This window comes from Leiobunum rupestre, chromosome 5, assembly GCF_980474605.1.
Source record: "Leiobunum rupestre chromosome 5, qqLeiRupe1.1.hap1, whole genome shotgun sequence".
Taxonomy (NCBI): Eukaryota; Metazoa; Arthropoda; class Arachnida; order Opiliones; family Sclerosomatidae; genus Leiobunum; species Leiobunum rupestre.
Window position 1 is genome coordinate 59758039 of NC_143388.1, and position 144179 is coordinate 59902217.

Genomic DNA, 144179 nt, shown 5'->3' on the forward strand with positions numbered 1-144179 from the left:
TGAATGTCTCCTGGCAAAACGTGATCTGCGTTTATAATTTTATTGATTAATTCAATCTGGCGCGGAGATGCGAAAGTTGGGAAAAAATAGAGTAGGATCAATAATACCAGATGTTAATAAACATTTTTGCGTTTAATTGATATAATTAGTCAATTGTTGAAAAATCCAAACTTGTTTTACAAGGCTGTAACTGTAGTTGATAACGTTTACACGTGACGATAATTAAGGGTGGGTATCAAATTACAAGGCTAATGCAATTGAACCTGTTCTATCCTAGAGGTAATTTTTTAATTTATGAATTTAAAGATATATAGATATTTTTTATAGTTCACAATGCGGCAGAGTTTCATAGAGCTTGCTTCTGGTAATGCTGATCAACATAAAGTTAAAATTATCAATCAATGTAAGTAATGTTTAATTTTGAAAATAATTAAAATTATTAAACTTAATTTTGTTTTAATTTAACCACCAATAAATACCCGTTCGTTTACTGTGAATAGTCAGAGAAAATTCTATCTACAATGTTGCTATTTTTAATTTAAAAAGTTAATTATTTTTTATTTATTTTAAATAAATGGGTTTTGGAATTCTTATTGATTACGTAACTTAAAAATGTTTTTCCAACTTTAGAATATATTATTTTACTATTAAAAATTAACCAGCCATCCATTTGTGTAAAATTATAGTCTTTCGAGTTGCAAAAGTTAGTGCTCGGCAATCGATTAATCCATGAATAAAATAAGCTCGGCTAAATTTCAATATTTATTTAAATAACTAATAGTTTAATAAAAATTGCAAAATGTTTAAATAATTGAAAGTGAATAAGCCTATTATTTAAATAAAAACAAACAATTACTTAAATAAATACCGCTTTTATTCATTGTAATTTGTTGTGTTTTTAAAATATGTATTGATTGTTTGTTATGTCGTTATTGTATTATTTATTTATCTCCAAAAGTAAATAAAGTTTCATTTCAACAGGGGTAAAACATAAGTTATTGGTCGGATATTGACCAATCAGGCCTATTGCAATTTGTTGTGTTTTAAAATATGTATTTTATTTCGACAGGGGTAAGCTAAATTGTATTTTATTTCGACCGGGGTTATACATAAGGGGCTATATCTCGGGCGGATATTGACCAGCCCCATTGTAATTTGTTTTAAAATGTGTATACATAGTTTGCACCGAAGGGAGGGGCCTATGGTCTCCAAGGAAACTGGGAGGGCGATCAAAAATTCAAACCATTTCGCCCGTAGCTACTAAATAGGTAGCCATTTTGTTGGTAATCTCGTCAAAGCGACAAAACTAATTAGATTTATGCTTTCAAATTTTAAATGGGCCCTAAACAAAGTCAGATAAGATTCTAAGGCCGGGTTATTTAAATAAAATATCAAATTACGACAGAAATATCTACGAAAAGAAGTTGACAAAGCTTATCAAAGTTAGGCCTTTGCGGTCATCCTTTTTACAATTACCTCCGCTATCGAATAAAATAAACAATTTTCGCTCTCCCTTGGTAATTGAACTACTCGAACAATTTTTAACCAGGCAGATAACCATTTTTAACGTGAAACTAATTTCTTAATCATTTGAAAATAATTAAAATCCGCAAACAGACGATTGAAACTGTTAACCCTCCCGTTTTACTAAGAAATCTACACCGGCAAAATGGCGGCATAGTTCATTCTAGCTCAAATTAAATATTTATTCTTGGTTCTTATATCTATACTTGGAACTGCGTCATTGATGACGTAGGGATGCAAACTATGTATTGATTGTATATTTATTTATTTCCAAAAAGTAAATAAAGTTTAATTTTCAACAGGGGTAAGTTGGATATCACGTGATTGGGTGTGGCCAAACGTTGCCAAGGATATAAAACGAAGGTTTCCCCATCTCGCAAATAACTAATTAGCATTTTAAACGGCGAAAAAACGAAAAAAACGTATTCTTGAAAAAAAATAATAGCTTCCATCTGCTCATCAGATGGCATGACAAAGTCCGGTGGAAATACAATATTTGATTTCATTGTTGAATTTAAAGTTTCTTCACTCTTAATACCAGTTGTCTTTTTTTTACGATGAATTTTCTTTGGAGTTCCAGTACCATTAACAAACTCGTTTAACCATTCTTGATGTTTTACGTTAAACTCGTTCAAATAATCAATAATTTGATCGTCTAATATTTCTTCTTTGGTTGTATATTCTGGTTTCTTTGAATGAAGACAATCGCAAACATCAATACGAATTTGATTTTTATAACTACTCGATAAGTGATCCATTAAGTGTTGCTTAAAAATTGTCTTGTCAAGATATTGTTCTTGACAAATCCAGCATTTAACACTAAAGTTTAAATTATCAAAGAAATTAAAAGAGTGTTTGCGACATGGCTCATTATAATAACAAGGATTATCGTAAGGCGATTTGCATTTAATTTCTGGTTTCCTGATAATAAACTTCATTTTTTTAACCTTTAAAGAGCTCGATTTTTGAGACGTCTTACGCTTACACATATCCTTTGACTTTTACATGTAAAAACAAATATTTTTTATAGAAATAGTTATTATCGCAAGTTTAGACACGTTTATTAGCTGTTTAAAGTATTTGGGTGGGGCCAAACTCGCCAAGGATATAAAGCGAAGGTCGCGAATTCGTTTCCCCATCTCGCAAATAACTAATTAGCATTTTAAACGGCGAAAAAACGAAAAAAACGAAAAAACGATATCAAAAGTAAATAAGTGAAAGTGTTTGGTGGGGTTACATATTACCGCCGATATCTCGGTTCGACCTTGTCCGATCGTGACCAAACTTGTTGGGGTGATAGACCGAGGCTTAGGGGTGGTGGACAGGTGTCAGGCGTCGAGGTCAAGGATCATCTTCAAGGTGAAATTTGAGATTTAAATTAAAAACCTTTGAGTATATTTTCCAAGGACAAAAATTTTTTGTTTTTGAAAATATTTTTTGGGGGGGTGGGGGTTGTTTTGGTGGCCATCTTGGCGGCCATCTTGGATTTTTACATGTTCATATTTAGTTTTATACTACTCATCTGAAGGGCCAGAGTCAAGTCCAATGCTATTTCGTATCTCTCGTTATTTAAAACTCTTTTGTGGTAAATTTAACGAATGGGTAGAAAGTGGGGCCCTAGGCACTGAGTTGGTGGGGTCTATGTAAGGAAAGCATAAAAACGCGAAACTCGCGTGTCCCGAAGCTGAGCTTTTTTCACGAGAATAATGATTTTTCAAATAATGAAGCAACAAGCCTGAATTTTTTTTCACTTAAAACGAATCTGTGAAAAATCCTTTGATATCATCAGTGAGTGAAATTTGAACTGCAAAACCATAGGCCTGTGCCTGGTAGGCCTAGTCCTTAATTCGGCACTGTAAGCAAGGATATTTCAAAAAAAGAAAACAAGTTCTTCAAAATATCTCACATTAATGAAATATTCACAAGGATATTTTAGGAAACACGAAAACATTACGAATTGCAGAGCCAGAAGCTTTAAACAAACTAAAATCGTATAACAGGAGAGCAACGAGAAAAGATTAATAAAACAAACAAAATACGATATACAAATAAATAATGAGTAGAAGGAAAGTAAGGGCAATTCGTAAATTAATAACGAATTGCGTCTCCTCTTCTCCTTGGGCATCCCTTTAATCTACGACGAAAATAATTAATCAAAGAGCGTAAATATTAAGCTGTTATTTTGGCAAACCATTATAGTAGAAGGAAAGTAAGGGCGAGACGCCACTCCCGGGATCGGGATCGTCGGGATCGTCGGGATCGTCGGGATCCGGGATTTAAGGGTGAAATGGGGGTAAAATCGTCGAAAAGTCAATGTATTTATGATATTTCTCGCGACGATTTGTTTTTTCGTATATCAACATATTGTGTCCAGGCCAACTTATTCATTTATCTACGCTTATCTCGAAAGATACTTGAACGTATATCTTATCAAGTTTTATCGTACGGAATAAGTTGAAATGATGTAAATTTGATAACCTTGGGGACGCGGTTAATTTGAATTTAAGAGTGTTTTGACGTCATGGAATATTCGTTGTTAAAGTAGAATGGAAATATTTTTAAACTTCATTTTAATAACATTATCACGTAAGTGGTACTTAAATATGCTTGGCACTTGAACCAATCTCACGAGTATTTCTTAAAACGTATATCTCGATCGCGTTTTATCGTACGAAATAAGTGGAAATTATGTAAGTTGTATGATACTTGATAACCTAGGCAGGAAGATAGCGCGCGCGTGCGCGGATTACCTGGGAGGCGCGGATTGCCCGGGCGCGCGGTTAATTTGAATTTAAAACATGGATTCCCTCTCCGAAATAATTCATGTACCCAAAATTGGACCGCAAGTTTTTTTTCTTTTTAGGGGAATCTCTATGGGAGTTTAACATTACAATAAAGCTAATAGGTCCAGTTTGGGGTACTTTTGGTCCGAAATGGGGTACATAGGGCCGAAAATGGTGACTTTGATCGTTTTAAGGGTACTTTTGGTCTAATTTGGTCCATTTTTGGGTACATCAGAAAAGCAGTTGGAAAAACGAAGAGCCTTATTTTTTTTCCACCCATCTCCAAACTCCAAAAATTTATTGCTTTAATTTATTTATCGCTTCCGTAGGTATAAAATAAGATAAAAACCACTTACCTATATTTTAATTACGGTAAATTAAAAATACTTAATTAGTGTACTAAGTTACGTTTAAAAGAACCTTTTGTAACAATTCCAATATGTAAATATAGGTAAAAGGATTGAAAAAATACTTAAAGTAAGTGGTTTTACTGATAAACTCTAAAGGAATTTAACTTTGAAGGGTATCTTCGATTATTGTTTTTAATTTTATTCAAGTTGAAAACGTATTAAGAGTCCTTCAAAGTACTATAAAAGGATTTTATTTACGAACTAAATTCATATTTTCTTCAAACTTTCAATTCGCTTTTATTACTATTTAAATACGGTAAAATATAATTCTTATACACAAATATAGTCAGAAAGATACTATAAAACACTAAAATTAAAATTAAATTAAATTTGTGTGGATAAGATTTGTAAATTTCATTTTGAAACTAATAACTTTCATGTGAGCTCTGTTATTGAGATTGTTATTCCAATAAAGCAATTCTTTGGGTAGTGGGGAGGTTTTCCAGGAATTTTCCCGCATACGAGTGCGTTTACCGCGTATATTTCCGTATAAGGGCGTTTTCCGCGTAGTTTTTCCGCGAATGAGCACGTTTTTCGACACACCAGCGCGTTTTCCGCGTAGTTTTCCGAATTGGGGATCTTGTTTCTTGGTATGTTGATGAAAACTGAGAAAAATTTGGGATATACTGATAAAATATTACTCTTATTGACGGGAATTCTCGTCACTGCTTATCGAATGTATAACACCTTTTAAGGAAAATAAATTTTTGAGACAAGGCTGCCATCTATAGAAGCGTTTTACAGTTCATTGAAAAATCTAATTTTTTTTAAATCATCATCTCGTTCGTAATTGCCTTTCTATCTCTTCAATTTTAAAAGTATATCCTAATTAATTCTATATTTTTAACATTAACAAGTCTCCAAATTATACCAACGTTTAACCAATTTTCCCCAATTGTACTAATTTTTTACAGAATTTCCTAAATTATTCTAATTTTTACCATAAGCCAACTTAATTTCAAAAATATTGGAGCAATTTAACATGAGAAGCCACCAACGGTCGAACATTTACAAAATACACATAAACTTGGTAGAAATAACCGTTTTTTAATAATAGAAAACCGCGGTACTTCGGCAATATATGCCTTCAAGGCGGGTACAAGATTTAACACTAATATTTGAAAGAATAAATAAATAAAAGCACGCGCCAGAAAACGCGCCAGAAGGAACGCGCAAAAAAAATGAGAGAAACCGCTAAAATTAAATTTACAAGTGGAGAGGAATAAGCTAAAATTACCGAAAACAAAATGACAAAACCTTAAACAATTTTTCAAAGAGGAACAAATACAATTTGAAAATATATACATACACACATACATATATATATATATATAAAAATAGACCAAAATTAAACGCGACAAAACTAACGGAACGAGAGTTTTTCGTTCAAACCGAATGGGTGTTCAGTTCCCAATTTAAAAATTAGACGGTTCTCTTCGGTAACTCTGAAGGGACGATCTCCATTAAGGGACTTGAGGACACGAACAGAGATAGCGTTGATAGTGTGGACATTGTTGAAATGCCGGGTTACGTGATTTTTGTCGCGGTCGTTGCGTATATCGCGCAAGTGTTCGCGAAAACGGTCAGCCAGGCGGCGTCCAGTTTCCCCGATGTAAACAATACCGCAAATAGTGCATGACAAAGCGTAAATAATGTTAGAGGTTGTACAGGTGAAGGAACCTCTGATAGTAAACACGCACTTCGGTCCTATCACTACCAAGTCAGAACTAACATGGGCGCAAGTATTGCAGCGTGGACGGAGACAATTCGTAGTACCGGTATGATCAGAGGAAGTGCCATCCCCAGGTAATGTGCTGAAGACCAAAGCCGACCTAATGTTTCGGTCGCGGCGGTAACAGAATCTGGGGGGATCATGGAAAATATCTTTAGTCTCCGGATCCAGTTGCAAAAGCTTGAAATTCTTCTTGACAATATTTGCAACTTTGTACATTTGCGGGTGAAAAGTTAAAACCACAGATGAAGAATTGGACGTAACGGAGGTAGATTTGGGAACCAGAGCTTGATCTCTTGTAAATTGACTAACACGGTCGAGGGCTGATGACAATACGCTATCAGAATAGCCTCTTAGTTTAAAGTCGTCACGCATTTCAGTAGCCTTAACCACGAAGTCGTCGTCTGAGGAACAAATCCGACGCAAACGCAAAAATTGCGAATACGGAATTGCACTTGTCGTATGCTTAGGGTGGTTAGATGACGGAAGCAGATAGGAGCGGCTATCAGTCGGTTTTCGAAATAATGTGGTAGGAATACCGTTGCCTGAGACCGAAACGGTCATGTCCAGAAAAGATATTGAAACGTCTGAGATGTTGGTTGTGAATTCAAGAGCAGGGTGCATAGCGCTGAAAGCGTCGATAAAAGAGTCGAGATCCATTCGATTACAGGACGCCAGCAGAGAAATATCGTCTAGGAAGCGTCCGTAGAAATCTGGTTTGGGACCCATGTAGTTAGAGAAGAATAATTCCTCGGCCCAACCGACAAATAAGTTAGCGAAACTTGGGCCCATCTTGGTTCCCATTGCAACCCCGCTGACTTGCTTGTAGAACTTTTTGTTGAATTCAAAAGCGTTTAATGTCAAAACCAGCTCGGCCAAACGGACCAAAGTATCGGTGGATGGGTATTGATCTGGACGTCGGTCAAGGTAATACTTAAGAGCTTGAAGGCCGTCGCTGTGCGGAATCACGGTGTAAAGTGATTTAATGTCCAAAGCTACGAGCCAACGGTTCGGACCTTGAAAAGTAAAACTTGAAAATTGACGGAGGGCATCATTCGTGTCCTTGACGTAGCTTGGCAGCTTCGTAACCAAAGGCTGCATTACCTCATCCAAAAAACTTGAAATATGTTCCGTTGGGCAAGAACAGGCGGAAACGATTGGGCGACCAGGGTTATCAGGTTTATGTATTTTTGGTAAAAGGTAAAACCGAGAAGTGCGACAATTTTCCACCACGAGAGTCTTGGCCGCAGGAGGAAGGTCAGCAGACTCAATGCACTCGTTAATAAAAGCAACCACCTGCTTTTGAAAATCTGAGGTAGGATCCGCTGGGAGCTCAGTGTAGAAATTTTCATCTGACAGCTGGCGATTTGCTTCGGCGATATATAAGTCTTTTCTCCAAACAACTATTGCGCCACCTTTATCAGCAGGTTTTATGACTACGTCTGTTCTGTTTCTGAGAGAGCGTAAGGCCGTGTGCTCGGAGGAAGAAATATTCTTGGGCAGTGAAGTCGAAAAATTCAAGTTAGCAATCTCATTTTTGCAAGATGCGATAAAGAGATCCAGTGATTTATGCTTGATGAGGGTCGGATTAAACACCGATCTTGCTGGTCTTATTTTCTGAAAGATAGATGGAGGATCTTGTGATACTGAAGGGCGGTCGTGAAAGTGAGACCGTAGGCGCAAACGGCGGTAAAAAGATTCAAGATCGTGGTAAAGCTGGAATTGATCAAGTTGTGAATACACTGGGACAAAGGAAAATTGAGTTTTGTACGTATTTGGAATTGTTTCATTTTTATCCCTAAAATGGGTGATTTGTAGGAAATTTATATTATTTTTATTGGCTTTACGATATTTCAAGTTAATTTATAAAATTTATAAATGAGTTTAATTAAATTAATAATTAAGTTTCGTTCGTATATTGAATCGGTATTTATTTATAATAATTTTTTCACCTAGATTAATTTTTTTTTATCCCCCACACTCTCGATCCAGCTCCCTACTATACGTGTCCATTTATAAAATCAAAATTGAACCGTCATGAATAATCCATATAAACGTAAAAGACGCGGGCGTCTTGAAGTCCAAGTTTCGTTTCCACTGAAATATAAACAACAAGAGGAAAGGGTCTTTCTGGTGACCTAACTTTTAACATTGCTGGACGTTTTATATTTATTGTGTTCTGTTACTTATAGTCATATGGATTTCCATTCATTCGAGGAAGTTAGTGAAATAGTGGAAGAGTATAATAGGACGTGGTTAAATATGCAAGAAATAAAAGTGCATTTGGACGAAATAAAAAAGCATTTAAAAAAGTGGGAATTGAAGTTCGAAGAAGCTTGTCAAAGGGAAATTGTACTGAGAAATAAAGTTAAAGATATAAAACCAAATACAATTGGATTGAAAATATTCCAAGATAGTTGGAAGGGAGCAGAGAAGTAAAGGTAATAATACTGTATGTCATTGATTGGCTTAAGACCTGTTATATAAAATATAAAATAAATTATGAAATAAAATAAAATATAAAATAAAATATGAAATAAAATAAAATATAACATAAAATGAAATAAAATAAAAAATATAAAAATATAAAAATATTAAAATTACTAATTTTTAACAGAATTTCCTAAATTATTCTAATTTTTGCCATAAGCCAACTTAATTTTAAAACTATTGTCTATTTACGAAAATTGAGTTTTGTAGATATTTTGAATAGTTTCATTTTTATCCCTGGTTAAAAGTTATTATAATTGGGGATATTTTGTTAAAAGTTAGTATAATTTGGGAGATTCTTTAAAAAAAAACTGCATAGTTTTGGTTATTATCAAACAAAAATAGAAAATTAAAGCCTGCTTTTTGATTTTGGATACCTCGGAGCTTAATAACAACGCTAATCACTTGCATCTTGTAAAAAACAGTAACCTGAGATTAGAATTAAAATTTGCTAAACCGTTACCGGAGCCGATTTCCATTCTAATTTACGCTGAGTTTCTTTAAGTATTTTTTCAATCCTTATACCTATATTTACATATTGGAATTGTTACAAAAGGTTCTTTTAAACGTAACTTAGTACATTGATTTATTTTGGAAGTTCAAAACGTATTAAGAGCCCTTCAAAGTACTATAAAAGGATTTAATTTACAGACTAAATTAATATTTTCTTCAAACTTTCCATTCGTTATAATTTGAATTTAAATGAAAACATCATGGATTATAGGTGCGTAATCTACTATTAGACCGAACGGATTAAAAAATACTTAAAGTAAGTGGTTTTACTGATAAACTCTAAAGGAATTTAACTTTAAAGGGTATCTAAGATTATTGTTTTTAATTTTATTCAAGTTTAAAACGTATAAAGAGTCCTTCAAAGTACTTTAAAAGGATTTAATTTACGTACTAAATCCATATTTTTTTCAAACTTAGAAGTTAGTATTTATGAAATACTTACTAATACCTGAAAATGGACTTTAGAGTGGATAAGATTTGTAAATATCATTTGAAACTAATAATTTTCACGCTTTATTTAAGTCAAGCAATTACATTTTTAAAAATGAAAGAAGTTAAACAATATATCAAGGTATTACACTCAGGTAAAAAAAAATTAGTTGCATTATGTTATTATATTTCTTTCTTAATTACAGTGATGCTTAAAAGCAAACCTCACATCTAGAAAACAAAGTTTTTTTTTAACAAGGGATAAATTTATTTAAATAGATGCTTTGGTGACATCTAACGGCGGCAATGGAAAATAATAAACGAAATACTAAAAATATCATGTGTTATTAAAATTTTAATTGCTATATTATATTTATGGTATGTACTTGAACCCATTATGGTATTTGAAATAGCTTAATATGTGTAGAAAGTAAACATATTTCTTAAAGCATAGAAAGCGTTATTATTTTTATAATTTATTAATTAACTATTAATATGGTTACATTATTTACATAGGGTTCTTAGTTAAAAAGATCCAAGTACCTTTAAAGCTCACCAATACATAAATGTAATATTTAGTTGCATAATGTTATCGGTATTTATATTATCAATAAACACAAAAATACAAAACCTGATATATTAAATTATGCATTTGTACTTTAAACAATACCTGCATTTGAAATTATATAGCATAAAAACCCACAGCTTATAAATAAAATTACATCAAGGTTTTCAAATCAGTATTATCAGTTAAAAGAATTAAATTATTTGCATTGTGTTTTATATTCTTCAATTGTGTTGAAATCCATACGGTAATAAGGATCAAAACGCGATAATATAAAAAATTCTGCAAAACTAATCCTTTATCGAAAAGTCATCTTAGTATCGTTGCTATTACAGTATGAACAAAACGATGACCAAAAGTAAATTCTATACCCCATTTTTCTTTCTTACGGTGAAGGACGAGGTTTTTCTTGTAGCATTTACGGATGGAGGTTCAAAAGAAATCTGGAAAATTCGTTCGCTATGTCATTTTCTGTTCAGCTGTAGAACGAATAATCGTAATATTATCATTTCAGGGTAATTAAAGCAAATTTAAGCTGAACCACACGATCTTCGCTCTGATAAACGAAGGTATGCTCTATCCAAATGCATACAGATGGAAATTACATTTAAAAAAAATTAGATACGCAGACAGAATAATATAGGCACGCTGCTTAAATCGTTTATAATATTTGATAAAAAGTACACTGGTTGTTTGCGAAAACATCTGCCACCTTTAATTACTATAAATATTATTTATTAAACAGATATTAAAAACATTATTATTTATTTTAATTTTCTATTCAGAACTGTTTTATATACAACTTACTTATCTCTTAATCATAGTTTCATACCTTTGGAAAAATTATAAATATTGTAAATATGTGCAGAAATTATCTCCAAATGGCTATGGACAGATTAATTTACAAACTAAATTAATATTTTCTTCAATAAATTAACTTGAAATATAGTAAAGCCGATAAAAATAATATAAATTTATTACAAATCGCCCATTTTAGAGATAAAAATAAACGATTCAAAATATCTACAAAACTTAATTTTCATAAATAGACAATAGTTTTAAAATTAAGTTGGCTTATGGTAAAAATTAGAATAATTTAGGAAATTCTGTAAAAATTAGTACAATTGGGGAAAATTGGTTAAAAGTTGGTATAATTTGGAGACTTTTTAATGTTAAAAATATAGAATTAATTAGGATATACTTTTAAAATTGAAGAGATAGAAAGGCAATTACGAACGAGATGATGATTTAAAAAAATTAGATTTTTCAATGAATTGTAAAACGCTTCTATAGATGGCAGCCTTGTCTCAAAAATTTATTTTCCTTAAAAGGTGTTATACATTCGATAAGCAGTGACGAGAATTCCCGTCAATAAGAGTAATATTTTATCAGTATATCCCAAATTTTTCTCAGTTTTCATCAACATACCAAGAAACAAGATCCCCAATTCGGAAAACTACGCGGAAAACGCGCTGGTGTGTCGAAAAACGTGCTCATTCGCGGAAAAACTACGCGGAAAACGCCCTTATACGGAAATATACACGGTAAACGCACTCGTATGCGGGAAAATTCCCGGAAAACCTCCCCACTACCCAAAGAATTGCTTTATTGGAATAACAATCTCAATAACAGAGCTCACATGAAAGTTATTAGTTTCAAAATGATATTTACAAATCTTATCCACACAAATTTAATTTAATTTTAATTTTAGTGTTTTATAGTATCTTTCTGATAAAAGCGAATTGAAAGTTTGAAGAAAATATTAATTTAGTTCGTAAATAAAATCCTTTTATAGTACTTTGCAGGACTCTTAATACGTTTTCAACTTGAATAAAATTAAAAACAATAATCTAAGATACCCTTCAAAGTTAAATTCCTTTAGAGTTTATCAGTAAAACCACTTACTTTAAGTATTTTTTCAATCCTTTTACCTATATTTACATATTGGAATTGTTACAAAAGGTTCTTTTAAACGTAACTTAGTACACTAATTAAGTATTTTTAATTTACCGTAATTAAAATATAGGTAAGTGGTTTTTATCTTATTTTATACCTACGGAAGCGATAAATAAATTAAAGCAATAAATTTTTGGAGTTTGGAGATGGGTGGAAAAAAAATAAGGCTCTTCGTTTTTCCAACTGCTTTTCTGATGTACCCAAAAATGGACCAAATTAGACCAAAAGTACCCTTAAAACGATCAAAGTCACCATTTTCGGCCCTATGTACCCCATTTCGGACCAAAAGTACCCCAAACTGGACCTATTAGCTTTATTGTAATGTTAAACTCCCATAGAGATTCCCCTAAAAAGAAAAAAAACTTGCGGTCCAATTTTGGGTACATGAATTATTTCGGAGAGGGAATCCATGTTTTAAATTCAAATTAACCGCGCGCCCGGGCAATCCGCGCCTCCCAGGTAATCCGCGCACGCGCGCGCTATCTTCCTGCCTAGGTTATCAAGTATCATACAACTTACATAATTTCCACTTATTTCGTACGATAAAACGCGATCGAGATATTCGTTTTAAGAAATACTCGTGAGATTGGTTCAAGTGCCAAGCATATTTAAGTACCACTTACGTGATAATGTTATTAAAATGAAGTTTAAAAATATATCCATTCTATTTAACAACGAATATTCCATGACGTCAAAACACTCTTAAATTCAAATTAACCGCGTCCACCGGGGTAATCTACGCACGCGTCGCCAAGGTTATCAATTTTTACATCATTTCAACTTATTCCGTTAGATAAAACTTGATAAGATATACGTTCAAGTATCTTTCGAGATAAGCGTAGACAAATGAACAAGTTGGCCTGGACACAATATGTTGATATACGAAAAAACAAATCGTCGCGAGAAATATCATAAATACATTGACTTTTCGACGATTTTACCCCCATTTCACCCTTAAATCCCGGATCCCGACGATCCCGACGATCCCGAACCCGGGAGTGGCGTCTCGCCCTTACTTTCCTTCTACTATAATGGTTTGCCAAAATAACAGCTTAATATTTACGCTCTTTGATTAATTATTTTCGTCGTAGATTAAAGGGATGCCCAAGGAGAAGAGGAGACGCAATTCGTTATTAATTTACGAATTGCGCATTCATTTTTGTATTTTATGTAAAAAGTTTCTCCAAATCAATAAAGCATGTTGACACCATTATTTATTTGTTTCTTGTGTTTTCTTTAATTTGGATGATGATGATGACGATAATTTTTACTAATATTCATCATTGTTCCTAATTTCTTCTTTAACACTTATTATAACTAGCGTAATACCCCCAATGTTTAAATAGGTGTTCGTTCGGGATCTTGGGTTTCCTCTTTCCTTAAACATTTGCTTAGGTTTACGGTAATAAGTAGGAAGTTCAATTAGTGAATTGCATAAAAGTTGATAGAATACTTAATTAATAGCGTTATGAAAAATATTTTAAACTCAACAATCAGCTAAAGTAAAAGTTAAATTTAACTCGTTTAGTTCGAGCAAATTGAGTTAAAGCTGACTTTATCAATTTCATTAATTTAATTCGCCCGGATTTCTAGTTTTAATATCGTGTTTCAAATTTTTTTATCCCTGATTTCTAGAGAATAGGTGAAATTATTTTTAGTAAACAAAACCAACAACATATTCGAAGTGTAATTTGTTAATTCAATGATAATGTTTCCAAATTTGGATCTTGTTAATGGAAAGGATATCTTAACTTTCCCGCGTTAATGGTCGATTTTGTATATCATGAAACGATAATTTCGTATCTTGAATTTTTTTAAAGTAAAATAATGAGCAACCTTGAGCCAAAAATTTCTAATTTTGTTTAGATCTTTAATGTCCGTAATTGAAATTGTAATATTTGGTGGAAAACCACCGTGTAAAATTAACAGGAAAACTGTTTTTGGCACCTTCTTGGTGAATATCTTATTGATTGTACAAACCACTTCACGGTCTCGAAATAATATAAGAGGAAGGGGACTCGATTACAACTTTTTAAATTGACTGTTTGGGATTATTGAGAAACACTAATCTTATCTCTTCAAACGATTTTTAATTTTTTGTTCTTTGCATACATATATTTAATTTTATAAACAATTTCCGTGATTCGACGGTTGTTAGGCTCCACTTTTTAAAAGTCCAATTACATTTCATTTAAGAAAGGTAGTGGTTGTTTTTAATAATGAAACGTACATAATAAATACAAAAAATATTTATTTAAATATTAAATAAATGAAATATTCAAATAACTAGTTAACGTCACTTGTTGACCTTGCGGGACTGCTTTAGAGTGTGCTTCGCCCACTTTCTAGATTAATTGCGACTTGGCAGTAGACCAGACTCAATTTGTGGATGTTTTGACAGACCGTCTCGCTCCAGTGTGTTGTTATGCGCCACCTGTTTACCAAAGCTCATTAAAGGGAATATAACCCGCAAAGCAATGTTTATGGAAGACCACTTCATTGTTTTTTATTTACCCTGTACAGTGGTGCCAACATTTCTAAAGCGAAAGGCAAGAGTGGCCATAGCACTGCGGATAACAACCTATCCGAATAACAATATTTTTTAACATCATTTATTATCTGTTTTAAATCCGAGAGATCAGATCAGAAGTAATGCTTTGAAAAACATTTAAGCTCTAATTAAAAATGACCTAATTAGACAACCAAATATTGCTCTACAACCTGTATCATATAACCGTTTGATAAATAGATTTGGAATAATCATATTCAACACCACAGAGACGTTTCGACTGTCAAGTAAATGTTTTTCATTTTGAATTAACTGTGGAATTCTAAATAGGAATATTCATTGAAGAAGCGTGAAATGTTCCTAAAAAACGTAGGATATTTAATTAAATAGCTTTTGAATTTTAAACCGTTATGTGAGTTTCAGTATTAATTTTGTTTAATTCACAATGCGTTTTTGACCAAGAGAAAATAGTTTGTTCTTAAAATTGTAATATTCCATTCTTTATATTTGCAGTGGTGTAACGACGGTGCAGCAGGCCCTTGATGTTAGGGTTCCCTTATCATTTCAGGTGTATTAAGGGTGAGTGCCCAAAAACTGTAGGTGCGTTACTATGCCTAGGACCCGATTTCCGAGAGGAAAAGTATCTTTGATTTAGTGAAATAATTGAAAATTCACTAAGTCTGTGAAAATCAATTTCTACGCGGCTGATGGTAATCTTAGATTTTTTCTATGCTAAAACTTTCCATGAATTTTAAGCAAACTAAAGTAGAACGCTCTCGTTTGAATTTAAGATGTTTCCCGAGATGCAGATCACTCTGTTGCAGGGTGTCCTAATAATCATGATTTAAAATTTAATAATGTATTAGTAATTTATAATTTTTGTACAGCCAAAAGCTAAAGATTTGAATTTAACTGTATTTAATCATTATTTAGTCATGTGAGGTTGTCCTAAAAATCTGAAAAGTGAGAAAATCCTCAAGATGAGTTAATTAATTCTTACCCAAATTTTTTTAAACGTCGGTGTGGCCCTTGAAAATCAATTATGAATATTATTTAAGCTTAACAGCTCGCTCACTTCGCTCGCTCAATTAATTACTAAATTCAGTAAATATCCAAAAAGGGCAACTAAATTAGTAAATAGAAATATTACCCTCTATAATTTGAATTTATAGACACCAAATGACCTGGAGCTTGGTTAAAAATTACATTACAATTTAAAATGTGTATGCATAGAACAAACATTATTCTCACCGTCGAACATCACGCTCACAAACTTGTACCATAAAATTTCAGATCTTAATTATTTTCCCTGCACAATTCGTTCTGTGTTTGTCTTATTAATTTACCCAAAAAATAAGGGGCCCAAAAATTTAACTTTGCACAGGGTCCAAGAAAAGCTAGTTTCGGCATTGAATAGACCTAATACGGGATAATAAAGGATCAGTTTGAAAGGCCTTCAAATAAATTGATAAATAAGAAAAAACTAAGGGTAAATTAAACTCGAAATCAGGGAAAGGAATAAAGAAAATAAGGACCAAATAGGATAAACGATTTAATAAGCGAGGGGCAGCTCACTTCCTTGATTAACGACGCACTCCTCAAAAGATTCAATCCGATTTAATAAGCGAGCGGCAGCTCACTTCCTTGATTAACGACGCACTCCTCAAAAGATTCAATCCAATTTAATAAGCGAGGGGCAGCTCACTTCCTTGATTAACGACGCACTCCTCAAAAGATTCAATCCGATTTAATAGCGAGGGGCAGCTCACTTCCTTGATTAACGACGCACTCCTCAAAAGATTCAATCCGATTTAATAAGCGAGGGGCAGCTCACATCCTTGATTAACGACGCACTCCTCAAAAGATTCAATCCGATTTAATAAGCGAGGGGCAGCTCACTTCCTTGATTAACGACGCACTCCTCAAAAGATTCAATCCGATTTAATAAAAGAGGGGCAGCTCACTTACTTGATTAACGACGCACTCCTCAAAAGATTCAATCCGATTTAATAAGCGAGGGGCAGCTCACTTCCTTGATTAACAACGCACTCCTCAAAAGATTCAATCCGATTTAATAAGCGAGGGGCAGCTCACTTCCTTGATTAACGACGCACTCCTCAAAAGATTCAATCCGATTTAATAAGCGAGGGGCAGCTCACTTCCTTGATTAACGACGCACTCCTCAAAAGATTCAATCCATTTTAATAAGCGAGGGGCAGCTCACTTCCTTGATTAACAACGCACTCCTCAAAAGATTCAATCAGATTTAATAAGCGAGGGGCAGCTCACTTCCTTGATTAACGACGCACTCCTCAAAAGATTCAATCCGATTTAATAAGCGAGGGGCAGCTCACTTCCTTGATTAACGACGCACTCCTCAAAAGATTCAATCCGATTTAATAAAAGAGGGGCAGCTCACTTCCTTGATTAACGACGCACTCCTCAAAAGATTCAATCCGATTTAATAAGCGAGGGGCAGCTCACTTCCTTGATTAACGACGCACTCCTCAAAAGATTCAATCCGATTTAATAAGCGAGGGGCAGCTCACTTCCTTGATTAACGACGCACTCCTCAAAAGATTCAATCCGATTTAATAAGCGAGGGGCAGCTCACTTCCTTGATTAACGACGCACTCCTCAAAAGATTCAATCCGATTTAATAAGCGAGGGGCAGCTCACTTCCTTGAATAACAACGCACTCCTCAAAAGATTCAATCCGATTTAATAAGCGAGGGGCAGCTCACTTCCTTGATTAACGACGCACTCCTCAAAAGATGCAATCCGATTTAATAAGCGAGGGGCAGCTCACTTCCTTGATAAACGACGCACTCCTCAAAATATTCAATCCAATTTAATAAGCGAGGGGCAGCTCACTTCCTTGATTAACGACGCACTCCTCAAAAGATTCAATCCGATTTAATAAGCGAGGGGCAGCTCACTTCCTTGATTAACGACGCACTCCTCAAAAGATTCAATCCGATTTAATAAGCGAGGGGCAGCTCACTTCCTTGATTAACGACGCACTCCTCAAAAGATTCAATCCGATTTAATAAAAGAGGGGCAGCTCACTTCCTTGATTAACGACGCACCCCTCAAAAGATTCAATCCGATTTAATAAGCGAGGGGCAGCTCACTTCCTTGATTAACGACGCACTCCTCAAAAGATTCAATCCGATTTAATAAGCGAGGGGCAGCTCACTTCCTTGATTAACGACGCACTCCTCAAAAGATTCAATCCGATTTAATAAGCGAGGGGCAGCTCACTTCCTTGATTAACGACGCACTCCTCAAAAGATTCAATCCGATTTAATAAGCGAGGGGCAGCTCACTTCCTTGATTAACGACGCACTCCTCAAAAGATTCAATCCGATTTAATAAGTGAGGGGCAGCTCACTTCCTTGATTAACGACGCACTCCTCAAAAGATTCAATCCGATTTAATAAGCGAGGGGCAGCTCACTTCCTTGAATAACAACGCACTCCTCAAAAGATTCAATCCGATTTAATAAGCGAGGGGCAGCTCACTTCCTTGATTAACGACGCACTCCTCAAAAGATTCAATCCGATTTAATAAGCGAGGGGCAGCTCACTTCCTTGATTAACGACGCACTCCTCAAAAGATTCAATCCGATTTAATAAGCGAGGGGCAGATCACTTCCTTGATTAACGACGCACTCCTCAAAAGATTCAATCCGATTTAATAAGCGAGGGGCAGCTCACTTCCTTGATTAACGACGCACTCCTCAAAAGATTCAATCCGATTTAATAAAAGAGGGGCAGCTCACTTCCTTGATTAACGACGCACTCCTCAAAAGATTCAATCCGATTTAATAAGCGAGGGGCAGCTCACTTCCTTGATTAACGACGCACTCCTCAAAAGATTCAATCCGATTTAATAAGCGAGGGGCAGCTCACTTCCTTGATTAACGACGCACTCCTCAAAAGATTCAATCCGATTTAATAAGCGAGGGGCAGCTCACTTCCTTGATTAACGACGCACTCCTCAAAAGATTCAACCCGATTTAATAAGCGAGGGGCAGCTCACTTCCTTGATTAACGACGCACTCCTCAAAAGATTCAATCCGATTTAATAAGCGAGGGGCAGCTCACTTCCTTGATTAACGACGCACTCCTCAAAAGATTCAATCCGATTTAATAAGCGAGGGGCAGCTCACTTCCTTGATTAACGACGCACTCCTCAAAAGATTCAATCCGATTTAATAAGCGAGGGGCAGCTCACTTCCTTGATTAACGACGCACTCCTCAAAAGATTCAATCCGATTTAATAAGCGAGGGGCAGCTCACTTCCTTGATTAACGACGCACTCCTCAAAAGATTCAATCCGATTTAATAAGCGAGGGGCAGCTCACTTCCTTGATTAATGACGCACTCCTCAAAAGATTCAATCCGATTCAATAAGCGAGGGGCAGCTCACTTCCTTGATTAACGACGCACTCCTCAAAAGATTCAATCCGATTTAATAAGCGAGGGGCACCTCACTTCCTTGATTAACGACGCACTCCTCAAAAGATTCAATCCGATTTAATAAGCGAGGGGCAGCTCACTTCCTTGATTAACGACGCACTCCTCAAAAGATTCAATCCGATTTCATAAGCGAGGGGCAGCTCACTTCCTTGATTAACGACGCACTCCTCAAAAGATTCAATCCGATTTAATAAGCGAGGGGCAGCTCACTTCCTTGATTAACGACGCACTCCTCAAAAGATTCAATCCGATTTCATCGGGATTATTTTGATTAAATTGAATTTAATCATTATTAATTTGATTAAATCACGTTTAATCATGATTAGAATGTTTAAATCTTATTTAATCATGATTAGAATGTTTAAATCTTATTTAATCATGATTAGAATGTTTAAATCTTATTTAATCATTATTAAATGATTAAATCTGATTAAAATGATTAAATCTGTTTAAATTGATTAAAATGATTAAATCTGTTTAAATTGATTAAATACTGATTAAAAGTTATATAGTTATTAGTATGATTTTAATGATACATTCTCGATTCGACCGATTATATTGATTAAATCGTGATTTAAATGATTAAATCTCGTTTAAATGATTAAATCTCGTTTAAATGATTAAATCATGATTAAAAAGATTAGATCATGATTAGAATGATTAAATCTCGTTTAAATCGTGATAAGATTTTATTAGATCTTTTAATATTGATTACCCTGATTTAATCACGATTACCCTGATTTAATCATTTTACTATGATTAAGACGCACCCAAAATGGAAGTGACCTGCCCCTCGGGAATAAGGGATTGTAGACCATTGGACCGAAATCCCATTCGTCCGAATGTACCATTCAACCGAATTCCAATCGACCGAAAACCGCGTTTTGCGCGGTTTTCATTCAATATACCATTAGTGATACATATTTATATATCGTAGGTTACGTGACGATAGTATATCTAATTTGGACTAAACTATGTCTTAAATATTTATTATTTCGTACCGACGTGTATTTTTAGACCTTTTTCCCTTGAAATTTGATATTTTCCGGGTTTAATTTTGGAAAATAACCTTGATAAGACCCGACGTGAAATAGTTGCCTACCATATCTAACCTAACCCAACCTAACCTAACCTAACCTAACCCAACAGAACCTGAACTAACCTAACCTAACCTAACCTAACCCAACCTAACCTAACCTAACCTAACCTAACCCAACCTGAACTAACCTACCAGAAGTGAAAACGAACCAGATTTAAATTTCCCATTCAACTGAATCCCGCCATGTTGGGCTATAAACGAAAATACTTTTCGGTTCAATGGGATTCGGTCAAACGGGATTCGGTCCAATAGTATACAACCGGAATAAGGCAGTCAGTCTCCAAATATTCTCATCTACAATAGTTCAACGCTAGTTACGCTACGGACTTCAGTCGGCCTGGTCTCATCTCGAGCGCTAAGACCCTAAAGAAGATAAACTAGAAGAAAGTTCGTGAGCTGCTGCCGCAATAAGCGACGATGTAGATTTACGTTGATCTAATTATTTTACCGTATACCGGAACCAGCAACGGGTTCGTCCGGCTAAGTTTGCCTCAGTGTCTTCGTGACGCTGTTTTAGTCGTTCTCGGAAGTACCGACTTTAGTCCTCGTCAGCGCTCTAGAAGTTCATGAGTTCGGGACTTAATATAATTTTTAGTATTACCCATATAACGGTCATAATGGTTCATTTGTTTTTAATTACCTTTACGGTAATCCTAACCGCAGTGCACTAGCGTATTAACCATGGGATTTAGTAGTATGGTAAAATTTAGTAAAAAGTTTAGTATTTTAGTGTTCGCGTATATTTTATTGTACTATTGTATTGTTCGCGTGTATTTATATTCCATTGTTCTCAGTTAGTGTTTAGACTTAATTCAATATATCGTAATAAATTGATTTCTTATGATAAATTCGAGATCCTTCATTATAAACCTTAGCCAATAAGGGAAGTCATTGGCTCGGCGGTGAATTATCCGCATTGAAACAATGCGGCCCGAGTTCACTTCCTGATCACGATCAAGTTTTACATTAAAATACTATAATATTTAATTAAATATAAGATTAATATAATTTATAAATATTTAATTAAATATAAGATTAATATAATTTATAAATATTTAATTAAATATAAGATTAATATAATTTATAAATATTTAATTAAATATAAGATTAATATAATTTATAAATATTTAATTAAATATAAGGTTAATATAATTAATAAATATTTAATTAAATATAAGATTAATATAATTTATAAATATTTAATTAAATATAAGATTAATATAATTTATAAATATTTAATTAAATATAAGATTAATATAATTTATAAATATTTAATTAAATATAAGATTAATATAATTTATAAATATTTAATTAAATATAAGATTAATATAATTTATAAATATTTAATTAAATATAAGATTAATATAATTTATAAATATTTAATTAAATATAAGATTAATATAATTTATAAATATTTAATTAAATATAAGATTAATATAATTTATTAATATTTAATTAAATATAAGATTAATATAATTTATAAATATTTAATTAAATATAAGATTAATATAATTTATAAATATGACTTCAATATCTTTATTTATCTTACGGAGAAAAACAAAAAAACATTACAAATATTTTCGGTCTAAGTCGCGAGGCGACTTTTATGCCACAACACCGAAAACAATCAAATTAGATTACATTTCCGGAGCAAAACAAAACAAAAAAAAATGAAAGACAATACAGAAAAATAAAACATAATATTAGATATTTTTACATTAAAGACCTGTGTTAAACTTTAGATATTTTTAAATTAAACGTGTACAATTCTAGATGTATTACGAGTTTACCTGGAGGGACCTTTTTTTTACAAATTCTCGTGCAATTTTTTTAAAGTTATTCAAACCAATATTAGTTGGCGCATTAAGTTGGTTAAAAAGTCCCGTTCCTATACAAAATATGGAGTTTTGTTTAAGACTGTTTTTTGCAAATGGAGTTTCGATTACGCATTGATTTCGAGTAAAAAATTTCGCTAATTTGCTAGGTGTAAAGGGGTTATAAAAGTTTTTTACAATTGATTTAAAAATAAATATCAATGAGAAGTACGTCACGATTTCGGAGATATTTAGCAGGTTATAATATTGAAAAATCGGGCCCGTGGTATCTCTATACAATTTGTTATCTATGACACGTTTTTGTAGTAGAAAAAGTCTATTTAAATTAGCTGCGGATGTATTCCCCCAGATAGAGATACAGAATGTAATAACAGAATATATAAGACTAAAATAAAGTTGTAATTTAAGATTGGTGGTGAAAAGTTGTCTACATTTACAGATTTTAGAGATATTAAAGGCAATTTTGTTAGCAACATAATTTGTATGGAAATTCTATTTTAGAAATGGATCGAACCAAAGTCCGGGATATTTATAATTGTTGACTTCTTTCAATGTTGTATTACCTATAGTTATATTAAGCCTCGAAGATCGTTTTTTATTTACGTTTTGAAATACCATATAGACAGTTTTGTCTAAGTTAAGTTCGAGAAAATTATCCAAAAGCCATTTCTGAATTCTATCCAAAATATTATTAGTTTCCGCTGCAATCGAGTATAAGCAGGGACCGCCATTCAAAATTAGGGTGTCATCAGCGTACAAATTAAGAGAATCATTATTATCAATAAGAGTTAAATCATTCATGAATAAATTGAACAGTAAGGGGGATAATATCGAGCCTTGAGGCACCCCGACCGAAACACTACGTTCATTAGATAAATAATCATTAAATTTGGTTTGACTTTTACGGTCGTTTAAATAGGATAGAATCCAGTCGTGGCTTTTACCTCGTATCCCTAGTAAATAAAGCTTTTTTAGGAGTCGTTTATGGTCAACGTAGTCAAAAGCTTTTTTAAGATCTAAAAAAACTCCAATTCCATATTCACTTTTATCTAGCCAGTCAATTATTTTTTTATATACTTTAGAAAGGGCCGGCTCAATTAAATATAAGATTAATATAATTTATAAACATTTAATTAAATATAAGATTAAATTAAGAAAAATTAAAAACCACTTTGTTTACGTAATACAAATTTTAATTAAAAACAAATTAAAATCGACGACTAGTTTCGCTCTCTATACAGAGGCATCATCAGGTCTGGTCAGGAGAATACAAATTCCAAATGAAGTAAACTACGTTTCGCGATAAAAAACATACAAAAGAGGGGGGAATAAATATACATAGAAATGATCACGTGTCAAGTGTAGAGTTATATAGATTTTTAAACCAGAAATCAGCTAATAGGAAACCCGGGCCGTTGTCTCTATTGAGACATTGGTCAATTTTTCGTTTTTTTTAATATTTTTAAAGATTCGTATATATCATGGTGTCAGAATCGTGAACCCGTTTTTTCAAGTCAACGAGGTCCTGAATTTATCAATCTATGGATGGATTTAAATCTCCGCCGGAACTACACTTCTCCGAAGATGCCGAACAATCATGGAAGGTCTTTCGTCAGAGGTTCGAGTTGTTCGAAGTGGCTACAGCATCGGGAGAAGGCAGAGCCGACGCGCAGAAACTCTAAAGGCTGGTTTTAATTAGGGCAAAAAACGCCATGACGGTGAACGTCGACGCGAAAAATTCCCGTTAGGCCCAATGCAATATTTTGGCGTCGACTCTCACCGTTGTGGCGTTTTTGCCCTAGTGAAAACCAGCCTACATTCAAGTTCAAGTTCAAGTTTATTGAATTTTTCTATTTAAATACAAATGTGATGTAGGGCTAAGTCATTGTTTGACTTGTACACGCTGCTGGACAGGACGCGATAGACGTCTTTAACACTTTCACTTTCACGGAGGCAGATCCCAAGACGTATGCGAATACTTTGGTGAAATTCGAGACCTATTGCACACCAAAGAAGAATGAAACTTATGAGAGGTTCATTTTCTGTGGTCGAATGCAAAAGAAAGGGGAAAGTATTGAGCAATATGTCGTTGATTTGAGACTTAAAGCTAAGTCCTGTAGCTTTGGGGATCTAGAGATTCACTTATCCGAGACTAGATCGTTTACGGGGTACTGACCCCAAGGGTACGACGCATGCTCATAGCGGAGGAAAATCTAACTTTAAAGCGAGAGATACAATTATGTCAAGCGACGGAAACGATGTCCCATCAAATGCAGAATTGGTCCGACTACACAATGAAGAAGGAAAGTGTTGACGTTGTGACGAAGGAAGGCCACAGAATTGAAGGGAAAGTAAATGGTAAAAAAAGACAGCGTCATCCCGTGGAGCCGACCAAGCATCCTCTTCAACAATCGAACGGTCATACAACGTTCGTGAAAGATTGCGGTCACTGCTCAAGGTCACACGAACGGAAAAATTGCCAAGCATACGGGAAGATCTGTCAGAACTGTAAAGGAAAATATCACTTTGCTACATGCTGCAACAAAAACAAAGTAGATGCCGTAAAGCGGGAAACAGAGAGCGACGACGATGCCTTCATTATAGATGTAGTTGGGTCACGGACGGAGAAGAACGACTGGGTAGTTCCGGTTACGATTAATGGGGTTTCGGTACCGTGCAAGCTGGACACGGGAGCTCAAGCAAATTGGCTGCCGATGAACTACTATGAGAAAATATCATCAAAACCAGAGAGATCCAGGAGTGTTGAGCTCAGCGCATACGGAGGTAGCAAAATAAGATCGTTAGGCCAGATCAGCGTCTTTACAAAAGTCAGAAACTCTGAAGTATCTACTGAGATGGTCCTAGTAGAGTATGGCGAACGACCAATACTGGGTCGGGAAACATGCGTCAATCTAGGACTGGTCAAGCTTGTATGTCAGATGGTGGATGAGGCTGAGGGTGAGAAAACGACTGATGACAAGCCACCAAACGGAGGTAATAACGAATTTAAAAAACAAATAATTAAAAAGTTTCCGGAGATTTTCAAAGGCATTGGACGTCTGGAAACTACATGACGAATCCAACTACGAGACGATGCGGTTCCGGTGATAGTTCCACCGCGACGCATACCGTATTCGCTAAGGGACAAGTTAAAGAAAAAGCTTGAACGTCTAGAAAGGCACGATGTCCTTTGGAAGGTCAACGAACCAACACCATGGGTGAGCCCATTAGTAATCCGTGAAAAACCAGATGGCTCCATATGTTTGTGCTTAGACCTGAATACACTAAATGAGAATATACGGCAAGAACATTATCAACTCCCAACGAAAAAGGAAATCGAAGCCGAACTGTCTAGAGCGAAGTACTTTTCAAAAGCTCGACGCAGCGTCAGGATTCTACCAGATCCCGCTGGATCAGGAAAGCCAATTGTTGACGACGTTCAATACGCCTTTTGGCCGATATTTTTTCCGGAGATTGTCGTTCGGGAAATCGTTTTCAAGCACTTTAGTCAGATTTTCGATTCAGTGCCCAGGACGAGACCATTACATGACGATGTCTTAGTATGGGGAAACTCGGTAGATGAACACTAAAAGAAGCAAAGCAACGTTAAACAAAAAGAAATGCGTTTTTAGAGATTCAGGTGTTACCTACATGGGTTAAATTATCTCCAGGAAAGGAGTCCAAGCGGATCCCAGGAAAGTAGAAGCTCTACTGAAAATGCCGACGCCGACCTCGAAAGCAGACGTTCAACGAGCGCTGGGAATTGTGAATTTTGTAGGAAAATTTATCCCGAATCTCTTCACCCACACAGCGCATCTTAGAAGTCTTAAGAACAAAGACGTGGACGATCAGCAAATCCTACCAGAACATCACCGTGAATGGGACTATATCAAGAAAATCCAAATCACCAGTTCTACAATACTACGATCTGGGCAAGGAAACCAAGATTTCAACTGACGCATCCAAAGACGGATTAGGTGCTGTCCTCATGCAGTGGCACGGAGACAACTGGTTCTCCGTAGCTAACGCATGAAGAACTCAGCTGAAATCCGGTATGCATAAATAGAAAAAGAAAGTTTGGGTCTTGTGTTTGGATGCCAGAAGTTTCATAACTATATTTATGGGAAAACGTTAGTACTCGAGACAGATCACAAACCGTTGCTGTCCATGACGAAGAGGGAGTTAGCAAAAGTTCCGCCTCGTCTTCAACGGCTATTCCTCAAATTGATGAAATACCAGTACACGATGATTTTCACGCCAGGGAAGATTTTGACGCTTACAGATGCTCTATCCCAGACGACGACAAGGAAGTGTCTAAAGAAGTTGAAGTCCACATCAATTCCGTTATCATGTCGCTGCCGGTGGGACAGTCAATGATGAAACAACAGGAAGACGAGACCAAGAACGACATCGAACTTCAAAAGCTCTCGAAACAGCTACGTCAGGGATGGAGGACGAAGCATCCTGTGACGTCGAGATACAAAGCGTCAAAGATAAACTGACATCATTGAATTAACAAATTACACTTCGAATGTCGTTGGTTTGGTTTACTAAAAATAATTTGAATTTGAAACACAATATTAAAACTAGAAATCCGGGTGAATTAAATTAATTAAATTGATAAAGTCAACTTTAATTCAATCTGCTCGAACTAAACGAGTTAAATTTAACTTTTACTTTAGCTGATTGTTGAGTTTAAAATATTTTTCATAACGCTATTAATTAAGTATTCTATCAACTTTTATGCAATTCACTAATTGAACTTCCTACTTATTACCGTAAACCTAAGCAAATGTTTAAGGAAAGAGGAAACCCAAGATCCCGAACGAACACCTATTTAAACATTGGGGGTATTACGCTAGTTATAATAAGTGTTAAAGAAGAAATTAGGAACAATGATGAATATTAGTAAAAATTATCGTCATCATCATCATCATCATCAAAATTAAAAGAAAACACAAGAAACAAATAAATAATGGTGTGTCAATATGCTTTATTGATTTGGAGAAACAATTTACATAAAATACAAAAATTAATGCGCAATTCGTAAATTACTAACGAATTGCGTCTCCTCTTCTCCTCGGGCATCCCTTTAATCTTCCGCGAAAATAATTAATCAAAGAGCGTAAATATTAATCTGGCATTTTGACAAACCATTATTTATTTGTCTCTTGTATTTTGTTTTAAATTTGTTTTATTAATCTTTTTTCATTGGTCTCCTGTTATACGATTTTTGTTTATTTAAAGCTCTGCAATTTGTAATGTTTTCCTATTTCCTTAGATAATCCCTGTGAATATTTCATTAATGTGAAATATTTTGAAAAACTTATTTTCTTTTTGTGAAATATCCCTGCTTCCAGTGCCGAATTAAGGACTAGTTCACTCACTGACGATATCAAAGGATTTTTCACTGATTCGGTTTAAGTGAAAAAAAAATTCAGGCTTGTTGCTTTATTATTTGAAAAATCATTATTCTCGTGACATAAGCTCAGCTTCGGGACACGCGAGTTTTCCGTTTTTATGATTTCCTTACATCGATACCCCACCAACTCAGTGCCTAGGGCCCCACTTTCTACCCATTCGTTAAATTCACCACAAATGAGCTCAAGAACTAACCAGATATACGAAATAGCATTGCACTCTGCACTTTACTCTTGCCCTTCAGATTTTTTCAAAACCTTACTTTTTAAATTAATGAAGTATATAAGCTAATTTACCGATTTCATTTCTCTTAATCTGGGGGGTCTACGAAATTTTATACATCGTAGTTCGTAAATAAAATAAATATAAATAGCATCAATTAATTATGGGTGCCCAATATGTATAAAGACATGCAATAAAAATGTTATCAAACATTAATAAAACCAATTGAATTATTAAACTTCAATTATACCGTATATAACATGTTCACGTAAAAAAACTTCTATTGGCCCTGGTAATTTATTTGGCACTTGCATTGTCTATCACCCCACTTTAAATTAGCAATTACTTCGAAATCCTTTTCCCGCTAGGAAATCGTAACCTTGGGATTATATAATTGAAAGTTGCTAATAATCTGTTCATTTTTGAATGAACGACAACATTGGCTATGTGTGCATAGTACAATTCCTACAATTTTCCCAATTGTTCCAAACCGTTGGTCCTAGAGAGATACAAATGACACTTTCTCAATATACATCTACCACTCTGATTTCGAAAAGGCAAGTTAAAATGACGTAACACTTATATTAAAAACGTTTTCAATTTTTTTTTTCATTTCTCATTTCGCGAAAAATGCTTTATGATTATAATAGAAAAATCGTTTAAAAATAATAATTCAATTGGTTTCATCGCTATACTTTTTATAGATTTTGGAAAAAAATGAAATTAAATTCAAATTACGCAAAGGCTGAAGACTTTTTGAACAGAAAGTACCCACGACGCCAATCGTCCAAACGTAGAGTAGAGTTGTAGAGTAAAGGTGAGTGTGTAAAATTTCACGAATGAAAAAATTAAATCTCTGTTCTTGACCTTCAATGACAGGCTTACCGGGTTGGACCATTTCGGTGCGGTCGTCTTTGGTGCAGGCTAAAGGAATGCAAATGCCAAGTTTGAAGGATGTGTCGTACATTAAGGACAATAATATTGGCATTCGGTTCATTATCTTCGAAAAATTAGCGTTAGATGAATTTATTCTTTATGCGGGTCTTGACAGAATTATACTGTAGGCACAGGTACGCGCGTGTAAAAACTTTTCTAGCAGTCAGAGTAGCTCCCGACTGCCTACGCCATTCCACCAAGTTATCCTCCTCAAAGAATTCCACACGAGTCGACCACTGTGAGGACAATTATTTATATTTAAAGCATTTATTTATACTAGATGGCACCAGTTTAATCTTTAAGCGAGATGGGAATAAATGTTTTATTTATTTATTCGTTGTGATGGCCCACTAACGTAGCGGATCCCGGATGCATGCTTGTGGGCCCTTTTCTCCGGTTTACAGCGATTCTGCCCACTTCCCCTTTAGCACGGGCCTGCTAAAATGATTTCCGATTTTAAATGTTAATTAATTATGAGGATTCATCTCGTGGGTAAAGTTGATACTAGATAAAAAGGATATTACCATTGGGAACAATATTTTGGGATCGAATTACCAATGCACAGATTGCAATACTTATTGTACCGTTGACAGAATCATTCCCAATCTATCAATACCAGAACTTGTTTTACATACCATTGTATCGAATTCCAAATGGACTGATCAAAATAATAATCAGCCACAGTCATCGAGCGACTTTTAATGCCTTAAACAGGTGGCTGGGTTTCTATGCGTAGGAGTATGGTAGAAAGCCCTTCATGCCACGCAAACCAACAGCTCCCTACACTTACTATTACCGTTTACCTCTTTTAGCTTTTAAGAAAGGGGAGACCAAAGTACCAGTGGGGAGATAACTTGAAAACTTTACGCAGAAGGAGTGGTTCCGAGTTTTCACCCAGTGCTACAAGTTGGAATGGAACCCGACTCCTCCACCACTCAACCTTTGTCTCAGTTGACCGAATCCCATTAGCAGTGCCGGATTAAGGACTAGGCCTACTAGGTACTGAAATATGGGCCCCCACCAACAGAAGGCCCCTACCCCTGATGCAATTAATGGATTTTTCATTGATTAAGAGAAAAACATATCAGGCTTGTTGGTTTATTATTTGAAAAATCATTATTCTCGTGACATAAGCTCAAATTCGGAACATGCGAGTTTTCGGTAAGCCCATCGTGGTTACTCTATGGTTGGAGGGGAAATAAATGTAATGAAAGTATAGCTTGTGCATGGTACCTGACGAGAAGGGGATATTCAAGTAAATCGATAGATTTACTGTTTATTTCCAGACTCAATCCCTGCCTTAAATAACGAAAACTGTTGCGGATCGTATGGCTTTGACCTATACTGGATTCTTAAACCAAAATGTTCTATGAATTTTGGATTTCTGACACCAGCACTGGATTCCTGACGTCACAGAAAAGTACCTTAAATATGTTTTAATTTAATTAGGTTTATTTTTAAGTGCATAATCATTGATTTAAAATGACTCGAATATTTTGAACGGCTCCTGTAAATATCGACGGTTCGGCGTATCGCCTAGAAAGGGGAAAGGGGAAAGACAATGGGGGCAGTACCGTTCATAGAGAGGGAAGAGAAGAGGGCGAGACAGAGAGCCAAGAGGGGACAGAGGTCGCTACGGGCATAGAGAAAGAAGGAAGGGGAGAGATGGTGAAGGCGAATTTCATATGGCTACCATGGTTACCGACTGAATCTTGTACAATAACGCGCATCGTTGTGCGCAACTACGACACAGTCAAGAGAGGGCTTTCTCTGTTCGTTTGCTTTTTTTGGCAAAGGCTTACCTAAGTTCGGTAGAATTGGTATTAAATTTAATATAGAACTAAAAGTAAGTAATAATTTTACATGGTATAAATTGAATTTCTTTACTAGAATAGGGTCAATGGAGGTAAGTGTGATCAGGGGGTAAGTGTGATCACCCCTTATTATTTCACCAAATAATATTATAACATAATATTTGATGAATGGATATTGAAATAAACTTAATTGTACACATTTTGTGTATTTTCAATATTAATTTGAATTAAATTAAGTTTTTAAAAATTTTAGTTGAAAAAATGTTATACTCTTCTACTCGTGTTTAGAAATTTTTCTAACTGACAAACCGATTTTACATTTTGGTAATTTGTAGTCTGCTTAACCTTTTACCTGCTAGGAAAATTTGGTGTTTTTGCTAACATTTTGAGGTTTTCAAAATTGAATCTGAAAAAGGTCTTTCAAAATTTGCGGTGCGGGGTAAGTGTGACCACACGGAGATATTATTTTACAGCTATGAAAAAAATGAGCTTTATTGGGACACCATATTTATCCGCTGTAAGCAATTTCATTGCGATTGATCAAGGATTTCACAAGATCACAATTAACCAACCTTCCTATCACACTTGCCCCGCATTTTGGGGGTAAGTGTGACCACACGAAGATATTATTTTTATATCTACGAAAAAATATAGCTTTATTGGGACACAATTTTTAACCTCTGTATGCAAATTTATTGCGATTGGTCAAGGATTGCAAGTGATCACAATTACCGCACCCCCTATCACACTTGCCCCGCATTTTGGGGGTAAGTGTGATCAGTAACGGAGTTAAATTAAATAATAAATATTTATATCACTATTTAATTGATATTATATTTGATTGCGTGGTTGTGTAGGATAAAGTGGCCGTATTAATTGTACCAATTCTTAAGAGGGTGCTATTTTTAGTTTAAGAGTAATTTCAGGTAAACGCCAAAAAAAATATTTTGATCACACTTACCTCCATTGACCCTATCTAGTGTTGCTATTGCAATTTTATAGCAGCACTTTGTGTAGTAAACCATTTGAATTAAAAAACCTATAGGCACGTGGCAGAACCACAGCTGTCTCTTTCACGGTTCACCTTAGATTAACAATAGTTGTGCTTACCTGGATATATCACTTGGAAAAAACCTGACAAGTAAATGACTTTTGCGACAGCAGCGCCACTTTCGCGAAGTTAACGGAAAATTTCCGAAACTCCCGTAACACAAAGCCTTTTACAAGGCAGAACACGTAACAAACACTTAGGAAATGCACGCGGAACGCTAGAGTGATATATCCAGGTAGGCTACTACTATCAGTGGCGTAACGAATTGACGTTGGGCCCAGGGTTGAACGCGAAAAAGGGGCCCCCACCCTACGTGTGGCAGTGATTCCCCAATTTCCCACCCTGGCTACCCCTTCTTGTTCGCGATCGCGATGGGAAACCGGTCTGGCAAACCCCGTGTACGGTACGCCACTGACTACTATTGGTAATCCAAGCTTTAACTGTGGGAAAGTTTCAAATTCTCACTTATATGATGATGCGCAACGGCGATGCGCGTTAGTGTACGAGCTTCTCTCTACCGTCGAGTTTACATCGCCCCCTTTCTCAATATCTCTCCCCTTCCTTCTTTCTCTATGCTACGGGCCAAGCGGCTGGCCAAAGTTCCGATTTTCGGAAAAGGAAAATAAAACTAAATTTTAAGTGTGAATAAATTGGCAGAAACTAACGTTTGTACAAAGGAGCTAAATTCAGGTATAGCCTCGAATTTTCATCTCCATTTGTGGCGGAAGGCAATTGAGGATCATATTAAAATGTGTTGTGCTAAATTCATAAAAAGTTTTAGAAAACTTATTTAAATAATTTTGACTATACCAAATATGTTTTCTCAAGACACCGAAATATCACGTCACGTTAAAAAAACTTCTTTCAATAGATTTCATTCAACTGTTATTTATCACATTTATATTGATCGAATAACACGTAATCGAATCGTAGCCCCAATTTTACGAACTGAATAAACGGTGTTATTTTTTGGCAAATTAATCAAAGGAAATCATTTCTTTTTTATTTATTTATTAAGGAAGTAAAATTAATTTGTCTTAGTGCGATTTTTCACATATATGGTTTCGATCGAATGGTAATTGATGCAATGTTATTCTATCCAATGGTACATAAACGGTTTGATCGAATGGGATCAGGGCCGTATAAGGCATGTGCCAAGAGTACCATGGCACAGGGGCCCCCATTTTCGAAATAAATTTTTCTATTGGGATTTTATGTTTATAACCACGTTGGCGTTAATAGAGTCAAAAATTAAGGTGTGACATTATTTAGGGGCCCCAAATTCTACTTTGCACAGGGCCCACAATAGTGTTAATCCGGCCCTGAATGGGATAGGATATTCGGGTAAGTGTGCCACCTTACTTTAACGCCAATTGATGGCGGTGCGATTATTGAAACTCACAAATTTTAGAAATTTAAAATATTTGACTAATTGAAGAATGCCACCACCGTTTATTCTTTCACCAATTGTTGCGGCCCTTTCGCACCTAAATCTTGATATTATCATAACGTTCAAGTGAATTTTACATCAGTTGATTTATTACTTACGCGGAAATGTGAGAGCATTTAAATGTATTAAATGTGTATTACCGATAATTGAACGTCGAATACCCAATGATTCTTTAAAGATTTCGAACAATTTCATAAAACCCGCACCAGATAACGTGATCGGGGGAACTCGTAGGATGTGCAGCCTTTACCCACAAATGTACGTCTAGACGCCTATATGTTCCCCCTACACGTTTCCGGTAAAGAACCATCCTCGTTGAAGACTTTTTCGTGCGTGTGGAGATTTAACCTCTGGTGAAAGCGTAAGAAATTTTCGTTTCCAAGTGGCTTAGAACATACGTGACATCAATTATGCCTCCTTCGACCAGCTCCCGCACGTAATACTGACAGATGCTGATGTGCTTCGTGCGACGGTGGAACTCTGTATTACTGATTAGTTTCATAGTCCGAGCATTGTCGATGCGGAGCACTGGTACATAGGTGTCTCTGTCTCATAGAATGTCGTAGAGGATTCCTGAGAGCCAATCGGTATCTTTTCAGACTATCTTCCGACCACGGGGAAGATCGACCAAATCGTAAACCTTGTGTTCTTTCTTGCATCGCTTTCTGCCATTTGACGGAATCGGTACTTGAACACGCTTCTTCTGCCGTCTGTGGTTAAGCGTCGTAGATCAAGAAAACTCTGTTGAATGGAGAACAGGTATCGCAAAAAGCAGGTTTCTTTAACTGCGAATTATATCTCAGAACAGGAGTTATTGCTGCGTCTGTCTCCAACCACGTACTACATTGACGAATTAATTGTCATGTCTTTGAATTCTTCGACTGGTCTGGATTCCACGTCTTTTTATTCATCGACGGATCTGTGTCCCACGATTTTGCAATTCAAATCTTCGGAAATTTACTTGCCCTGTCTTGAAACTTAGTCTGGAATAGGCACCCGGAAATCAATGGAACATTTCTCAGGATTGAATTTCACATCTCGGGATCGAAGGACGTCATTGACCTCCAGGCAGACGACTCTATAGCTATCATCATTATCTTCGTAGCCGACCAGAACTCCTTTGTACGCTAACTAACATTAAGTCCCAAAGACTTGGAGATTACTCTTTCCCGTCCACAGCTCATAGAGCATCTTCCCAGGAACAGGTGTTGGAACCGTGTGATTCAAGATATACGTGGCCGTATTGACCACTTCTGTCCACAGCTCTGATGGTAAATTGGGTTTCGATTGTAGCATGGCCCGAACAGACTCCATAATCGTATGGTTCTCTCGTTCAGCAAATCCATTTTGTTCTGACGTGTACAGCATTCAGCTTCTTGCGCTGACCAACGACGGAATTCTTCATTTACGTATTCCGTTCCATTGTCTGTGACCAGTTCTCAAACAATATGTTCGTGATTCTTGCACACAGCAAGGATTTAATTGAATCGATCGACAACTTCTGATTTCTTGGTCAGGAAATATGCCACTCGTATTTCCAAATAATTATCCTTGAAAAGCAAATAGTACCGTCTGCCCTTCATAGATGGTGTCGGCGAGGGTTCTCGTGGTTTCGTAACCCTCTCCACACAATTGCTCAAGCTAAGTCTCGTCATCTTTTCGTAATAACAGCCTTCGAAAAGCTTTTCAGTCTTCGATCCGAAACTTCATACCCAAGTCTCTTCAAAGTGTCGGTACATGCTGCTTGTCTTTGTTGATCCAGGCGTTCGTGCCGAGTCTGGAGATCTCCTTGAAGTTTCTCGGATCAATTTCTTGACTGTTCAACCTAGGCGTCAACTCTGAATAGACTTTCAACCTTTCCGAATAGACGGGGTTTTTGGCTGCCATTGATATTCTCGTACAGGCCACATGATGATGCTGTAAATAAGAAATCCAGTCTGCTGTTACGACTCATGGTGCTCTTCAATGATAAAACGTTGCAAGCGAAACCGCTTATTGGCAAACATTATGAATAATCTCTTGGGGTCATTGTTTCCAAATGCGTAACTTTATCGTGATGTCGCCTTCACCTTCTACAAATATCATTTCTTTGTTTCTGACTTGGAGAGACTATAGTATATCAAACATCCGGAACCAGATATACTTCGAGACATGATGGGTTGCTCTGGAATCGAAGTACCAAAAAGCTCCACCAGATGTGCGTGCAAAAAACTGTTTGCGGCTAAAAGACCATAGCCGTTGACGTTGCTGCTGCTGCTGCCATAACTGCCTCCATTTCTCCCACTTATTGACGCTCTCTTCGGTTCAGGACAATCTCTAGCCATATGTCCGTACTTGTTGCAATTGTAACCTTTGAACCAGTTTCTACAGGTTGCCTGTTGATTACTCCCGATCGCTTTCGACGAATGTATGCCATTGCCAGAGTGATCTCCGTTGCGTCGAGCTACCAACCAGAAACATTTTCAACGGCATTTTCATCTCGCATCGCACGGCCAACCCGTAGACGCTTACAAAGCCTGCTGAACTCTCGATACTCGTCTTGTGGTAGCGACTTGAAGATGAAGGCAATAAGAAGACAGTAAAAACACGTCCTTCTCCTTCATCGCTATCATGTCAATGTCAGCCCATAGTGACGACATTTGGGCTACATATGAGTGGTCATGTCGTTTTCTAAGGACATCGTTTCTCTCAGAAATTTAAGCGAGAATTTTCCGAAGACAGTTTTATCAATTCTGCCCGAAAATATACAGTAGCTTCTGCCACATCTCTCACGGCATAGCGAAATTCATTATCATGTTCTGGACCTTATTCGACAGAGCAGACCAGATAGTAGTGCGTTCAGTACTGAAAGCAATTCAATACTTCTTCATCGCAGAAGTGTATTTAGTGACCTCCGATGCTGTGGCCGTTGATAATGGTGTAGTCGGTTTGACCACCTCGAAGACCTTTCGATACCAAGGTTTCTGAGTTTTCATAGTGCTTATAATACCTAATTTTTTCATAATTTCCGTAATTTTTGTAAATAATTCCTTGGTATTATAAGTCAGTCTGATGGTATTATCATATTATGCCATTCATAGTATTTTTGTTATAACCCCTTCATTATCCTTAAATAATTCCATTATATTTTCAGTATTTCTTAAATAATTCATAGTATTAGTTAGTAGAATTATTAAATTTTTGTTATTGTCCAATTTTCATATAATTACAAAATATTTAGCATCAAATATTTTATTTTATTCCAAATCCATGCCCCCCTGAGGATTTGGGAGCACTCTGAAGGCTTGTGCCTGTGCATTGTGGGGGCCATATCTAGGCCTCATTTTCAATAATATAAACTTGGCCATAAGTTGGCCCCCCGCTGTTATATTACTGATTATAGAGAGGGTAAAAAAATTCTTAGCACTGCTTTTGGGTACATGGTTCATAATGTTAATTTGTAATTTCTCCTGTTATATTGTCATAACTGTTTGTTGTAAATATTGTCATTTTTTACTTGAAAATAATACTTTTATTAGATTTTTATATTTGCAAGTCTGGAATTTCATTGAAATCTACTGCGTTTTCTTGCTACAATTTTGTCCTTATCAACTCCTTTTGAATATTTAGCAGCAAGAGTTTCTGCTTTACACGCTGGTCCCTTCCATAAACTGCAACCTTGTACCTCTTCGTGGTGGAAGGGAGTAACAAGTGGAGGGGTAACCCTTCATGCTGGCCAACTAAGGCTCTGCTTCTTCCTTAAGTTAAGGTGTAAGGTATCGTGCTGAGGGCTGAATGATACCGGGGAAGCGAAAATACGGTATTGCTAACGATCTCCTCGGGGAACCAGGCGAAACCCCGTTGTAATTAGCCTTCCACCCGGGAGGAGGACTACCGGGTGGTGACCTTTTACTTTCCTCCATAATCGTGGGACCATTTATGAACTCAAAACAAAAACAAAACCAAAAATGAGTAGTACCCGGCTTGATAAAAAGAATGAGCAAGGGTCTACTTCCAGTAGTACCCGGCTTGAAGAAAAGAACGAGCAAGGGTCTGCTTCCAGCAGCACCCAGCCTGATGGTGGGTCTGGGCTATCTTCGGATGTTACCCGACTCTCAAAAACGTCGATACGCAATGCACGCCTCAAGGCTGCAAGGATCGCCAAGAAGGAGGTTCAGTCATCCTCGGGTGACAAAGTAACCCCTTCACTTAAGAGGCTCAGGTCGGAGGATTCCAATCCCTCGCCTGGGTCTTCTCAATATGCGGCCAAAAAGGCAAAGGAGCGTCCAACTCCAATGTCCTATAGTGACGCAGTAGGGTTGCCTAAGATGGCCTTTGTAAAAGATGGCTTTCCGAACAACCTTATCACAGAGGAGGAGATGGGCGCCGTCCAGTGTGGGATTCTGGAGAAAGTTGATGCGACACCTTCGGGCGAACCTCTTCCTCTCATCAGGAATTTCCTGCTGGTCGGAGGTGCCATCACATATCTCTGTGGGATGCCCCAACCGGGGAGTGGTTAAGGAAGGCCTTTGACCAGAATGACTGTGTTTTGGAGGGAACGAAACTTTTAGTAATAAAGGCTAGTGAACTACCGAAACCGGTCAAGGTCGCCTTGAGGACTAAGGATGTCTGGACGAAGAATCCAGATGTCCTTCTTAAGAGGCTGCACCTCTATAACAACAAGCTCATTACGAGCCGTTGGAAAGTGGTCACCTCTGTCAGTGACAAGAACTTCATTCGGTGGATTTTCCAAATGGATGAAGATTCTGTCGCAGTTTTAAAGGAGGCAGGATTTACTGCCTACACAGGGGTGGATAGGGGGACTTTTAAAGTCCTTAAAAATCCTAACACCCCAGCGCTGCCTGTAACGGTGGCAGAGGACTCTGCTACTGAGATGTCGGACTTTGATCTGGCAGGAGAACTGGGTGATATCACTCTGGGCTCCATGTCGGACATTTCCGACATCACGGTAGTAGAGAACACCTCCACCGGCGCAAAAGGGTCTGTCCAACCCACAGGGGCAATAGGTGAAGATGCGAGTGGTTCAGCTGGTGATGGAGGTAGGGTCAGTCCAGTACCCACCCCCTTAGCCGGCGAGTAGCCAAGCACCAACACCGGCTACTGTGGTTGGACATGAAGGTGATACAGATTAATCTGCATCACTGTAAGGCAGCCTCGGCAGTTCTCTGTCGCAGGTTTGTTGTGGAGGGCCTAGATGTGGCCCTCATACAGGAACCTTGGATCCATAATGGAAGGATCCTAGGGCTCAAAAATGGAGGTACTGTTTATTATGACTACAAATCTGCTAATCCTAGAGCATGTATTTTGATACGAAAGGGTATTCACGTTCTTCCTCTTTCATTATAGCAATCTAGGGACACTGCCACCATAAAAATCTTCTCTTCATCAGCTGATGGAGAAGACGAATTAATGATAGCTTCTGGCTATTTTCCCCTTGTCCCCTCCATCACAGGAGGTTGCCAATCTGTGAGAGACTGGGCAAGAAGCTTGTCATTGGGTGCGATTCCAATGCTTACCACGTTGCATGGGGCAGCAGTGACTGCAACCAACGCGGTGATGACTTAATGGAATATCTGGTTAGTACTAAACTTCATATTCTTAATAAACACAATATACCAACTTTTGTTACAAGTAACAGGAGTGAGGTTATTGACTTAACTCTGTGCACAGAAAATGTATTACACTCTGTGACACAATGGCATGTGTCTAATGAACCATCACTTTCGGATCATAGGCAAATATGTTTTTCTGTTTTGGTCCAACCTGCCCAGGTGGTTACCGAAATTCGCAATCCTAGATCAACTAATTGGCCTAGGTATAGGGAAGACCTTGATCTTCACTTACGGGGATGTGGCTCTAGGCTCTCCTCGGTGCTGGAGCTCGAAATGGCTGTTGATCACATGCAACAGTCCATAGTCGACTCCTACCACCAAAACTGTCCTGCAAAATCTACCAACCACCCAAGGTTAGTTCCTTGGTGGAACAATGAGATTGGTAGACTTCGCAAAACTACTCGTAAGCTTTTTAATAGAGCTAAGAGGACGGGTGATTGGTCAGCCTATAAGCAGACGCTCACTTCCTTTCATAAGGCCATCCGAGAAGCCAAACAGGCTTCCCGGAGGGATTTTTGTGAAAGTATCTCTAATATTCCCACTACAGCCAAATTAATGAAAATAATGGCACATGACAATACAAAACATCTAGATACTATTAAGTTGAAGGATGGTAGTTACTCCAGTTCTGGAAAGGAAACACTGACACATATGTTGGAGGTTCACTTTCCGGACTCTAAAGTCACTGACAAAGATGACTCTTATGTTCTTCCTCTTCGGTTCAAAAGGACTAAAAAGGTAGATTGGAATAAGGCAAAACAAGTTGTCACTCACTCCAAGCTCATGTGGGCTATTTAGTCATTTAAGCCCTACAAGGCCTCTGGTCCGGATGGGATATCACCCATCTTGTTGCAGGAGGGAATAGATATTCTCTCTCCTGTGTTGTGCAGAATCTACAGGTCCTGTATTGCTCTTGGGCACGTACCGAGCTCCTGGAAGCATTCAAAGGTTATCTTTATTCCTAAGACCGGGAAAGCTAGTTATCTCGAGGCTAAGGCATTTAGACCAATCAGTCTAACTTTATTTATCCTAAAGGTTTTGGAGAAATTAGTTGATAGATATATTAGAGAGAAGGTTCTTAGTGTTACACCCCTCTCGAATGCTCAGTATGCCTTTCAAAAGGACAAATCTACTGAGACTACCCTTCATGGCATAATTAATTGTCTTGAACGTGCAATTGAGTTCAAAGAAATAGCGCTAGCTGTTTTTCTGGACATCGAGGGGGCTGTTGATAAAGTCTCTAAGGCTGTCATTCTTAAGGCTGCTAATCGTTTTGGTATCAATGACACATTGTGTCTTTGGATCGACTCTATGTTAACTGATCGGGTCGCGACGGCTTCCCTGCTTGGAGAATCGCTAAGAGTCACCACCAGCCGGGGCTGCCCTCAGGGGGGGTGTTCTTTCACCCCTGCTGTGGTGCCTGGTTGTGGACGAACTCTTGGTGAGACTAAACAGGGATGGCTGTCGCGGCTTTGGTTATGCTGACGATGTCGCAGTGATAATTACTGGGAAGTTCCCAGGAACCATTTCTACTATGATGAGAAAAGCTCTCATCTCTGTGGAATGCTGGTGTAGGGATGTTGGCCTCACCGTCAATCCTGACAAGACAAGCCTGATTCCTTTCACTCGAAAGAAGGTGCAGGACTTGTTCAATGATATTTCTTTCTTTGGGACCATCCTGGTCAAATCGACTGAGGTAAAATACCTCGGTGTTATTCTCGACAGTAGACTAACATGGAAGCCACATCTTGACCTCAGTATCAGGAAGGCAAAAATGTTATTCTGGAGAGTAAGGGGTACCATAAGCAAGTCTTGGGGTCTTAGCCCAAAGGTTGTGTATTGGATCTATACCATGATTATCAGGCCTATGCTGACGTATGCAGCAGTGGTTTGGTGGCCGAGGGTAGTGCTTAAGTCAGTTCAGTCTGAACTACGCACTGTGCAAAGGCTGGCCTGTGTCAGCATTACAGGAGCTATGAGAACGGCCCCAAGCGTTTCTCTGGAGGTGCTAATGAATATTCTACCGCTTCATCTTTATATAGAGGAAGTTGCAATTATGAGTGCCAATCGGCTACTGCATAATGGTTGGTGGAGGCCTGCTAATTGGGAATTCAGCCACACCAAATTGTTTCGGCAATATTCTAGTCACTTACCGATCTTATTGATGGGTTCTGACAATATGGCTACAAAAGATACACTTTGAAAAGCAGTTTAGTGTTTACTTTCCAAGTCGTTTAGACTGGACTGGCGACACAGTGTTTGGAACCAAGGGCGAAATTGTTTGGTTCACGGATGGCTCCAAGACTCACTCAGGGGTGGGTGCTGGAGTTTACTGTCAGACTAAGAAGTTTGACTTCTCTGAGAGCCTTGGCGTTTTTGCTACGGTTTTTCAGGCTGAGATTGCAGCCATCTGCTTCTGTGTAGACTTCTGTCTTAAAAAGAAGTATAGGGGCAAGACTATTCAGATTTTCTCGGACAGTCAGGCTGCCCTTAAGGCTCTTAATCAGTTTAGTATTACTTCTAAGCTCGTTCTTAGCTGTTTGGATCTCCTTTCGGAACTGGGCACCGATAATAGGGTTCAACTATATTTGGTGCCTGGTCATAAGGGGCATCATGGCAATGAGATGGCTGGCACTCTGGTCAAGGAGGGTGCGGAGGCTAGGTTCTTAGGTGCTGAACCTGCTATTCCAATACCGAATGGCCTGGTTCTCAGCCATGTGCATGGCGCTATGACTGAGAGGCAGGTCAGGCTTTGGCTTGAGACGGAGGGTCAGAGGCAGGCCAAGGAATTTATTCCTGGGCCTTCTATGAATAGAGCAACTGAGCTGCTTTCGCTCTCTAAGAGTAGTATAAGGGTGGTTACGGGCCTACTTTTAGGTCAATGCCAGCTTAATAGACATCTGCATCTGATTGGTATCAGTGAGAGTCCTTTGTGCAGGGCATGCCTTGCAGAGGAGGAAACTTCCTCTCATGTCCTTTGTGTCTGTGATTCTTACGCGGCTCAAAGGTTTGAGTACATTGGTATGCATAGGTTGGAAACGAACATCCCGGCGAAGCAAATCCTGCGCTTCATTTCTAAGACTGGGCTTTTCCATGTTTAAAAGGCTGGGGCTGCACAATGGACCTCTGGTCGAAGTGCTAGGTTGGGTCTAACCCAACCACCCTACTTTACTAATAATAATAATAAATACACGCTGGTGCCATTAGGGTACTGCCTTTAGATGCTTTCAATGCATTTTCATATGCCATTTGTAAAAGATTATCAACATATTCTGAAAAAAAAAAGATTTATTGTGAATGGGCTAAGTATCATATTTAGCATTTATTGCATCACTGGAAAAGTTTAAAAATACCATATGTGTTTTCTTCCAAAATAACCTTAGCAGTTGGTTCTCCAGCCTTTGCTTTTGGGTAGGCCACATAATACTCTTCTTCACCTTGCTGGTTAAGTCGTTTCGCTTTCTGTTCATTTTCATTAAAATGAAGGGCTGCTAGCTATGTTCTTGGAACGAAATAAATGTGAAATTAATATCAAACAAAATCAAAGTTTGAGTTAACTACCTATATAGCATCGAATCTTTATGAAAATGGATTCTTTTTGGTGTAAATGAATTCAGCACCGAATGGAAAACCTCCACTGAATAAGTTTGAAATTTCTGTGATAACTGAGCAACTGTGGCTAGAGTATTATTAGCAGTGATAATAGGCAATATTTTTTGATATGTGATGGATTCTACATATGAAATAATATTTAATTGGATTAAATTATATACAAGGTGTTTTATGGGACATAAGGAGTAACAAGAATGTATTTATTTATACGGAGAATGTCTATGCAGAGCCGTTTTTTAGCGTTTCTCTCAACCGTTGCGCCCCCCCCCCTTAAAATAAACCCAATCGTCCCATTAATTCATTTGCTCCGTAAAATTTACGTCACCGGATGCAGTAGAATCAAAAGCGGGTGACGTTTTGACTTTCCCTCCCCAAGGCATACCCTCCATTCTCCCCTCCCAACTTGTATGTCGCTTGTATCATTCATTCGAATCAGTGGGGTAGCCAGGATTTCGCTTCAGGAGGGGCACACAATGAAAATAAATAAAAAAAAGTAAACAAATTGTACCCCCCCCCCCCTGTGCCCTCCCCTAGCTAAGCCACTGGTTTGAATGTCACCCTTGGTAATTATGCTACTTTGGTATAACATATTTCTTACCTCTGCTTATCCAATATCTCTCATCCTCAGTGGATATCTCCTCATGCAGACAATTTGGAAATTCTTTAGTGTGACCCTTATGTACGTCGCAGATATGGTTAAGTAGGGAAATCCATTTACCAATACGTTCATCCTTGGTTTCTGACGAGCGAGCTACCCAATACACGTGATTAATAATCGACTGTATCCAAAACTCCAGGTCTTCACAACCCTTTATTTTCAATACTGCCCTTAGTTTCTTCTTTAAATCTAAAAAAAAGTATTTTTTAAAAATAACTTAATAATGGTTGAAAACTTGAAACCATTGAAAAATATCTACTTTTATCCACATGCCAGTTGTCAAATTCATGGGTAATTTCTGGGTGTTTTTTCCTTATATATGCTGTAATTGCAATGTGTCGATCTGTTACTAATTTTCCAATTTTAACACCTTTGTCACTGAAAAATTTTAAGCCTCTAATTAGGCCTTCAATTACCATAGCGTTAGAGCTCTTGACTTCAGTTGATTGTACAAGCTCAATATGAATTATTTTTCTAGTTTCTCCAATCATAAAGTTGTACATCTCGTATTTAGCAGAGAAACCTAAATGTACAATTTAAATATTTATATTTCAAGATTCATTTTATCAAAGAATTAAATTAATTAATAATTAACTACCTGGCGAATCTGCCCTTCCATCTGCGTATACATTTAGGGGTGTGTCTTTCACTTTTTCTAACAGTTTCTAATGTTCACTATGCCATAGCTACTGGCATGAAATTTAAAAAGCAAAATTAATATACAAATAAAATTAAATAAAAAAAAGGATAGCTTTATACTTTTTCTATTATTGGATGAAACATTCTTTGGTAATAGAAATACATTCTCAAACTGAAGCACTGGAGTTTAAATTGTTTCAAAACCATCAAAGATTTAGTTGGCAAAGCTCCAGAAAAGAATATACATGCAGGGAGTAAATCATTTCCCCAAGCTGTTTCACCAAATTTTGGCTGGCTTGACCATTTAAAAATGTGGCCATCCAAGTATTGTGTCTCAATGCTCAGAAAAGAACCAGAAATTCTTCGTTTAATATTTGATACTGGACTTTTATGGCATACATGGCAAATTTTGAAAAGTGCGAAGAGACATGATGAAAAGACAATAAACTTATCCTCAAGATGAGGATCAAGTTCAGATGGAAAGGTCTCTCTATATATAAAAATAAATATAATACCTTAAAAAATTTATTCAAATTTAATATCATTTCAAATAAATTACTCGGAAGATTCAAAGTCCTCATCAGTCTCTTGATTACCAGTTAAAGTCCCACTGTTCGCTTCGTAAGTAGGATCAGTAAGGTGCGGGTCACTTTTAGTTGATAGAGTTCCTTGGGAAAAAGTAATAGGCTCTGGGAAAGGTTCTTCAGGAAAATCTTCTTCTGGTTCGGACTCGTAGGTATCAGGTTGATCCACAATTGGAGTAGAAAAACATATAGGGGAGGGAAATGGTTCTGTAAAACCTAAATCTAAACAAACTAAGTTGTTATGAATTGTACATTCTAAGTTAACTTTATTTTTACCAATTGGAAGTACCATGGTTCCTATGTCTCTTCTCTTTGGTTCTGAGGTTTGAACAGCCATCGATTTATTAGTTTTCTAAAATCAATTCCATTTATATCTTAAATAAATTTTACAATAAAGAAGAAAAAAATTTCTTACCCTAGAGGCATAGGAATAAAACTCTAAAATCTGCACTGAACTTTCAGCATCGTGAAAACTCAAGTCCAATCCTTGTGAAAGCAAAGGCAGTGGAACATTTTCTATACTTTCTTCTACATTTAATGCTTTTGAAATTTCCATTGGTTCGGGGATTGTAGCCTCTACAAAGCGTTGTCCAGCATCAGGGTCACTAAGTCTCAATCTTTTAGACTGGTTATGATCATTATTTAAATGTGGTACTAATCCACGTTTAAGACGTTGTTTTTCACCAGCAGCATTGAAGTTATAACAGTGATCAGGGAAGTGATTGGAACATACTTTTAAATTTACTGGAGGAACCCAATCGTCAGATCTCCCTAATATTTTAATCCACTGACTTTTAATAGTACGATCATTGGGAAATCTATGGGCAAAAGTGAAGAACAGCCCCCCCCCCCTCCTTTTTTGTTTTTTTATTTTCTTAGATGAAAGCCCAGTGTGTACAGTGGCGGCGCTAGGGGGTAGGCCAGGTAGGCCACTGCCTACCTTAAAATTTTGATGGGCCCCAAAATCACCCTACAAGGGGCCCCAAATTGATCTAGAAAGGGTCTCAAAATTGTCCCAAGAGATAAAATTATTTATAAATAACAATGAAACAATTGTCGATAATGTATTTACTATTTAGAAATTTTTGAGGTATCTCCTAGTAAATAAAACCAGTTCTGTTATATTTGGACTCGTTTTACTGTTGTTAGAACTTTTTTGTACGTCAGGTACATCACTACTTTATTTTATTGAAGCATTTCGTTGAGAAAAGGGGGGTCCCGGGTCGGGGGCCCATTTATTTGGTTTGCCTACCCTCGCGAAAATTCCTGGCGCCGCCACTGAGTGTGTAAGGAGTACGAAGGTATTTTTTTTAGTTACCGCAAATGATAATTAGTTAAGTTAACGCGTTTTGAAAACCGTCAATTTAGACAATAGTTTAATGTGAGTTCTATACTTTTTATCTCGAGATAGAGCAGGACACGTGAAATCAAAATTTATGTTTGGTGTGTACTAAGGAGTAATACGGAAAATGAAATTTGTAGAGGTAGTGTAGACTATACTTAACTCTTACAAATAAGGGATTTGTGAGGGAACTGAATATGTTAATGATATGTATCTCAAAGAGCGGGATTTTTAACAATGCAAAAAGTTTTAACCGCAATTTATTGTTTAAAAAGATATGATCAATGTAAAATTGTTACTTGCCAGCAATTTTTACAACGGGAAATACGACATATTTCGATATTTGTTTTTTATTTGATGACGTAGGACTGATGAGGAGGACGATTCTTTAAATTTCTAGATTTTAATACGTTTTGGAGAACGTCGGACTGATGACGAAAAAGGAAAAGGCTGAAATGCAGAACAGTACTAACTTTTAAGGGTTGAGAATTTTTCTCGTATTTCAACGCATTTTAGTTTTTTTTTAAATTATACTATGACTTCTGTGTGATGTTGACTTATACAACGTCGAATGTACTCTAAGTATTGGCGCCTAACGGCGCCGCGCACTCACGTCGCTCGAGCGCTGGGGGCGCGCAGCGCCTCCCCAACCCCATACTAAAAAAAGCTATGGGCCAACTATAACGCAACGTAGAGGACAGCACCAAGCCTGACGCATCAAGTATCGTAAACCCGAAAACAATAAACAAAACCAAAAAAGTACCTATTGTTAAAAAAAAACCCAAAGGACTTCGTTAACACGTGTGAAATATCTACAATTTCAAAGCATTTGCGAGGGTAAGAAAAGTTCTTATCGACTGAATTTCAACTTGTGCAATCGAAAACAGAATATTGGTGCCTGACGGCGCCACCCAACCCCATTCTTGCTGTCACGATGGGCCGTCTATAACGCGACCTAGAGGACATTACCTAGCTATAACGCATCAAGTATTGTCCAAATACACGGAAAACTAAAATAGTTAATTAGTGTTAAATGCTTCACATTGGCCCAAATAATTAATTGATGTTCAACGCATCAAGTATTGTCCAAATACGCGGAAAAGTGAAATAGTTAATTGATGTTCAATTCTTCACATGGGCCGAAATAATTAATTGATATTCAATTAGTATAGACCAAAATGTAAGTTTGTTTTCATGTGTCCTACTCTATCTCGGGGTAGAAAAGCCAGTGAAATCTCAGGATAATACCAGTGAAATTTGAAAAATCACATTTCCGATAACTTTTTATTTACATGTTTGCGGATAATAATTAATACACCATTAAATTCAGCGTAAAAAATGCTACCAATAAATCGAATAAAAAACGAAAAATAATAGGGGGCTATTCTTCACATTGGCCAATCTATGGAGCATTACATTATGTCCTTTTGTGTTCTGGCGAGAATTATTACAGTCAAAAACTGCACATCTATCTCCAGCAGACATCTGTATTTGTAGAAAGTTACTGTTAGACTGATTTGTTCGGCAACGGTTAAATAATGCTCATAAAATTTATCTCTTACCGATGAAATTGAACTGAAACAGCTTTAATTACTATTCAATAACCTTTATAAGCTTTTTAAAAGCACTTATTACGTTTATAAATACAATTTGGCGAAAATTCTGAAGTTGCTTGAAGTAGGCTTAGCAAAATAAGCGAGTGAAGAATGCCAAGATTCCGGTTTTGGGAATTGAGATCTCTTATTGGCGGCTAGGCTCGATGGGCGAAAAGAGCGGCGATTGGTTACCCTATATGAATCTGGACGGCGGCAAAATACAGTGGAAATTGGCCGACGTCTGCTACAGCCAGTTTTCACTGAAGTTTTTATTTAATTAAAAATTGAATTTAATCAATAACATTTTGTAAGTACCATTTTCGTACTTATTTTAGAATTAAAAAAGAATAAATATAGGTTTAATAGGGATTTCATTATCCCTTTAAAACAGTTGGGTCAAAATCGACCCAAAATGGGTTATTTTTGTAACCCAACGCTGGGTCAGTATTTACCCTACCCCTTTTAGGGTTATTTTATTTTTAACCCAGAAATGGTTAAAACGGCCAACCCAAAGTTGGGTTACTACGTTTTGACCCAAAGTTGTGTTGCAAGAATAACCCAAATTTGGTTGTTATTTGTAACCCAAAACTGTGTTAATAACCGAAACAACCCAATTTGTGTTACTATAACAACCCATTTGGGTTACAATAATAACCCAAAACTGTGTTAAAATACAAAAAACCCTATTTGGGTTACATTAATAGCCCAATATGGGTTACAATAATGACACAATTTGAGTTTGTTTTATTCCAAACATCCCATTTCGGATTACAATAATAACCCAGATTAGGCTCGTTTTTAACCCAAAGAACCCATTTTTGGTTACAACAGTAACCCCATTTGGGCTCTTTTTTTGGTTATTGTGTATTATCATTTTTGATAATGTTAACAATACCCTGTATCTAATTCCACAATCTAGGCGTACTTGCTAAATTGAATTGTTTACTAAAACACGATTACTTTTTTGTTATTCAGGATTCAACCAATATAACTCAGCCTAAACTAGATAAAATACTATACTTGTAGCTTGTCAAATAACCCTTTGAATAAAGAACCATTCAAGCAAAGGCTTAACTATCCTTACTAGTTGGGATAGTTTATACTGTACTGAAACGGCGAATAAGATTGGACTTTTACCCTAAATATTTATAATAAAGCTGCTGTACAATATACTTATTAAAATAACAATCATTACCCTAAAATTGAAAATATTATAATCAGCACTCGGACTGTCGGACTGCCGCCGCTGCTTTTGCGCAAAAAATACGCCATTGACGGAATTTGAACAACTTTATGACGTCATAATTAATTTTCGCCCCAATTTTATAACCCAGTCTTGGGTTGAAAGATAATGTAACCCAAAAACAGTTAAGGACAACCCAGAATGCGTTTAAAACATCAACCATATTTTAGGTTAGACCTTTTGACCCAGTTATTCGACCCAGAACAAATTTAAAAAAAAAAACAAGAACCCAAAACTAGTCACTTTGGAAGATTTTTGGGTTAAAATTTAAACAACCCAAAATATTTGACCCAACTGTTTTAAGAGTGTAGGAAGAATGTTTAAATAGTGTGGAAAGTGTTTTGATTCTAATTTTTCACACCGGTTTTTTAAGAAATATATCGTAAAGGTGTTAATATAGTGTATTAAAGTGATAGTGCCATATGTTTTTATATAATTGTTAAGCCACGAGCTAGATGGTTATACCTCTTTACGTATGATAAATAGATAAGTTGATAGATTATTTGAGAACACGTGACTCAGTAGTCTAGTCATAGATGCAACTTGGAATAATTGTAGTCGCATTGTACATCTAATTAATTTTCTTTTTTAAACTCTATTTTTTTGTTTTACATTGTCTACTCATTTGCATAGATCATCCCGATTTCTTAGAGTAGGGGCGCTGGTTCTTTTCGGGATCGAATTTATGGCGAATGTTCAAAATTTCCTGTTGGTATTTTAAAGTCCTGTACAATAAATGAAACTGGCTAAAATATAATTGATTAAATATGGAAGCGGTGGCTGTTACATTGGTTGAGGTTGGTCATCCTTCAGCACAACTGCTTCCTCCAACACGCACTATTCGGGTAAGAGCGCCGTGGTTAGGTAAATACCCAGTATCGTTGCTAGCATGGGTGGCATCCGGTGCGGATATCATGGTGTACAACTTACTAGTCAAAACATGTAAGTTTTTATTGTTTAAAAGTCGCTAGATGACTTAGGCCTAAGGTGGTGCCTTGGGTATTAGCCTAGCTGATTATTATTTATTATTATTATGTCACCCCCAAACGTCCACAAACGGGTGGTACCCGGTGTGGGCGGCCCCCGTTGCCCCCCCCCCCCCAATCCCCGCTGCGCCACTGGAAATACCACTATTAAAAATAAAATAAGTAATATCAAAACATACCACGCAAATAAATTATCAAACCAAAGGAACATTATCTTGTCCTCCGGATAGTAACTCATTTCTCTGAAACTGGTAAATTCGAACTTGCGCTGTTAGCGCCCCCTTTTTCCGTGAACCATTTCGTTACTGGGTTTTCTAAGAACCAATTAGCCATTTCTTATGAGTTTTTTTACGAATTGTATTTAATGTGTCATAATTTCATTGTTCATATTTATTAGGATTAGTAAATTAACGTAGTGGCTGTCACTGTTCAAAAGAAAATATTTTTTCCAAGAATACAAATCAATGACTGTTATTTATTCTTCTATTAATTTTCCAAATTTCTTACAGGAAAGAAAAGTTTAATGGAAAGCATTCCGAGGTTAGATTTTAATGCGTTTATTTATCCTCTATAGCATCAAATTATTCCTTTTGACGAGAAATGAATAAATACTTATTCATTTCTAACAAATTTTTTTTAACAATGCAATAAGCGATGTTTTATGTAAAAACTATAAAGAATAATTCAACCAAGAATTTAGTAATATTAGTATTTGGTAATTAATTACAGGAATCATTCTGCAAATCCACCCCCCCCCCCGTACAAATGGGAAAAGGGGCGTGTGCTTCAATCCTGTTGGGAGTCTTCAGTTTTAGGGAACCAATGAGACACCGGGCTTCTTACACTTTATAGGGGAAGGAGATTACATTTCGAGCATGACGGGGATTGGAAGCACGCGCCAAGAATTTTTTTCCAATTATTTTAGAATTAATGCTTCCATAAAATCCATTTGATTAACTTATGATCGGGTATTATAGAATTCATTTTTTATACAATTATTTCATTAATTTATTTTCAGATATTATATATATAATTTTCTATAAAATTATATAAGTAATTTTTATCAGATAGTATAGAATTAATTTTTCCATAAAATTATTTCATTAATTTATGATCAGATATTATAAAATTAATTTTTATATAAATTAATTTCAATAAGTTATGTTTAGATATTATAGAATAATTCTTTCGTATACTAATTATATAATTTTTTATTTCAATTGTGTTCAACGAAAAACAACTTTTGTACACACGGCGACAAACAAATTTCCTATCAACAAAACATTATCTGGTTAAAATTTTATTTATTCCACATAAAAGGAGACCCAGTTTGGAAATAATTCGAAATTTCGGTCATAGCGTAGTGGCTCCATTAACAAAAGCTTTATTTAATAATCCACCTATTATATGTAAATTTAATCTATTTGTAATATTTAACGTGTTCGTTTTGTAGGTTGTTTTGATGGCCAATCCCAATATTAATAATCAAGAAATTATAGTCTACAAGTGTATTTTGAAGGCACCATTTACAACCGCCTCTCGCTCACTAATAGAATTCTTCCTCATGTAAATGTCTTCGCTTTGGTCTTCCTTGACCTTCTTGGACTTGTTCTTGGTGCGACTTGAAAACCAAGAGAGAAATACGCGTTCCAGCTCGATGCAAGGTGCCTCGTAGAACAGTCTCAAGAACACAGCCAAGATGTGGCTCGTGACCAACGTTCCGAAATAATTGAAGATCTTTGAAATATATAGGATTTGGATTAAGGTTAAGGGTACCTTTACGTAAATTACTCTTACCAATGCGCTGTTCGAGAAATCTTGGTTTCCCAGCCTAGAGGCGTAGAAGACCATGTAAACGGGTACGTGAACCAAGTACAGCCCGTAAGATATTTTTAATAGCGGCTGGAAGCCGGACCACGATAATATGCTGTTGACATAGCCTGTCAATATGATTAATTTCATTGGCGTGTTTTAAATAAAAATTATAATGGCTAACCTCCTTTGCCGACGTAACAGGCGTACACGACCCAAGCTAAACAAATAGCCCAAACTGTCCGTTGAGTCGCCGAGAAAAGCACGGCTTCCAACATCGTATATTGGACATCAACGTTCCACGGATAGACACCGTAAACTACCGTAATTCCAACGCAAACGGACATTATCCAAGCAAGTGCGGCTTTACCCTGTACATTAAAGTAAGAATAAAAATTAGTAGCTTAACGGTCCCGGCTATCCCGAACATTTTACAGGTTGAAGAATTATTTGATCGTTCTCTTTAGTCATCCCTTTCTGAACGAAAAATATGCGCTGCAAAATTGAAAGCAATTCAGAATCGACTCATTATACCAAAATTATAAATATTAACACCAAAATACACGATTTTGTTTTTATAAATGTTGCCAGGACAGTTCATTGAAGCGGTAGACTACAGTTTTATTATTTAGCTAAATTTGTTAATCTGTTAATTTTAGACCTTTTACAAAACTGATAATAATCTGATGTTTTCCCACAATTTTATCATTTATATTTGTCACATGGTATGACTAAACTAATTAAAAACTTTTCCCCATTGTCGCTACAATCTTGGATTATAGCTTCTTTACGTACTCGTGTTACAGAGGTATTCTTGTGTCTTGCCAGGTACGTTCCCAGGAATAAACCGATGCTGTACACTCCCAGGTGAACGTGAGGTAGAGCGTACACATTGCGGAAAAATTCTATAATAAATCTGTGTTGGACATAAAATAATGTAACACACTATCATTTAATTTTAACCTTAACGACTCTACCTTTCATCCACAGCGTTGACTAGGGTAGCTGGAGGATAGTCCATTAAATAAGTGACCAGTCCAGAGGAAACAGCTGATGTGGACGTGCAAATACCAAGGAACACCTTCCCATAGAGTGGCTTTCTGTAAAAGTTAAGTTTCTTTAGATTCCTTAATATAAATCGTCTCGTAGTCACGTTTTTACAAAGACCCATGCACGTGAAATTTCTTTAATTATTTTTTGCATTTTATTTCTACGATAATAATAAGCAAGTCTAGGCTAATACCCAAGGCACCACTTTAGGCCCAAGTCATCTAGTGACTTTTAATGCCTTAAACTGGTGGCCGGGTTACAATTCTGGCCACAAGGCTCTCTGGTATCTGGATCCTGTTGATAAGGCAACCAAAAATATGGCGTTTCAAAGTGCAAACTGTTGCATCATAACACATTCATGTGTAATTGGCGTTAGTTCTCATAATTTAAGGAAAAGAAAGGTTAGGACACATATTTCATAAATGATTGTAATATAAACTGTCGTAACGTCTCAAAAAAGTAAAGACTAGGGTTTCGTACCCTTATTAGGTTCAGATTAGAGCCATCTTCAGTATATCAGACGGAATCAAACAAGACGTGGCGTCGCAGGCCTTTATAATAACGAAGACAACGATCGTACTGTACCTGAATAGAAGGAAGTAATAGACGATACTAAGTGTAAGTAGTTGCATGTCAGCGGAAACGTACCACAAGTGTTGCAGGCACTGCAAAAGCAACCACAAAACAAAGTTCATTATAGTTTGTATCATATGTTACATTATCATTTAAAAATGGCATTTCCTATTATTAAGTGCTTCTTTTATTTTTATTCGACACTGAGCCTCTCACCCAGCTCCAACTTGCAAACGAACTGAGTATTATATTATCGTCTTGGGTAGTAGTATATTTGGCCTTCAGCATATTTAGACACCAGGGGGCTTTGTGCTGAACTAAACCGCAATAAGGATATCTTCGGTTTCCCCTTCCATAAAAACTAATTGAGGTTAACAGTAATAGTTAGTGTAGGGAGCTGTTGGCTCGCGTGGCTTGCAGGGCTTACCACCAGCCTCCTACGCATTGTAACCCGGCCACCTGATTTAAAGGATTTAAAAATCGCTTGATGACTTAGGCCTATGGTGGTGCCTTGGGTATTAGCCTAGCTGATATGCAACTTTGAAAATCTGCTCAGTGTTTTTTTTTTGTTAATTACAATACTTATTCTACTTATCTTTGCATTTTAGACCCCAACAATATTAGCCCCGGATTACATCCGCAACAAAACCACTTATCAGGCCCGAAAATATCCAAAGCCACACGAGAAAGTGGAACCTTTTTGGTTGTGTTCCAGAGTTACTAGAGGTTTTATTCCATTTATAAATGATGGCTTTAAAATAAGTTATTTACCCCAGAGTTAAAGGGCACAAAATTTCTGATGAAAATTATATTGGTCCACCATTTCGTTTCGCAATTGTCGGCGATGTCTACCATGGTCTCTTTGAAGTCTGGTCCCGAAGATATTAACGGCAAAAGAATCATTACACCCGTCATCACCAGCACAGTTGGCCAAAACCTTAAAAGGGAATACTGATATTGTTAGTATGAGCAAGTACAAATAGAGGCAACTGAGAACAAACCAACAGCTATCCCCACTCTTTTTGAATAGTTTTAATGTAGCTTAATTGAGAATATGCCAAGGTCGGCATTTGTAGGTCACTAAGCTAACCATATTTACCAATTTTTTTCTATATTTTAATAATATTTTAAAATATTAAAATAATGAAATTTAAAAATGATCATCATAAGACAATGATTAAATAACGTATTCTTATGTTTAAAATTTGTGTCAATATAATTCGATTATATAGTTGGTAAAAAATATTATTTATATTAAACATATAAACATCAAAACAATTTAATTTTTTTAGTCAACAGAGGGCGCTACGAAATGTATAGTAGACAAAGTCAGAAAAATATGTTGGTCATCTCTCCACTAGATTTCATAGCTACGTTTGTTTGATTTCCGTTGCCGCGAATTTAGAATGATTAAATGTTGTTTGAACCTCCAAATCCTGTGTAAGAAGTTGAAGATTGGAGTGTAAGATCGATTGTTGTCGAAACGCATGACGACGTTGTACGACAGTAAGACTCCGCTGTGCGTATTAGAAATTTGTTAGTCCAGTGTCTCGAGCGTCTTTGCGGGTGTTAACTTGACACTTACGTGATTAAGAGGAAAGATTCGACGGATATGAAACCACCCGTGATGGCCGTAAAGAAAAAGTCTTCCTTCATCGCTTTAAAATTGAGCGGTTCTCCTGAACGTTAAAAATCATTTTCATATACGCTGAAGCAGGAAATTATATATTTATTCACTTGGAATGTCCACAAGTTTGTAAAAATGGGTGTGGGTAAAACCACGTCATATTTTCATAATAATTGGCTGTCCGTCATCGCTAATGGAATTACCAAAAATCACTGAAGTTCTTGGGTTAATTTATAATGTTTTTTACTTAGATTGTTTAAAAAGAGCACAGCAGGAAATGTAAGCTAGGTATTCGAGAGACAAGGCTTAATCTCGAATCGACGCAGATTTTAACCAATGACATCATAAGCGAAGATCTCGGCTATAAACCACGCCCGTTTCTATGGAAATCTTCAGGGCCTTAGACATTCCCATTGTATAAATATATAATTTCCTTGTTCAAGGGGTAACAATCGTTTTTCTGTCCTAATAATCCTACTTAATAAATTTCTGTTTAAGAAGAAATAACCGTGAATCAGCATCACCCAGGTGGCCGACAGGTATCGGATCCCATTCAAAGCATCCAAGGAACGTTTGGCGGATGGTTTAGTTCCAAGGAATTTTCGAAAATTTTCAACTAACGAAAATGATTGCGTAATTCGTTGAGCGTAGCTTACTGCGAATGTAAATGATGAATTATGAGAATTTCGAGTTTTGGGAATCGAGCGGTCAACTTACTGTCCATTTCCTTCTCCACCCCAAGCCTGTGTTGATGAACTTCGGATATTAGGGTTGCCACCAGACATATCATTATAAAACTTAAAAGCAATGCCCTAAATGAACAAGTTTAAATTTATATTTTAAATATTTCTACTATGTTATAATACTAAAAGAAAATTAACTGAAGATATTGAAATGGTCCGGAAAATGGCAGGCTATAATATACTTCTCATTTTTTCTTGTGGGACCCCAAATCGAATTTAGGAAGCCTTAAAAAGATCCGCTTCGAGCTATATTGTAGAGTTACAGGCAGGGCATTTTACTTTGGTGATAATTGCTTATTAAAAGTGAAATTTAAAACTAGTTTACAATATCCCTGTACACTAACTAAATAAGAGGATTATTTACGAAAAGGAGCGCTTTTACAACCACCCTCTTCATGTAGAACAATATTTCAACCACCCTTTCCTAAAAAAGCACACTAAGCAATCACAAGTTTGCCAAGAAGGTGATAATATTATTTCGTGGCCCGTGTTCCAGTTAAACATGGCTGACATAGACATAAGTGGAGCTTGCTAAACGAAATTGATAGTTACGTGGTTTTAGCTTTAAGCAATGATTTCCCTTGTCGTAGCATGGTAGACTCTTGGAGGAAAGAAAGAGTTTCTGGAGGGGATAATACAATAGCTCTAGCAGAGTCGGTAAGCACTTAAGTGCGACAAAGGGGAGTGACCTTTTTTCAAGGGACAATGAAAAGTCTACATAAGCTATATTCTATAGATTTCTAATCTAAAAATTAGTAGGTAAATAAAAAGCCAATTGTGATCATCTTCGAGAGAAAGTTTTGAAGCTGAAAATACCCACGAAGTAAAATTTCCCAAACAACAGAGATCCGGTCAAAGGATTAGCAACAAATATATAGTCATTGTTAAAGCAGTGCATTTCTTTCACTATAGTGGCGTCATCTCCCGTTGTCTACATGTAACACTTGGTCTAATGAAATGGCGGGGATTCAAATTTTGTCTAAGAAGTAAAATTTTGTTTATACACAGAAAATAATATAAAAACGTTGTATAGTAAGCTAAACTTCCACTTTCAAAGTGTGAAATTAGTTGGAAGAATAAAAATGCCTAAACAAAATGGTTAACGAAAGTTGTATAGTGTCAATGATGCTTTACTAGATAAAACTTAAAATTGAAACTATTAAACCGATCATATTGTACAGAATTACTCATGACAAAATAATACTTTAGAGCCCGGATTTGAACCCACGACTTTCCAATAGGCAAAAGGCCGGATGTTTGTTATAAAAATAAAAGTCAGGCTTAAGACATGAATCAAATATTTATTTAATTAAGAGTCAATTCATTTACGAAATTTAAATAACATAAAAACACTGATCCAAAATTGAAATTAAGGGTCCAATACTCCTTTTAAGCTATTAAATTTATACACTATAAGATCTCTAATCTGTCCGCATATTTTCCGTACCCGCCTGCGGCGACAGCAATAGGCCGGGGTAGGCCTGGGCCTACTTGAAATTTTGGTAGGGGCCTCCAAAAGTCGTCATAAGGGGCCTCAAAAATTTAATAAATGGGCCTCCAAATTATTTAATATAAAAAATTCTGTAATTTGTTTGCGAAATACTTTATTTATTTATTAATTTTCCAATATTCAATGCGAGTGATTGGCTTAACGACACTGCTGTTTTTATTCCTTTCAAAGGTATGAGTAACGTTTCTTTGACAGTAGTTTATTTTTTAGTTTTAATTTTTCAAGAAATTGTATCTTTAATTTTATCTTTACAAGATAATGGTTCTTAAGCTTACTTTACTTAGTGCACCTACGTACATTCATTTTCGTAAAGTTGAAATTTCTGATGTAATAATAATCAACTCGGCTAGGCTAATACCCAAGGCACCACCTTAGGCCTAAGTCATCAAGCGACTTTTGAAGCCTTTAATTCAGGTGGCCGGGTTACAATGCGTAGGAGGGTGGTGGGTAAGCGCTCATGCCATGCGAGCCAACAGCTCCCTACACTCACTATTACCGTACATGCGAAGTACCGAACTTACCCAAGGAATTAATGTAAATTAATAGACTGGAATACAGTGGTATAAATAAGTAATGTTTAAATTCATAATTAACCCTACTTTTTTCGTCGCGTACCCATCTTACCCCAAAATTTCACCACTTCCTTCAAAACATTTAAATAATCCACGTGGACGGATTTGAAAAAATTGTGGTGGGGGGGGGGGCTCTAAAATTTGGTGAGGCCTCCAAATGGTTGGCCTACCTCCCCGAAAATCCTGGCGCCGCTACTGTTCCCCTAGTCGCTAGTGAGAAAAATTAAACAAGACGTGGCGTGATGTTATATTTGTTATATCTACGGCGCCGGTGCAAAGGAATAAAAAAACAACTTCCACCTGGAGAGCTTCCACTGAATGGACGTATCAGCCAAATTTGATTATAAACAAAAAAAAACAGATATTTCTGATTTACTTTATAAAACGTTTCATATTGATATCTGTTTTTTATAATTGATTATATTTTTTAAAGCTCATACATTTAATACTATAAACTTTAAATTAATATTGGACGTCAGTAACGTAAAGATGGTACATATTAATCTTATTTTATTGGGCGATATTTATAAGAATATGTGCGGGCTCAGTGAGGTCTAATGGTTACGATTTTCTACAAACCACGTGGCGACGGAAGCATTAATATGATTTTCAAATTGATAATAATTTTTAAGGTCAAAAAGAATTTAACAATGAATTTAATTTTTTTAATATAATATCTATGTTTTATTTTATATTCGTGTATTGAATTCCAGGATTCAGTTTAAGTTCTTTTTAATCTCTAAAAAAAAACAACAAAGCAGCGGCTATCAAAATACAGTACTATAAAAGAAGGAAAATTTATATCTTATTTTATAGGATTTGGTACAATAAATTAAGGTAAAAAAACAAGTGGCAAGTCATATATTATTAACATAGGCATATGGTAATGCATGTTGGTTTGATTCTTACAGTCACATGACTGTTGTTTTAAAGATTTTAATATTTATATTTTGTTCCATACTTAAATTGTGGCATTGAAATAAAAGTTTTATTTCAGAAAATATTGCATTAAAAAGGTTGAGTTTCGTATAAGCACTAAAAGCACTATATAGCCATATACAAAGGTGCGTATAAGCGCTATAAGCTTTAACAGGCAACTTTTGAAAGACAGACTTAGAAAGAGACAAACGCAGCCACCCCTAAAATCGCTCTCTTCAAAATCTGACCAGTGACGTCACTGGTCAGATCGCCCACTTGCTCTCTCTCCGCGTTTCGACTTTCTCTTCAACAAGTCGGCCCAGGCCGTAATATTATTAGAGTGGACAAACCTATACACCCTTAGAAGACAGGTCTGGGTCCGATGGCCCGAAGACCAACCGATCGAATGGGGGTCCAACGGACCGAAGTCCATCCAATCGAAGGAAAGCACTAACCAACCGAAAATTAAAAAATTCCTTTTTTATGAGTTAATTGCAAAAGGTTTCAACGGACCGAAATATATATTTTTAAAAAGCTGAAAACAAAATCACTTTCGTGGACTAAGTACACTTTAAAAAAAACTACTTTTAAAAAGTATATATTAAGGAGCTCATTATCGTTATATGCAGAATGGTTTTTGTTTTTCACTCGAAGGCCTTTCCTTTCGAATAGTAATTAAGAATAGTAATTTAATGCAATAATTTTGCTTTGGGCCCATTCGACCGAAATCCAATTCGTTGAAAAACGATTTAACATTGAGTTCCAATCGATCGAAAATAACCCAATTTTTTTTCTAGTACATCGAATTAAGGTTTTTTTTATAGATATATATAAGTCACGGACGTATACAACGGTGCCTACGTGCCTTCGGCGCGCGTATATAACCTAACCTTTGCGCGCTTACCTAACCTCAGGGCTGGCGCTAGGATTTTCGGGCCCCAGGTAATTTTACTCCAAAATTCGGTTTTTTGGAAATATCAGAAAATTTTAGTTAGACACCCGGGTACTTTTGCCCCGCTTACCCCCCCCCCCCCCTAACGCCGGCCCTGCCAAACCTAACCTAACCTAACCTAACCTAATCTAATCTAAAACGTTTTTCGCGTACCCTGCTATATCTCGGGGCAGAAGTAAAAAACAAAACAGTAACAAAGTAATTTTAATTTTTAATTAACGATATACAACTTTTCGGTCCGTTGAAACCTTTTCCCTTTTGTTGCTATAAAAAACGGATGTTAAATTTCGGTCGGTTGGTCCTTTTTTTCGGGCCGTGAGTTTTAGATCCGTTGGACCCCTTCGATCGGTTGGTCTTCGGCCCATCGGACCTACGCCAGAAGACACAGGTAGGCCAACTAATACAAAAGCTGTTGAGGCTACGTGATTTCTTATCGTTTGATATATAAATGGCCATCCTAAGTTAAAGAGTGGATGCCGCCCACCATCAGGAGACCCGGGTGGGGAAACTGATATAAAAGCTGTTGCAGACTTGGAAATAGTGATATTTTTAACGGGGGCCCTAAGGTCTCCCAGCCCCCCTTAAGTTTATTTTTATTGAGGGCCAGTATTACTGGCCTAGGGGGGTTGAAATAGGGGGGATTTTACAAAATAGGGAGGGAAAATACGAGAATAAAAATTGGTTACTTACTCAAACTTTTATTGACTTTAAAACGTTAACTTTAACGCTAGATTTCGCTCTCGACTAGGGTAGGAATACATCGTTTCTGAGACAACGTAAAAAAAAAATTCCGAAATTTTTTTATAGATATTTTAATTAAATTTGGGGGCCCCGGTGGCCCGTAACCCCCTTTCGAATGATTTATTTTAAGGGCCCCCTGATTTCTTTTAAGAGCCATTGGCCCCAGGACTCCCGCTATTTCCAAGTCTGAGCTGTTGTGCCCATGTGATTTCCTATTGTTTGATATATAATTCACCATCCTATGTTAGAGAGTGGGCACCGCCCACCCTCAGGATACGCGGGTGGGCAAACCATTACAAAAGCTGTTCAGGCCAATTGATTTCCTGTCGTTAGATAGACGGAAAGTATCAAAGATGAAATAGGTAAGCAAAACACGACAAAAGTAATTCTTTTAAATTATTGAAATTAGTGGAAATATGATTTCAAGAAATTCTTAAACTGGGATTCAAATGTGTTTATTTAGGAAATTTATATCAAACATTTGAGTAGTTTAGGCACCAAAAGTCATGTAAATTCGCAAATTCATTAAAAAAATAACCATTTTGCGGAAAATAAGAAATCAGTTGAAGACGCGTCAGTGTTTCAGTGCGATGATTTCATCGCAATTTTTAGGGCGTATTACAATTTTCGTGGCGTACGATATCGTACTATTTGGTGACTCTCCCTTTAAGGGGGTTGGTCGGAGGGGGCGGAAATTAACGCCACTGCGTGCGCGTCAAAGAGTTCTATCGAATGAGACCAACTTGTTTTTCTCGGTCACTCTCCCTTTAAGGGGGTTGTTCGGAGGGGGCGGAAATTAACGGCACTGCGTGCGCGTCAAAGAGTTCAATCGAATGAGACCAAATCTCTGGACCAACTATACAAACTATACAAGTTCGCCAGGAAGGCGATAATATTATTTTGTGCCACACATAAATGACTTCGATAAGTGCCACACTTATTACTTCTGACCACACACGGTTTCGATAAGAAAGTGCCACGCTTATTTATTACTTCTGACCATACACGGTTTCGATAAGAAATTGCCACACTTTTTTATTACTTCTGATTATACACGGTTTCGATAAGAAAGTGCCACACTTATTTATTACTTCTGACCACACACGGTTTCGATAAGAAAAATTGCTAAAATCCAGGCGGTGCCACCGTCGCGATGCGACGCGCTAGAACTAAATTCAACTTTCACCTAAGAAGAATCTATTTCCGTTTGATTAATCCATGATAGATCCTTCTTAGGTGAAAGTGGAACATGGATCTATCACCAGTGCAAGTTTTTATCATATAACTATTCTTGTTTTTTCTTTGAGTAAACAGAAATCACGATAAAGAAAAACTTTACGTACAGGAACTAGCATTTTGTAAAACTATTTTCGTTTAAAGAAGGCTAGTTCCGGGGCCATTGTTCAACGGTCAAAGTTCAAGCGGAAGTATTTTTAGGACGGCGTGGTTCGGTTGGTATAGTCGTCGGTTGTTGGAGATTTAGCGGACAGCGGCTATCTGGGTTCGACTCCCAACGCCGTTTAAAATATAAATTATATAAAAAATTATTTTTCGCAGCTCCATCTACCGTGTCGTCGCTTTTCCACGCCAAACAAACAAACACTTAACGACATTCCGTCCATAGCAATAGTGTCACTTCTAATATATATATTCGATGTGAAACTAACTAGGGAGTCACAAAACCCCAACGGGTATTTTTGACAAAGACCTAAGCGGAGCGAGCTAACGACAATATAAATAATTGAAATATTGAACACACATTTAAAGAAATTAAGGTAATAACTTTATATCATAGTAGTTTCAGCCTCTCCAGTTCTTTTTTTTTTTTGGAAGCTAGTCCGGTCTTACTATTGACTTTCAAAAGTCGTTCTAAATTTGGAGGGCGAAAGGTAATTGCACAATTTATTTTAATATTTCCATTATAAAAATTCCGTTTGCCATTATAAAATTTCCATCACAAAATTACGTTTGTCATTATAAAATCACGTCTGCCTTCCGTTTCTAATATATTCTTAGACGTTCCCTTTGCAATTCTGGTGCGCGACCTCTAACAACCACCAAATCAACCCGCTTCTCTACTCCGTCGACGGCTTGCAAAACACCCGTCAAAAAGGCAGCCGTTGATTTCAATACTTCTCCGGCCCACAAAACGCCCGTTAAATTGGGAATAATACTGCTAGAATTACAATTACGATTTCGGTTGCCATGGTTACGCTGGACCTGTTCTGAACTTCTTATAAGACTGTACGAAATTCATCTTTATAATTAGGTGGTAGCGCCATCTATATTTTGTAAAGTTATATGGCTAAAAATAAATAATTATTAGCTAACTCACCGTAACTTGAGTTAAAAAGGATCGTGTTGACAGAATAAAATTATTTTTAAACAACTTCAAAGGTTTGTTTGTTACGAGAAATCATACATTTCAATTTCGCATCAGATTCGCGGAAAAATTCAATTGCCATATAGTTGCCACCACTAGAGACAGATGCCGCCACGGTAGAACGATAAAGTTTATAAAGTCTCCTTATGGAACGAAATTGGTCCCGCGCCAGCCAGATTTAGTTGTACCTCTATTGATTCCCAACTCAATGCCCTCCAGCAAAGTAACTATTTTTCCAGTTAATGAATTTCTCAAATATTTTAAAATTAAATAACGTTATTCTAAAAGGAGAAACCTTTCGGACGATATAGTTTTAAGTCGACAGTGACGACGAATTCGACAAATTAGCCAGTTGGATACCGTTCACTTGACACCGCCCCTAGTGCCCCCTTCCACCCCCCTCCACTTCTCTACAAAACGTTTCCGTACAACTCGCTCCTATCCCCGTCTAGCGCCCCCCTACCCTCTCGTTCTCTCTCTCTCTCTCGCAACCCCGTGGCTCATACCATTCCTCTTTCTCTTGCACTCCCCCCCCCCCTCCTTTGAAACTTACTAACAGACGGACGGCCTTGGAAACTTACTAACGGACGGACAAAACTTTCCCATAGAACTCGCTGCTAAGAGAGCTACGCTCGCTCCGCTCAAAAACGAAATCCACAGATGCGCCCCCGTTGACCAAAAGCGACATGAGACACAAAAGTGTGTCAGTTCAGTATAATGTTATTACAGCTTGTCGCGAAGTAAAAATAGGAAGTTAATCACTAATTGGATGAAATAATCACTAATTGGATGAAATCTTCACTGATTGGATGAAATAATCACTAATTGAATGAAATAATCACTAATTGGATGAAATAATCACTAATTGGATGAAATAATCACTAATTGGATGAAGTAATCACTAATTGGATGAAATAATCACTAAGTGGATGAAATAATCACTAATTGGATGCAATCATCACTGATTGGATGAAATCATCACTAATTGGATGAAATCATCACTAATTGGATGGAATCATCACTTATTGGATGAAATCATCACTTATTGGATAAAATCATCACTAATTGGATGAAAACATCACGAAAGAACTTAGATAATTAACTTCTGATAACAGCAGCTTACAAAATGACAATCTGTATTGTGCTGATGTGGAATGGTTGCGGTACTTCGCAACTTTCGACTTCAACGTTTGCCCCGATTTGACTTCCCGCTGCGTCAGGGAAAGGATCGTTAATTTGGAGTTTATATTAGCTCACTGGAAGAGTCTTCAACGTACCATATTCCACAATCTGGTCCAGATCCTCTTTCTGACAAGCGGATGGAATGCACAAGCCAAACTTGATGGCGTTGTCGTACGAAGCGAATAACATCTCACCGAGATAGTTCATCAGCTATTAGTGTAAGCAAAAGTTACTTAACACTATTAAGTATAACAAAGAAAAATATCGCTACAAATTACGCCTACGCTCTAGAGAAAAATGATTGTGCAAAAATTGATATCAACTTGTAAATCTCGATATCTGTGCAAAAATCAGTTCAAAAGTTAATCATTTCCGAAATAACTTGAGATTCAAAATTCTATACGCAAAATTGCAAAGTCGGACTCCTCAATTTAGGTTAGTGATAGTCTGTTGGCTAATGTTAATTTTAGAAAAAGTCCGCACACTCTACTCTCAGCGTTGACAAAATAACTGCTATTGATAAATACGCGTTAAATGCTTTTGGCTCTAAATTCGAATATAACTACCTTCAGAAAGGAAGATATTTTTATTATAGTCAATTTTACCTCCCTTTTTATGAATTATTTTTTTTTGAAAAACGAAACTATTTTTTTGGTAAATTTTAGATTTTGAATGAGCTTGGCCTGATTTTTCAAATATCCTGACTACGGGGATTTCTCGGGCACCCTTACCTGACATTAACATATACTAATATCAAATCGTTGAGAGTTCACAATCCATAACCACGTTATGATTTATATGGTCACTTAAGAAATAACATAAATTAGGAAGTGTGAAACTTATTCGTATTATGTTACTGAGATTGCTCAGGATTCGTGTAAATGTTCTTGACTTACCTCGGTTTTGAACGTGGCGTTAATCTGGAGAAATACCGATTTGAAGAAAACAATTCGATGGGGCCTGGGGGGTAGTGGCGGGCGAACTGTGACGATGCAGAACTGACCAGTTTGAACTGGACGCTGCTGATTCGTGGAGCGACTTCCATCGGGAATCACCACTCTCAAGCACTGATGGTAAGATCCAAGTTGAGACGTAGTACCTGATAACAGCCCGGCTCCTGGTTTTCCACTCGCATCCAGCACTGTTTTGTTTTAATAATATTATTATAATTATTGAAGGGTGGGGTGGCGGAGTGGTTAGCACTTTCGCCTCGCAGCAATTGAAGCCGGGTTCCATAAGAAATTGCCACACTTTTTTATTACTTCTGACCACACACGGTTTCGATAAGAAAAATTGCTTGTGGCACTGGGTGAAAACTGGGAACAACTCCTTCTGCGTTGAGTTTGCAAGTTCTTTCCAAACTGGTTTAAGGGGTTTTCCCCCGAGCTCTTCGGTTTCCCCTCCCATAAAAACTTGTTGAGGTTAACGGTAATAGTTAGTGTAGGGATATGTTGGCTCGCGTGGCATGCAGGGCTTCCCACTACCCTCCTACGCATTGAAACCCGGCCATCTAAATTAAAGGCTCCAAAAGTCGCTTAATGACTTAGGCCTAAGGTGGTGCCTTGGGTATTAGCCTAGCTGATTATTATTATTATTATACTATATTACTAGCCGAGAAGCCCGCCTTACAGGCGGGCCCTAAGCTAGTTGTGTGTTTCGAGGCACTCCACCCCAGTACGCCCCCCATACCCCTTTTTCCCATGTGATAATTTCCATGGTACCCTTTCCCCCAAAAGTAGAACCACCCCAGTAAGGCCTTTCCTCCCCTTTTTTCCCCAAGTGATAATTACCGGGATACCCACTTCCTTCTTTTCCCCATGTGATAATTACCGTGGTACCCTCTCCCCCTTTCCTCCATGCGATAATTTCCGTAGTACTCCCCTCCGCCTTTACAATGCGAAAATTTCCGTGGTACCCTTTTTCCCCGCAAAAATAACTCAAACTCGCAGTCGTACCAAACCCCCCTGTACCCCTTTAAACCCCCTGTATGCAATGGCTGATGCATAAAGGCCGCCGAGAGAGCCACGGGACTTTCAAATCGGAAATAAATAAATAAAATAATTAATAATATTGTTCATTTAAATAAATTGAAATTGTTCATTTAATTTATGTTAAATTTATGTTTGCATAGTAGGGCTAATGGCAGAATTGAGTTCTACGAATCTTCTTATGGGTTTCCAATGCCCAAAAGTTTCACCAGTCATATATTTTTCTTAAAGAAATTGAAATTAAGAGTTAATTTCAGTATTTAATACTTTTAATGGGAAAATCTCTTGCGTGATGTAATTTAAGATTTTATTGACCAAAGATTTACTAATAAGTAAGAATATTTCTTTAATTTGTTTTTTATATTTGCTTACATTAATTAAATCATTTTAATTGACCAAAAAGTTTTAAATTTTAAAGGTGCTGTACGAGTAAGCCCAGGAAACGGATATTGAAGAGATCATTAAAGAATGGTTGAAACAAGCGACCAATAGAATGAAAAGCTCGAGCAAGGGCAAAGGTCAAAAACAAAACAAAACCCTAAACGCTGAACAACAAGTAGAAAATAACAAGGAAAACAACATGAACAATGAGGATTGGGATCTTGTTTAAATTTTGAATTTCATTTGACAAATCGTCTGTAAAGTTTATTTGGCTAAGTTTTAATCAAAAGGAAAACTGATTCGTCATTAATTGTACCACTATCCCACTACAATAAATTTTTTATTATATGATTTTTCGTTATGAATTTGGTTATTTGAACTTGTTTCTTAAACAGTAGAAAAATTATTAATAAGGCCTAACTGTATCGTTTATTTTCGATGTCAAATAATTACTGAGGAACTATTAGACAAGTGTTTCATTGGTGTTATGTAAGTGTTTCTTTTACGTGTTAAGGAAGTGTAAGTATGGTGTTGAGGAGGTGTAAGTGGGGTGTTGAGGAAGTGTAAGTAGGGTGTTGAGGAAGTTTATAATAATTGTTTGGGTGGTGTTATTTAAGTGTAAGGATCATGTTCGAAGGGTGTTTTTCTAGTGTTAACAAGTGTAACATTGGTTGTTAAAAGGTGTTAAGATAGTGTAAAGTCAGTATATGAAAGGTGTTTAATAGGTGTTTGAACTCGTGTTGTATGGTGTTGAGGAAGTGTAAGCATGGTGTTGAGGAAGTGTAAGTAGGGTGTTGAGGAAGTGTAAGTAGAGTGTTGAGGACGTGTAAGAAGGGTGTTGAGGAAGTGTATAATAATTGTTTAGGTGGTGTTAATTAAGTGTAAGGTTGGTGTTCGAAGGGTGTTATTCTAGTATTAACGAGTGATTAAAGGATGTTAAGATAGTGTAAAGTCAGTATTTGAAAGGTGTTGAATTGGTGTTTTTACACGTTTAAATTTAGTAATTACACTTCCTAATAGGCCTTTCTATAAAGTCATTACGGTTGCCGAACTTGTTTTAATGTATCGCTTTCGTCATGAGATACGTAGGAGTTCAGTTCAGTTTTGAAGGCTAGATCGTTATAAAAAAGGTGACTCGTCGAATTTTCTTCTGGCTATCATAGTGAAACGTCACTTCTACGTCACGAGTGACGCGTCCGATACATCTAAACAAGAAGGCCAATGTTACTTTATAGAAAGGCCTATTTACTATTAGTTTTCATACAAGCTCATTTTATCCTATCTCAGATAACTCTATGTGGATTTCTACGGAACTGTCAACTGACACAGCCTTACGTATTCTCAATTGAAAATGGGCTCGTCCTCCAATTACTTTCAAAACTGGCATAATCCGGAAATCCGCGATAGTTTTCGTTTTATTTTCTTTAGTCGAAAACTCGACACAGTTTCACAAATGTAGCAAAGGCTACTGCTACTAGTGTGCCATCACAGCAATTATTTAGTGGGGCAATGGGCAAGCGTAATTTTTGATCACCTTCGCAACCGACTTAGAGGAGAAATGGCAGAAAAGCCAGTGGCGTAAATAACGCCCCGGCAGACTCCGCAATGCGGGAGGGGGCCTTCCATCGAAGGGCCCCCAAATTCAAATTTCCTATGGGGCTGTGTACAGTCCAACCGCGCGAGGCCTCGTCTTGTTTTTTCTCTTGCCAGCTCAAGTTAATGTTTTACTTGCTTCAAATATTTCTTTATATTTCAACAGGCGCGCCCAAAACTTTATAAATACAACCACAAAAACCGTCGCATAAATATCCAAACAACGTACATACTGAAGTTTGAAAAGTACTGAGACACGTGTTTCATAGCAAATCGTTAAACCTTGTAAATTAAAAACTTAGTTGTTTTTCTTTCTTTTTTTAAGGTAAGGCTAATTCGTTTGCATGATATAATCGCTGGTCTGGGTAGTTTTTGTCTAGAAAATCTAAAATTTCAACTCTTGCATTTGCTTACATTTCACAAATGACAATGCTTATTGAACGAAATAATATGGACTCCATTTAGAACGATATACTCAACTGAAATCAGAACGAGTCATAGAAATCCCGTCTTTATATTTTTCAATGAAATGAGGAACCAGGGGGGCAATGCCCCTCCCTAGAATTTTGCTGGGAAGGGCAACTAATGTTATTGCACCTTCAACTTTTTGTTCAGTTGAAATCTTCAAAAGCTCAAATTCTCAATTTAAAAGCATATAAAGCTTATAGAAGCTCAACTGTGTCTTTTCCCGCCAATTTACATACGTAGTAGTCAAACAGTAACCCATACATTCGGTGAAGCTACACTCCTTTAAAAGTTCAAAACCATTCTCATTTTATTATTGTGGATTAGTGTATCTTAAATTCATAAATGACTCTAAAGACTTAAATACACTTCGTATGATAACTGTTGTTATTGTTAATGCCTTAATGACATTCGCGACCGATTACTCACTCTACATCGGGGGCTAAGCTCCTGGACCCCCGTTTCGTTTCTCTTTGCCCCCTCCAACTTCTAAAACGTTCCTACGCCCCTGAAATGAGGAGCGGAAGGGAAAGCAATGTCTCCCCAAAACTTGAAAGTACATCATCCCCCCCCCATCTTGAAACGATGAAACCGTGGGAATTTTCAAACAGAAGATTTCATTTTCCCCCTACTTTATTGAATATTCAAATAACGCGCTTACATGAGTTCCCTACGAGAGAATAGTAGTAATAATTTTTTTAATTATTTTACATTAAGTCATCTAGATCATGATTCTGGTCGGACTTGGAGGTCTGAAGCGTTTTATATAGTTAACATGCAACTACGTGTTAAATCTCATTGTAGAAGGCGATACATGTCAGCCCTAACTCTAGATGGCGACCATCGCGACTCGGCCTTAATGATTATAAGGGACCCCAAAAACAGTTTCGCGGGAGGACCCCGAACCCATAGCTACGTCACTGAGAAAGCTACTATTTTTAAAAAATAATTAATCAAAAACAAATTTTATATTATAAATAAATAAATGTGGTGGATTTTATTTATCTTTAACTTCATTTGAATTGCTTGTGTATTTAACTTTAATTAATACTAAACACACTGGAACCGTATAGGAACCGTTTAGGAACCGTTTAGGAACCGTAACCGATAAATTAAAATTTTAAGAACCGGAACCGGAACCGATAAAGCAAAAATTTAGGTACCGGAACCGGATCCGGAACCAAGATAGTCCAAAAAAGTGGAACCGTTGCATCCCTATCCCTAATAGTCATGGTAGCACCTACTCCAAACTGACAGCAGATTTTCCAGTACAAAGATAAACTGGTAATATTTTCCATTGGGGTACCAGGAACTACATTTTATAGATGTGGACCCAACTACTGCCTTCTGCACTGGAACTTTTTCACACATACGGGTTTTTCTATTGTTATCAAATGAATAATAATGCCTATAAAGATATATGTCTTGAAATTGGCCTTTCTATTAAGTAACATTGGCCTTGTTGTTTAGATGTATCGAGCGCGTCACTCGTGACGTAAAAGTGACGTTTCACTATGATAGTCAATAGACGCTAGCATCTAGGAGATCTAACCTTCAAAACTGAACTTGAACGCCTACGTATCTCGTGACGAAAGCGATACATTAAAACAAGTTCGACAAGCGTAATGACTTTATAGAAAGGCTTATTGTTATAATTTTTCACCGTTTTTCCTGTTGAGTCCATCACTATTTTTGACATTTTTATTCCTCGGTAGAGGACGTTCTTTAAAATTTTAATACCCGAAATGAGATATTGTTTCTTAATTTTCAATGCAAATTTATTTAACAATTTAACGGGTGTTGAAGATTGTAACTTTCAATATAATAAATTAAAGGTTTTCTAACTCACAACGTTTATGTTAATTTGGTTACTAATAATCTTACTAACTAAAATATATTACTAAATATTTAAGTTAAAATCTTTAATCTCGTCCAAAAGAACTCTATTAACATTTTTAGTTAAATTAATTTGTATATAACATTTAAAGCAAAAACACCAAATATTTTTTTTTACATTTTCAACAAAATTTTAACTACTTTTTAAAATATACATGTAATCATATTACCAAGAATGTATCTATATTATAAGGAGCGCTTGGTACGTTGGTCGTCGTCGGCGATCGTACGTCCGAGCTTTCAGGAATGTTTTAGTCTACGAAGCCAAAGGCGGGGCGGCGAGGAAAAAGCGACCCGCGGCACAGAGGGAAACCGAGACTGCCTTTCGCTTCGTTACTGAGGTGGTTCAACTATCTATTTTCTCAAAATCTGTCACCCCTGAGAGTTGGGCCGTGTTTGTCCCAACACGCAATACACCCGAAATTTTCTCTCTGTTTCCGCTCGAATTTCGGAGGTGGGGGGGGGGGGGGGGGGTTCGTATGGGGTAGTTTCAGATGGGCTTTGAGTTTCGGAAACGGGGAGGTGGGAGGCGGGGCTGGGGGGTTTCGGGGTCGTTCCGATTTGAACGTCCCGTGGCTCTCTCGACGTACGTTAGTCCCGTGGCCTTTATGGTACGACTGCGAGTTTGAGTTATATTTGCGTGGAAAAGGGTACCGAGGAAATTCTTGCATGGAGAAAAGGGGGAGATGGTACCACCATAGACAATAAACAGAAGGACTAGATTTTGCGGGGGGGCAAACTTCTGCAGCCGACTTCCGCTTGAATACTTGCGATGATTGGCTTAAACATTGTTTAAGTTTCGAAGCCAAACGGTCTGCTCTTTTACATTCCTACCGAGGCTTAATGTTCAGAGTGCAAGGAGATTGTTAGGGAGTTATGAAATGGCTTTAAAAGATTTAACAACATTCGAGAACGGACGAACCCTCGAGAACAGTTTGAATTCTGATAAATTAGGATGTTTTCTTTTAAATATCGACTCAAATCGTTTTTTTGCGAGCGATCGCGATGGTCTAGCCTTATTCAAGGAAACAGAAATTAAAGGTAAATATAGTAAATGTAGCCCTTGTCCAAAATAATGATTGTTGTTGCAAAATTTCTAAAAATGTTTATTTCTTAATCAGAAATCGTAGAAAAAACCGTTCTTTTCACGATGGTCAAAATGAGTGATGGCAGTAACGAGTTTATTATAAATCGAGCTATGGTCAATGAGTTTGTGATGGATTTAAAGGCACCACACAATGTAATGCTAAGAAAGAATGTTACGGATCATCTTTTGAAAGTAGTAACCTTTTCGAATCTAGAAAAATATCCATCCCAGGTGGATTACTGCGATGCAGTAAACAAGTTATTGTTCGCTGAAAGAAAAAATGATATAATATCAGCACTCTTTGAAACCTCCGGGAAATTTTTAGATCTACCAATTGAAAGAGAATGCGACAAAAGAAGCCATAGCAGATGCACAAATTTCCAAAGAATGGGCAAATCTTCAAAAGGGATATGATTCGGACAAATGGTTAAACAAAATACTTGACACTTTTCTAAATACTAGAGGAAAATGTCTGACTAGAGATATAACAGAATTATTTCAACACATAACTAAATCAAGTATACGAGCCAAAAAGGCACTTAGAAAAAAGCTCAAAGAAAAGGAGGAACTTGAAAAAGGAGAAACCAAAATCACAAGTTTGGAAAAGACAGTGAAAATGCCTAAAAATAAAAAACAGAGTAAATCAAAACATGATGAAGAACAAACGAGTCCCGCCAAATTACAGGTACAGTCTAAAACCCCGGTTTTAACTCTATCACCAGCTAGGAAAATCCCTAAGTGTGATATGTCAAGGGAGAAGGACAGTATCACAAATAAGTTTCAAAGTGTGCCATTTTTGGAACGACCAAAATCTGACTTCATAATTCAATCAAAAGCTAAACAATTCCAAAAGTTAAACTTGTCAAATATTGAAAATCAATCTAGTCAAATTAGAAGCAATTGTGAAAAAAAAGGCCGGAACATTTGTACAAATTTATACCATTCCAAAGAGTCTGAGAAGAAACATCCAAAGTACAAAACTTTGAAACCCATGAAATTGAAACGCAACGTGCTATCGAAAATAATGATCTAAGTTTTTTGCAAAATGATCCAGACGCAGATTTATATTTACAATTTGTGTAACATTGATATATAAGACTGTGATATTATCTGACGAATAAAATGCAAAAGTTTTGTTAAAAAGAGAACCTATTTTTGAGTGCGCGATAAGTTTTAATTTTAAAAACAAATTAAAAACCAACTCGACTAGTTTCAGCGTTGCGTCTTACCCTGTCATCATCAGGAATCCTGATGATGGCAGCGTAAGACGCAACGCTGAAACTAGTCGAGTTGGTTTTTAAAATTAAAACTTATAGTGCACTCAAAAACGTTTTTATTTTAATTATAGAGAACGTTTAATTGAAATATTGACAGACATCAACACTGTAGATCTTCAACATTGTCGATATCCATCCCAGTAATATACTTTACAATTTATTTCGTGGGATCTTGAGTATTACCCCCAACCGCATCCAAAACTACTCCTTTCAAAGTTTTAAATGTATCTTTATTTGCACCATAATGCCACACTGTTGGGTTACTACTTCTTCCCCCAGCTGCACGATGCCTTCCAAAGTATTGTTCCAAAGCATCCTGGTTCAGGTGTTGGGTTAATACATAGTCTGCTCCTTTATTTATCATGAATTTGACAATTTCCACAGTTGAAAGAGCTATGAAACAGAAATATCAGATTATTTATTCTATTTGAGAATTTGTTACCAAAAATTACCTGTTATTTTAAGCCCTTCTATTGTTTGCTTGCTCAGCATCATGGAATCCCTTTGTGTTTTAGTAAATTTACCAGGCTTATTTATTACTTGGCTTTCCCAGTCATCTAGATAGTTTATGAAGTCGTACTGCAACCACTAAGAGAAAATTTAAATCAATTACACGTCAAGAATGGTAATTATCAGATTAACTTACTTTTAATCTTTCATTATTTACATTAGTGTAAGGCAGCTTATTTTTATTGCGTTGATGAATCCCTTCCACACGGTTCTTCACGTTGCAAAGGTCGAAAAATTTGTTGAAAACTCTAATAAACTCAACGGTTTCTTTGTACGTATTAATATTTGTTGACATAAGGTTTTCAATAGCACTATCCACAGTTTCGCTCATAACCTGGGCTGCGAGATTTACTTTCATCTTGGAATAACTGTTCAAAAATACGTGAGAATAAGTCAATTTGTTTAGATGCTTAAATTGTCCTTGGGATCTTAGTTGAAAATAATACAGTCTTATTATAATTTTCCCAGTTATTTCTTCGCCATTATTCCAAAGTAAACGAGATTTAGGATTTGTTCCACTATTTGCAAATCCATTCCGTATGGTTTTTATTAAATGTGGAGCATCTGATAAAAAGTATATAAATCTTTCTTCATCCATAGAAAAGAGATTTAGAGTCTTGTGCGGGATATTTTTTGCTTCATTTAATTCATAAGTTTGAGGCACATGGAAAAATTTTCTATTTGTTGAAGCTCCGTCTCCTACAATAGCTATTATCCGAAATCCACTAGTTTCTAATCTTCTGACTGCTGAAGCGCCTTTAGTTGGGAAATGCGCAAATGGTAGTTTTATATTGCTAGTGATTCCTCTGATCATTAACTGCAGTATATGCGTAGCTAAAGGAGGTTTCTGGGAATTAGTAACATTGCGTTCCAAGTCATCCAAAAGATTATGGTTCTCATTTACGTCAATTAAGCCAATTACAAGGCCAGTACCCTTGTTTAGTTGTAGATCCTCTTTTATAGTCATTTCATCTAGGGATAAAACAAAATATTTCTGATGATCTGGAAGATTTTCAAGGTCACATACTTTGGCCATATCAGCAAACATTTCAGTGGTAAATCCAGATTGACTATTAATAGTGTGATTATGGTTGTACAGCGTTCTGGTGGTGGGAAGCGCTAATAGTTTTGATTTCCTAAGAGCTTCGTAAGTAGATTTCGATTTGTTTTTAAGATAAAGGCACCATTTGATAAACATTGGACCCACCTCTGGCCGTATTTCGATCTCTGCATGGCTTGTAATTGTTGTCTTAAGAACACTGACATCAAGGAACCAGTTGGTTCACCTTTAAGTCTAGCTTTGAGTATCAATATCAAGCTACTAATTTCCCTTTTTAGACTTTCCGTTTCAACAATACACTTCTTATTCTTTTTAACCAGCTTTGTATATGCTGTTGCTTTCTTTCCCTTTTCAGTTGTTTTCAAATTGTGCCTATGACGGAGTTTCCGTAAACTTGACCGTTACTTTGCGCAATGAGAACATCTTTTCTGTTTAATTTTTATGTAACGTTCACAGTTTGTGCTCAATATGCCATCAAGACTCTCACAGTAGAAACTTTGTGATTTTCTTCTTTGGGTACTTGCAGGTCGGTTTCTATAAATTTTCACCAGGTCTGAGTCGTTATTTCCTGGGCAACAAGTGTAGAAATTAGCCTTTTTTAAAAACTCATAAACGCCAACATTGCTCTTCAATATAGTTGACTCTTCTGATGCAAGCTCAACTTTTACCAGTTTCTTCATTATACTGAGGGTTGCAATAATTTCTTGATTTTTTTGCTCAAAGATACATTGCATGATTTTGTAATTATATCTGGTTTTTGAAAACACTGCAGTGTTTTCCAATAACTCCATGGACCAGCCAGATGGTGGGCTGAGAGCTTTCAAATCGGCAGCGTCCTTTTCACATGCAATCATTCTTAGATTCTCTGTAGGATTTAATCTTGGCTTTTTTATCTAAAACAGAAACTCATAAATACTTATAAAAACTAGTCTAGTTCTTTTAGAAAAAATATACTTACACATTCATTATTCGATTGACTCAAATTTCGTTTCAGAACGCTGACAGTCATTAAGCATGGTTTGTTTGCAGGCTTTTTAAAAAACAAACGTTTAATAAACTCGTGTTTTGAGACACGGGTTTTCTTATGATAACTTACTGGTAGATTCACAGGTAAAGAATTAGGAATTGGATCTGGATTCAATAAGGTTGGCCCAGAGAAACCTTCAAAATGCCTTGAGCAAATGTACGTTGACCGTTTCACATCACTCTTTGCGAAATCTTCACGACCACAAGCATTAACCCAGCGTGTACACTTATCAGTTTGCGTAATTGGTGAGGGGAATTTAATGAAAAATATTCCTGGGGCTCCAGTAACAGATTTAGTTCTAACATTTTGTTTGGATGTGCAAGATCCATAAACACAAGCCTTTGGCGAATAAACCATGGTCGATAGAACAGGCCTAAGAAAAAAAATATTAAAATCTTTGGATCTAAATAAACAAAAGAAAAAATTTACTTACTATTGCAAATAATACACGTTTCCGAATTTAGATAACTTTATTTTCTGAGACCTCAATAAAATTATGAAAGAACAAATTTCCTTTAGCCTCGGAGAAAACTGTAGCAGCCGCCATAGACAAATATACTGTCTATGCAGCCATGATGCAACCACCGTTTCGATTTGAAATCTGAACCAATCATCGATAAGCGGAAGTCAACTGCAGAAGTTTCGATTGCGATCCCCCCGCCAAAGCGCGACTTCGGGCAATGCTCTACGAAAGCTATACCTTCTAGTCCTTCTGTTTATTGTCTATGGTACCACGGTAATTATCACATGGGAAAAGGCAGGGCGGAGAAGAGAAAGACAGCGCGGGGCGGCGAGAGAAGCTGCAGCCTTTCGCTTCGTTAGAGGCTCAACTATAGCCTTTTCAGTGTTTTTGCTTAGTCAGTTTAGGGTACCAAAGGCGGGGGGCGAACCGGGCGAAGACAAGGCGGCACGGGACAGAGAGAAACCGGGACTGCCTTTCGCTTTATTACTGGCCTATAGGTAGAGATAACGAGGCGCAGCGACGTCTCCCCCCCCCCCGCCTCCCCCGCTGAAGTAATTATAGTCGACCTTGAACCACCGACGTTCGGGCTTTGGATTAGTCACTAAGCAAATCGGGACTGCCTTACCCTGTTAATCTGGCCGAGTGGTAAAATTTGCGCGTATAGGTAGTGGATCATCTTTTTCCACTCTATTCTGTGGTCGAGAAAACCTATTAGCTCGGTTTCTCGGAGTCTTTTTACTCAGTCAGGGCAGCAGTGGGTAACATTGTCAAAGCTGGAATGAGGAAAGCGGCAAGCTTTTCGACACTCCCGGCCTTTCCGCCGTTCTGCGAGGCGAGGCGGTCTCTCGGTCTCTTAAAATTTTAAGGGACGAGCGTATTTGTTTCTGTTCGTCGTGAGGGGGGTCAAATCTGCCATTGGGTGTACAGGGGGTTTGCGGGTTTGCAACGAGAGAGAAAGGAGAGTTTTTTGTTATTTTTGCGGGGAAAAAGGGTACCCCGTTAATTCTGGCATGGGGGAAAGGGGGAGGGGTTAATTACTGGGGGGTTTGCGACGAGAGAGAAAGGCGAGTTTTTAAATTATTTTTGCGAGGGTAAAAGGGCACCCCATTAATTCAGGCATGGGAAAAGGGGCAGGGAGCCTTACTGGGGTGGAGACTCAGTGTTACCTAAATGTCACATTTTTAGAATAGAGTCCATGTCAGTGGCATAAAGTGGCAAATATGGCCAAAAGTGGCAAATATGGCAAAAAGTGACAAATAGTGACTAATAATCAATAAATGCATTTAAATGATGTAAATAATATCTTTCAGAGATGTAGCATCACTTACATGTGAGATAATGTTTCAGTTTTTCACAAAAGAACCATTAAAAACACCTTAAAGATATATAGCAGACGAATTCAAACTCAGGAAAAATCGTTGAAAAATAGCCAAAAGAAATTACTAGATTGGGCTATAATTGAGTATCTAGCCCAAAACCTGACAGCTAATACAGTATATTTGTCTAAAATAGCACAAATATATTTTTCCTTTCGTATGTTTTTTTATTTTTATTAAAATATATTATTTCCCACTTTTTGGCATATTAGCCAGTAAAAGTATTATTCGCCATGTCGGTATTTACCACTTTTTGCCACATTATTTGACACCTGACATTTACCACTTCGGGCTTCTCGGCTAGTCTATATTATAAGGAGCGCTTGGTACATTGGTCGTCGTCGTCCGAGCTTTCAGGAATGTTTGCTTAGTCTGTCACGAATCCAAAGGCGGGGCGGCGAGGAAAAAGCGACCCGCGGAACATGGATTAATGGATTTATATACCCCCGTAACAGAGGGAAACCGAGACTGCCTTTGGCTTCGTTACTGAGGTGGTTCGACTATCTATTTTCTCAAAATATGTCGCCCCTGAGAGTTGGGCCGTGTTTGTCCCAACCCGCAATATACCCGAAAATTTATCTCTGTTTCCGCCGCGAATTTCGGAGGGGGGGGGGTCGTATGGGGTAGTTTCAGATGGCCTTTGAGTTTCGGAAACGGGGAGGTGGGAGGTGGAGGTGGGGGGTTTCGGGGTCGTTCCGATTTGAAAGTATCGTGGCCCTTTCGGCGTATGTTAGTTCCGTGGCCTTTATGCATCAGCCATTGGATACAGGGGGTTTAAAGGGGTACAGGGGGGTTTGGTACGACTGCGACTATGAGTTATTTACCACGGAAATTCTCGCATTGGAATGGGGGAGGTGGGTACCACGGTAATTATTTCATGGGAAAAGCGGAGATGGGGTACCACGGTAATTATCACATGGGAAAAAGGGGGAGGTGGGCACCACGGTAATTATCACATGGGAAAAAGGGGAAGGTGGGTACCACGGTAATTATCACATGGGAACCACTGGGGCTACCCCGGTAATTATCACATGGGAAAAAGGGGAGGAAGGGCCTTACTGGGGTGGTTCTACTTTGGGGAAAAGGATACCATGGAAATTAACGCATGGGAAAAGGGGGTGGGGGCCTTACGGGGGGAGGTCGATTATGGGGTTAACGGTACCATGGAAATTATCGCATGGGAAAAAGGGAGAGGACCTTACTGCGGTGGTTCGACTATGGGGAAAAGGGTGGGACGGAAATTATCCTATGGGAAAAAGGGGTTGGGGGGCGTACTGGGGTGGAGTGCCTCGAAACACACAACTAGCTGAGGGCCCACCCGTAGGGTGGGCTTCTCGGCTAGTTTATTTATATTTAGGAAGAATGATTATGTTGCGACAATCGCCGGGCACGTTGAACGCCTTTCCCCTGTCTCGCGCGTGGGGGAAAGACAAAACGTCACCGGCGTTTGATTTCCATCGCGTTAGGTGACGTAAATTTTAAGCAGCCAATGAAATACCGGGACTATTCGTTTTATTCTAAGCGGAGGAGCGTACTGGGGGGACCAACGGGTGGATTGAGAGAAAGGCTAAAAACCGTCTCGACATAGACATTCTCCCTAGGTATAAATAAATACATTCTTAATATTACAAAAACTTTATATTTTAAACGAACTTGATGTCTCTTACTACAAAATAAACTTTCATTTAACAGATTTAATTTTATTTAGTTGTTTTTAAATAAATTTAATTTAACCAATTTTAACTAAGTTAGTTTAATTTCATTTAATTAAACTTAACTTAAATTTATTTAATTTAATTTATAATAACTTAACTTAGTTTAATTTCATTTAATTAAACTTAACTTAAATTTATTTAATTTAATTTATAATAACTTAACTTAGTTTAAATTAATTTAATATAACTTATTATGATTTTATTTAATTTACTTTAACTTATTATTATTTAATTTAGTTTACTTTAACTTATAATTATTTTATTTATTTTATTTTTATTTAATATAAATTATTTTAATATAACTTAATATTATTTAATTTAACTTATTATTATTTAATTTAAATTATAATTTTTTTTAAATTATTATTTTTTAATATAACTAATTAATTTTAATATAACTTATTATTATTTAGTTTAACTTAATATTATTTTATTTCACTAATTATTTTTTAATTTAATTTAATTTAATTTTTTTTTCTTAATTTTTTTTCAGTTTAAGCCTCTCCCAGAAAGAGGGAGGGGCGTTTATTTAAAAAATCAACAAATATTTTGCCAGTGGGGGAAATCAAGAAAGAAACATTAAAAATTGCATAAAAAACAACAAACAATATTTACATAATTTTTCGCCTTTTTACCTCTCCTCGTTAACGCTCACCGTCGTGACGGTTTTAACTCAGTTTGATTGGGTATTTAGATATTGTAATGTTTATGTGTAGGAAGTGAATGTTGAGTTCGTGTTATGACGGTTGTGAGTGTTGATTTGTTGTGTTTGTGTTTTGATGGTTGTGCATGTTGAGTTCGTGTTATGTCGGTTGTGGGTGTTGATTTTGTGGTGTTTGTGTTATGATGGTTGTGGATGTTGAGTCTGTTGTGTTTGTACGGGCGTTTTCTCTCCAACTTCTACTTAATGACTTTGAGACGGACCGAATGCTGAGTGTTATGCAACCTCTCAACGTCCAATGGCAGGGTATCCACCAATTGTTCACGGTATACGTCTTGGTATCAATTTGCGATTTATAGGCGCCGGCCGGGAATCGAACCCGGGTCTGCCTCGTGCAAGAGATTTACTCTAACCACTCAGCCACCAACGCTTGTTAAGTTACGGTGTTTTTCTAAAAAACAGCTTTGGCGAATGTCATTTACAAAGTTATAACGTTAGGTACTATAATTTATTCTAGGTACATCATTTTAAATATTTATAAATTATATTAATCTTATATTTAATGAAATATTTATAAATTATATTAATCTTATATTTAATTAAATATTTATAAATTATATTAATCTTATATTTAATTAAATATTAATAATTTATATTAATCTTATATTTAATTAAATATTAATAATTTATATTAATCTTATATTTTATTAAATATTAATAAAATTGATTCGTTGCCGCTGTGTTATTGTTTCCTTTTACGTTGTGTTATAAATCTGTAATATACTACACAATGACGTTGTTAAACTCTTTAATTGTCAGTAGGTTTATTTTTTCGGATACTCTTTTTTGTTGTGTTTTTTAACTGATCCTGATTACGTTCTTTCTTGTCTAATCTTTGGTATTGTTGGTTTTTTCTGTCTTATATTTGTATCTACTATTTTTTAAGTTTATTTCCTTTTTCCCGCAAAATCGTCCAGTCTTAGAGGAACCTTTAAGAGCGTAAGTCATGCCCAAAAGCTTATCCGGTTTCATTATAATAACGTGAAAAATCATATTTGTGAATGGTAAGGTGTTGCGCTTCTTGATATTATATTTTCTATTGCTTGATATCTAAATATTTGAACTAATTTATTGCTTGACTGCGTTATAATATTTTTCTATGAATTATTTTGATTCTGAAGTCTCATTGCTTGACTGCGTTATAATATTTTTCTATGAATTATTTTGATTCTGAAGTCTCATTGCTTGACTGCGTTATAATATTTTTCTATGAGTTTTGTTTCTGAAGTCTGATTGATTGGGTTGTTATTGTGTATTTTTCTATTCGTTATTTTTATTTTTTGATACTCTAATATTTTAAACTGGATATAGTATAACGTTACTTCTGCGTATTTCGAATGTGCGTGACGTGGAGGGCATTTTCACGTTTTATTAGGATCAGTTTTTTTAATTTTAAATATCTTTCGTTTTATTTGTATTTTATTTCGTTTTTTCAGTCGTTTATTTTTATCGAGTTGTTTACATCGTGCGCTTACACTTATGTTGGTCTGGTTTTTAACTGGGTCGTCATTACTTCGTAATTTATTTTAAACGTTTTCTCGACTGATTAAGATGTTTAATTTGAAATAAAATGAGCGTTAAAGATGCGGCAAGTATTTCGTAAGCGAGAAAAATACAAATACCCTCTGTAGATAGTTCTTTCATTAAAATTGGCTTCGTATTATATTTAACTGATAAACTTGTACCGTAAATAGGGTTAAATTCAATTGTGCGTTGTTTTAGTACGTCTAACTCGCTGTTGTAACTACTTAATTTATAATATTCTGAATAAATTATACTCGGTTGTTTCGTCTCAATTATTTTAATTATAAATAAAATTTTATACCGGGCGGGATTGAACCGGGATTACGTTTTTAGTAAATAACTCGAAAAATTAATACCGTTAGGGACAATTCTTCCGAGGAGAGGTATATTTTGGCTTGCCAACTTGTTTTTTCAAAGATTTCTACATTTTCACCCGTATTCTGCGCTTAAGGTAAGTTGAACGTCATCTTGACTAAGAGCTTTCATTGGGCGGAACGCTGACGGCTCCGCGTTTCAACCCTCTTGACTAAGAGACCTGATTAGCGAGATCAGATAGAGTTCGAATGACGTAAATTGCAACTTCAGTCATGTTTTCCATATACTCTCAACAGTACTCAAAAGATTGAAATTTATTTTGTCTTTGCTATTTTCCCCATTATTTGCCAAAAAGCCTCGTGCTGGAGCTGTTGCTGTTCTAGATACAGCTGTAGCGAAATTAGGCTTAGCGGATAACGAAATTTATACGAGGCAGCAACGCGATCCGTTTGAACTTCCAAATAGAGTTTTTAACACAATATCGAGTGCCGAAAGACGATGTAAGTAACTTGTGCGAAATATTAAAGAATTGGACAAGCAGTATGTTGAACAGGATGTTCTAGCTGCTCTGATGTTTTATGGCTCTGGTTAGTTTCAACGAATATTAGCAAGTAGCTACGAAAAAGTGATGAGCCAACCATCTGTCAGTGTGGCAACAGGAAGAGTAAGTGAAGCAATTATAGCTAGAATGTGTGCATTTCCCACACAACCAGAGTACGTTGAAGAAACCAAAGTACGTGCAAATGACTTTATTCAACATATAATACACTAATTCTGAGTTTTACTTTTCAGAGGTAATTCTTGAGTATGTACGTTGAACCGTACACATGTCAATTATTCCATCAGTGTACAAATAGTCTGCGATAATCATCTGAAAATTATTAACCTTTTTGCTGGCTGGCCAGGCTGCATCCATGACTCATTTATTTGGTGTCACTCGGGTATGTTCTGAGATTTCGTGCATAATAGAATGCCTGTGGGATATATGCTGGGTGATGTGACTCTGTGTTATGACTCCATTTCTAAACCCTAACACTCCAAACGAGGTTGAATTTAACATACGCGACAAGCGAGGTATTCCATAACTTTCGCCAAAATAGTTCCCAAACGTTTATACATTTATTAAAGGGAGGTGTATGCCATCGTAGCAAGCAAATCCTGGATTTCTCTAACATCTCGACAAATATGCTTATCAACTTCCACGAAGTCGTCCATCACACTGCCCAGCATTTGTTTCAGAGGAAGTTTCTTTGATGGTGGCTCTAGAAGTAGGAAATGGTTAAGAGTCAAGTGGAAGTTTCCCTACCTCCAACTGATGAAGGCCAAGCGGCCAGTTCTCAAATCAGTCTTGTAGTGGTTATCAATATCGTTCATCTTAGCAGGTAGTTCTCATGAATCAATGGCAAAAGATATTTGTTACTAATGGATTTCAACTTACCAGTAGACGCTGCTTCTTTGTTGATTGGAAGAGGACTTGGAATCGTCTCTCCATCGTGATCAAAGAAAATATATGCAATGGAGCTCTAATGACTTTCTTCACCTTGTTCGTTCAAAGCCGTATCAGCGGAAGGAACAACCTCACTGGACCCGGATTCGCAACTTATGTCATGGGCCACAGCATTAAACAAATCCAGGAAGTTGGTGACTGAATAACCATTGCTGCCCCCGGATAAAGATGTTTTGTCAATTAAGTGCCTTACATTCGAAGTGCAGGGAAAAATTTCAACTCCCCAAACTGCGCAGGGACAGTGGTACTCCTTTGAAAGACATTCTAATATTACAAGGTGTTCAGATCTTTTGGAGAAAGATATTTCTAGTCATTGCTGTGCGTTATTCATTGAAAGAATGGGTTTTAGGGGGGTATGTGTTAAAAAAAATTCTATTAATTTCTCGCATGTTTGTTATTTTCTTTAATTTATTCAATTTCATATTTACTTGGAATTTTATCATATTTTGATTCTGGAATATTGTGCTTTTTTTGACATCTGATATGTTTTTGGTTGGCCTTTTCAATGACTTAACCTATTGGGTTTTACATATGTTTTAATTTCGGTACTCATTTTGGTTACATTTTGGGCTACCTAAGTAGCTAGCTATTTCTTTGGAACTATGAATTGCTAAGCATGAATTGCATGTTGGTAACCTATTGTTAATTAGTATATTAGATTTTTAATGGTCGTACTCGTTACTTCCAGAAGGAACTGGTGTCTCTTGGGGAAGAGTGGAAACGATACTCCCTGGTATCCCTTAATTTATATGTGACGTTAGTTACGAAAGGGCTAATGCTCTCCTCCGTTGGAGTTAATTCAGGCACATCCGATGAAGATCGTCCATCTGTTTCTCGCAACTTCACAGTAACATTAGCAGCTTTGTCCTAATTTTTTCAGGCTGTCTGTTGTTTCGTCCAACTTAATTATCACAGTTGGTGATGATGTCCCCTAATTCAGATTAAGCGGATGTTATAGCCCCTCCATTATGGCTTCTCAATGCAGCAAACCCATCATCCTCCATCTTTGATACAAGCAGGGTCGTGCAGAGGTTTGCTGGGCCCCCGGGGCTCAAGATACTGGTGGGCCCTTTGATTTGCATCCCCTTCGACCCTGGATTGTTTTCCCTAGATCTCTAAATTTATTTTCGCAGGTCTTCCCCCTTGATGTTTTTCAGTGGGCCCCCTTTCTGTACCTCAGGGGCCCTTTTCAGTTGGGCCCCGGGGATTTCCCCCCTCTGTACGGCCCTAGGTGCAAGTACTTCGATTTCTTCATGATTGTTTTCTTTCTTGACTTAGGCCCCATAGGAAATAGTAATAAAACAAGATTTTTTTATTATCACAGCAAAATTTATTAAAGAAGAAATTTGTATGTCATACTGGCTTTAAATACCAAGTGTTATACCATAAATAGAAATAAGAATCATTGTTTCATTTTAATATTGTATTTTATGCCTATGATTTCATTGAATTAAATTAATGGTAATTGGATGAATATTAGCACCATTATTATATGTAAATTCTAAATCCTATGAAAATTGCAATTAAACATTAGTCATGCCGGCTGCAGCATGTGAAATTTCATGTGTTTAGAGACTTACGTAACAGGTGGCGGAAAATATTAAAGTTCGAGATGATTTGCATAGATGGCAGTAAAATTACGTTTGTAGGTCACGCTATAGATGGCAGTCAAATTACGTTTGTAGGTCAAGCTGTAGATGGCAGTCAAATCAAGGTCAAATTACGTTTGGCGGTCACGCTGTAGATGGCAGTATTTGTTTTTGGGTTTTTTCTCCAAATAGATGGCACTTTATTATGAGCTTTGAGTTATGCTCAAATAGATGGCAATGAAATATTTCTTCCGGCAAACGCGTAACATGTGACTTTGACTCACTCAGATCCCGCTAATCAGGTCTCTAAGTCAAGAGGGGTGAAACGCGGGGGTCGTCAGCGTTCCGCCCAATGAAAGCTCTTAGTCAAGATGACGTTCAACTTACCTTAAGCGCAGAATACGGGTGATCGTCTGTTTACTGACTAAAGATTAACATTTAGCACAAAAATGTCGATTACCTCTCTAATTAAATTACTGGCTAAGAGATCTTGGTACAGAGATATACTATATTTTTTGTGGCACTCGTATTCAATTTCTATAAATTTCATTAGCCACACTGAAAAATAGTTTTTGAGTAATGTTGTGCTATCGCCTATGACATATTCATTTTTTGTTATATGTGAAATATATTGAAAGTTTACTTATAGCTAGAATAACTTTGGTTATATTGGCAAAGGGTTTAAAATTTACATTATAGATCCAGTAATCTATTTCTTTTAGTTTAAAATCCTTGTTAAAATGGTTTATTAAAAATGCAATCGTTTTTAAAAAATCTAAAACTATCGGACATTCAATGTACATATGACCTGCTGCGGTGGGCCAATCTATCCTCTATACCAACCTAAATTCCATCTGCAACAAACTCTATGGTCTCCGCGCTTATGTTGAAGTCCACCAGCCCTTCGTCGTTGAAGTTACAGAAACCAAGGCTGATGACTCCATCTCCTCTTTCGAAATGTTCAACCCGTATTTTACTGTCTATCGAAAAGACAGGAATAGGCATGGTGGGGGTGTCTGCCTTGCTGTCAGTTCAGCCTTCAAATCATACCCCATAGATCTCAAGAAAGCAGTGGAAGCCGTGGCAGTGAGAATCAATACTGGCTCGACTTGCCTCTGCATTTGCTGCATCTACCGCCCTCCATCTGCTAAACCTACGTACACGAAGCACCTCAACGATCTAGTCACCCGCTTGGCCACCATCTCCTCCGATCTCCTGCTTATCGGCAATTTTAACTTCCCTTCAATCAATTGGAGCACCCTCACGAGCTCCTCCTCGGAAGCTACCAGTTTCATCCTCACCACTCTCGCTGCTAACCTCGCCCAGATTGTCAAGGAACCAACCAGGGAAAATGAGTCGGGCGGTAACGTCCTAGACCTTGTGCTGGTCTCTGATGCAAATCTCATTGACCACATTGATCATCTCCCTGGTATTGCCGATCATGATTTCCTTTCATTGACTGTTCGTAAATTGAGCGCACCCCCAAGCAAGCCCCCGCGCCTTGTTCACAACTTCAATAAGGCTGACTACCCTGCCATCTCTTCGGACATATCCCTAGTGTCTATGACCCAAGCCTTCTCTGTCCATGATGCCTGGGACACAATCAAGACCGCCATAAACACTGCGATCCTCGCTCACGTTCCCACGAAACAACTGTCCTCTCGGCGAAACCTGCCGTGGGTCGGTCAGTCTCTCCGGCGACTCTTGCGTCTAACGAAGCGTCGCTACAATAGGGCGCGAAAATATCCGTCCGCAAGTAACCAGCAAAACTTCTCCCGTCACCATTCCATTGTCAAATTTGCTCTCCGTGCAGCCCGTACTCACCACATGGACCGGGTGGCATCAGACCTCACTTCCAACAGACGACAGTTTTACCAGCTTGTCTCCCAGAAAAACAAGTCACCGGGTATCCCCGATCTAAATGGACCGGAGGGTGTCCTCACTGGCGCTGGGGCTAAAGCTACGCTGCTGGCCAATACCTTTCAAAGCACATTCCCAGTTCACACCTTTGAAACGGTTCCTATTATACCCTCCCGAGCCCCGGTGATGCCTCCAATTATTTACACGATACAGGGTGTGCAAAGTCTGCTGCAGAAAGGCAAACCCTCTAAAGCTGCGGGCCCTGATGATATTCCGGCCAACGTTTTGAAAAACTGTGCCGTGGCTCTGGCTGCTCCCCTGACGCAGCTCTTCCAACTCTCTTATGACTCGGGGAGTATCCCGGACGACTGGCGATCCGCAAATGTGACCCCAGTTCCCTAAGGGGGAGATAAAACTGATCCATCCGAATATCGCCCGATTGCGCTACTCTCCCTAGTGCTCAAGACCGATGAACACATCGTAGCCTCTACGATAACCTCCCACCTTACAGCCCATGACATCCTACAACCGTACCAACACGGCTTCCGTAGCGGCTTTAGTACGGAAACTCAACTTCTCTGCTGCATTGAGGCTTGGTCCGTCGGTCTTGAACAGACTGGCCGAGTCGACATTATCTTCCTGGATTTCCGTAAAGCCTTCGACTCTGTCTCTCATGAACTCCTAAAAACCAAGCTCCACTCCTATGGAATCCGTGGCAATACCCTGCTTCGGCTGTCCTCCTACCTGGAATAGGCGTTTTCGAGTGGTAATTCCAGGGTCTGATTGGCTTCCGGCGGCCTCCGGTGTCCCCCAGGGCTCCGTACTTGGCCCCCTCTTGTTCGTCATTTTCATCAACGACATAGGGGATAACATCATTTCCCAGCTGTATATATTCGCCGACGATGTAGCGCTCTCTCGGACTATCTACACCTCCATAGATGTCAGCACCCTCCAAGATGATCTCAATCGTATCAAATGTTGGAGTGACACAAACAGACTGCCCCTAAATACCGCCAAATGCTCTGTCCTCTCCCTCCATCGATCGGGCCAACTAGCCCACTCTCCGAGCTATACTTTGGGCGATACTGAGCTTAAAGCTGTTATATTACAAAAATATCTTGGGGTAACCATAACTTCCACCCTCGATTGGAAACCTCACATCTCGGCTGTCTCCTCCAGGGCCGCGCGTGCCCTCGGCTTCGTCCGACGTCATCTCGCCCATTGCTCCTTCCAGACAAAAACCCTAGCCATCAAAACTTATGTCCTCCCCATTCTGGAATACTGCTCCGCGGTCTGGTCCCCTCACACCGCCAGTGGCATGCACTCCATTGAAACCATTCAACGAAAATCCCTCCGTTTTGTTGCCAGCATCGGCTTTTCCTGGAGTACCAGCATGACCCGTGTCATGAAAAACTTCCGGTGGGACTCCCTCTCCGATCGCCGCCGCGTCAAGCGCCTCATACTAGTCAACAGTATTGTTCACCGCTCAAATGGCGCCCTCACTCCTCTTACGTCTGCCATCTCGTCTTGGCGTCGTAAACCACGAGGTACTAAATCCGCGGCCCTCATCCTCCCTGGTTTCCGCATCTCTGTTCGGCGGCACTCCTTCCTCCCTTCTTCAATACGTGACTGGACCTCCCTCCCGGACTTTCTAAAGTTACTGCCGAACCCCAAAGAGTTCCGTAAAGAACTTACTGTGTTCCTAGGACTCTATAATTAATTAATGTGTATTGCCTTTACCCTCCGTGGTATAAAGTTCCTCTACTCCTGTACATATTTTTCCACTGTATATATTTTTCTCCGCTGTCTAAACGTGATGGGTCTTTGACGTTTTGTTTTGCAATAAACGAACTTAAGAACTTAAGAACCAATTTCATAGCCACAAAACGGGCATTCTGGCTTTAAACCATATAATTTTGATGCTAATACTGGAGTTATGACAAAACTGTATAACAGCCGCCAAAGAATATTACTCTCGTGGTATATAAATGAATTGTTCCATATAATTTAACATGAGGGGGGTTGGAATTTTCGAGCTTTTCAGCTACTATTTTGAGCGGTTTGTTTTTGTGAAAGTCTGGCACTGGGTTTAAAAAAATTTGGAGTTTTGAGTTTTCTACATTTACTATTAGTTCCGCACTATTTTCTTCAAATTGTAATTCTACATGAAAGTTTAAATGTTTTGGTTCTCCAAAGTTTTCTTTCTCAAAGAACTCTAACGAGAAAACACGCGCGAGGTCGTCATTTATCATATCCGCTTGTCTTCTTAAGGCTCTTGTAGTTGCGGCACTGAAATTTCTCCCCTCTTCTGAGAAAACGAAACCGTGCTTTTCTACATTGAAAATATCTCTGAAGAACTGTAGGCCCTCCGATTTCCATTTTGGATGATAGATAGGAAGGCGCAAGAATGGGCACTTCCAAATCGGGAAATTTAATAAGCTTGCTAGATTAGTCGGTTTAGCCAGCGTAATAGGAAGTGAGTTCCAAAAACTAAAGAGTCCTTGGTAATATTTAGGTAAGTGATCAAGAGACAGATCAAAATTTTTAAAGCTAAAAACATCGAAATCCATTTTCATGGGATTTGTCGATTTTAAGTAAAATAGGAGAAAATCAAGCTCGATGGTATGGCCCTTGAATTCCAAAGACCTCCTCAGTTTGGTGAAAGCGAATTTATTCCATTGTGTTAGTAGGGTTTGTAATCCGAAACCACCTTCGCGAGTCTTCAGCGTTTCAATTTTTGGTCTACACCAATGTTTGTTTTCTCCGTGCCAAACTACTTCTAAGCATTTATTTTGAATTTCTTCGGATATAGCGTTTGGAGTGTTCGTGTGAGGTAACAAATAGAAATATTTACTCTGGACTGTATTACAAATTTGCGCTCTCGCTTTATATGATAAGTGGGGCGCTACTCGTTTTACGTTTTCCAGTGACGTATAGATGTCGCCGGATATCTTTTCAGAGGATTCACTCCAAAAATTATTGTCCGTTGAAAACACTAGACCCAGAATTTTTATTGATCTATTGCTCCAATATATTCCCAAAGGAGCGTCTTTCCGACTCTTCCACGGTCCAACCCAGAGACCATTGCTCTTTTCCAGATTGAACTTCGCATTGCTTGCCCTACCGTATTTTAAACATTCGGATTTTATTACGTTGAAGCCATTTTAGGATGTTACAAAATTGTTTGAATCATCAGCAAACGCCTGGACAACAAGAGGACGTGACAAAAAAGGTAAATTTATCGCGTATATTTCTAAATTTTTTCTTAGATGACCCAGAAAAGGCTCCGAGGATAGGTTAAAAAGGTACGATGAGAGGGGATCACCTTGTCTTATTCCTCTTAATATCTTAAATTTAGCCGTAATAACGTTGTTTAATTTGACTCTCGCTTCGGCTGTTGAATAAGTTCTAATTATGAAATTGGAGATTGTTGGTCCCAAGCCTATGCGGTTGAGAATTTTGAATAAGTACTGGTGATTTACCCTATCGAAAGCTTTAACTTGGTCCAAAGAGACTATAGCCAATGGAATATTCCTGTTTTCGAAGTATTGAATAATATTTCAAACTATGGTTATATTAGAACTTATACTCCGCCCAGGAATGCTAGACGTCTGATCTTCATTGATTATTTATCGTATTCGATTACCCAGAACCTTCGCGAAGATCTTATAATCGGCATTCAATAATGAGATGGGACGCCAGTTTTTCAAGAGTTTAGGATCGCCTTGTTTAAAGATTAGGATAATTATAGCCATGGTAAAGGAACTTGGGATTTGGTCTAGTTTCGTGATAGATAAAAACATTTGAAAAATAATTTGACCGATTTCTGGCAAAAAATGTTGGTAAAACTCATTCGTGGGTCCGTCTTGTCCCGGTGATTTGCGCTTGGTTACGTTTTTAACTACTATATCGAACTCGTTTTTTCCTAAATCGGCATTGCATTGTTTACTATCTTCATATGATAGTTTTGGTAAGATCTCGTGGTAATTATTTTCTAGATCCACTGGTTCGCAACAAAATAAATCTTGGTAATAATTTCGTACTTCGTTTACAACCTCTTTATTGTTGGCTGTCTCCGTACCATCTCTTTTTATAACACTATTTGTTGATACCTTTAAAACTTTCCTCCAGAACGAGGCGCTCTCACGGGTAATTTTTTGACAATGTAAAATCTATTTTAGCTCTAATAATAATTCCTTCCGCTTTTTTATTTTCTAGTTGCTTAAATTCTTCTACTAATATCTCTTTTTCATTTTCAGGTAAAGGTGGATTTACGGATAGTTTCTTCTGTATTTGTAAAATCTCATCAAACATTTTTTTCGAGCTGCGATAGGTATTATCTTTACATAGGCCTTTGATTAAATATTTGGTCTTTAACCACCAGGGTAGTACATCTTCGGACTTATTTAGAAATGATTTAACTTGGTTCTTCCAAAAATATAAAAAATATCTTCGAAACTTTTATCACGTAATAGCGAGTTATTGAAACACCAGGTATCACTTAGCCTGGTATTCCAATTTTCAGCTTTGATCTGAAGTTCTAGAAAGACAGGTAGGTGGTCTGAGTTAGATCCGCCATACTTGAGAAAAATTCTTTTAACTAAAGGGATAAGAGATCGCGAGACGTAGAATCTACACTGAGAGAAATTTATATTGTATGAATTACAGAAAATATCTGTCAAACCATCATTCCAGAAATGTTCCGATTTTTTTACAGACATTTCCGAAATAAAGTTTTACAGTAACAAACTTTTTTTTTAACAGATAAAAACAAAATTTTCACTTACAGATTAATTATGTAAAAATTACAGTTATTTGTATTGTAAATTTCACAGAACAAATATGTTAAATAAAAATGTAACGTTTTTTTTTAAAAAATCATTGTTCTGTACATATTAAAGAATGTTTTGTTTTAAAAACTGAACAACTTGTGTTTCTATAAAACATACTTCTGTAAATTTGGCATACCGTTCTGTAGGACAAACTGAACAACTTGTGTTCATATAAAACGTAGTTCTGTAAATATCGCATACCGTTCTGTAGGACAAACTGAACAACTTGTGTTTTTATTTAACGTACTTCTGTAAATGTGGCATACCGTTCTGTATGACAAACGGAACAACTTGTGTTTTTATTTAACGTACTTCTGTAAATATGGCATACCGCTCTGTAGGACAAACTGAAAAACTTGTGTTCATATAAAACGTACTTCTGTAAATATGTTATACATTTCTGTAGAAACTGAACCACTGGTTTTTATAAAACGTACTTCTGTAAATATGTCATACCGTTCTGTAGTACGTCTTGCAAAAAACGGAATTCCGTACACATTACAGATTATTTCGGTAGAAAACACTTAGCCCATATTTTCTGAAATACTCTGAATTCGGTTTTTTAAGGAAACTTCTTTTGAAAAATGGACTTTCCGTTGTGATAAAAAAAACTAAATTCTACAAATATTACAAAATATATTCATGAGCCAATTTCCCAAAATAACTACCGGGTTTTATTTTTAATTCATATCCAATCATATTGGGATATTTTGTTTATCATAACAAGGACCTTTACGTTTATAACCTCTTTCGGATTCTCTGGATTTATCTTGGCGATGCATCTTAGTTTCTATAATATTGAAAAGAAAATTAGTTAAACCTTGCCCTCAATAATTTATGTTTAGTGGTAGAGTTAGCCCGCATTCAAAGAAAGGACTTATTATACAAGAAAATATTATTCCCTCAAAATGTTAATCCGAGAATAATAATAATAATAACTTAATAATTTCATATAATTCACGGCACAACTTGTTCTCTCAATAAAGCCCCACTTTTTCCCCGGATCCCGAAGTATGTTGGAAGAACTCGAAAATGATTTGTCAAAAAACTTCCAAAATATTAGAAAATAAATCAATATTATTGTAGTTCAGTCCAAAAGAAATAATTTCAAATAATGTCATCTTCACGAGTTCTACTACAGTCGAACTATGGTCCCCAGAAAGCTTAATATGGTTTGAACACTCTTTGCGTCTATGTCCGTCACGTGTTCTACTGCACCCATTCCCATATAGTAAAATTTAGTCAACGGTTTAACTTAATACAATAGGTGTTTCAATAAAATAATAAATAATAATTAATTAAGCTTGGTTTTAAATTAGAGCCTCACCACCTAAGTTCCAGTCTACGTCACTATTTACATTCCTAACATCAAAACTGGAACATTAAAATCGTATAACTTTAACTTACGCTGCTGGCGCTAAAGGTCGCGGGAATATCTGGGCTTTGTAAACTCGCATCGAAACATTTTCTGTTCTCATTCATTACCACGTATATATTACAGCCGTGTCTATTTTTGAACCGTTTCCGTGCGAAAATAGTCCTCGGTTATTTAAGCCCGTACCCGTTTGCCGATCCAAAATAGGCTAAATAGCCGCTACCAGGGGGCCTATTCTTGTCTTGGCGATACGCATGTCGTTATGGCGGAATCGATAAAATATCGCCATAACGACATCGACCGGCGAAAACCGTATTCTTGTCTCCAAAACTCACTTCGACATCGCCGTATCGCCAGCGAATTATAACGACAGGGCTGGGGATGTCGGAATCGTGTTTCTTTGTCGTTATGACGTCATTTTTCGCTTCGAATCGCGGTATTTTCAAAATGGCTGCTTTACAGCTCGCATGTTTTGAGTTTTAGCGTCTGTCAGAAATGGAAGAAACGAAGAGAGAGTTCTAAGAGATAGATCAAAAGCTTTTGAACTTTCGGAAAATTAGTTTAGAAGTTTATTTCACCTAGATAAGTATTTAGTAATAGAGATTTGTGAGCATCTAAAAGCGACGTTAGAGTCAAACGCGTCTAACGTAAGAGTTACGGATCTCCCTGTAGATTCAAAGGTGAGCCATGAATTTAAGAATTAAAGTTCGTAATTATTAGCGTTTTAATAATTATATGGTTCATTAGGCGTTAGTGGCTGTTCGATTTTGTGCTTACCAGAAAGCAGCTAGTTGACAAAGATTTGTTTCTTGATGTCAGTCGGGCCACGGTCAGTCGCTGTCTGCATCAAGAAACCGATGCAATAAATAGCATTTTAATGCCAAAATGGATAAAATTTCCACTGAGTAAAGGGAAGCCACAAAGTTGAGGTAATTATCAAATCTTCTCATAGCAGATAAATATTAATTTAACAATGCGTATAGATTTATGGAGAAGACCAGATTTCCCGGGGGCCATTGCTGCAATAGATTGTACGCACATTGCAAATGTTGCTTCAAATTATCGTGAACATTTGTACATTAACAGGAAAGGATACCATTCCTTAAACGTGCAATTGGTAAGCTTCATTTATATATCTAAATAATATACATGTACATTCAAAAATTTACATAGTTTTTATAGGTTTGCGATTGTGACATGGTAATTTTGAATGTCAAAGCCAAGTTTCCTGGGCGTACTCATGATGCCCACATATACAAGGCATCAATGGTTTCAAGATATCTTTGAAAAAAGTTACCTAGCAACCAAGAACTCTAGAGATCATTCCTAAGGTAAGTTTTGAGTATTAACTTCTCAATATAAAGGTAAGTATGAGGGTGTATAGGTAACAGAAAAACAACTATTTTTCTTTTCAAAACTTTATTAGTGAAATTGTAAAAGATTCTTCAAAATAAAAAATTTGAAATTTTCACTTACTTTGTTTTAAAACTAAGCATATGAAACTCAAATAGTTTTTACAATACAAATTCCCCTTTGAGAACTAGCTATATGGCACCAAGTTTCCAACTGATCTTCCATTATCTTAGTTTGCTTATCAAGATTTGAATTTATTTTATCAAGAAATTGTTGAGCCCTTGCATATGGCCCTGTTGCCTTTGTTGGTTGCGACCTTAAACGGTTTAAGCCAAATTATCTTTTCCAAATTTTAAATATTTTTAAAGTAAATGATTTTCTACTTACCTCGTGCAGCTGAAGAAATATTTTTACCTTGGGAGTGATTAGAACCAAAGAATATAAAGCCCCAGGAATGGAAGGATTGATATTATTGGCCGCGTGTTTTGGCCAAGCTAGAAACTTCCGGCAAAGCAAATCAGAGTAACTGGAAACGGTTACCGCAACCAGGTCTCTCTTTGAAAACGAGAGGTGCAAAAGTTCCACTAGACGGAGCTACACCTTCCTCTCCTGGGGCTTTATATTCATTGTTAGAACTCACAGACGCTACTGGTAAACTATGATTAAATCTTGGAGATCTGCGGGAATGGGAGCCAGTGGGAGAAGAATGGGCGATAGTGACTGAATATGGAGGAGCCATTGTTGAAGAAGCTGCGGGACTTTGATCTAAAGTAGCCAATGCCGCATCCATTTTCTTCAATTATCTGTTGTTAAAATCAAGAAATGTTACCATGAAATGTATTCATGAAAGAATACTTACCCCAAAACCAGCTTCTGGTACTTCGTAGTGGCCAAATGTACCCCCTAGGCCGCTCAATAAACGAGAGCTGCCCAGCATTTGCTCGACCTTCCTCAGTTGTCTTAGTTCTAGTTTGGGAAGTTCCAGTCAGCCAAACTCTGGAACATTTATGCATAAGTAATAGAAGTAACAGTATTTCTATTCCAAAACAATTACTGCACCTCCAGTACGGTCCACAACAAGCATTAAGCCTTTGGACAAGACTAATGCACATCACGGTGTACTGTACGCCTCGTTTGTACAGTTTGCATCAAACTTACGGCTAACGAAACGTTCATTAGCCTCCATGTATTCTAAAATTAAAACCTTTAGATTTCCGCAGAATTTTGTGGCGCGACTCAATGTTATTTTAAAAAAAAACTACCAACGAAGAACAAAAATGACAACTGCGAAAACGTAAACAAACGCAAAAATATTACAGCAGCCGACATAAATAAATAAGTGCGATTCGTATTGGACGATTAGAGGGGCACGTCACCGGATGTTGACGTCACAACTCGCCTGGCGGTATTTTCGTTTTTACGACATTTCTGATAGCGACAGGGGGACAAGAATAAGGTTCCAAGCGAATGTCGTTATCTCGAATGTCGGTATGGCGAAGTGATAAGGCGGAATCGTTATGTCGTAACCGAGACAAGAATAGGCCCCCTGGCCTTTCGGCAAACGGACCTAAATAGCCGGACACCGTTTAAAACAGACACTACGGTATATTACCTTTAATACTACTTTTATGTTAATCAAAATAAATAAATAATATTAACTATTAAAAATAATAATAATCTTCGGAATAAATTGATGATTTCGCTAAGCCTAAGAATGGAATAAAATGCCCAAGGCTTGCCTCGTCTTTGTGTCGGGAGCGCTCCAAATTTTCGACACTAACTTCAGTCAGGAGTCATGACTCATGAGCAGCGTTGCCATGTCAAAAACCCGAAAATTATTTCACCCCTGATCGAAGAGTTTTAAAGTGTACCATGTACAAATTTTAAAACAAAAATTCCCACATGCTCAGATTTTTTTAACAAAAGATTTGAACCTGTTATATCTTAATCTAATGTAAATACAAGTTAACTTATGGGTTAGAATAATACAAAGAAATAACTGACAGCTGACTCTGCAACTGCATTTCGTGAAGCCAATATAGAAATCGGATAACAAACTAGAACGGGTTTTGAAATTTTGTCGTGTGGTCCGATTAGAACTTTTAAAGAATCTTGCCTTTGGTCCATGCTTTTCATTTGGCTGGTAACGAAAGTTACGCCATCAGCGCCGCACTGGGGAACCACCATAGAAATCTCATAGGTAACTAGAATGCTGCCGTGTAACTGCCAAATGGGCCAAACGCCGTGGCAGACGATAGCCAGATCTCAGCCAATCAGAGCTCAAAGAGTGGTTCTGCCAAGAATTTAATGTCACCAGAGAGAATGACGTCACCTATCTCCCGCTATAGTAGCGGATCCAAGGAAGATTATTATCCTCTTTGGCGGAACCACTCTACGGCCTCTCATTGGCTGAAGGTTCAAGGCGAACTGGCGTCAAGCTCGGCCGTAGGCGGCAGCATTCTAGTTACCTATGAGATTTCTATGGGAACCACGGTCAACTTTGATCACGCGCTGTTCACGCTACAGTGGCCAACACATTCGTCGAAATTCCGCGAGCAAGGATTTTCCCCCTTTAATCTCTCGAGAAATAAAAACGGACGGGTTTTTATTTCTCAATTTTCCGGGTAGTCGCGTGTTCCAGGACCAAGCCAAGAGTTTCAACAGCCAAAGCACAGAACTGGAAGCGATGACCGAGGCCCACATATATTTAACGTTTTTCTTCAATTCAGCCTGGATGGGGGCCCAGAGAGGGGCTGTAGAAGACGAAGCCAAATACGAAGGCGCTATGGGGTCGGAGCATTAGAAATCCTATACTAATGATTTACCACCAGACCAAGGGACAAGGGTCATGCCATTTGGGCGTTTGCTGTCGTCCCTCGACAAACTGCGGAGGCTCGAGGACGGAGGGCACACAGGCGGACATATCACGAGAGCGCGCCGTACGATGTCGTTGACGGCGGCGTGGCGGGACAGACGACCAGTGCTTTTTTGCAACTTAACCATGGGTCCCGAACGAGTCGACATGGGCACCGCAGTTGCAGATGTGTGGAACGCAGATATGGGCACCCAAGGTAAGACCTATGGCGATTCTAAAATAATCATCGTCGAGATGAGTACTCAGAGACAGAGAAGGAAGCGCGTTCAGCCCCAGGCGCTGGATTCCTTTGAAACGACAGATAGGTGCCGAGTTTTATCGCAGTCGCAAGAGGCACGTTCCTTTAGGTGCGAGAGTGGCATTCATAGGCTTATGGTAATAACCCTAGAAATTTAGAAAATTTTGTTTCTATAAAATATTTCTATTACAACTACGGATATACATGTAACACATACATTAGATAATTGTAGCGCAAATTACAAGACGAGATCTTTAATTTATGCAGTTTTTGGTGAAAATTACAGTGCCACAAATAAACATATTTGGTCATTTTAACAGCCAAAATCGTTGATCATGGATTACAGAAATAGTTCTGTAATCTCTACAGTTCTTAGTACAAATAACAGTTCTGTAACTAAAATATACATAAGGATATTGTACAAAAATAAAATGACTGAACTGTTTTACTTGCTTACAGAAATGTAAGTGAAAATTTCGCACACATTAATACTGTACAAAAACTCTGTAGAAAGTACAGAAATTTCTCTCAGTGTATCCAGTCTAGCCCTTTTATTGGAATTAGTACTGCTTGTCCAAGTGGTGTCGCGACTGTATGGATGTAATGTTCTAAAAACGTCTTTTAAATTTTATGAAAATACCAATTCGTTCAATTTTTTGCATACTGGAAAACGGGACTCGGATGTATTACGGCGGTCCATTTTTGGGTTTAAAGTGCAGTTGAAATCTCCGAGTAATATAATATTCGAAAAGCTGCAGCTCTGAATGTCATTGTAAATCATTTCGAGAAAATCGATAGCAGACGCATTTACTTGTGGAACATAACAATTATAGATACCAATCCTTAGTTTGATATCCTTAAATATTAATTCGGTTCTTTGTAGAAAGCCCTCTATTAGTGTAGTCACTTTGAATAAAATGTCATTTTTTAAATAAAAACTTGTTTTAAAACCGGTAGCGATACCTCCCTGATGGCTAGACAAACCACTGAAGTGAATAATATATGGATTATGCGTGTTTAGGATTATTGGAGTCTTAGCAAGTTTTGTTTCATGCCAAAAGCATAAGGTGGCGTTGTGGGTCTTTAATAAATTTATTTCTTTAACCATTTCAAAAGGAGAATTTAGACCTCTTGTATTATGGGATACAAGTGTTGTATTATGGGATACAAGTGTTATAGACATCAAATATAAAAGAAAGCGATGACTACTCATAGTGTATTTACTCAGGTTTTCTTAATGTTACTAGTAATTTGTTTAAACGCTTATGTTCTTTTGTATTATCCAAATAACTTGTTATTTGAGAACATAAACTTTGGAGGTCAGTGGTAAAAATTTTTTATTTTATTTTATTTTATATTTTATATTTTATAGTTTATATTTTATATTTTATATTTTATATTTTATATTTTATATTTTATATTTTATATTTTATATTTTATATTTTATTTTATAGTTTATATTTTATTTTATATTTTATTTTATATTTTATTTTATATTTTATTTTATATTTTATTTTTTATTTTATTTTATATTTTATTTTATATTTTATTTTATATTTTATTTTATATTTTATTTTATATTTTATTTTATATTTTATTTTATATTTTATTTTATATTTTATTTTATTTTATTTTATTTTATTTTATTTTATTTTATTACCCAAGTAATCAAAACCTTTAAATTTCGGCCAACCATGCTTAAAACTTATAAAATAGAGAAATTAAATTAATAAAATTAAATTTATATCCACTTTCGCCCAAACACGTACCAAATTCTGAAAAAGTAGCAACTTAAAACAAGTACCAAATTAAAACATTTTTCATCGCAAGAAACAGCAATACGTTAATAAATTGATGTAGATTCCCAATTCTTAACATTGACGTGTCTTTTATAATTTACAAAAAGCTACCTGTAGGCTTCGAACTGCGTCATCTGCCTTAATATCCGTCAAGAAGAAATAGCAGACAAATTTTGAATTTCTAGGTTTTTCGGTTGAGCTTTCAGCTGTTGCGCAGAGATAATTTTAACCTGCAGACGGCTCTCATATATTTTATTTAAAACTCTGTCGGTAGGCGGCGATACTGATGACCAAAATTTAAACAACGCAGGAAGCCTATTACAATTAGGAATAAATAAAAAGTAGACCCACCCTACGCGTTAAAACTAATCTTTAAAACATGAAACGACCACTATTGCGTACTGAAAAGACAATATTTATTTATTAATACGCGTATTCATAAATAAATAATGGTCGTTTATTATGTTTTAAAGATCACTACAATTATCACAATATTTTCGAAATCTATCACATTTAACACTAAAGCCAAGTTCCCATTTAACGAAATTTCGAGACGAATTTAATTTTCGTCGTAAATTTGAGCTTCCCTAAATTTCATCCGCAAGCGTCAATTCGCTTCACGAAACTGCATTTTTCGCTAAGTGGGAACTAGCCTAATTGGAAAATCTAATTGAATTTCTTACGTTGCATCGCCCAAAGCTTCAGTTCTCTGATGGCGAATAACGTTTTCATGAGAGATGCCACGCATTCATCGCTCAGGTCCACCTCGGAACTGAAGCGCAGCGCCATTGGTAGCGTCCACTTGACCAGAGATTCAATTCCTGATTTCAAATCGCGCTCCATTTTCGATAGTTTGTCGAAAGCCACCTGTTCCGAAACTTCCGTTTTCGGATTCTTAAAAACACTCAATTTGTCCGCGATAGTTGGACACAGGCACAAGACGAAAATTGGGAGAAAGCACCCCGCAACCGCGTGAAACCACCTCATGATTGAAAACTAAATTTACCCGCGTACACTTGGTCTCTTACTTTATTTATCTTCGGAGCAGATCGCAGAAATTTGCAATAAATACTCTTCTAAACAATTAGTGACGATTCACTTCTTAGCTATCATTGGCTTCTCTCCGCGACGTTAGACCGTTTAAACACGCGTTATAAAACCCGTAAGCGGAACGATTAGGAATATAGCTTTATTGTTCGTAGACTGCTGTCCTACACGTGTCCCCGTAGCACAAACTTAATATCTCTATTTTTAAATGTCTTTAGTCGTTTATTATTTTTCTTAAGAAATTCCGCTCTGTTTGAAAATTACTGTTGCCAGCTTTTTTTGTACATATTAATTTAATTGCCATCTGGAATTCATGGTCACCTGTTAGCAATGACAAAATCAGGTATTTTCAGTCACTCAGAAATTCTATTAGGTTAATTATGGGCGTATATAACATTTATTTGCTGATACTAATTCAAACTAAAAGGGTAGAAAAATATGTAAATAAAATATATATACGTAATTAAATTTCAAATTGAAAGCAGTAAGTCTAAAGCCTGGTTTTCACTGGGCTAAAAACCGGCGGAAATTGTTTTACGCAAATATATTTCCGGCGGATTTTCCAAGGCTTTTCCGCAACTGGTTTTCACTGGGGATTTTTTCAAGCGGTTTGTAATTTGGCGGTTTCGATAGCGCATGCGCTGAAGATTGTATCTTTACTGACTCACAGAATTAAAATGGACGCCAGAGATAGCTCCAATAGCAGTCCACCGATTTTCTTTCATTTCATGGTTTTTAAAACATCATTTGCTTTGTCATATAAAAAAGGGTAAGCGCGAACCTCTTCTTCATTCATTCTTTGTTGTTTAGAAGTCATCTTGACAAACTAACTAAATTACAATAACAATGTTTATAAAATAAACGCGTCGCTTTTTAAGCCTTAAGCCCCATTTTCATGCTCGCTGGTAGCGGGTAAAAATCGACTAAATCCGCTTCAGCTCTACACTTTTTCAGTTTCCGCGTCGATCTGTTTCAAACAGATATTTTAGCTTTATTTTCACGCTTGCGAGTGGCGGAAGCGAATTTTGACGATTTTTATCCGCTACCAGCGAGCATGAAAATGAGGCTTAACAAATTGAATCAAACCGAGAGTAGTGAGCAAGTGACGTCAACGCACGATCTTCCTGATTGGTTAGCACATTGCGTTGCGTTTTAAAAATTCGGAAAAATAGAACTTCCATTCCGCGTTGGTTCGCGGAATATCGCGAGCTTTCCGTTAAATTTTGCGGAAAATATTTTTCCGCAAACGGCGCGGTAAGCCAATTCCGCTGTATTTTAGCCCAGTGAAAACCAGGCTAACCCAATTGTTAAGACAGCAAAACTAAAATAAAGGTAACCTGGAACGTTCAATTTTGATATTTTTTGAGTTCAAATATTAATATTTTTAATATATGAAAACCAATATGTATTTATTAATGATTGGGGGAGTGCTTATATAACTAGATTTTGAACGTTGCTAACAATCCCACCCACGCGCTAACAGTAAGCTCTTTCCCATAAAATAAATTAGAAAATCAACCTAGTGTCTCATTGGTTCCCTAAAACTGACGTCACAGCGGGGACGTTCTTCCACCTCCGCTCTCGTGGGATTTCCAGCATTGTGCATAGATCTGAATAGATCTGAAATACTTTTTAACACGTAGCTTTAAACAGTGCTTTTTTAAAGAGATAAATTATGCTTTCCCCCGTTCTTTTCCACCTTAGATGACGTCACTTCTTGACCTTGCGGGACTGGTTGAGTTCGGGCGTACCTGGCTAACGTCACCTGCTGACCTCGGGGATCTGGTTGTGCACTCGCGCCACGTACGGGCCCAGCCACCTGAAAAAAAAGGTCTGACAAAAGCCTTGACATCCTTGTTACTAAGCATCGGGCACTTTTCGTGACTTTTTTCGAATTTCTAGAAATAATAATTAATAATTATAATAATTATAATCAGCTAGGCTAATACCCAAGGCACCACCTTACTCCTAAGTCATTAAGCGACTTTTGAAGCCATTAATTCTTGCCAATAGGTATAAGAAAGGAACGAGGCGTTTCATATAAAGTATTATAACATTTTTCAAAGGAAAGAATTAAAACTTTTTAGAAATTACACTTTCTTAGGCTTATTTTATCAGCCATATTCATGACAGCTCCCCTCTCCCCGTAAACGATCGTCTACCACACTGACCATCCTACCACATCGAACACCCCTTCAATACATAAGACCTAAGACCTTTTTGGTGCCCTGGATTTACGAAATGATCATTATTTGATTAATCATAAATTGCATTTTTAGCCCCGTTTTGATTTTTTGCCCGAACGTGTATCCTATTTGGTTCCAATTTTCGATATTCTTTTCCCTGATTTAGAGCTTAATTTACACTTAGTTTTCTCTTATTTAGCAATTTATTTGAAGGCTTTACATGTAATTTCAGGCTTTTCAAACTAATCCTTTATTAATCCCGTATTAGGTCTATTATTGACCTGCCGCCGCGCCGCCTGTAGAAGTGTTCGAGCCCCCTGTCAGTTGTGCATTACGAAGAAACTCACCTACTCATCAATCAAGTTTCTAGATTTATTTGATTAAGATTTCATTAAATTTTAATCAGTTTTAAATTATTTCAGTTATATATTTTATTTTAAAAACAAACAGATCAAATCAGACCACTATTTTCTCTTGGTCAGAAGCCCATTGTGAATTATATTAAATTTATAATAAAACGTACATAACGGTTAAAAATTCAAAAATTATTTTTTTAGCATTTCACGCTTTTTCAATGAATATTCCTATTTAGAATTCCACAGTAAATGCAAAATGAAAAACATTTACTTGACAGTCGAAACGTCTCTGTGGTGTTGAATATGATTATTCCAAATATGTTTATCAAACGGTTATATGATACAGGTTTTAGAGCAATATTAGGTTGTCTAATTAGTTCATTTTTAATTTCAGCTTAGTTTTTTTTTCAAAGCATTACTTTCTGATCTGATATCTCGGATTTAAAATCATGTTAAAGAAATCTTTTTATTCTGATAGCAGTAAGTCAGTTAGTTGTGACCCGCAATTGGGGCTCGGCACTATCCAACCGTTATCCGTTATATACGGGGTTATTTGTGGCTAACCGAAAAATATCTTAGTTTTAACCGCCTTTTCACCGTTCTGCTTAGTGAAAGGATATTTTTTTTTATATAAATAAGATCATTGCAATTTGATTAGAAAAAAATAATTGCCAAAGATATTATGCGGTTTCTTATCTTAAATTTAATCATTTCGTTTAGGGAAAACATAATTGTTTTAATAAATAATTTCATAAAAACTTTATTGAAAAAATAATCGTTAAAGATATTTGGCGGTTTTTTAACCCAATATTTACCATTATGTTTAGAGAACAGATAATTGTTTTTATAAATAATTTCATTATAATTTGATTTCAAAAAATTATCGTTTAACATATAATGTGTTTTTTATCTTTATGTTTACCGTTATGTTTATTTAACGGATAATTGGCTATATAAATAATTACGTTACAATTTGATTTGGAAATAATAATCGTAAAATATACAATGCAGTTTTTTATCTCTATTATAATCTATTTGAACCTATTATAACATAAAAAAAATATTGTATTGAAATGTCATAAGAAATTAGTGAGTTTTATTAATGTGACGCGAAAAAGCAGACCATGATGGCAGGATGGTACTTTGACTTCAAGCCTTAACGTAACCTCTATGACCTATGACGTAAACTTAGGTTCCCTTTTGTTCTGAATGGTAACATCCTAATAGTAATATTTAAAGTCGATAGATGGCTGTGCGGTTATTGAAACTCGCTTTTTATATTTCAATAACACCACCAATAATTTAACTTATTTTTTGACTCCATTGAGCAGTTCAAAAATTTGCACGTTCCGGGCAAACTTGTTTTCTCACTTAGACAATGCCGGCCATCGTCTGCTACTAATGTTGCTCTAAACTTTATTAATAATAAATATCAACTGTCAGTGGGGGACAGGGGGAAATTACCCCCTGTCGCCAGCCAAAAAATGGCCGATATAAGCCCCCCCCTCTCTAAATTGATCCTATGCAATAGCGTACCGAGCAGGGGGGGGGGCTAATGTAGATATGCGCCCATGGACGGACTCACAAATGCTTAATCCGGCCCATTAACGGTTCAGAGTTAAAGGAAACCACCGGGGTTTGAATGAACTTGTTTCCCACACTAGTCTCAGAGAGGCTATACTGTAAACATCAAAAATGACAAAAATATCATGATCTGTCAAAAATTACATCACGTGTAAACACAATACACTCGAAATTATGGCATATACAGTACACTCTATTCGAAAAGTCTTTGCCTTCGTGATCATTGCTCCGCGAGCTGGTTTTTTCCGATAATTAAACAGTAAAAGTTATCCCATTTGTTTAATTCCAACAGAGCGATAGTGGCAAATAAAAAAGGAAATTTTCTTAACCGATTAAACTCTCATGTATAAAATTGGTAAATATATCTAAACTAAAATGTGGTATTAAATAATTAATCACTCCACAATGGAGTGCATTTACTAATGGATAACCGTTATCCGATCGCCGAGCCCTCTGGCCGCTCTTGTCTTTGGCGCCACTGTACAGGGTAAATAAAAAATTTGAAGTGATCTTCCATAAACATTGCTTTGCAGGTTATATTCCCTTTAATGAGCTTTGGTAAGCAGGTGGCACATAACAACACACTGGTACTAGACGGACGGTCAAAACATCCACAAATTGAGTCTGGGTTACTGCCAAGTCGTAATTAAAGGTCGGTTAATGGATGTTTTAACCGAAATTTAAATTAAATTTGGTAATGACAACTTCAAAACGTCCGTCTACTCAGCGTTGGTAAATGGGAGTGATCCGCATTTGTTAACTGATGATTTATTTTGTATTTTTCAATATTCTAATTTTCAGGAAGCCCGCGTACCGAGATGTTTTTCTTTTAACCATCATCTAAGACGGTTGCGCCCGTAAGTGGGGCAACAACTCACAACTTATTTCACTAGTGACGTTGCTTGTTGTAATTAGAAAGTGAGGAAAGCACACTCTAAAGTAGTCGCGTAAGGTCAACAAGTGACGTTTTCAAGATATTTAAATATTTCACTTATTTAATATTAGACTATTTTTTGGAATTTATTATGTTCGTTTCATTATTAGTTTTGTAAAAACAACCACTCCCTTATTTAAATCAAATGTTATTGGATTTTTAAAAAGTGAGTCTAGCAATCGTCAAATCGCAGAAATTGTTTATAAAATGAAATTTGTATAAAGCGTTGGAAGATAAAATATTCAGAACAGAATTTGAAGAAGTAGTATAGCAGTTGTTGTTGTAATTTAAAAGTGTTTCTCAATAATCCCAATCAGTCAATTTAAAAGAGTTGTAATCGAGTCCCTTTCTCTTATATTATTTCGACACCGTGAAGTGGTTTGTACAATAAATAAGATATTACCCAATGAGCTGCCAAAAACATTTTTTCTGTTAATGAACACGTGCGGTGGTTTTCCACGAACTATTAAAATTTCTATTACGGAAATTAAAGATCTAAACAAAATTATAAATTTTTGGCTCAAGGCTGCTCATTATTTTACTTGAAAATCATTCACGTTTCAAATAAAATATACTAAATTATCATTTCATGATATACAAAACCGACAATTAACGCGGGAAAAGGTTTGATATCCTTTACAATAACAAAATCAAAATTTGGAAAAATTGTCATTAACAAATTACACTTTAAATATCGTATCTAAAACGTTGGTTTGTTTTACTTAAAATAACTTCACTTATTCCGTAGAAATCGGGGATAAATCTTTTTAAAACACGATATTAAAACTAGAAATCTGGTCTAAAAACGACGAGTTAAATGATTGATAAAGTCAGCTTAAACGAGTGAAATTTATCTTTTACGTTAGCTGATTGTTGTGTTTAAAATATTTTTCATGACGCTATTAATTATGTAGTCTATCGACATTTATGTAATTTATGATTAATTAATTTATTAATTTATCATCAATTGCATTTGTTAATGAAATCTGAATCAAAAAGAATCTAGAAACTTGATTGATGAGTAGTTGAGTTTCATCGTAATGCACATCTAACAAGGGGTTCGAACACTTCTACAGGCGGTGGTAGGTCAATAATAGACCTACAACGGGATTAATAAAGGATCAGTTTGAAAAGCCTGAAATAAATTGATACTTAAGATAAATCTATAAGTGTAAATTAAGCTCGAAATCAGAAACGTTCGGGACAAATCAAAACGGGGCTAAAAATTTAATTTATGATTAATTAAATAACGCAAATCTGTTTTTTTTTTAAGAATTGAGGAAGTGTAATAATATTGCCCCAATTCGATTTTTCACTATTATTGTTTCGATGGAATGGTAATTGATGCAATGTTATTCAATCTTATGGTACAAAAACGGTTTGGTCGAATGGGATTCGGCCGAATGATAATTGATGAAATGTTATTCTACCCAATTTTACATATACGGTTTGGAAGAATGGGATAGGATTATCGGGAATATGTGCCACCTTACTTGAACACCAATTGACGGCGGTGCGATTATTAAAACTCACAAATTTTAAGAATATAAAATATTTGACTAATCTGACGAATGCCACCATCGTTTATTCGTTCATAGGAGATAATTCTGAAACTAGTTGTTTGCGGTGCTTTCGCACCCTGAAGTGAAATTTACTTATTACTTGCGCCGAAATGTGAGTTAGAGTGAGTGTATTAAAATATATTAAAATTCGATTAACGAAAATTGAAAGTCGAATGCCGGACGATTCTTTAAACAACGGTTTTCTTAAACTTGCTATATAATTACCAAAAAAATACTCTTAAATTTACGTGAGATAAATTTTGATTTACAAGGAAATAATTTTTTTTTTGGAATTCTTAAACGTGTTTATAATATTTGGGAAAACTGAAATTTCCTTCTCATACTTAGACTTTCAGCGCCACAGGCGATCAAAACAAAAACGATTGATACGGGGAACGTTAAGTGTCGATGCCGGAAAAATATTGGAGTGCTGTTTGGTATGAAAAGCTTTTTAAAAGAATTCAATTGAGGCCAATAAAGAGATCAGGCAGAGCGTTTTCGAAGTTTGAACGACATCGTCGAGAGCCACGTGATTATATTGCACATGGCGTTCGTTTCTACTTCGGACTCGAAACTCTTTATAACTTGAACACAGGGCTTAGTATTAGCTAAACATTTTATTCTTTTCGTCGTGTACCCAAGTTTATAAAATACTAATACAGTGTTTTAAAATTACATTGGTACTAAGATAAAACGTCATAACTATAATTTAATGAAGTTTTATCATTACAAAACAAGATAAGTTAAACAGACACAGATTGATTTAATTTAAAAGAAAAATATGAAAACTCAACAGATATTCATATGACAATGAAAATGCATTCCGACCACGGAGATAATCGACCAAATCATAAACCTTGTACTCTTCAATGGCGGGCTATTCTTCTTGTATTCCTTTCTACCATTTGACGGAATCGTTACTCGAACTAGCTTCTTTCGTCGTCTGTGGTAAAGTGTCGTAGATCAAGAAAACAAAATTCCTTAACTTCAAACGATCAGAACCAGACAGGCTGGCTCTTCACGGGGTACATTGACGGATATGGGTGTCACGTCTTTAATTCTTGAACGGATCTAGGTGTCACGTCTTTAATTCTTGAACGGATCTAGGTGTCACGTCTTTAATTCATTGACGGATCTGGGTGTCACTTCTTTAATTCATTGACGGATCTGGGTGTCACTTCTTTAATTCATTGACGGATCTGGGTGTCAAGTCTTTAATTATTTGATGATCTGGGTGTCACTTCTTTAATTCATTGACGGATCTGGGTGTCACTTCTTAAACTCATTGACGGATCTGGGTGTCAAGTCTATAATTCTTGGATGGATCCGGGAGTCACGTCTTTAATACATTGACGGATCTGGGTGACACGTCTTTAATTCATTAACGGATCTGGGTGTCACGTCTTTGAATTCCTTGACGGATCTGGGTGTCACGTCTTTAATTCTTGAACGGATCTAGGTGTCACGTCTTTAACTCATTGACGGATCTGGGTGTCACTTCTTTAATTCATTGACGGATCTGGGTGTCAAGTCTTTTATTATTTGATGGATCCAGGAGTCACGTCTTTAATACATTGACGGATCTGGGTGACACGTCTTTAATTCTTGAACGGATCTAGGTGTCACGTCTTTAATTCATTGACGGATCTGGGTGTCACTTCTTTAATTCATTGACGGATCTGGGTGTCACTTCTTTAACTCATTGACGGATCTGGGTGTCAAGTCTTAAATTCTTGGATGGATCCGGGAGTCACGTCTTTAATACATTGACGGATCTGGGTGACACGTTCTTAATTCATTAACGGATCTGGGTGACACGTCTTTAATTCATTAACGGATCTGGGTGTCACGTCTTTGAATTCCTTGACGGATCTGGGTGTCACGTCTTTAATTATGGGGCGGATCTGGGTGTCACGTCTTTAATTCTTGGATGGATCTGGGTGTCACGTCTTTAATTCATTGACGGATCTGGGTGTCACGTCTTTAATTCTTGAACGTATCTAGGTGTCACGTCTTTAATTCCTTGACGGATCTGGATGTCACCTCTTTGAATTCCTTGAGAGATCTGGGTGTCACGTCTTTAATTCTTGGACGGATCTGGGTGTCACGTCTTTAATTCTTGAACGGATCTAGGTGTCAAGTCTTTAATTCATTGACGGATCTGGGTGTCAAGTCTTTAATTCTTGAACGGATCTAGGTGTCACGTCTTTAATTCATTGACGGATCTGGGTGTCTTTTATTTAATTCATAGACCGATCTGGGTGTCACTTCTTTAATTCATTGACGGATCTGGGTGTCAAGTCTTTAATTATTTGATGATCTGGGTGTCACTTCTTTAATTCATTGACGGATCTGGGTGTCACTTCTTTAACTCATTGACGGATCTGGGTGTCAAGTCTATAATTCTTGGATAGATCCGGGAGTCACGTCTTTAATTCATTAACGGATCTGGGTGTCACGTCTTTGAATTCCTTGACGGATCTGGGTGTCACGTCTTTAATTCTTGAACGGATCTAGGTGTCACGTCTTTAATTCATTGACGGATCTGGGTGTCACTTCTTTAATTCATTGACGGATCTGGGTGTCACTTCTTTAATTCATTGACGGATCTGGGTGTCAAGTCTTTAATTATTTGATGGATCCGGGAGTCACGTCTTTAATACATTGACGGATCTGGGTGACACGTCTTTAATTCATTAACGGATCTGGGTGTCACGTCTTTGAATTCCTTGACGGATCTGGGTGTCACGTCTTTAATTCTTGAACGGATCTAGGTGTCACGTCTTTAATTCATTGACGGATCTGGGTGTCACTTCTTTAATTCATTGACGGATCTGGGTGTCACTTCTTTAATTCATTGACGGATCTGGGTGTCAAGTCTTTAATTATTTGATGATCTGGGTGTCACTTCTTTAATGCATTGACGGATCTGGGTGTCACTTCTTTAACTCATTGACGGATCTGGGTGTCAATTCTTTAATTCTTGGATGGATCCGGGAGTCACGTCTTTAATACATTGACGGATCTGGGTGACACGTCCTTAATTCATTAACGGATCTGGGTGTCACGTCTTTAATACATTGACGGATCTGGGTGACACGTCTTTATTTCATTAACGGATCTGGGTGTCACGTCTTTGAATTCCTTGACGGATCTGGGTGTCACGTCTTTAATTATGGGGCGGATCTGGGTGTCACGTCTTTAATTCTTGGATGGATCTGGGTGTCACGTCTTTAATTCATTGATGGATCTGGGTGTCACGTCTTTAATTCTTGAACGTATCTAGGTGTCACGTCTTTAATTCATTGACGGATCTGGATGTCACCTCTTTGAATTCCTTGAGAGATCTGGGTGTCACGTCTTTAATTCTTGGACGGATCTGGGTGTCACGTCTTTAATTCTTGAACGGATCTAGGTGTCAAGTCTTCAATTCATTGACGGATCTGGGTGTCACGTCTTTAATTCTTGAACGGATCTAGGTGTCACGTCTTTAATTAAATGACGGATCTGGGTGTCTTTTCTTTAATTCATTGACAGATCTTGGTGTCACTTCTTTAATTCATTGACGGATCTGGGTGTCAAGTCTTTAATTATTTGATGATCTGGGTGTCACTTCTTTAATTCATTGACGGATCTGGGTGTCACTTCTTTAATTCATTGACGGATCTGGGTGTCACGTCTTTAATTCTTGAACGTATCTAGGTGTCACGTCTTTAATTCATTGACGGATCTGGATGTCACCTCTTTGAATTCCTTGAGAGATCTGGGTGTCACGTCTTTAATTCTTGGACGGATCTGGGTGTCACGTCTTTAATTCTTGAACGGATCTAGGTGTCAAGTCTTTAATTCATTGACGGATCTGGGTGTCAAGTCTTTAATTCTTGAACGGATCTAGGTGTCACGTCTTTAATTCATTGACGGATCTGGGTGTCTTTTATTTAATTCATAGACCGATCTGGGTGTCACTTCTTTAATTCATTGACGGATCTGGGTGTCAAGTCTTTAATTATTTGATGATCTGGGTGTCACTTCTTTAATTCATAGACGGATCTGGGTGTCACTTCTTTAACTCATTGACGGATCTGGGTGTCAAGTCTATAATTCTTGGATGGATCCGGGAGTCACGTCTTTAATACATTAACGGATCTGGGTGTCACTTCTTTAATTCATTGACGGATCTGGGTGTCACTTCTTTAATTCATTGACGGATCTGGGTGTCAAGTCTTTAATTATTTGATGGATCCGGGAGTCACGTCTTTAATACATTGACGGATCTGGGTGACACGTCTTTAATTCATTAACGGATCTGGGTGTCACGTCTTTGAATTCCTTGACGGATCTGGGTGTCACGTCTTTAATTCTTGAACGGATCTGGGTGTCACTTCTTTAATTCATTGACGGATCTGGGTGTCACTTCTTTAATTCATTGACGGATCTGGGTGTCAAGTCTTTAATTATTTGATGATCTGGGTGTCACTTCTTTAATTCATTGACGGATCTGGGTGTCACTTCTTTAACTCATTGACGGATCTGGGTGTCAATTCTTTAATTCTTGGATGGATCCGGGAGTCACGTCTTTAATACATTGACGGATCTGGGTGACACGTCCTTAATTCATTAACGGATCTGGGTGTCACGTCTTTAATACATTGACGGATCTGGGTGACACGTCTTTATTTCATTAACGGATCTGGGTGTCACGTCTTTGAATTCCTTGACGGATCTGGGTGTCACGTCTTTAATTATGGGGCGGATCTGGGTGTCACGTCTTTAATTCATTGATGGATCTGGGTGTCACGTCTTTAATTCTTGAACGTATCTAGGTGTCACGTCTTTAATTCATTGACGGATCTGGATGTCACCTCTTTGAATTCCTTGAGAGATCTGGGTGTCACGTCTTTAATTCTTGGACGGATCTGGGTGTCACGTCTTTAATTCTTGAACGGATCTAGGTGTCAAGTCTTCAATTCATTGACGGATCTGGGTGTCACGTCTTTAATTCTTGAACGGATCTGGGTATCACTTCTTTAATTCAATGACGGATCTGGGTGTCAAGTCTTTAATTCTTTGATGATCTGGGTGTCAAGTCTTTAATTTTTCGATGGATCCGGGAGTCACGTCTTTAATACATTGACGGATCTGGGTGACACGTTCTTAATTCATTAACGGATCTGGGTGTCACGTCTTTAATACATTGACGGATCTGGGTGACACGTCTTTAATTCATTAACGGATATGGGTGTCACGTCTTTGAATTCCTTGACGGATCTGGGTGTCACTTCTTTAACTCATTGACGGATCTGGGTGTCAAGTCTTTAATTTTTCGATGGATCCGGGAGTCACGTCTTTAATACATTGACGGATCTGGGTGACACGTTCTTAATTCATTAACGGATCTGGGTGTCACGTCTTTAATACATTGACGGATCTGGGTGACACGTCTTTAATTCATTAACGGATCTGGGTGTCACGTCTTTGAATTCCTTGACGGATCTGGGTGTCACGTCTTTAATTATGGGGCGGATCTGGGTGTCACGTCTTTAATTCTTGGATGGATCTGGGTGTCACGTCTTTAAATCATTGACGGATCTGGGTGTCACGTCTTTAATTCTTGAACGTATCTAGGTGTCACGTCTTTAATTCATTGACGGATCTGGATGTCACCTCTTTGAATTCCTTGAGAGATCTGGGTGTCACGTCTTTAATTCTTGGACGGATCTGGGTGTCACGTCTTTAATTCTTGAACGGATCTAGGTGTCAAGTCTTTAATTCATTGACGGATCTGGGTGTCACGTCTTTAATTCTTGAACGGATCTAGGTGTCACGTCTTTAATTCATTGACGGATCTGGGTGTCTTTTCTTTAATTCATAGACCGATCTGGGTGTCACTTCTTTAATTCATTGACGGATCTGGGTGTCAAGTCTTTAATTATTTGATGATCTGGGTGTCACTTCTTTAATTCATTGACGGATCTGGGTGTCACTTCTTTAACTCATTGACGGATCTGGGTGTCAAGTCTATAATTCTTGGATGGATCCGGGAGTCACGTCTTTAATACATTGACGGATCTGGGTGACACGTCTTTAATTCATTAACGGATCTGGGTGTCACGTCTTTGAATTCCTTGACGGATCTGGGTGTCACGTCTTTAATTCTTGAACGGATCTAGGTGTCACGTCTTTAATTCATTGACGGATCTGGGTGTCACTTCTTTAATTCATTGACGGATCTGGGTGTCACTTCTTTAATTCATTGACGGATCTGGGTGTCAAGTCTTTAATTATTTGATGATCTGGGTGTCACTTCTTTAATTCATTGACGGATCTGGGTGTCACTTCTTTAACTCATTGACGGATCTGGGTGTCAAGTCTTTAATTCTTGGATGGATCCGGGAGTCACGTCTTTAATACATTGACGGATCTGGGTGACACGTCCTTAATTCATTAACGGATCTGGGTGTCACGTCTTTAATTCTTGGACGGATCTGGGTGTCACGTCTTTAATTCTTGAACGGATCTAGGTGTCAAGTATCTAATTCATTGACGGATCTGGGTGTCACGTCTTTAATTCTTGAACGGATCTAGGTGTCACGTCTTTAATTAATTGACGGATCTGGGTGTCTTTTCTTTAATTCATTGACAGATCTTGGTGTCACTTCTTTAATTCATTGACGGATCTGGGTGTCAAGTCTTTAATTATTTGATGATCTGGGTGTCGATTCTTTAATTCATTGACGGATCTGGGTGTCACTTCTTTAACTCATTGACGGATCTGGGTGTCAAGTCTATAATTCTTGGATGGATCCGGCAGTCACGTCTTTAATACATTGAAGGATCTGGTTGACACGTCTTTAATTCATTAACGGATCTGGGTGTCACGTCTTTGAATTCCTTGACGGATCTGGGTGTCACGTCTTTAATTCTTGAACGGATCTAGGTGTCACGTCTTTAATTCATTGACGGATGTGGGTGTCACTTCTTTAATTCATTGACGGATCTGGGTGTCACTTCTTTAATTCATTGACGGATCTGGGTGTCAAGTCTTTAATTATTTGATGATCTGGGTGTCACTTCTTTAATTCATTGACGGATCTGGGTGTCACTTCTTTAACTCATTGACGGATCTGGGTATCAAGTCTTTAATTCTTGGATGGATCCGGGAGTCACGTCTTTAATACATTGACGGATCTGGGTGACACGTCCTTAATTCATTGACGGATCTGGGTGTCACGTCTTGAATACATTGACGGATTTGGGTGACACGTCTTTAATTCATTAACGGATCTGGGTGTCACGTCTTTGAATTCCTTGACGGATCTGGGTGTCACGTCTTTAATTATGGGGCGGATCTGGGTGTCACGTCTTTAATTCATTGACGGATCTGGGTGTCCCGTCTTTAATTCATTGACCGATCTGGGTGCCACGTCTTTAATTCTTGAACGTATCTAGGTGTCACGTCTTTAATTCATTGACGGATCTGGATGTCACCTCTTTGAATTCCTTGAGGGATCTGGGTGTCACGTCTTTAATTCTTGGACGGATCTGGGTGTCACGTCTTTAATTCTTGAACGGATCTAGGTGTCAAGTCTTTAATTCATTGACGGATCTGGGTGTCACGTCTTTAATTCTTGAACGGATCTAGGTGTCACGTCTTTAATTCATTGACGGATCTGGGTGTAACTTCTTTAATTCATTGACCGATCTGGGTATCACTTCTTTAATTCATTGACGGATCTGGGTGTCAAGTCTTTAATTCTTTGATGATCTGGGTGTCACGTCTTTAATTCATTGAAGGATCTGGGTGTCAAATATTTAATTCATTGAATGATCTGGGTGTCACGTCTTTGAATTCATTGAGAGACCTGGGTGTCACGTCTTTAATTCTTGGATGGATCTGGGAGTCACGTCTTTGATTCATTGACGGATCTGGGTGAAACGTCTTTAATTCATTGACTGATCTGGGTATCACTTCTTTAATTCATTGACGGATCTGGGTGTCAAGTCTTTAATTCTTTGATGATCTGGGTGTCACGTCTTTAATTCATTGAAGGATCTGGGTGTCAAATATTTAATTCATTGACGGATCTGGGTGTCAAGTCTTTGAATTCATTGAGAGATCTGGGTGTCACGTCTTTAATTCTTGGATGGACCTGGGAGTCACGTCTTTAATTCATTGACGGATCTGGGTGACACGTCTTTAATTCATTAACGGATCTGGGTGTCACGTCTTTGATTCCTTGACGGATCTGGGTGTCACGTCTTTAATTCTTGGGCGGATCTGGGTGTCACGTCTTTAATTCTTGGATGGATCTGGGTGTCACGTCTTTAATTCATTGACGGATCTGGGTATCACGTCTTTAATTCTTGAACGGATCTAGGTGTCACGTCTTTAATTCATTGACGGATCTGGGTGTCATTTCTTTAATTACTTGACGGATCTGGGTGTTCGCCTTTAATTCTTGAACGGATCTGGGTGTCACGTCTTTAATTCTTGAACGGATCTAGGTGTCAAGTCTTTAATTCATTGACGGATCTGGGTGTGACGTCTTTAATTCATTGACGGATCTGGGTGTCACTTCTTTAATTCATTGACTGATCTGGGTATCACTTATTTAATTCATTGACGGATCTGGGTGTCAAGTCTTTAATTCTTTGATGATCTGGGTGTCACTTCTTTAATTCATTGACGGATCTGGGTGTCACTTCTGTAACTCATTGACGGATCTGGGTGTCAAGTCTATAATTCTTGGATGGATCCGGGAGTCACGTCTTTAATACATTGACGGATCTGGGTGTCAAATATTTAATTCATTGAATGATCTGGGTGTCACGTCTTTGAATTCATTGAGAGATCTGGGTGTCACGTCTTTAATTCTTGGATGGATCTGGGAGTCACGTCTTTAATTCATTGACGGATCTGGGTGTCTTTTCTTTAATTCATTGACAGATCTGGGTGTCACTTCTTTAATTCATTGACGGATCTGGGTGTCAAGTCTTTAATTATTTGATGATCTGGGTGTCACTTCTTTAATTCATTGACGGATCTGGGTGTCACTTCTGTAACTCATTGACGGATCCGGGAGTCACGTCTTTAATACATTGACGGATCTGGGTGACACGTCTTTAATTCATTAACGGATCTGGGTGTCACGTCTTTGAATTCCTTGACGGATCTGGGTGTCACGTCTTTAATTCTTGAATGGATCTAGGTGTCACGTCTTTAATTCATTGACGGATGTGGGTGTCACTTCTTTAATTCATTGACGGATCTGGGTGTCACTTCTTTAATTCATTGACGGATCTGGGTGTCAAGTCTTTAATTATTTGATGATCTGGGTGTCACTTCTTTAATTCATTGACGGATCTGGGTGTCAAGTCTTTAATTATTTGATGATCTGGGTGTCACTTCTTTAATTCATTGACGGATCTGGGTGTCACTTCTTTAACTCATTGACGGATCTGGGTATCAAGTCTTTAATTCTTGGATGGATCCGGGAGTCACGTCTTTAATACATTGACGGATCTGGGTGACACGTCCTTAATTCATTGACGGATCTGGGTGTCACGTCTTTAATACATTGACGGATCTGGGTGACACGTCTTTAATTCATTAACGGATCTGGGTGTCACGTCTTTGAATTCCTTGACGGATCTGGGTGTCACGTCTTTAATTATGGGGCGGATCTGGGTGTCACGTCTTTAATTCATTGACGGATCTGGGTGTCCCGTCTTTAATTCATTGACCGATCTGGGTGTCACGTCTTTAATTCTTGAACGTATCTAGGTGTCACGTCTTTAATTCATTGACGGATCTGGATGTCACCTCTTTGAATTCCTTGAGGGATCTGGGTGTCACGTCTTTAATTCTTGGACGGATCTGGGTGTCACGTCTTTAATTCTTGAACGGATCTAGGTGTCAAGTCTTTAATTCATTGACGGATCTGGGTGTCACGTCTTTAATTCTTGAACGGATCTAGGTGTCACGTCTTTAATTCATTGACGGATCTGGGTGTCACTTCTTTAATTCATTGACCGATCTGGGTGTCACATATTTAATTCATTGAATGATCTGGGTGTCCAGTCTTTTATTCGTTGACGGATCTGGTTGTCAAGTCTTTGAATTCCTTGAGAGATCTGGGTGTCACGTCTTTAATTCTTGGATGAATCTGGGAGTCACGTCTTTAATTCATTCACGGATCTGGGTGACACATCTTTAATTCATTAACGGATCAGGGTGTCACGGGTTTGAATTCCTTGACGGATCTGGGTGACACGTCTTTAATTCATTGACTGATCTGGGTATCACTTCTTTAATTCATTGACGGATCTGGGTGTCAAGTCTTTAATTCTTTGATGATCTGGGTGTCACGTCTTTAATTCATTGAAGGATCTGGGTGTCAAATATTTAATTCATTGACGGATCTGGGTGTCAAGTCTTTGAATTCATTGAGAGATCTGGGTGTCACGTCTTTAATTCTTGGATGGATCTGGGAGTCACGTCTTTAATACAATGACGGATCTGGGTGACACGTCTTTAGTTCATTAACGGATCTGGGTGTTACGTCTTTGATTCCTTGACGGATCTGGGTGTCACGTCTTTAATTCTTGGGCGGATCTGGGTGTCACGTCTTTAATTCTTGGATGAATCTGGGTGTCACGTCTTTAATTCATTGACGGATCTGGGTATCACGTCTTTAATTCTTGAACGGATCTAGGTGTCACGTCTTTAATTCATTGACGGATCTGGGTGTCATTTCTTTAATTACTTGACGGATCTGGGTGTTCGCCTTTAATTCTTGAACGGATCTGGGTGTCACTTATTTAATTCATTGACGGATCTGGGTGATTTCTTTAATTCATTGACGGATCTGGATGTCAAGTCTTTAATTCTTTGATGATCTGGGTGTTACGTCTTTAATTCATTGAAGGATCTGGGTGTCACGTCTTTAATTCTTGAACGGATCTCGGTGTCATGTCTTTAATTCATTGACGGATCTGGGTGTCACTTCTTTAATTCATTGACGGATCTGGGTGTCACTTCTTTAATTCATTGATGGATCTGGGTGTCAAGTCTTTAATTATTTTATGACCTGGGTGTCACGTCTTTAATTCATTGAATGATCTGGGTGTCACGTCTTTAATTCAATGACGGATCTGGGTGTCAAGTCTTTGAATTCCTTGAGAGATCTGGGTGTCACGTCTTTAATTCTTGGATAAATCTGGGAGTCACGTCTTTAATTCATTGACGGATCTGGGTGTCACGGGTTTGAATTTATTGACGGATCTGGGTTTCACGTCTTTAATTCTAAGGCAGATCTGGGTGTCCAGTCTTTAATTCTTGGATGGATCTGGGTGTCACGTCTTTAATTCATTGAAGGATCTGGGTGTCACATATTTAATTCATTGAATGATCTGGGTGTCACGTCTTTAATTCGTTGACGGATCTGGGTGTCAAGTCTTTGAATTCCTTGAGAGATCTGGGTGTCACGTCTTTAATTCTTGGATGGATCTGGGAGTCACGTCTTTAATTCATTGACAAATCTGGGTGACACATCTTTAATTCATTAACGTATCTGGGTGTCACGGGTTTGAATTCCTTGACGGATCTGGGTGTCAAGTCTTTAATTATTGGGCGGATCTGGGTGTCATCTCTTTAATTCTTGAACGGATCTAGGTGTCACGTCTTTAATTCTTGGACGGATCTGGGTGTCACGTCTTTAATTCTGGGACGTATCTGGGTGTCTAGTCTTTAATTCTTGACGGATCTGGGTGTCACGTCTTAAATTCATTGACGGATCTGGGTGTCACGTCTTTAATTCATTGACGGATCTGGGTGTCACTTCTTTAATTAATTGACGGATCTGGGTGTCACGTCTTTAATTCTTGAAAAGATTAAGGTGTCACGTCTTTAATTCATTGACGGATCTGGGTGTCACCTCTTTAATTCTTGAACGGATCTAGGTGTCACGTCTTTAATTCATTGACGGATCTGGGTGTCACTTCTTTAATTCATTGACGGATCTGGGTGTCAAGTCTTTAATTCTTTGATGATCTGGGTGTCACGTCTTTAATTCATTGAAGTAACTGGGTGTCACATATTTAATTCATTGAATGATCTGGGTGTCCAGTCTTTTATTCTTGGATGAATCTGGGAGTCACGTCTTTAATTCATTGACGGATCTGAGTGACACATCTTTAATTCATTAACGGATCAGGGTGTCACGGGTTTGAATTCCTTGACGGATCTGGGTGTCAAGTCTTTAATTATTGGGCGGATCTGGCTGTCACGTCTTTTATTCTTGGATGGATCTGGGTGTAACGTCTTAAGTTCATTGACGGATCTGGGTGTCACGTCTTTAATTCTTGCACGGATCTAGGTGTCACGTCTTTAATTCATTGACGGATCTTGGTGTCACCTCTTTGAATTCCTTGACGGATCTGGGTGTCACCTCTTTAATTCTTGAACGGATCTAGGTGTCACGTCTTTAATTCATTTACGGATGTGGGTGTCACTTCTTTAATTCATTGACGGATCTGGGTGTCACTTCTTTAATTCATTGACGGATCTGGGTGTCAAGTCTTTAATTATTTGATGATCTGGGTGTCACTTCTTTAATTCATTGACGGATCTGGGTGTCACTTCTTTAACTCATTGACGGATCTGGGTATCAAGTCTTTAATTCTTGGATGGATCCGGGAGTCACGTCTTTAATACATTGACGGATCTGGGTGACACGTCCTTAATTCATTGACGGATCTGGGTGTCACGTCTTTAATACATTGACGGATCTGGGTGACACGTCTTTAATTCATTAACGGATCTGGGTGTCACGTCTTTGAATTCCTTGACGGATCTGGGTGTCACGTCTTTAATTATGGGGCGGATCTGGGTGTCACGTCTTTAATTCATTGACGGATCTGGGTGTCCCGTCTTTAATTCATTGACCCATCTGGGTGTCACGTCTTTAATTCTTGAACGTATCTAGGTGTCACGTCTTTAATTCCATGACGGATCTGGATGTCACCTCTTTGAATTCCTTGAGGGATCTGGGTGTCACGTCTTTAATTCTTGGACGGATCTGGGTGTCACGTCTTTAATTCTTGAACGGATCTAGGTGTCAAGTCTTTAATTCATTGACGGATCTGGGTGTCACGTCTTTAATTCTTGAACGGATCTAGGTGTCACGTCTTTAATTCATTGACGGATCTGGGTGTCACTTCTTTAATTCATTGACCGATCTGGGTATCACTTCTTTAATTCATTGACGGATCTGGGTGTCACGTCTTTAATTAATTGAAGGATCTGGGTGTCAAATATTTAATTCATTGAATGATCTGGGTGTCACGTCTTTGAATTCATTGAGAGATCTGGGTGTCACGTCTTTAATTTTTGGATGGATCTGGGAGTCACGTCTTTAATTCATTGACGGATCTGGGTGACACGTCTTTAATTCATTGACTGATCTGGGTATCACTTCTTTAATTCATTGGCGCATCTGGGTGTCACGTCTTTAATTCTTGAACGGATCTAGGTGTCACGTCTTTAATTCATTGACGGATGTGGGTGTCACTTCTTTAATTCATTGACGGATCTGGGTGTCACTTCTTTAATTCATTGACGGATCTGGGTGTCAAGTCTTTAATTATTTGATGATCTGGGTGTCACTTCTTTAATTCATTGACGGATCTGGGTGTCAAGTCTTTAATTATTTGATGATCTGGGTGTCACTTCTTTAATTCATTGACGGATCTGGGTGTCCTTTCTTTAACTCATTGACGGATCTGGGTATCAAGTCTTTAATTCTTGGATGGATCCGGGAGTCACGTCTTTAATACATTGACGGATCTGGGTGACACGTCCTTAATTCATTGACGGATCTGGGTGTCACGTCTTTAATACATTGACGGATCTGGGTGACACGTCTTTAATTCATTAACGGATCTGGGTGTCACGTCTTTGAATTCCTTGACGGATCTGGGTGTCACGTCTTTAATTATGGGGCGGATCTGGGTGTCACGTCTTTAATTCATTGACGGATCTGGGTGTCCCGTCTTTAATTCATTGACCGATCTGGGTGTCACGTCTTTAATTCTTGAACTTATCTAGGTGTCACGTCTTTAATTCATTGACGGATCTGGATGTCACCTCTTTGAATTCCTTGAGGGATCTGGGTGTCACGTCTTTAATTCTTGGACGGATCTGGGTGTCACGTCTTTAATTCTTGAACGGATCTAGGTGTCAAGTCTTTAATTCATTGACGGATCTGGGTGTCACGTCTTTAATTCTTGAACGGATCTAGGTGTCACGTCTTTAATTCATTGACGGATCTGGGTGTCACTTCTTTAATTCATTGACCCATCTGGGTGTCACATATTTAATTCATTGAATGATCTGGGTGTCCAGTCTTTTATTCTTTGACGGATCTGGGTGTCAAGTCTTTGAATTCCTTGAGAGATCTGGGTGTCACGTCTTTAATTCTTGGATGAATCTGGGAGTCACGTCTTTAATTCATTGACGGATCTGGGTGACACATCTTTAATTCATTAACGGATCAGGGTGTCACGGGTTTGAATTCCTTGACGGATCTCGGTGACACGTCTTTAATTCATTGACTGATCTGGGTATCACTTCTTTAATTCATTGACGGATCTGGGTGTCAAGTCTTTAATTCTTTGATGATCTGGGTGTCACGTCTTTAATTCATTGAAGGATCTGGGTGTCAAATATTAAATTCGTTGACGGATCTGGGTGTCAAGTCTTTGAATTCATTGATAGATCTGGGTGACACGTCTTTAATTCTTGGATGGATCTGGGAGTCACGTCTTTAATTCAATGACGGATCTGGGTGACACGTCTTTAGTTCATTAACGGATCTGGGTGTCACGTCTTTGATTCCTTGACGGATCTGGGTGTCACGTCTTTAATTTTTGGGCGGATCTGGGTGTCACGTCTTTAATTCTTGGATGAATCTGGGTGTCACGTCTTTAATTCATTGACGGATCTGGGTATCACGTCTTTAATTCTTGAACGGATCTAGGTGTCACGTCTTTAATTCATTGACGGATCTGGGTGTCATTTCTTTAATTACTTGACGGATCTGGGTGTTCGCCTTTAATTCTTGAACGGATCTGGGTGTCACTTATTTAATTCATTGACGGATCTGGGTGATTTCTTTAATTCATTGACGGATCTGGATGTCAAGTCTTTAATTCTTTGATGATCTGGGTGTTACGTCTTTAATTCATTGAAGGATCTGGGTGTCACGTCTTTAATTCTTGAACGGATCTCGGTGTCATGTCTTTAATTCATTGACGGATCTGGGTGTCACTTCTTTAATTCATTGACGGATCTGGGTGTCACTTCTTTAATTCATTGATGGATCTGGGTGTCAAGTCTTTAATTATTTTATGACCTGGGTGTCACGTCTTTAATTCATTGAATGATCTGGGTGTCACGTCTTTAATTCAATGACGGATCTGGGTGTCACGTCTTTGAATTCATTGAGAGATCTGGGTGTCACGTCTTTAATTTTTGGATGGATCTGGGAGTCACGTCTTTAATTCATTGACGGATCTGGGTGACACGTCTTTAATTCATTGACTGATCTGGGTATCACTTCTTTAATTCATTGGCGCATCTGGGTGTCACGTCTTTAATTCTTGAACGGATCTAGGTGTCACGTCTTTAATTCATTGACGGATGTGGGTGTCACTTCTTTAATTCATTGACGGATCTGGGTGTCACTTCTTTAATTCATTGACGGATCTGGGTGTCAAGTCTTTAATTATTTGATGATCTGGGTGTCACTTCTTTAATTCATTGACGGATCTGGGTGTCAAGTCTTTAATTATTTGATGATCTGGGTGTCACTTCTTTAATTCATTGACGGATCTGGGTGTCACTTCTTTAACTCATTGACGGATCTGGGTATCAAGTCTTTAATTCTTGGATGGATCCGGGAGTCACGTCTTTAATACATTGACGGATCTGGGTGACACGTCCTTAATTCATTGACGGATCTGGGTGTCACGTCTTTAATACATTGACGGATCTGGGTGACACGTCTTTAATTCATTAACGGATCTGGGTGTCACGTCTTTGAATTCCTTGACGGATCTGGGTGTCACGTCTTTAATTCTTGGACGGATCTGGGTGTCACGTCTTTAATTCTTGAACGGATCTAGGTGTCAAGTCTTTAATTCATTGACGGATCTGGGTGTCACGTCTTTAATTCTTGAACGGATCTAGGTGTCACGTCTTTAATTCATTGACGGATCTGGGTGTCACTTCTTTAATTCATTGACCGATCTGGGTGTCACATATTTAATTCATTGAATGATCTGGGTGTCCAGTCTTTTATTCTTTGACGGATCTGGGTGTCAAGTCTTTGAATTCCTTGAGAGATCTGGGTGTCACGTCTTTAATTCTTGGATGAATCTGGGAGTCACGTCTTTAATTCATTGACGGATCTGGGTGACACATCTTTAATTCATTAACGGATCAGGGTGTCACGGGTTTGAATTCCTTGACGGATCTGGGTGACACGTCTTTAATTCATTGACTGATCTGGGTATCACTTCTTTAATTCATTGACGGATCTGGGTGTCAAGTCTTTAATTCTTTGATGATCTGGGTGTCACGTCTTTAATTCATTGAAGGATCTGGGTGTCAAATATTAAATTCGTTGACGGATCTGGGTGTCAAGTCTTTGAATTCATTGAGAGATCTGGGTGACACGTCTTTAATTCTTGGATGGATCTGGGAGTCACGTCTTTAATTCAATGACGGATCTGGGTGACACATCTTTAGTTCATTAACGGATCTGGGTGTCACGTCTTTGATTCCTTGACGGATCTGGGTGTCACGTCTTTAATTTTTGGGCGGATCTGGGTGTCACGTCTTTAATTCTTGGATGAATCTGGGTGTCACGTCTTTAATTCATTGACGGATCTGGGTATCACGTCTTTAATTCTTGAACGGATCTAGGTGTCACGTCTTTAATTCATTGACGGATCTGGGTGTCATTTCTTTAATTACTTGACGGATCTGGGTGTTCGCCTTTAATTCTTGAACGGATCTGGGTGTCACTTATTTAATTCATTGACGGATCTGGGTGATTTCTTTAATTCATTGACGGATCTGGATGTCAAGTCTTTAATTCTTTGATGATCTGGGTGTTACGTCTTTAATTCATTGAAGGATCTGGGTGTCACGTCTTTAATTCTTGAACGGATCTCGGTGTCATGTCTTTAATTCATTGACGGATCTGGGTGTCACTTCTTTAATTCATTGACGGATCTGGGTGTCACTTCTTTAATTCATTGATGGATCTGGGTGTCAAGTCTTTAATTATTTTATGACCTGGGTGTCACGTCTTTAATTCATTGAATGATCTGGGTGTCACGTCTTTAATTCAATGACGGATCTGGGTGTCAAGTCTTTGAATTCCTTGAGAGATCTGGGTGTCACGTCTTTAATTCTTGGATAAATCTGGGAGTCACGTCTTTAATTCATTGACGGATCTGGGTGTCACGGGTTTGAATTTCTTGACGGATCTGGGTTTCACGTCTTTAATTCTAAGGGAGATCTGGGTGTCCAGTCTTTAATTCTTGGATGGATCTGGGTGTCACGTCTTTAATTCATTGAAGGATCTGGGTGTCACATATTTAATTCATTGAATGATCTGGGTGTCACGTCTTTAATTCGTTGACGGATCTGGGTGTCAAGTCTTTGAATTCCTTGAGAGATCTGGGTGTCACGTCTTTAATTCTTGGATGGATCTGGGAGTCACGTCTTTAATTCATTGACAAATCTGGGTGACACATCTTTAATTCATTAACGTATCTGGGTGTCACGGGTTTGAATTCCTTGACGGATCTGGGTGTCAAGTCTTTAATTATTGGGCGGATCTGGGTGTCATCTCTTTAATTCTTGAACGGATCTAGGTGTCACGTCTTTAATTCTTGGACGGATCTGGGTGTCACGTCTTTAATTCTGGGACGTATCTGGGTGTCTAGTCTTTAATTCTTGACGGATCTGGGTGTCACGTCTTTAATTCATTGACGGATCTGGGTGTCACTTCTTTAATTAATTGACGGATCTGGGTGTCACGTCTTTAATTCTTGAAAAGATTAAGGTGTCACGTCTTTAATTCATTGACGGATCTGGGTGTCACCTCTTTAATTCTTGAACGGATCTAGGTGTCACGTCTTTAATTCATTGACGGATCTGGGTGTCACTTCTTTAATTCATTGACGGATCTGGGTGTCAAGTCTTTAATTCTTTGATGATCTGGGTGTCACGTCTTTAATTCATTGAAGTAACTGGGTGTCACATATTTAATTCATTGAATGATCTGGGTGTCCAGTCTTTTATTCGTTGACGGATCTGGGTGTCAAGTCTTTGAATTCCTTGAGAGATCTGGGTGTCACGTCTTTAATTCTTGGATGAATCTGGGAGTCACGTCTTTAATTCATTGACGGATCTGGGTGACACATCTTTAATTCATTAACGGATCAGGGTGTCACGGGTTTGAATTCCTTGACGGATCTGGGTGTCAAGTCTTTAATTATTGGGCGGATCTGGCTGTCACGTCTTTTATTCTTGGATGGATCTGGGTGTAACGTCTTAAATTCATTGACGGATCTGGGTGTCACGTCTTTAATTCTTGCACGGATCTAGGTGTCACGTCTTTAATTCATTGACGGATCTTGGTGTCACCTCTTTGAATTCCTTGACGGATCTGGGTGTCACCTCTTTAATTCTTGAACGGATCTAGGTGTCACGTCTTTAATTCATTGACGGATGTGGGTGTCACTTCTTTAATTCATTGACGGATCTGGGTGTCACTTCTTTAATTCATTGACGGATCTGGGTGTCAAGTCTTTAATTATTTGATGATCTGGGTGTCACTTCTTTAATTCATTGACGGATCTGGGTGTCACTTCTTTAACTCATTGACGGATCTGGGTATCAAGTCTTTAATTCTTGGATGGATCCGGGAGTCACGTCTTTAATACATTGACGGATCTGGGTGAAACGTCCTTAATTCATTGACGGATCTGGGTGTCACGTCTTTAATACATTGACGGATCTGGGTGACACGTCTTTAATTCATTAACGGATCTGGGTGTCACGTCTTTGAATTCCTTGACGGATCTGGGTGTCACGTCTTTAATTATGGGGCGGATCTGGGTGTCACGTCTTTAATTCATTGACGGATCTGGGTGTCCCGTCTTTAATTCATTGACCCATCTGGGTGTCACGTCTTTAATTCTTGAACGTATCTAGGTGTCACGTCTTTAATTCCATGACGGATCTGGATGTCACCTCTTTGAATTCCTTGAGGGATCTGGGTGTCACGTCTTTAATTCTTGGACGGATCTGGGTGTCACGTCTTTAATTCTTGAACGGATCTAGGTGTCAAGTCTTTAATTCATTGACGGATCTGGGTGTCACGTCTTTAATTCTTGAACGGATCTAGGTGTCACGTCTTTAATTCATTGACGGATCTGGGTGTCACTTCTTTAATTCATTGACCGATCTGGGTATCACTTCTTTAATTCATTGACGGATCTGGGTGTCAAGTCTTTAATTCTTTGATGATCTGGGTGTCACGTCTTTAATTCATTGAAGGATCTGGGTGTCAAATATTTAATTCATTGAATGATCTGGGTGTCACGTCTTTGAATTCATTGAGAGATCTGGGTGTCACGTCTTTAATTTTTGGATGGATCTGGGAGTCACGTCTTTAATTCATTGACGGATCTGGATGACACGTCTTTAATTCATTGACTGATCTGGGTATCACTTCTTTAATTCATTGGCGGATCTGGGTGTCAAGTCTTTTTTTCTTTGATGATCTGGGTGTCACGTCTTTAATTCATTGAAGGATCTGGGTGTCAAATATTTAATTCATTGAAGGATCTGGGTGTCAAGTCTTTGAATTCATTGAGAGATCTGGGTGTCACATCTTTAATTCTTGGATGGATCTGGGAGTCACGTCTTTAATTAAATGACGGATCTGGGTGACACTTCTTTAGTTCATTAACGGATCTAGGTGTCACGTCTTTAATTCATTGACGGATCTAAGTGTCATTTCTTTAATTACTTGACGGATCTGGGTGTTCGCCTTTAATTCTTGAACGGATCTGGGTGTCACTTATTTAATTCATTGACGGATCTGGGTGTCACTTCTTTAATTCATTGACGGATCTGGATGTCAAGTCTTTAATTCTTTGATGATCTGGGTGTTACGTCTTTAATTCATTGAAGGATCTGGGTGTCACGTCTTTAATTCTTGAACGGATCTCGGTGTCATGTCTTTAATTCATTGACGGATCTGGGTGTCACTTCTTTAATTCATTGACGGATCTGGGTGTCCCGTCTTTAATTCATTGACCCATCTGGGTGTCACGTCTTTAATTCTTGAACGTATCTAGGTGTCACGTCTTTAATTCCATGACGGATCTGGATGTCACCTCTTTGAATTCCTTGAGGGATCTGGGTGTCACGTCTTTAATTCTTGGACGGATCTGGGTGTCACGTCTTTAATTCTTGAACGGATCTAGGTGTCAAGTCTTTAATTCATTGACGGATCTGGGTGTCACGTCTTTAATTCTTGAACGGATCTAGGTGTCACGTCTTTAATTCATTGACGGATCTGGGTGTCACTTCTTTAATTCATTGACCGATCTGGGTATCACTTCTTTAATTCATTGACGGATCTGGGTGTCAAGTCTTTAATTCTTTGATGATCTGGGTGTCACGTCTTTATTCATTGAAGGATCTGGGTGTCAAATATTTAATTCATTGAATGATCTGGGTGTCACGTCTTTGAATTCATTGAGAGATCTGGGTGTCACGTCTTTAATTTTTGGATGGATCTGGGAGTCACGTCTTTAATTCATTGACGGATCTGGATGACACGTCTTTAATTCATTGACTGATCTGGGTATCACTTCTTTAATTCATTGGCGGATCTGGGTGTCAAGTCTTTTTTTCTTTGATGATCTGGGTGTCACGTCTTTAATTCATTGAAGGATCTGGGTGTCAAATATTTAATTCATTGAAGGATCTGGGTGTTAAGTCTTTGAATTCATTGAGAGATCTGGGTGTCACATCTTTAATTCTTGGATGGATCTGGGAGTCACGTCTTTAATTAAATGACGGATCTGGGTGACACTTCTTTAGTTCATTAACGGATCTAGGTGTCACGTCTTTAATTCATTGACGGATCTAAGTGTCATTTCTTTAATTACTTGACGGATCTGGGTGTTCGCCTTTAATTCTTGAACGGATCTGGGTGTCACTTATTTAATTCATTGACGGATCTGGGTGTCACTTCTTTAATTCATTGACGGATCTGGATGTCAAGTCTTTAATTCTTTGATGATCTGGGTGTTACGTCTTTAATTCATTGAAGGATCTGGGTGTCACGTCTTTAATTCTTGAACGGATCTCGGTGTCATGTCTTTAATTCATTGACGGATCTGGGTGTCACTTCTTTAATTCATTGACGGATCTGGGTGTCACTTCTTTAATTCATTGATGCATCTGGGTGTCAAGTCTTTAATTATTTTATGATCTGGGTGTCACGTCTTTAATTCATTGAATGATCTGGGTGTCACGTCTTTAATTCATTGACGGATCTGGGTGTCAAGTCTTTGAATTCCTTGAGAGATCTGGGTGTCACGTCTTTAATTCTTGGATAAATCTGGGAGTCACGTCTTTAATTCATTGACGGATCTGGGTGTCACGGGTTTGAATTTCTTGACGGATCTGGGTTTCACTTCTTTAATTCTATGGCAGATCTGGGTGTCCAGTCTTTAATTCTTGGATGGATCTGGGTGTCACGTCTTTAATTCATTGAAGGATCTGGGTGTCACATATTTAATTCATTGAATGATCTGGGTGTCACGTCTTTAATTCGTTGACGGATCTGGGTGTCAAGTCTTTGAATTCCTTGAGAGATCTGGGTGTCACGTCTTTAATTCTTGGATGGATCTGGGAGTCACGTCTTTAATTCATTGACGGATCTGGGTGACACATCTTTAATTCATTAACGTATCTGGGTGTCACGGGTTTGAATTCCTTGACGGATCTGGGTGTCAAGTCTTTAATTATTGGGCGGATCTGGGTGTTATCTCTTTAATTCTTGAACGGATCTAGGTGTCACGTCTTTAATTCTTGGACGGATCTGGGTGTCACGTCTTTAATTCTGGGACGGATCTGGGTGTCTAGTCTTTAATTCTTGACGGATCTGGGTGTCACGTCTTAAATTCATTGACGGATCTGGGTGTCACGTCTTTAATTCATTGACGGATCTGGGTGTCACTTCTTTAATTAATTGACGGATCTGGGTGTCACGTCTTTAATTCTTGAAAAGATTAAGGTGTCACGTCTTTAATTCATTGACGGATCTGGGTGTCACCTCTTTAATTCGTGAACGGATCTAGGTGTCACGTCTTTAATTCATTGACGGATCTGGGTGTCACTTCTTTAATTCATTGACGGATCTGGGTGTCAAGTCTTTAATTCTTTGATGATCTGGGTGTCACGTCTTTAATTCATTGAAGTAACTGGGTGTCACATATTTAATTCATTGAATGATCTGGGTGTCCAGTCTTTTATTCGTTGACGGATCTGGGTGTCAAGTCTTTGAATTCCTTGAGAGATCTGGGTGTCACGTCTTTAATTCGTGGATGAATCTGGGAGTCACGTCTTTAATTCATTGACGGATCTGGGTGACACATCTTTAATTCATTAACGGATCAGGGTGTCACGGGTTTGAATTCCTTGACGGATCTGGGTGTCAAGTCTTTAATTATTGGGCGGATCTGGGTGTCACGTCTTTTATTCTTGGATGGATCTGGGTGTAACGTCTTAAATTCATTGACGGATCTGGGTGTCACGTCTTTAATTCTTGCACGGATCTAGGTGTCACGTCTTTAATTCATTGACGGATCTTGGTGTCACCTCTTTGAATTCCTTGACGGATCTGGGTGTCACCTCTTTAATTCTTGAACGGATCAAGGTGTCCCGTCTTTAATTCGTTGACGGATATGGGTGTCAAGTCTTTAATTCTGGGACGGTTCTGGGTGTCTAGTCTTTAATTCATTGACGGATCTGGGTGTCACGTCTTTAATTCATTGACGGATCTGGGTGTCACTTCTTTAATTAATTGACGGATCTGGGTGTCACCTCTTTAATTCTTTGATGATCTGGGTGTTACGTCTTTAATTCATTGAAGGATCTGGGTGTCACGTCTTTAATTCTTGAACGGATCTCGGTGTCATGTCTTTAATTCATTGACGGATCTGGGTGTCACTTCTTTAATTCATTGACGGATCTGGGTGTCACTTCTTTAATTCATTGATGCATCTGGGTGTCAAGTCTTTAATTATTTTATGATCTGGGTGTCACGTCTTTAATTCATTGAATGATCTGGGTGTCACGTCTTTAATTCATTGACGGATCTGGGTGTCAAGTCTTTGAATTCCTTGAGAGATCTGGGTGTCACGTCTTTAATTCTTGGATAAATCTGGGAGTCACGTCTTTAATTCATTGACGGATCTGGGTGTCACGGGTTTGAATTTCTTGACGGATCTGGGTTTCACTTCTTTAATTCTATGGCAGATCTGGGTGTCCAGTCTTTAATTCTTGGATGGATCTGGGTGTCACGTCTTTAATTCATTGAAGGATCTGGGTGTCACATATTTAATTCATTGAATGATCTGGGTGTCACGTCTTTAATTCGTTGACGGATCTGGGTGTCAAGTCTTTGAATTCCTTGAGAGATCTGGGTGTCACGTCTTTAATTCTTGGATGGATCTGGGAGTCACGTCTTTAATTCATTGACGGATCTGGGTGACACATCTTTAATTCATTAACGTATCTGGGTGTCACGGGTTTGAATTCCTTGACGGATCTGGGTGTCAAGTCTTTAATTATTGGGCGGATCTGGGTGTTATCTCTTTAATTCTTGAACGGATCTAGGTGTCACGTCTTTAATTCTTGGACGGATCTGGGTGTCACGTCTTTAATTCTGGGACGGATCTGGGTGTCTAGTCTTTAATTCTTGACGGATCTGGGTGTCACGTCTTAAATTCATTGACGGATCTGGGTGTCACGTCTTTAATTCATTGACGGATCTGGGTGTCACTTCTTTAATTAATTGACGGATCTGGGTGTCACGTCTTTAATTCTTGAAAAGATTAAGGTGTCACGTCTTTAATTCATTGACGGATCTGGGTGTCACCTCTTTAATTCGTGAACGGATCTAGGTGTCACGTCTTTAATTCATTGACGGATCTGGGTGTCACTTCTTTAATTCATTGACGGATCTGGGTGTCAAGTCTTTAATTCTTTGATGATCTGGGTGTCACGTCTTTAATTCATTGAAGTAACTGGGTGTCACATATTTAATTCATTGAATGATCTGGGTGTCCAGTCTTTTATTCGTTGACGGATCTGGGTGTCAAGTCTTTGAATTCCTTGAGAGATCTGGGTGTCACGTCTTTAATTCGTGGATGAATCTGGGAGTCACGTCTTTAATTCATTGACGGATCTGGGTGACACATCTTTAATTCATTAACGGATCAGGGTGTCACGGGTTTGAATTCCTTGACGGATCTGGGTGTCAAGTCTTTAATTATTGGGCGGATCTGGGTGTCACGTCTTTTATTCTTGGATGGATCTGGGTGTAACGTCTTAAATTCATTGACGGATCTGGGTGTCACGTCTTTAATTCTTGCACGGATCTAGGTGTCACGTCTTTAATTCATTGACGGATCTTGGTGTCACCTCTTTGAATTCCTTGACGGATCTGGGTGTCACCTCTTTAATTCTTGAACGGATCAAGGTGTCCCGTCTTTAATTCGTTGACGGATATGGGTGTCAAGTCTTTAATTCTGGGACGGTTCTGGGTGTCTAGTCTTTAATTCATTGACGGATCTGGGTGTCACGTCTTTAATTCATTGACGGATCTGGGTGTCACTTCTTTAATTAATTGACGGATCTGGGTGTCACCTCTTTAATTCTTGAACGGATCTGGGTGTCACGTCTTTAATTCTTGACGGATCTGGGTGTCACTTCTTTAATTAATTGACGGATCTGGGTGTCACCTCTTTAATTCTTGAACGGATCTGGGTGTCACGTCTTTAATTCTTGAACAGATTAAGGTGTCACGTCTTTAATTCATTGACGGATCTGGGTGTCACGTCTTTAATTCATTGACGGATCTGGGTGTCACCTCTTTAATTCTTGAACGGATCTAGGTGTCACGTCTTTAATTCATTGACGGATCTGGGTGTCACTTCTTTAATTCATTGACGGATCTGGGTGTCAAGTCTTTAATTCTTTGATGATCTGGGTATCACGTCTTTAATTCCTTAAAGGATCTGGGTGTCACATATTTAATTCATTGAATGATCTGGGTGTCACGTCTTTAATTCGTTGACGGATCTGGGTGTCAAGTCTTTGAATTCCTTGAGAGAACTGGGTGTCACGTCTTTAATTCTTGGATGGATCTGGGAGTCACGTCTTTAATTCATTGATGGATCTGTCTGACACATCTTTAATTCATTAACGGATCTGGGTGTCACGGGTTTGAATTCCTGGACGGATCTGGGTGTCAAGTCTTTAATTATTGGGCCGATCTGGGTTTCACGTCTTTAATTCTTGGATGGATCTGGGTGTCACGTCTTTAATTCATTGCAGATCTGGGTGTCACGTCTTTAATTCTTGAACGGATCTAGGTGTCACGTCTTTAATTCATTGACGGATCTGGGTGTCACTTATTTAATTCATTGACGGATCTAGGTGTGTAGTCTTTAATTCATTGATGGATCTGGGTGTCACGTCTTTAATTCTTGGGCGGATCTGGGTTTCACGTCTTTAATTCTTGGATGGATCTGGGTGTCACGTCTTTAATTCATTGCAGATCTGGGTGTCACGTCTTTAATTCTTGAACGGATCTAGGTGTCACGTCTTTAATTCATTGACGGATCTGGGTGTCACTTATTTAATTCATTGACGGATCTGGGTGTCACTTCTTTAAATCATTGACGGATCTGGGTGTCACTTATTTAATTCATTGAAGGATCTGGGTGTAACATATTCAGTTCATTGAATGATCTGGGTGTCACGTCTTTAATTCATTGACGGATCTGGGTGCCACGTCTTCAATTCTTGAACGGATCTAGGTGTCACGTCTTTAATTCATTGACGGATCTGGCAGTCACCTCTTTAATTCTTGAACGGATCAAGGTGTCACGTCTTTAATTCGTTGACGGATATGGGTGTCAAGTCTTTAATTCTTTGATGATCTGGGTGTCACGTCTTTCATTCATTGAAGGATCTGGGTGTCACATACTTAATTCATTGAATGATCTGGGTGTCACGTCTTTAATTCATTGACGGATCTGGGTGTCACGTCTTTAATTCTTGAACGGATCTAGGTGTCACGTCTTTAATTCATTAACGGATCTGGGTGTCACCTCTTTAATTCTGGGACGGATCTGGGTGTCTAGTCTTCAATTCATTGACGGATATGGGTGTCACATCTTAAATTCATTGACGGATCTGGGTGTCACGTCTTTAATTCATTGACGGATCTGGGTGTCACTTCTTTAATTAATTGACGGAACTGGGTGTCACGTCTTTAATTCTTGAACGGATCTGGGTGTCACGTCTTTAATTCTTGAACGGATCTATATGTCACGTCTTTAATTCATTCACGGATCTGGGTGTCACCTCTTTAATTCTTGAACGGATCTAGAAGTCACGTCTTTAATTCATTGACGGATCTGGGTGTCACGTCTTTAATTCTTGAACGGATCTAGGTGTCACGTCTTTAATTCTTGGACGGATCTGGGTGTCACGTCTTTAATTCTGGGACGGATCTGGGTGTCTAGTCTTTAATTCATTGACGGATCTGGGTGTCACGTCTTAAATTCATTGACGGATCTGGGTGTCACGTCTTTAATTAATTGACGGATCTGGGTGTCACTTCTTTAATTAATTGACGGATCTGGGTGTCACGTCTTTAATTCATTGACGGATCTGGGTGTCACGTCTTTAATTCATTGACGGATCTGGGTGTCACTTCTTTAATTAATTGACGGATCTGGGTGTCACCTCTTTAATTCTTGAACGGATCTGGGTGTCACGTCTTTAATTCTTGACGGATCTGGGTGTCACTTCTTTAATTAATTGACGGATCTGGGTGTCACCTCTTTAATTCTTGAACGGATCTGGGTGTCACGTCTTTAATTCTTGAACCGATTAAGGTGTCACGTCTTTAATTCATTGACGGATCTGGGTGTCACGTCTTTAATTCATTGACGGATCTGGGTGTCACCTCTTTAATTCTTGAACGGATCTAGGTGTCACGTCTTTAATTCATTGACGGATCTGGGTGTCACTTCTTTAATTCATTGACGGATCTGGGTGTCAAGTCTTTAATTCTTTGATGATCTGGGTATCACGTCTTTAATTCATTAAAGGATCTGGGTGTCACATATTTAATTCATTGAATGATCTGGGTGTCACGTCTTTAATTCGTTGACGGATCTGGGTGTCAAGTCTTTGAATTCCTTGAGAGAACTGGGTGTCACGTCTTTAATTCTTGGATGGATCTGGGAGTCACGTCTTTAATTCATTGATGGATCTGTCTGACACATCTTTAATTCATTAACGGATCTGGGTGTCACGGGTTTGAATTCCTGGACGGATCTGGGTGTCAAGTCTTTAATTATTGGGCCGATCTGGGTTTCACGTCTTTAATTCTTGGATGGATCTGGGTGTCACGTCTTTAATTCATTGCAGATCTGGGTGTCACGTCTTTAATTCTTGAACGGATCTAGGTGTCACGTCTTTAATTCATTGACGGATCTGGGTGTCACTTATTTAATTCATTGACGGATCTAGGTGTGTAGTCTTTAATTCATTGATGGATCTGGGTGTCACGTCTTTAATTCTTGGGCGGATCTGGGTTTCACGTCTTTAATTCTTGGATGGATCTGGGTGTCACGTCTTTAATTCATTGCAGATCTGGGTGTCACGTCTTTAATTCTTGAACGGATCTAGGTGTCACGTCTTTAATTCATTGACGGATCTGGGTGTCACTTATTTAATTCATTGACGGATCTGGGTGTCACTTCTTTAAATCATTGACGGATCTGGGTGTCACTTATTTAATTCATTGAAGGATCTGGGTGTAACATATTCAGTTCATTGAATGATCTGGGTGTCACGTCTTTAATTCATTGACGGATCTGGGTGCCACGTCTTCAATTCTTGAACGGATCTAGGTGTCACGTCTTTAATTCATTGACGGATCTGGCAGTCACCTCTTTAATTCTTGAACGGATCAAGGTGTCACGTCTTTAATTCGTTGACGGATATGGGTGTCAAGTCTTTAATTCTTTGATGATCTGGGTGTCACGTCTTTCATTCATTGAAGGATCTGGGTGTCACATACTTAATTCATTGAATGATCTGGGTGTCACGTCTTTAATTCATTGACGGATCTGGGTGTCACGTCTTTAATTCTTGAACGGATCTAGGTGTCACGTCTTTAATTCATTAACGGATCTGGGTGTCACCTCTTTAATTCTGGGACGGATCTGGGTGTCTAGTCTTCAATTCATTGACGGATATGGGTGTCACATCTTAAATTCATTGACGGATCTGGGTGTCACGTCTTTAATTCATTGACGGATCTGGGTGTCACTTCTTTAATTAATTGACGGAACTGGGTGTCACGTCTTTAATTCTTGAACGGATCTGGGTGTCACGTCTTTAATTCTTGAACGGATCTATATGTCACGTCTTTAATTCATTCACGGATCTGGGTGTCACCTCTTTAATTCTTGAACGGATCTAGAAGTCACGTCTTTAATTCATTGACGGATCTGGGTGTCACGTCTTTAATTCTTGAACGGATCTAGGTGTCACGTCTTTAATTCTTGGACGGATCTGGGTGTCACGTCTTTAATTCTGGGACGGATCTGGGTGTCTAGTCTTTAATTCATTGACGGATCTGGGTGTCACGTCTTAAATTCATTGACGGATCTGGGTGTCACGTCTTTAATTAATTGACGGATCTGGGTGTCACTTCTTTAATTAATTGACGGATCTGGGTGTCACGTCTTTAATTCATTGACGGATCTGGGTGTCACGTCTTTAATTCATTGACGGATCTGGGTGTCACTTCTTTAATTAATTGACGGATCTGGGTGTCACCTCTTTAATTCTTGAACGGATCTGGGTGTCACGTCTTTAATTCTTGACGGATCTGGGTGTCACTTCTTTAATTAATTGACGGATCTGGGTGTCACCTCTTTAATTCTTGAACGGATCTGGGTGTCACGTCTTTAATTCTTGAACAGATTAAGGTGTCACGTCTTTAATTCATTGACGGATCTGGGTGTCACGTCTTTAATTCATTGACGGATCTGGGTGTCACCTCTTTAATTCTTGAACGGATCTAGGTGTCACGTCTTTAATTCATTGACGGATCTGGGTGTCACTTCTTTAATTCATTGACGGATCTGGGTGTCAAGTCTTTAATTCTTTGATGATCTGGGTATCACGTCTTTAATTCATTAAAGGATCTGGGTGTCACATATTTAATTCATTGAATGATCTGGGTGTCACGTCTTTAATTCGTTGACGGATCTGGGTGTCAAGTCTTTGAATTCCTTGAGAGAACTGGGTGTCACGTCTTTAATTCTTGGATGGATCTGGGAGTCACGTCTTTAATTCATTGATGGATCTGTCTGACACATCTTTAATTCATTAACGGATCTGGGTGTCACGGGTTTGAATTCCTGGACGGATCTGGGTGTCAAGTCTTTAATTATTGGGCCGATCTGGGTTTCACGTCTTTAATTCTTGGATGGATCTGGGTGTCACGTCTTTAATTCATTGCAGATCTGGGTGTCACGTCTTTAATTCTTGAACGGATCTAGGTGTCACGTCTTTAATTCATTGACGGATCTGGGTGTCACTTATTTAATTCATTGACGGATCTAGGTGTGTAGTCTTTAATTCATTGATGGATCTGGGTGTCACGTCTTTAATTCTTGGGCGGATCTGGGTTTCACGTCTTTAATTCTTGGATGGATCTGGGTGTCACGTCTTTAATTCATTGCAGATCTGGGTGTCACGTCTTTAATTCTTGAACGGATCTAGGTGTCACGTCTTTAATTCATTGACGGATCTGGGTGTCACTTATTTAATTCATTGACGGATCTGGGTGTCACTTCTTTAAATCATTGACGGATCTGGGTGTCACTTATTTAATTCATTGAAGGATCTGGGTGTAACATATTCAGTTCATTGAATGATCTGGGTGTCACGTCTTTAATTCATTGACGGATCTGGGTGCCACGTCTTCAATTCTTGAACGGATCTAGGTGTCACGTCTTTAATTCATTGACGGATCTGGCAGTCACCTCTTTAATTCTTGAACGGATCAAGGTGTCACGTCTTTAATTCGTTGACGGATATGGGTGTCAAGTCTTTAATTCTTTGATGATCTGGGTGTCACGTCTTTCATTCATTGAAGGATCTGGGTGTCACATACTTAATTCATTGAATGATCTGGGTGTCACGTCTTTAATTCATTGACGGATCTGGGTGTCACGTCTTTAATTCTTGAACGGATCTAGGTGTCACGTCTTTAATTCATTAACGGATCTGGGTGTCACCTCTTTAATTCTGGGACGGATCTGGGTGTCTAGTCTTCAATTCATTGACGGATCTGGGTGTCACATCTTAAATTCATTGACGGATCTGGGTGTCACGTCTTTAATTCATTGACGGATCTGGGTGTCACTTCTTTAATTAATTGACGGAACTGGGTGTCACGTCTTTAATTCTTGAACGGATCTGGGTGTCACGTCTTTAATTCTTGAACGGATCTATATGTCACGTCTTTAATTCATTCACGGATCTGGGTGTCACCTCTTTAATTCTTGAACGGATCTAGAAGTCACGTCTTTAATTCATTGACGGATCTGGGTGTCACGTCTTTAATTCTTGAACGGATCTAGGTGTCACGTCTTTAATTCTTGGACGGATCTGGGTGTCACGTCTTTAATTCTGGGACGGATCTGGGTGTCTAGTCTTTAATTCATTGACGGATCTGGGTGTCACGTCTTAAATTCATTGACGGATCTGGGTGTCACGTCTTTAATTAATTGACGGATCTGGGTGTCACTTCTTTAATTAATTGACGGATCTGGGTGTCACGTCTTTAATTCTTGAACGTATCAAGGTGTCACGTCTTTAATTCATTGACGGATCTGGGTGTCACGTCTTTAATTCATTGACGGATCTGGGTGTCACCTCTTTAATTCTTGAACGGATCTAGGTGTCACGTCTTTAATTCATTGTGGGATCTGGGTGTCACGTCTTTAATTCATTGACGGATCTGGGTGTCACTTCTTTAATTAATTGACGGATCTGGGTGTAACGTCTTTAATTCTTGAACAGATTAAGGTATCACGTCTTTTATTCATTGACGGATCTGGGTGTCACGTCTTTATTTCATTGACGGATCTGGGTGTCACTTCTTTAATTCATTGACGGATCTGGTTGTCAAGTCTTTAATTCTTTGATGATCTGGGTGTCACGTCTTTAATTCATTGAAGGATCTGGGTGTCACGTCTTTAATTCTTGAACGGATCTCGGTGTCATGTCTTTAATTCATTGACGGATCTGGGTGTCACTTCTTTAATTCATTGACGGATCTGGGTGTCACTTCTTTAATTCATTGACGGATCTGGATGTCAAGTCTTTAATTCTTTGATGATCTGGGTGTTACGTCTTTAATTCATTGAAGGATTTGGGTGTCACGTCTTTAATTCTTGAACGGATCTCGGTGTCATGTCTTTAATTCATTGACGGATCAGGGTGTCACTTCTTTAATTCATTGACGGATCTGGGTGTCACTTCTTTAATTCATTGATGGATCTGGGTGTCAAGTCTATAATTATTTTATGATCTGGGTGTCACGTCTTTAATTCATTGAATGATCTGGGTGTCACGTCTTTAATTCATTGACGGATCTGGGTGTCAAGTCTTTGAATTCCTTGAGAGATCTGGGTGTCACGTCTTTAATTCTTGGATAAATCTGGGAGTCACGTCTTTAATTCATTGACGGATCTGGGTGTCACGGGTTTGAATTTCTTGACGGATCTGGGTTTCACGTCTTTAATTCTAAGGCAGTTCTGGGTGTCCAGTCTTTAATTCTTGGATGGATCTGGGTGTCACGTCTTTAATTCATTGAAGGATCTGGGTGTCACATATTTAATTCATTGAATGATCTGGGTGTCACGTCTTTAATTCGTTGACGGATCTGGGTGTCAAGTCTTTGAATTCCTTGAGAGATCTGGGTGTCACGTCTTTAATTCTTGGATGGATCTGGGAGTCACGTCTTTAATTCATTGACGGATCTGGGTGACACATCTTTAATTCATTAACGTATCTGGGTGTCACGGGTTTGAATTCCTTGACGGATCTGGGTGTCAAGTCTTTAATTATTGGGCGGATCTGGGTGTCATCTCTTTAATTCTTGAACGGATCTAGGTGTCACGTCTTTAATTCTTGGACGGATCTGGGTGTCACGTCTTTAATTCTGGGACGGATCTGGGTGTCTAGTCTTTAATTCTTGACGGATCTGGGTGTCACGTCTTAAATTCATTGACGGATCTGGGTGTCACGTCTTTAATTCATTGACGGATCTGGGTGTCACTTCTTTAATTAATTGACGGATCTGGGTGTCACGTCTTTAATTCTTGAAAAGATTAAGGTGTCACGACTTTAATTCATTGACGGATCTGGGTGTCACCTCTTTAATTCTTGAACGGATCTAGGTGTCACGTCTTTAATTCATTGACGGATCTGGGTGTCACTTCTTTAATTCATTGACGGATCTGGGTGTCAAGTCTTTAATTCTTTGATGATCTGGGTGTCACGTCTTTAATTCATTGAAGTAACTGGGTGTCACATATTTAATTCATTGAATGATCTGGGTGTCCAGTCTTTTATTCGTTGACGGATCTGGGTGTCAAGTCTTTGAATTCCTTGAGAGATCTGGGTGTCACGTCTTTAATTCTTGGATGAATCTGGGAGTCACGTCTTTAATTCATTGACGGATCTGGGTGACACATCTTTAATTCATTAACGGATCAGGGTGTCACGGGTTTGAATTCCTTGACGGATCTGGGTGTCAAGTCTTTAATTATTGGGCGGATCTGGGTGTCACGTCTTTTATTCTTGGATGGATCTGGGTGTAACGTCTTAAATTCATTGACGGATCTGGGTGTCACGTCTTTAATTCTTGCACGGATCTAGGTGTCACGTCTTTATTTCATTGACGGATCTTGATGTCACCTCTTTGAATTCCTTGACGGATCTGGGTGTCACCTCTTTAATTCTTGAACGGATCAAGGTGTCCCGTCTTTAATTCGTTGACGGATATGGGTGTCAAGTCTTTAATTCTGGGACGGTTCTGGGTGTCTAGTCTTTAATTCATTGACGGATCTGGGTGTCACGTCTTTAATTCATTGACGGATCTGGGTGTCACTTCTTTAATTAATTGACGGATCTGGGTGTCACCTCTTTAATTCTTGAACGGATCTGGGTGTCACGTCTTTAATTCTTGAACAGATTAAGGTGTCACGTCTTTAATTCATTGACGGATCTGGGTGTCACGTCTTTAATTCATTGACGGATCTGGGTGTCACCTCTTTAATTCTTGAACGGATCTAGGTGTCACGTCTTTAATTCATTGACGGATCTGGGTGTCACTTCTTTAATTCATTGACGGATCTGGGTGTCAAGTCTTTAATTCTTTGATGATCTGGGTATCACGTCTTTAATTCATTAAAGGATCTGGGTGTCACATATTTAATTCATTGAATGATCTGGGTGTCACGTCTTTAATTCGTTGACGGATCTGGGTGTCAAGTCTTTGAATTCCTTGAGAGAACTGGGTGTCACGTCTTTAATTCTTGAACGGATCTGGGTGTCACGTCTTTAATTCTTGACGGATCAGGGTGTCACTTCTTTAATTAATTGACGGATCTGGGTGTCACCTCTTTAATTCTTGAACGGATCTAGGTGTCACGTCTTTAATTCATTGACGGATCTGGGTGTCACTTCTTTAATTCATTGACGGATCTGGGTGTCAAGTCTTTAATTCTTTGATGATCTGGGTATCACGTCTTTAATTCATTAAAGGATCTGGGTGTCACATATTTAATTCATTGAATGATCTGGGTGTCACGTCTTTATTTCGTTGACGGATCTGGGTGTCAAGTCTTTGAATTCCTGAGAGAACTGGGTGTCACCTCTTTAATTCTTGAACGGATCTGGGTGTCACGTCTTTAATTCTTGACGGATCTGGGTGTCACTTCTTTAATTAATTGACGGATCTGGGTGTCACCTCTTTAATTCTTGAACGGATCTGGGTGTCAGGTCTTTAATTCTTGAACAGATTAAGGTGTCACGTCTTTAATTCATTGACGGATCTGGGTGTCACGTCTTTAATTCATTGACGGATCTGGGTGTCACTTCTTTAATTCATTGACGGATCTGGGTGTCAAGTCTTTAATTCTTTGATGATCTGGGTATCACGTCTTTAATTCATTAAAGGATCTGGGTGTCACATATTTAATTCTTTGATGGATCTGTCTGACACATCTTTAATTCATTAACGGATCTGGGTGTCACGGGTTTGAATTCCTGGACGGATCTGGGTGTCAAGTCTTTAATTATTGGGCGGATCTGGGTGTCACGTCTTTAATTCATTGACGGATCTAGGTGTGTAGTCTTTAATTCATTGATGGATCTGGGTGTCACGTCTTTAATTCTTGGGCGGATCTGGGTTTCACGTCTTTAATTCTTGGATGGATCTGGGTGTCACGTCTTTAATTCATTGCAGATCTGGGTGTCACGTCTTTAATTCTTGAACGGATCTAGGTGTCACGTCTTTAATTCATTGACGGATCTGGGTGTCACTTATTTAATTCATTGACGGATCTGGGTGTCACTTCTTTAAATCATTGACGGATCTGGGTGTCACTTATTTAATTCATTGAAGGATCTGGGTGTCACATATTCAGTTCATTGAATGATCTGGGTGTCACGTCTTTAATTCATTGACGGATCTGGGTGCCACGTCTTCAATTCTTGAACGGATCTAGGTGTCACGTCTTTAATTCATTGACGGATCTGGGTGTCACCTCTTTAATTCTTGAACGGATCAAGGTGTCACGTCTTTAATTCGTTGACGGATATGGGTGTCAAGTCTTTAATTCTTTGATGATCTGGGTGTCACGTCTTTCATTCATTGAAGGATCTGGGTGTCAAATATTTAATTCATTGAATGATCTGGGTGTCACGTCTTTAATTCATTGACGGATCTGGGTGTCACGTCTTTAATTCTTGAACGGATCTAGGTGTCACGTCTTTAATTCATTAACGGATCTGGGTGTCACCTCTTTAATTCTGGGACGGATCTGGGTGTCACCTCTTTAATTCTGGGACGGATCTGGGTGTCTAGTCTTCAATTCATTGACGGATCTTGGTGTCACATCTTAAATTCATTGACGGATCTGGGTGTCACGTCTTTAATTCATTGACGGATCTGGGTGTCACTTCTTTAATTAATTGACGGAACTGGGTGTCACGTCTTTAATTCTTGAACGGATCTAGGTGTCACGTCTTTAAGTCTTGAACGGATCTATATGTCACGTCTTTAATTCATTCACGGATCTGGGTGTCACCTCTTTAATTCTTGAACGGATCTAGAAGTCACGTCTTTAATTCATTGACGGATCTGGGTGTCACCTCTTTGAATTCCTTGAGGGATCTGGGTGTCACGTCTTTTATTCTTGGACGGATCTGGGTGTCACGTCTTTAATTCTTGAACGGATCTATATGTCACGTCTTTAATTCATTCACGGATCTGGGTGTCACCTCTTTAATTCTTGAACGGATCTAGAAGTCACGTCTTTAATTCATTGACGGATCTGGGTGTCACGTCTTTAATTCTTGAACGGATCTAGGTGTCACGTCTTTAATTCTTGGACGGATCTGGGTGTCACGTCTTTAATTCTGGGACGGATCTGGGTGTCTAGTCTTTAATTCATTGACGGATCTGGGTGTCACGTCTTAAATTCATTGACGGATCTGGGTGTCACGTCTTTAATTAATTGACGGATCTGGGTGTCACTTCTTTAATTAATTGACGGATCTGGGTGTCACGTCTTTAATTCTTGAACGTATCAAGGTGTCACGTCTTTAATTCATTGACGGATCTGGGTGTCACGTCTTTAATTCATTGACGGATCTGGGTGTCACCTCTTTAATTCTTGAACGGATCTAGGTGTCACGTCTTTAATTCATTGACGGATCTGGGTGTCACGTCTTTAATTCATTGACGGATCTGGGTGTCACGTCTTAAATTCATTGACGGATCTGGGTGTCACGTCTTTAATTAATTGACGGATCTGGGTGTCACTTCTTTAATTAATTGACGGATCTGGGTGTCACGTCTTTAATTCTTGAACGTATCAAGGTGTCACGTCTTTAATTCATTGACGGATCTGGGTGTCACGTCTTTAATTCATTGACGGATCTGGGTGTCACCTCTTTAATTCTTGAACGGATCTAGGTGTCACGTCTTTAATTCTTGAACGTATCAAGGTGTCACGTCTTTAATTCGTTGACAGATCTGGGTGTCTAGTCTTTGAATTCCTTGAGAGATCTGGGTGTCACGTCTTTAATTCTTGGGCGGATCTGGGTGTCAAGTCTTTGAATTCCCTGAGGGATCTGGGTGTCACGTCTTTAATTCTTGGACGGAACTGGGTGTCACGTCTTTAATTCATTGACGGATCTGGAAGTCACATCTTTAATTCATTAATGGATCTGGGTGTCACTTCTTTAATTAATTGACGGATCTGGGTGTCACGTCTTTAATTCTTGAACGTATCAAGGTGTCACGTCTTTAATTCGTTGACGGATCTGGGTGTCTAGTCTTTGAATTCCTTGAGAGATCTGGGTGTCACGTCTTTAATTCTTGGGCAGATCTGGGTGTCAAGTCTTTGAATTCCTTGAGAGATCTGGGTGTCACGTCTTTAATTCTTGGATGGATCTGGGAGTCACGTCTTTAATTCATTGACGGATTTGGGTGACACATCTTTAATTCATTAACGGATCTGGGTGTCACGGGTTTGAATTCCTTGACGGATCTGGGTGTCAAGTCTTTAATTATTGGGCGGATCTGGGTGTCACGTCTTTAATTCATTGACGGATCTGGGTGTCACGTCTTTAATTCATTGACGGATCTGGGTGTCTAGTCTTTAATTCATTGATGGATCTGGGTGTCACGTCTTTAATTCTTGGGTGGATCTGGCTGTCATGTCTTTAATTCTTGGATGGATCTGGGTGTCACGACTTTAATTCATTGCAGATCTGGGTGTCACGTCTTTAATTCTTGAACGGATCTAGGTGTCACGTCTTTAATTCATTGACGGATCTGGGTGTCACTTCTTTAAATCATTGACGGATCTGTGTGTCACTTCTTTAAATCATTGACGGATCTGGGTGTCACTTATTTAATTCATTGAAGGATCTGGGTGTCACGTCTTTAATTCAATGACGGATCTGGGTGTCACTTATTTAATTCATTGACGGATCTAGGTGTCACGTCTTTAATTCATTGACGGAACTGGGTGTCACTTATTTAATTCATTGAAGGGTCTGGGTGTCATATATTTAATTCATTGAATGATCTGGGTGTTACGTCTTTAATTCATTGACGGATCTGGGTGTCAAGTCTTTGAATTCCTTGAGAGATCCGGGTGTCACGTCTTTAATTCTTGGGCGGATCTGGGTGTCAAGTCTTTGAATTCCCTGAGGGATCTGGGTGTCACGTCTTTAATTCTTGGACGGATCTGGGTGTCACGTCTTTAATTCATTGACGGATCTGGGTGTCACGTCTTTAATTCATTGATGGATCTGGGTGTCACTTCTTTAATAAATTGACGGATCTGGGTGTCACGTTTTTAATTCTTGAAAGGATCAAGGTGTCACGTCTTTAATTCATT

The 144179-nt window shown here is 38.0% G+C and overlaps 2 protein-coding genes and 3 long non-coding RNA genes across 5 annotated transcripts; 2 read left to right on the plus strand and 3 right to left on the minus strand.

The window, feature by feature from the left end:
* Window positions 1-50873: 50873 nt before the first annotated feature.
* Window positions 50874-55092, minus strand: LOC149945471 (O-acyltransferase like protein-like). Its single transcript, XM_090175600.1, has 10 exons — window positions 55035-55092; window positions 54515-54608; window positions 54357-54446; window positions 53701-53866; window positions 52942-53021; window positions 52284-52406; window positions 52102-52222; window positions 51491-51677; window positions 51292-51434; window positions 50874-51231 (listed from the first exon to the last, which is right to left on the minus strand). Exons 1-10 carry the CDS (start codon window positions 55075-55077, stop codon window positions 50995-50997), a joined length of 1284 nt encoding a protein of 427 aa, XP_090031726.1. The 5' UTR covers window positions 55078-55092; the 3' UTR covers window positions 50874-50994.
* Window positions 55093-55126: 34 nt separating this feature from the next.
* On the minus strand, window positions 55127-63728 carry LOC149945472 (uncharacterized). The gene is made up of 3 exons (XR_016480983.1): window positions 63653-63728; window positions 55274-55368; window positions 55127-55211 (listed from the first exon to the last, which is right to left on the minus strand). It is a non-coding gene; the product is annotated as an uncharacterized LOC149945472 (long non-coding RNA).
* Window positions 63729-82179: 18451 nt separating this feature from the next.
* Window positions 82180-82604, plus strand: LOC149945473 (uncharacterized). The gene is made up of 2 exons (XM_090175590.1): window positions 82180-82337; window positions 82397-82604. The coding sequence occupies exons 1-2, from the start codon at window positions 82231-82233 to the stop codon at window positions 82602-82604; spliced, it is 315 nt and encodes a 104-aa protein (XP_090031716.1). The 5' UTR covers window positions 82180-82230.
* A 10056-nt stretch (window positions 82605-92660) lies between these two features.
* On the plus strand, window positions 92661-93191 carry LOC149945474 (uncharacterized). Its single transcript, XR_016480982.1, has 3 exons — window positions 92661-92798; window positions 92866-93047; window positions 93102-93191. It is a non-coding gene; the product is annotated as an uncharacterized LOC149945474 (long non-coding RNA).
* A 437-nt stretch (window positions 93192-93628) lies between these two features.
* Window positions 93629-94733, minus strand: LOC149945475 (uncharacterized). Its single transcript, XR_016480981.1, has 4 exons — window positions 94531-94733; window positions 94331-94467; window positions 93859-94274; window positions 93629-93787 (listed from the first exon to the last, which is right to left on the minus strand). It is a non-coding gene; the product is annotated as an uncharacterized LOC149945475 (long non-coding RNA).
* Window positions 94734-144179: the final 49446 nt, after the last annotated feature.

Excerpts from the sequence above, each read along its gene's own strand:
- LOC149945471 (XM_090175600.1), bottom strand. The coding sequence starts at position 55,077 with ATGCTGATTCACGGTTATTTCTTCTTAAACAGAAATTTATTAA. Across the intron at positions 54,609-55,034 it reads CTTAAACAGAAATTTATTAA|GAGAACCGCTCAATTTTAAA; the intron begins GTAGGATTATTA and ends TTTAACGTTCAG. Across the intron at positions 54,447-54,514 it reads GAATCTTTCCTCTTAATCAC|CGGAGTCTTACTGTCGTACA; the intron begins GTAAGTGTCAAG and ends TAATACGCACAG.
- LOC149945473 (XM_090175590.1), top strand. The coding sequence starts at position 82,231 with ATGGTTAAGAGTCAAGTGGAAGTTTCCCTACCTCCAACTGATGAAGGC. Across the intron at positions 82,338-82,396 it reads AATATCGTTCATCTTAGCAG|TAGACGCTGCTTCTTTGTTG; the intron begins GTAGTTCTCATG and ends TCAACTTACCAG.